The 144,179-nt window shown below is 38.8% G+C and overlaps 1 long non-coding RNA gene across 1 annotated transcript; it reads left to right on the plus strand.

Annotated features, from left to right (window-relative positions):
• Nucleotides 1–19,945: 19,945 nt before the first annotated feature.
• Nucleotides 19,946–100,010, plus strand: LOC126960619 (uncharacterized). The gene is made up of 3 exons (XR_007728081.1): nt 19,946–20,225; nt 97,272–97,468; nt 99,758–100,010. It is a non-coding gene; the product is annotated as an uncharacterized LOC126960619 (long non-coding RNA).
• The last annotated feature ends 44,169 nt before the right edge of the window (nt 100,011–144,179 follow it).

Consider the following 144,179-nt stretch of genomic DNA (forward strand, 5'->3'; position numbering starts at 1 on the left):
TCCTAACCCCTCTCTCCAAGCTGTGAGGTGGTGCCCTGCATCTTAGTTTTATTGAAAAGAAAACAGGAGCTTAATGAGATTGGTAGCGTGTGCAAGATTACACAGCAGGAAAATTTTACAGCCAACATTCAAATTCATTCCTGGTTTCCTCTATTCCAGAGGTTCTCGACCAGGAGGGACACTCCCTTGCCTTCCTCAATTCAGCCCTGGGAGATATTTTGCAATGTCTGGAGATAGTTTTGGTTGTCACAACTGGGAATAGGTGGGTACTACTGGCAGGGGTGCTGCTAAACATTCTGCAATGCACAGGACATTTCCCCCACAAAGAAAACAGCCAAAACATCAATAGTTTCAAGAGGGAGAATTTTGTTCTAACACCTACACTTTTGAGTACTATGTTAAACTCTCTTGTAACCATAGGTTTTCAGTTTTAGCTTGAGTATTTTCAGGGATGAGGCACTCACTTCCTTTTGTCCATCTTCTTTTTGGACAGCTCTGACAATTAAGAAAGTCTTTTTTTTTTTTTTCCAACTGGAGTCTGTTTCTTTGGCGTTTCCACCTATTGGCATTATGAAAAGCAATATATTCGTCAGAGTGAGGGTCCTCCCTCAGTGTCACTATTTATGATCAGACCCACTTTCAATATAGCACTGTACACCCTACCCATATTGCAGTGATGGTTTACTTCTCTACTTCCTATCAGAACTTCAGTTTTTGAGGATAGGGACTGTGCCTATAGCCCCAGGGTTTAAAAAACTGTCACAAAATAAATGTCTAATAAATATCCTGGGAACAAACACAAAATAAATGTCTAACAAATACACTGGGAAATAACAATCATGACAGCTTTGGGTGGTCCCTTTCCTGAGAAAGCATCTCTTGTTCCCTCAACCATGGTATTGTACCACCTCCTGGTTACTCATGTAAGGGAACGTTTAGAGAGCCTTGAGTACCTGGTCAGGAACCTGAATTCCCTCACAGAAAGTTTCTCAATAGCCAGCTTGCATAGTACAATACACAGTGACTTGGCTTACACAACATTGATATCTAAACCATATTGGAGGACCACCTGGACCAAACTCCCTTACAATCATGTTTGCTTGTGACAAGAACTAGCAGTGGATTTTTAATGGGGTGACTGACTATGCCATTTAGTTTTTATTCTCATAAATTATGAAAATAAAAGTCAGCTTCCTGGCTGAAAAGTTGTTTTGCTAACCAATACCTCCTGTGGATGCATGGTGAGATATAGAATGAATGACGTGATTTGTTTATAACTTCAGGTCCAGACCAACCAATGTTAATGGGGAGTACTTTGATCCACTGGTAGACACTGACATTGTATGGGTGGAGGAGATTTCTTTGGACTTGACTTTTACTTCTCTCACTGTTGGGGTAGTGTCTTGATTGGCCCAGGCCGCCATAACAAAATACCATAGACAGGGTGATTGAAACAAAATAAACTTATTTTCTCACAGTTCTGGGGGCTGGGAGTGCCAAATCAACATGCCAGCAGATTTGGTTTCTGGTGAGGGCTCTCCCCCTGGGTTGTTGATGGCCACCATCTTACTATGTGCTCATATGACATCTTTGTGTACACACTGAGAGAGAGTGAGGGAGTTCTCTGCTTTCTCTTCCTATGAGGATACTAGTCCTATTGGATCAGGGACCCACACTTATGACCTTATTTAACCTTAGTTCTCTAGAGGCCCCATCTCAAAATACAGCCACATTGAGGATTAGGGCTTCAATATATGAATGGAGTGGGAGGGGAGTTATAAACATTCAGTCTAGAACAGGTAAAGATGCCTGTTTTAAGAGAATTATTGAGAAAAGTTGACTAGGGAGAAAACTAGGGTGGTGGATAGGATAAACCAAGGATCCTCAGGGATAGAGCTGGGAGGACACTGGAGAAAATGAGAGGCAAAGAGATGTTAGGTGCTGTAGATATCAGGAAATTGAGGCTATGATCTCAGCTCTATTGGTAACCTAACTGGGTATGTGATCCCAGTGTAGTCACTGAAAACCTGTGATTTAGTCTCTTTGGTCACCTAGAGCTGTACAGAGGTGTGATCTCATGGATGAGTGGGAGCTGGCTAGGTGAAGAATGGATAGAGGTAAGGAAGAAAGGAATACCAGGCACAGGAAAATAATGTGCATGAAGATGAGGAAGCAGGACAGAATGTATTTACTTTTGGATACAGCAAATATATTTTTGAGGGCATTAAGAAATGTTATTTTTACTGAGCATGTACTGTTTGCTTGGCAAACAACATGTACTAGGTGCTATATTTATTTTCTCTTGCTGTGTAACAAATAACCACAAACTTAGTGGCTTTAAACAACACCTGTTTATCTCACAGTTTTGTAGGCCAGGGTCTGGATGTGGCTCAACAGGGTTCTGTGTTCAGGATTTTACAAGGTTTGAATGGAGACATTGACTGGGCTGTGTACTCATCTGGAGGGTGGGATTGGAAAGAATCTACTTCCAAGCTCATTGTGCTTGATGGTAGAATTCAGTTCCATGCAACTGTGGGACCTGCTTTCTTGCTTGCTATTGGCTGGGTCTGTCTGGGCTCCTAGAGATCACCTTCAGACCTACTTGTGTGGCTCACTTTATGACATGGCATTTTGGTTCAAGGCCAGCAGGAGAGTCAGAGTCTTTCCCTCTCTCCCAACCTCTTCCTTCAGAAAGGACCTAACACTTCTTTTAGGTACTCATCTGGTGGGTCAGGCTCACACATAATAATCTTCATTTTTATTAATTCAAAGTTAGTTTATTAGTAACCTAGTCGTAGGAGTCAGATTCCATCGTATTCATGAGATCTGCGTACATTCGATGTAGGTAATTATATAGGGCATGTATACTAGGCAGCAAGAATATTGGGGACCATCTTAGAATTCTGATCACCATCGATGCTTTATATAAATCATACAATTTAATCCTCACAAAGCTTTCTGAGTTAGATAGTATTATGCATATTTTTAAGGTGAGGTTGTTAAGGTTTAAGGTCACACATCTAGTAAGCTAAAGAGCTAGCTGGATCTCAAATGTGTTTTACTCCGAGCTTTTCCTCTTTTTATTATGCTGCACTGTCCTGACAGAATTTGTAAATGTCAGGGTAATGCCCGTTTAGTTCAGGGCTTAAATAGCATTGATCTAAGAAAGGGGGATGACAGCATCAATAATTGCTTGGCTTTATTTAGTACTTGACATTATCTGAAGGGCTGTCACTCATCTCATTTGACCTTCACAATAACAAACATTTAGCTTCAAAGAGAGTACATGATTTGTCCAAAATGTGCAGTTTTATAACACCAAGCCAAGAAAAGTCTATGAAGGTTATGCAGTGACTTCAATGGAATGGAGGAGAAGTGGGTGAGTGTGTGAGTGAGTATGCTGAGTCTTAAATCCAGAAAGAGTTGTCACTGTGGAGAGTGTATGGTTCCAACAGAGATTCTGTGACTGATAGTTGGCAGCTATGTTGAAAAGAAAGAAGTACACAAAGCTTAGCATGCCTGTGAGTAAATAATCAGTAGGACCTCAAGATGACACAGTCTCAGATGAAACCCTCAGAGAAAGCTGTCTGAAGTATCTTGTGGACATGCCAATGTCATGATATATGTAAGGCTTGAGAAGACCAGGTATGTGATGGAGAAAGATGGTGGATTTGAGTGCCAGTTTAGTTACTCACTAGAATTATTTGTCTGAATCTCAAACTTCTTTTCTGTAAAATAGAAACAGTAATAGGAACTTCTTAATAAGGCTGTTATGAGAATTAAATGACCTGAAAAGCAATAAATAAGGCATGGCATGGCTCATAGAAAGTGTTCAACTTATTATTTTTACTCATATTGTTCCTATTAAAAGTTTTAAAGGAGGTCAATAATGGTAGCTTTTGATTTTCTAGAAAACATGAAAAAATGTTTTACTTATTATTCACAAATGTTCCAAATGTAATTTTATGAAGAAGATAAGTAAGGCATAGCATATGGATAATTTTCTTATATTAACAAGTAACTACATATATCTAGAAGATGTTGAAGAAAGTGAAGGTATGATACACTTTTCTAAAAGGTTATTATTCCCTCATCACAAAAGTGACTTTTTCTCCTCTTATAGCTTTAGAAATTTGAGAAGCAATTGGCATTAGCTTATAAATTTGTATATTCTCATGCCCTATGACCCACCAGTCTTAATCTTAGGATGTATCCTCCAGAGACACCCACATACATGTGTGCAAGGGGACAAACACAGTATGTTCATACCTGAACTATTTATAATAGCAAAATCCTGGAAGCATACTGAATGTCCAAGAAAGAAGATGGTCCAAATATTGTGGGTGTGTACATAATGGACGATAATGCATCTGTTACAGTGGATTAACTATGTTACATTGACATTTTATCCCAGGAGATCCACTACAGCATAATACCCATTTTAGAAAAGTCAAACGTAAGGAAAATTAGATAACTGAACAAGAAAAAACCTGAAAACGTTTAGTGAAAAACTTAAAAGAAAAAGCAAAGCAAGATGGTAATAAATGCTGTGAATATAATCTCAAGAGGACGTAAAGGACTGAGACCGGGAGAACACATGGAAAGACCTCAGTTAGGGGTAATGCTCTAGTTCTTAGATTGGGCAGTAGGTTCAGGGTATTTATTATATCATTTAAAAATACAATAGAACGAAAGAGGATTATGCAGAGACTGATGGTGATAGTGTATCTTGAAGCATGGATTACAATGAACATAATTCTGTGTTTTTGGGGTTCCAAAACAACACAAAGACAAGCAAAATAAACGAAGAAGGAGGCAGAAGTAGAAGCAATAGCTCTGGAAACTGGTAAAGGGAAGCTCCACAGAGACATCACCTGGGCATTGAGGGAAGAAATGTGTTGGAGCAGCAAGATAGAAAATGTGCGCATAATAGAGAAGTATTTCGTTCCTGAGCTTACTGAAGCATGCAAAGTCACATGACAAAAATATGTGTATATAAATACATTTAAGAATGGAATAATGGAGTAATCAGGAGCAAGTTACATACTAATTGTTGACTGTTTTATCTTTTAAAATAAACTTTTTTGGGTACATTTCATGATTAAAATGGCCAAATTTTAAGTGTAATGTTTGATGACTTTTGACAGGTATGTACTATTTCCACAGTCAAGATACAGAACATTTCCATCATCTCCCTCAATTCCCCAAGGCCCCATTGCAAGTCCTTCCCCTCCTGCCCCTGGCCTCAGAAATGATAGATCTGCTTTCTATCACTATAGAGTAGTTTTGGCTTTTCTAGACCTTCATATAAATGGAATCATATAAATGTACTCTTTTCCATTTGGCTTCTTTTGCCCAGGAAATTGTTCTTGAGATGTGTCCATGTTTTGGTGTGTACCACTAGAATATTTATTTATTTATTTATTTTAGAATATTTATTTTTATTGCTGAGTAGTATTCAATTTTCAGGCTAAACTATAATTTGTTATTCATTTCCCTTTTGATGAACTCTTGTGTTGTTTATAATTTGGGAGGCTATTGTGAATAAAATTGCCTTGTTGTATATTTTTTATTTCCTCCAAACTTGAATCTCTTGGAAATTTCTTGGAAAGTCATTTTTATGACATCTTCAGGGACATTTCCAACTTTTTTGAACCAATAAAGTCCTTCATTCAGACAATTTAGTAAGAAAGCCCAATTTTTAAAAGCTGTTCTGGTCAGGGAGTCTAAAGTTTAATCTTTTCAGTCTTCCTTTTATCAACATCTTGGAATGTGTTCCAGCTACATGGAAGTTGAAATTCCATGGAATAGTTTTGAAGCTTAATGGTGTAGTGGAAAGACTACTGAACTAGAAGTTTGGATATCTGAGTTCGAGGAAGACTTTAGCATTAATACAGAGGAAGGGCATTGGAGTGGCAATGAGTTTGGAAGCTCTGTTTGTAGAAACAATGCGTTACTTTAGCTTATACACCATGTCTATGTGTTAGTGTATTTGTGATGCCACAACACAATACCACAGACTGGGAGGCTTAAAAAACAGAAATTTATTTTCTCACAATTTTGGAAGCTAGAAGTCTGAGATAACAGTGTCAGCAGGCTTGGTTTCTCCTGAGGCCTCTCTCCTTGGCTCGCAGATGGCAACCTTCTCTCTGTATTCTCACACAGTGTTTTATTGGTCCATGTGCATCCCTCCTGTCTGTGTGTGTGTCCAAATTTCCCCTTTCTATAAGGACACCAGTCAGACTGGACTAGGGCCCACCCTAAGGGTCTTGTTTTAACTTAATCACCTACTTCAAGTCCCAATTCCCCAATACAATTACATTCTGAGGTACTGGGGGCTAAGGCTTCAACATATGAGCTTGGTGGGTGGGAGACGCAATCCAGCCCATAACACCGTATACTTGTGGTGGCTTGGGCAAAGGAGGGATTCAGGGTGGAGCTAAAATCAGCCTCAGCCACTCCTTGATGCTTTGCTATCTAAATTAAATCATTTCATTCATCAAATAGTAATTGGGAGCCCATTATGTTCAAGACACTCAAGGAGATTACAGTCTAGAAGAGGAGACAGACTTGTAAAAAAAAAAAAAAAAAAAAAGAAACAAACAATTGAGCAAACCTGAAACTATATCCTGTGACCCAGGTGCTCCACTTCTAGGCACATACCTTAGAAAATCCTTGCGCATGTGCACAGAAACATGTTCAAGGTGTTCAGTGCAGCATTATCGATAAAGAAAATTCAGGAACAGTATAAAAGGGTCATCAGTGGAACAGTGGGAGGTAGATTGTGGTACATTTATACAGCAATGAAAATGAATTTGATCTATTATGATTACATATGGCTAGATCTAGAAAACATGAGGTTCAGTGATAAATTCAAGTTGAAGAATAGTATTTTATACATTTGTACACACACACAGGTATACGTAATCCTCAAGTTGTTTAGGGAGGCAGACACAATAAAATATAAAATGTAGAAGGAAAGCTTACACATTAACTCTGTTTGTGGTTGACTCCAGGGAAGAAAGGAGGGGAACAGTCTTAGGAAGGGAAACAAATGGAACTTTTACTGTATCTATTCTATTTCAAAGACAAATCAATAAAAGGAACAGGACCAAATATAACAAAACAACATTTGTTAATTCTGGATGGTTGATCCATGCACGTTCACTCGGGTAATGAGCATGTTTTTATTTTTCTGTATGGAATAGGTAGAGATTGCATTCAGTGGTGTCTAATGGAAAACTCAACTAAACAGTGTCTTAAAAAATTGTGGTTTTATTTTTTTATCCGACCATAAGTTGAGTGGTTTCACCTATATGTCATCATGGACCCAGGTCATCTGTCTGTAAACTCAGACATGTTTTTGTTGGCTTTTGTTCTCAAGCTTTTGGTCTCATGGTTACAAAATGGTTACTGTATTCCTACCATCAGACTCTAACAAGGCAGGTGGAAGAGGAAAGTAAAAGGGCAAATCCAGGTGAAACCTCCTCTCTTTAAAGATTTTTCCCCAAATTGCCACCTAGCAACTTCTACATATGTCTCACTGGCCAGAATTGGACCAACTGCTTCTCCTAGCTGCAAGGGAAGCTGAGAAATGTAGAATTGTAAGTGCTTATGTCATTACTTTAAATAATACTGGTGAGAGAGTGACTATTGGGCAGGCAGCTCTCAGTCATGCTGTACATTTAACAATTTTTACATTAAAACGAATTGCAGAACACTATGATGAGTCCAGTAACTATTGCGTGGATAACTTTTCTGGGGATGAAAGAAACCTTCCTAGGGGAGGTGAACCCTAAACTGTGTTTTTAGAAATTACTGAGAGTTTGGGCCGGGCGCAGTGGCTCACGTCTGTAATCCCAGCACTTTGGGAGGCTGAGGCGGGTGGATCATGAGGTCAGGAGTTCAAGACCAGCCTGGCCAACATGATGAAACCTGTCTCTACTAAAAATACAAAAGTTAGCTGGGTGTGGTGGCAGGTGTCTGTAATCCCAGCTACTCAGAAGGCTGAGACAGGAGAATTTGAACCCAGGAGTCGGAGGTTGCTGTGAGCTGAGACTGTGCCATTGCACTCCAGCCTGGGCAACAGAGCGAGACTCCATCTAAAAAATAAAAAGAAAAAAAGAAAAAAAGAAATTTCTGAGAGTTTGAATGTTGCCTCCTGTAGCTGAGAGTGAGATATTGACCAAGCCACTTTGAGTCCATGTTTACTTATCTGTAAAACAAGGAATGAGACTCAAACCCAGTGCTCACATGGCCAAGCAGGTACTGTAAGCAGGTGAAACAGGTCTGTGGAATGTAGGGGTGGAATGGAGCCTGTGTTATTCTGGAAAATCCATACCACTCCCCTCCAGAAGTCCCAATGCCAAAGAGCACTGTGTGGGTGCCATGTTGCTTGGCCTTATGGTTTTTCAAGAAAAGTCAGAAATAGGATTTTTGTGTGATAATTTTAACTTTGAAAAAAAATTCAATCATAAAACACTGGATTTGTTAAAAAAAGAAACACACACACATCTACAGAATGACTTTAGTCTGAAGATTACTCATTTGTAAAATTGAAACTGGATGATCTACAGATCTCTTCTGGATTGGAGTTAGAGGTCTGTCTCTGTTTTTCTCTGTCTCTGTTGTAACTGAAGAGACCTTAGAGAACATTGTATTCTGTCTCTTGTACAGACGCACAGATTTAGAAAATTTAATTGATTTTTCCAAGGAGGCCTAATTAGTTAAGAGTCAGGGTAGAAGCTGAACTCATTTCTAATCCTAAGTAGTCCTGACATTGGTCTTCATGAGAATTGCTGTTTTTCCAACTGGTGGCTTTTGAGTTCTGGTGAGCAAAGGCAGTTGTTAAAGTACAGAATCATAAGTCCTACTCTCCTGGAGTCTTATTTAGTAGATTTGGGACAAGACCTAGGAATGTGCATTTTGACAAGCACTTCCCCTCCCTCCAAGCCTCACAGGTGATTCTGACAGAAAGTCTTTGGCTTATGCTTTAAGAAACATTGGTATGCACTGTATTCATAGATGTCATAACATAGTCCATGCCTTTGGAAAAGCTAACCACAAAAAACCCGTCTTGAAGATAGTCACTAGCAACTGAAAGCTGGTGGAATGTGTGATGACTTACCTGATTCCTTCCTCACCCTAAGCCCAGGAACAAGATTTAAGGCAGGTATCAGAATTTTTCATGTTTCCTCCTCCCACCCCTTAAATGTGGCCATGGTGCCTTAATGAAGAGCTGGAAGCTGGGGACAATATGCTTTGGTACATTTGGAAAGGCTTTGTAGTCAGGAAGTCATAAAACCCTCAGAAAAGTCGTGATCACTTAAGTTCCTACTCGTGTTTGCAGCAGAATAAGCAGTTGAAAAGAGAGTGCTGCCAAATCAGTGAAGACCGTAGGTACAGCTGAGACATCCTATAAAGACTGAGGCGATGTCATCAGTTGGAGAATTTCAGAGTTGCTGAGGCTCTTTCAGTGAGATCTAAGTCTTTTTCTCAAATTTTTCCTGGAAGCTGCTGATATTCAAGAAGGACTCTCTATGGTGTTGTGATCACAAATAGGTTTCATACTGAGGGTCATTGGTGGTGTGTTGGTGTTGCTGCCTGGAGCACTGTGCTGAGGCTCATGTGGGCTCATTGAGAAAGTATGCCACGATCAGATAGTAATGTCTGTCATGGTCAGAAAAGGATGAGGGTGGCAACTGTTAGGAGTATCTGACCTGCCAGGTTGAGGGAGTCATGAATCCAGAGGTGTGCCATCAAATGGAGTCCAGATAACATTTAGCCTCCTTCCTTTCCTTTTTCCTTTGTTTTTCCATTGTATTACTATGTCTAATATTTTGATTATTGGTTATCTTTGCAATTTTTGAATTCTATACTTACTGATGAGCAGAAGAGGATATTGAGGCCAGGGAGACAAACAAGGCCATTTGGTTGATGAGGGGTTGGAGGAGAAATGGAAGACCACAGTGTCTGAGTTCAAAACCACTGCCCTGTCTACTCTAATGAGCTGCTACCTCAGCAACCCTTGACTGGCTATCAGTGGTATTCACCAATTCATTCTTCAAATATTGATTCAATGACCATTCTGTGCCAGGCACTGTGCTTCTCTGATTCTCTGATGTGGGAGTAGGATATTTATCCTTCACCGGCATGGTATGGAGACTGCTTTGCCATCTTGGGAGTTACTTCTTTCCAAGCCTCTGTCTCTTTTTCTATAAAATGGGGTGGAGGGTGTAGTGAAAGTAAAATTCAAACCTATCAAACTCATAGTGAAACACTTAATGAATATTAGTTATTAGTGCTGAGAAGTGACGGTTAAATTTTCAGGGAACTTTCTACATTATATGAACTTTCCTATTCAAAAGTGTTCTTGACTAGCTATAAATTGAGAAAACTGACTGTAAACCACTTTGTATGGGGGAGTGAAGGTTTCCTTGAACAGACAATTTCCACTCTACATCATAGTTTTTGTGAAAACTGCTCTTTGTGGAACACACTCACCCCTAACTCAGAGAAACAGCTTCTCATCGTTTTCCAGAGAGGTCTTCCCTGATATCCCTCACCTCCACCACCTCCTCCCAATGTATACCAGGTCTCCCTGGAAAGCACTGTCATTATACCTTAGGACCTATTGTTTTCCTTCAAATGTTTATTACAATTTATATTTAGATATTTATTTTTGTGCTAATTCATTTAATGCGTGCTTTCTACTAGTCTATGAATTTGGTGAGAGTGAAATCTGTGCTGCTTTGTTTGTCATTGTATTACTCCCACAACCTGCACTTGTACCTGGTTGGCCCCTTCGCGGTGTTCAGGAAGAGGCTGTTGGGTAATAAATGCAGAGGGAGAAGACTGACTCTGGTTGATCAGTGCCCAGTATATCTTTGATCTCCTACTTGTGTAAATTTCATAACCTCTTTAAGATCTGACTTCCTCCTCTTTAAAACTGGATAAAGATGCTTTCTTCAGGTAGTAAAATAATGAGTGGTTGCCAGGATTTTGACGGAGTGGAGAGTGGGGAACAGAGGATTTTTTGGGGCAGTGAGCCTCTTCCGTATAGTGGATACATGTGACTATACAGCATGTATTTGTCAAAATCCACAGAATGTGTACCAGGAGTGAATCCTCGTATAATCTATGGATTTTACTTAATAGTAATGTAACAACATGGACTCATCAATTGTAACAAATGTACCATACTAATGTAAGATATTAATAATAGGGGAAATGGAGGTGGGAGTAGGGGTAATATGGGAACTCTCTGTACCTTTACTCAATTTTTCTATAAACCTGAAACTGCTAGAGAAAAAAGTCTATTAATAGAAAAAAGTGCTTCCTTAGAGGACAGCTGTGAGGATCGAATGCTTAGGTTAGTACCTAGAACATGAAATTATACTATAAGTAAGAGCTCCTTTTCTATAAGGAGAATCTTTGTTGTATCTAGGTAATATACAGTTACTGAGTTTTTATAGTCAGCCCTAGAATGTCCAAATTCTCTAAACTCACATGTCTAAGAGGAGCAGTGGAAAAAAGATTTTAGATTTATTTTGAAACTAGCTGCAGGAAATCTGACATCCACTGAAGCTCTCAGCAGAAGCATTTATTTTTCATTTGTTGCCAAGCAACTCCCATGCCAAGGGACCCTCTCAGAGCATGAGCAGCAGCCTGGCTCTGCATCTATGTGTGGTGCAGCTCTTGGCACAGCGGCTATGAAGCCAGCTACCAACAGGAGACGGGCCAGAGCAGTCTTGGGGCCGATTTGTGGGTGTTTCTGAACCCTGGTTTCCTCTGAGAAGTTCTGTAATTGCCCTGAATGTTTTACTAGGAAGTGGGCTGAGGGCTTGAGTTTGCTTAGATTCTCACCATCTATGTTACCCTAGGACAGATTTTTCTTATCCCCTTTTTCACCACTGACTTGCAGACCTTCCTCTGGGACTGGCTTTTGTTTGTTTGTTTGTTTTTTTAAGCTATAGGAAGACAGATTGACCATAAGGAAAGAAAAAGAAGCTACAAAAGAAATAATAAAGGGACTAAATAAAACCTAGACAGTCTGAGTTTCTCTGTGGTCATGAACTTTGATTTCTAACCTTCCTCAACTTGATTTTGGGTTAAAATCATAGACTCCTAGAGCTGGAGGATCACCTTGCTCAATTCCCTCTGTTTTCAGAGCACAGTCTCAAAGCCCACCGAGTTGGCACAAGCCCTATGGGGCAACTCAGCTGGAAGAGAAGCAGGTTTCCTGCCTTTTATCTTTTGAACTACCTGTTTCACAGTTAATCTTTCTCTGAAAAGAGCCTTTTCCTCTAATTATACACTACTTCTTTCCATAGACCTCAGGGGGAAACAAGAAAAGATTATTTGCCAACAGTCTATTAACCCCAGATGTATTTCTTTGGACTTATCCTTTAAATCCTCCCTCTTTTTCCTCGGATTCATGGTGGTAACAGTTGCTTTTTTGTTATAGCAAAGGGGCCTCCCTTTCGTATATTTTAAGTACAGTTTCTGCTGGGGACATTGGAGAATTGTGAATAAATTTAAAGTGGGAAGCGAGGAGTAGGCTGGTGATATTAATATGACCTTTAGATGAGAAATCGTTCCAGAGACCTTGAACGGCAAGGTCAAGGTAACATGCACTGATCTCTAAGTGCAAACCAAGGACTCAGGCTGAAGACTCTTTAACTTAGTGAAGTCTAAGTTCAGAGGTAGAAGGCAGGTGCTGGTAGGTTTTTCAGATATCTGGGCAATAGAAACTGCAATAGAGGTTGCACCATGAAGACAGTGTCCATTGGACAGATTAATAGATGAGGTTGGGCTGCCTCGTTGACTCCTCGTTTGGTCTCCTGGTGTCTCTGACGCATTCTAATACTAATCTTGCTCTCTCGGAACCACACATCCCACCTTCTCTTTTCTCAGTGACCTGATACAACACTAGCTTTCTTGTCACTCCCAGACATTCTACTGGATGGAGGACTCTGTTCTTCTCTTGCGATAGCTAATACTGGCCCTGTATGCCCCTGATGTCTGTGTCCTTTTGGCTTCCACGGAGGCACAGGATGCAACAGTGTGAGGTGAGTAGAGCTTCCTAGGGCCATGCCTAGAAAGAGGAGCAGAGATGCTGCCACTCATAGTGTTCTGGGGTTACTGAGACAAAAACAGGGGTCTCCAGTCCTCTGACCTCTGCATACAGCAGGTACTCAGGTACCCCATGTGACCTCAGAGGAGGTGGGATATCTGAATGGGGGTGAGGAAAGAACAGGTCTGGGATTTAGGAGGCTCCTACGTGACCTGAAGCAGCCCAATTCCGTAAGGTAGACAATGATTTTCTCATCTGTAATGAGAGGGATGATGAAATACCCTGTTAGATTTCTTGCAGTTCAGTAATTCAGGGTTACTCTATTCAGATCTTCTTACCAGGCCCTGCTTTTGTGCTGATATAATGATTCCCTTCATCTGATTTGTTCCTAAGGACAGGCCAAACCCCAACAGATTCAGCCTCTCCATCTAATTCATCTCTACAAAAAAGTCAGGTGGAAGGATGCTTGCTGGCTGTGTCCTTATGAAGATGTGACACTCTTCAGAACCCTTTCCCACACAGCTAGCAGGAGGCCCATTAGGAAGTTCAGAGTTGTCCTCATCCTGCCCCTTTTCAAAACCTTCCAATGACACTTCAGTGTTTATAATCTAACATCCAAGCTTCTCCACATGACATACAAAGTCATCCTTCATAAAATGCCTGACTGCTTCTCCAACATTATCTCCTTCCATCTCAGCCTTGAAACTAATGCCTTATAACTGAACTTTACTTTCTCACATGTGCCTTGAGGTTTCTCACCATGTGACTTTGCTTACACTGTGTCTCTGCCTGTAATGCTCTCCCTTCTCTGATCTTCCCTTTCTTTCTCCAGGAAAATACCCATTCACCCTTCAGGATACAAGCCAGACATGAACTCCTGATATGGTTTTGCTCTGTGTTCCCACCCAAGTCTCATGTTGGATTGCAATTCCTAATGTTGGGAGAGGGACCTGGTAGGAGGTGATTGGATCTTGGGGCTGGATTTCTCCCTTGCTGTTCTCATGATAGTGAGTGAGTTCTCACAAGATCTGGTTGTGTAAAAGTGTGTAGCACTTTTCCCTTCACTCTCTCTCCTGTTGGCCATGTGAAGATGTGCTTGCTTTGCCTTCACCTTCCACCATGATTGTAAGTTTCCTGTAAGTTTCCCAGTCATGCTTCCTGTTCAGCCTGTGGAACTGTGAGCCAATTAAACCTCTTTTATTGATCAATTGCCCAGTCTCAGATTGTCCTTTATAGCAATGTGAGAACAGACTAATACAACTCTGTCATAAGTTAATAAATAAGAGAATGGACAGAGCCAAGCATTCAATGTGGCATGGGATTACTGTGATGCTTCACTTAAATATTTTAGAATCCATGAATTTGGAGTGAGAAGGAGATGTGAAGGGAGGGTCCCAACTTGAGGTAATTCTGATACCTGGATTCAGAATCTTGACTTAAGAGGTTCTGATCTCTGGGCTGCTGTTTGTTTGCTAGAGATCACTGAGATCATGAGCCAGATTTTGTTTGATTTTTTATTTAACAGGGATAATAAGAACTATATTAAAGGAAAATTATAATGATCAGTTTGATTCTGGGTATAAAAATGCTATGCAAATATATGTTGATCTCAGCCTTTTGTGTGGTCAGCACAATGATACTTTATCATATGGTGCATGGTAATTATGTGATTAGTTAATATTATAGAAATGAGTAAATGAATGAATGAAGCATGCCAAAACACTTTAGAAAAATGCATGACAGAGCACCACCCCGCTCATGCTACCACTACACTGACTAAAAATATTAGCTTACATTTCTTGATTACTTCTTGTGAGCCAGACAGTGTGTTGGGCACATAAATATATTATTTAATATTTAAAAGAACCCATGATGTAGGTAGCAATTATTCCTACTTTATAGATAAAACAACTAAGAGATTATGTAGCTAGTCTATGGTAGATCATGTTATCCTTTCCATTTCTTTAGCCTTCCTGTAATGCACACTTTTTCCTATGTAACTTTGCAGCTCCTCACACTAATGGGGTGGGGAATATTTTGAAGGTCTTTGACTTCGGGTTTGACTCTGAGACTGACTTTGGCTGATTGAGTATGGCAGAAGTGATGATGTGCCTATGCCAAGCCCAGGTTGTGGAAGCCTGGAATGTTTTTGCTCACCTACTTGTACTGTTGCCATTGCCATGAAAACATGCCCAGGGGCTGGGACATATAGTTTGCTGATCCCAGGAGTAGGATGGGAGAAAGCCACCTCAGGCAAGCTTTCCTGGTTAACCTGAAGATGTGTGAGCAGGGGCAACAGGGATCAGAAGAGCCACCTGGTTGAGCCTGGCCTAGAGTAGCCAACTCTTGGTTGACCCACGGTCAATCAGGCTAAATCAGTGCTTATTGTTGCATGCCACTGAGATTTTCTGGTCATTTCTCATGTGGCAAAATCTAACTGATGCATTGTCTTTAAGTCACCGAGCTAAGAGTTGACTACACCAGGATTTCAACCACTGGACCATGCTTGAAGGCTTGTGAGAGAGACGTGACCTGAGCAGTCCCTACAGGAGAGTAATTAACAGTCACTGCTTTTTTTATTTTTATTTTTTATTTATTAATTTTTTTGAGACAGGGTCTTACTCTCTTGCCCTACCTGATGTGCAGTGATAAGATAATGGCTCACTGCAACCTCAACCTCCTGGGCTCAAGTGTTCCTACCACTCCAGCCTCCTGGGTGGCTGGGAGTACAGGCACACAGCACCACACCCAGATAATTTTGTGTATTTTTTTTTTTGTAGAGACTGAGTCTTGCCATGTTGTCCAGGCTGGTCTCGAATTCCTGGGCTCAAGCAATCTGCCCACCTAGGCCCTCCAAAGTGCTGGGATTATAGGCATGAGTCACCATGCCCAGCCACTACTTTTTATGGAACACTAGTGATGCTATATTATTGAATCATTATAGCAAGCCAACATAGTAGGCATTAATATCCCCATTTTATAGATGAAACTTGGAGAGGTTAAGCAATTTTCCCAGTATTCACAGGAACATGAAGGGGTGGAGACAAACTTAATGCTCATGTTTCTCTATCTTCTAAGCCAATGAACTCTCTGCTCCTGCTGCATTTAGGTAGGCTCCCTGGCTTGCCAGAGTTCATCCTCCAAGACTGACTTCATTTGAGTTCATTTGTTAACAGGCCAAAAACCTATGGGGTATGTAAGATGTGCATGTATGTGTATGTATTTTGTGTGTGTGTGTGATATGTGTGATGTTGTGTGTATGTTGTGTATGTGTATATGTTGTGTGTGTACATTGTGTGTATGTTGTGTGTGTGATGCGATGTGTGTGTATGTTTGTGTATGGGTGTGCATATGTTGTGTGTGGTGTGTATATGTTGTGTGTGGTGTGTGTGTGATGTGTTTCTGTGTGTATGTTTTGTGTGTGATATGTGTGTATGATATGTATGTGATGTGCGTGTGATATGTGTGTATGTGAGGTGTATGTGTATGTTGTGATGTGTGTAATGTGTGTTCACGTGTGTTGTGTGTGATGTGTGTGTGATATGTGTGATGTGTATGTTGTGTGTGGTGTGTGTATGTTGTGTGTGTATGTGTATGTTGTGTGTATGTGTATTTTCTGTGTGTGTATGTGTATGTTGTGTGTATGTATGTGTTTGGAGGAGCTATTGGGAGCTTCCTCATTGTGCATTGTCTTTTCCTTGTCGGACTGTTTTGACCACAAGGTGAGGATCCAGTTACTAAGTGTTCTGAAATTTCTACCAAGGGAGAAGGAAGTGTTATTTTTTTCTTTCCTTTAAAAAAAAAAAAAGACATTCATGGTTTTATCAATGGATATCATTGTTCAAGTTTTCAAAAGTCCTATCATTTTTCCTGTGTGACATTTTCTCCCTTTTCTTAACAAATTTGTAAGTGGAAAAGCATGCTGCATCTTTTACAAGGATTTTTTAGGAAGCATCACCAACACTGCCCTCCCAGCAGGCTGCTCATGTTGAAGCCATTGTCGAAATATGGCAACCTGCCACTGCTCAGAATGGGACTTGTCATTTATTCCAAAGGCCATTGTGGAAATTTGTCTTGTAGCTGTGTCTCAAACCAGCAAGATTTATTTTCCTTTCTTTACCACACAGTCACAGCTCTTACTTCTTTTTCGTTGTTTAGATTGTGAAGAACGGCTTTTAGAGATTAGGACAGTGTAGATGCATGACGACGAAAAGTGCAAGACGGTGGAAGACTTCCATGGGAATGTGTCTCCCGGGGGATCTGTCATCTAAAGGCATTTATGGCCCAAGTGGAAACAAGCATGTCTGAAAATCTTTGTCCACAATAGGGTTCAGGAGAACAAGACACTCCAGGGTATCATGGGGTATTGTGGAGAGTGCACAGACTTTGGAGGTAAAATCAGAATAAAATTGCAGCTCTGCCACTTAGTGTACATGCGAACTTTTTTCAAGTTAACAGATTTCGTGGCACCTCAGGTTCCTTATTTATAATAAGAAGTGTTCATTGGGAATCTTTTAGCTTTGATTGATAACAGGCAATATAAACTAGGTTAAGGAAAATGGTATCTGTCAGCTCACAATCTAGCTTCAGTCTTGGCTGGCTGTGGGTTTCTCTGGCTTCAGCAGTCAATAGTACTTCTTCATAGTTCTGTCTTTCTCCCTTGCTCAGTTTTTCTTGTCTACCTTTGCTTGTTCTTGTTGTCAGATAGGATTTTTTTTCATGTTGTGGCAAGATGCCTCTAGGATTTCCAAATTCCTCAGAGCTCATGGACTCATAAAAATTGCAAGTGGCTTTCCCAATATGTCTACGACCTATCTATATGCGGGAGTGAGTGTGATAGACATCTTTTTATTTCCTTTCAAATCCATGCTCCAGAGGACACTTCACTTTGCTTTCTGCCTTGGGAGGCTATTTGTTCTGCATGGACCACACTAGTGTCTTCCTTGCCCTCTGTGGTTTCTAACTGGGTTTGGCCAATGTGGGACCCTGATAAGATATTGAAGGGAGGATAGAGAGTGGGATTAGGGTATTTGTTCTCTCTGCTGTCTCTCCGAGATGTTTCCATGGGTTGGCTGCTTTCCTCAATGGAAGGTACAGCGACTGCCTAGCAACCGTCTCCATAGGGCACTCTGTCTCCAGATTCTGGTCCATGCTCCTTCCCTGTGCCACCTCAGGACCAGCAGTGGTGATAACAGTCCTCACAGTTACTAGCCCTGGGATACTGCTCTTTCTCATGTAGTTTCTCCACATGCTACATCTCGAAAATAGTCCTTTTAATCAACTGTCATCAAATTCATTTGAACGTGCTGTTTTCTGCTAGGATCCTGATGGATGTAGCAAGCTATCAGAAGTGTGGAAGCCACTCACATGAGTTAGGCATCGGGGCTTAGGTGCTTCTTCCCTTCACAGCTTCCCCAGCTCGCTGGTTCCCCCGCCTCCTGCTTTACCTCACTTATTTTCACTTCTGTGCAGAGTTGTCTGTTGCTGTTACAAGCTCCTGCTCTTACCTGGAGGCAATAGCTGCAGTGATTTCAATCTTTTACTTTTGTAAAATGTTTTGAGATGAAAGAACGACTTTCCCATATAACCTTACAAAAACTTGTTGACAGAGTTGTTACAACCCTTGTATTAGATATACGGAAAGTGCCATTCAGTAAGTTAAATGGATGACACAGGTCAAAGCTAACAGGGACTGAGTTGGACTTCAATCCTGGGGCTGTCTAATGTGCAGTGAATGAAGGGATATATAATTAACTCATGGATTTAAGTGTCAAGGGGGAGGGATACTTGAGATGGATAAAAGAATAAAAACACATTATGACTGTCTTCTCTTATGTGCAGTCAAAATCATGACCCTGATATCATCTCTAGTACCACACATGGGGTAGAGTATTGAGTGCTGAGAGTAGGGGAATCTGGGATAGAGCTAAATGGCTCTTTCTAAGAAAAGTGCGCATTTCAGAAACCATGAGATGGAAGGAGACTGAAGGCTGTCTCTGGGGAAGGTTGGGGCTGGGGTGGGGTAGAGAAGAGAGACAGAGGTATGTAGATAAGGAGATAGAGACAGAGAGACAAACAGAGAGAGACAAAGGGACAGAAATTGAGATAGAGAGACAGGGCTTGAGAAGGACAAAGAGAGATACAGAACAGGCAGAATGAGACACAGAGACTCAGACAGACAGGGAGGGAAATGGGTAAGTCAGTATGGTGGTGGAGCATCCTGGAGAGATTTTGTGAAAAGAAACATGCCTCACAGGAATTTTTCTAAAGTGAAACACTGTTAGTTAAACTCTGCTCTCTCTACAAAAGTCTTTTTAAAAATCTTTTTAAATTTTCTTTTCTAAAAAATTTTAAGTTCGGGGGCATATGTGCGGGTTTGTTACAAAGGCAAACTCGTGACATGGGGTTTGTTGTACAGATTATTTCATCACCCAGGTATTAAGCCTGGTACACGTTAGTTACTTTTCCTGATCCTCTCCCTCCTCACATTCTCCATCCTCTGTTAGGCCCCATCCTCTGTTGTTCCCCCTCTATGTGTCCATCTATTCTCATCATTTAGTTCCCACTTATAAGTGAGAACATGTGGTGTTTGGTTTTCAGTTCCTGCTTTAGTTTGCTGAGGATAATAGCCTCCAACTCCATCCATGTTCCAGCAAAAGATATTACCTAATTCTTTTGTATGGCTGCATAGTATTTCATGGTGTACATGTACCACATTTTCTTTATCCAGTGTACCATTGATGAGCATTTAGGTTGATTCCATGACTTTGCTATTGTGAATAGTACTGTAATGAACATATGCATGTATGTGTTTTTATGGTAGACTGATTTATATTCCTTTGCGTATATATACCCAGTAATGGGATTGTCAGGTCAAATGGTAGTTCTATATTTTTAGCTCTTTGAGGAATTGTCACACATTTTCCACAATGGTTGTACTAATTTATTTCGAACCAACAGTGTATAAGTCTTTAATTAAATATACATTTCTCACTAATGCCTCATGGAATGCCTTTTCTTTTAGGGACTAAACAGAGTATTGTCCACGTTCAACGGTTGAAATGGATGAGAGAGAAGTTGCCATCAGGAGATCTCTCGGCTCCATTGCAGGTGCAAACAGAAATTACAGCCTTTGTCCTTCAAGTCTCAGGTTTGCTTTATTTTTTTATTTTTTATTTTTTTTGAGATGGAGTCTTGCTCTGCCACCCAGGCTGGAGTGCAGTGGCGTGATCTCAGCTCACTGCAAGTTCCGCCTCATGGGTTCATGCTGTTCTCCTGCCTCAGCCTCCCGAGTAGCTGGGACTACAGGCGCCCACCACCATGCCCGGCTAATTTTTTGTATTTTTAGTAGAGACGGAGTTTCACCATGTTAGCCAGATGATCTTGATCTCCTGACCTTGTGATCTGACCACCTCGGCCTCCCAGAGTGCTAGGATTACAGGCATGAGCCACCGTGCCCGGCCTCAGGTTTGCTTTAAACTGCAGAACACTCCTGTATGAAAGGAACACCGGAACTGGCCATTCATGAATAAACAGCCCAGATCAGAGCAGCCACATGCTGGTGAGGGTGAAGGTTCCGGTGAGGTGCCACCAGGCTGTGCTCACAGCTCTTCTTGTGGCTATGACACTGATGAGGTAGGTCTGTACTGAAGAGGAGGCTGTGTCAGGGGAGGTTTGCCCCCAAGCTCCTCTGTAAAACTGTTTCCTGAAGAACACTTTCAGCACCTAAGGCCACCTTCTGGTGGTGTGAAAGCTGTTTAGAGAACCCAAGGGTTTAAGAAAAGATTTACAACCCCTTTTCAATGGAGGTATATTAAATGATAAACAAGGAAACAAATACAAATGATAGCAGAGCTGCTGAACTGGAAATGGGGGAATTCAGAGCTTACTTGCCTTGTAACCAGGGTAGGGTAGGAGTCTCTCCAAAGTCTCTCTGTGAAGGCTTCTAGGCCTACCCAGAGCACACCTCTTAAAAACTGATGCCTTTTTTCTTAGTTTTTGCCTCTCCAGGAGATTCCTAGAATAAATTATCATATTAACAGTGCTGAGGTGTTCTGCTGAAAGAAAACATTTTACAATTTGTTTAACTAGTATTTCTCCAGTTTTATTTACTTGACCACAGAACACATTATTTGCTTATCTTTCCAACGTATTTATTAACATATCAAGGCCAGTATTTTGAGATAGCTCTGTATGAGAAATACTGCTTTATAGGCCAAAGATCTGCGCTGTACCATATGGTAGCCACTAGCCACTGATGGCTACTGAGCACCTGAAATACCATTAATCTAAACGGAGATGTGCTGTTAAGTGTAAAATGGACACTAGATTTTGAGGATTTTGTATGAAAAAGGTAAAATTTCTCATTAATAATTTCATATTGATTACATGTTGAAATAATATTTTTCGTATATTATATTAAGCAAAATCTATTACTAAACTTGTTTATACCTAGTTCTATTTACTTTTTAAAATGTAGCTATATATAAAAAGAATAAAATACCTAGGAATACAGCTAACCAGAGAGGCAAAAGATCTCTACAATGAGAATTACAAAACACTGCTCAAAGAAATTAGCAAAGACACAAAGAAATGGAAAAACATTCTAAGCTCATGGATTAGGAGAATTAATATCATTAAAATGGCTATACTGCCCAAAGCAATTTATAGATTCAATGCTATTCCTATCAAACTACCAATTACGTTCTTCACAGAGCTAAAAAAAACTATTTTAAAATGTGTTTGGAACCAAAAAAGAGCCTGAATAGCCAAGACAATCCTAAGCAAAAAGAACAAAACTGGAGGCATCATGTTACCCAACTTCAAACTATCTTGCAAGGCTACAGTGACTAAAACTGCATGGTACTGGTACAAAAACAGGCACATAGACCAATGGAACAGAATAGAGAACCCAGGAATAAGGTCACACATCTATGACCATCTGATCTCTGACAAAGCTGACAAAAACAAGGAATGAAGAAAAGACTCCTTATTCGATAAATGGCCAGCCATATTCGGAAGATTGAAGCAGAACCAATTCCTTACACCATACACAAAAATCAACTCAAGATGGATTAAAGACTTAAATGTAAAACACAAAACTATAAAACCTGTGGAAGACAACCTAGGCAATACCATCCTGGACATAGAAACTGGCAACAATTTCATGACAAAGACACCAAAAGCAATTGCAACAAAAGGAAAAATTGACAAGTGAGCTCTAATTAAACTTGAGCTTCTGCACAGCAAAAGAAACTATCAACTGAGTAAACAGACAATCTACAGAAAAGGAGAAAATATTTGCAAACTATGCATCTGAAAAAGGTCTAATATCCAGCATCTTTAAGGAACTTAAACAAATTTACAAGAAAAAAACAACCCCTTTGAAAAATGGGCAAAGGACACGAATAGACACTCCTCAAATACAAACATGTGGCAAACAAGCACATGAAAAAAAGCTCAATATCACTGATCATTAGAGAAATGCAAATCAAAATCACAATTAGATATCATCTCGTGCCAGTAAGAATAGCTATTATTAAAAAATCAAAAATAACAGATGCTGGTGAGGTTGTGGAGAAAAGGGAACACATATACACTGTTGGTGGGAGTGTAAATTATTTCAAGCATAGTGGAAAGCAGTATGGTGACCTCAAAGAGCTCAAAGCAGAGCTACCATTTGACCCAGCAATCCTATTACTTGGTATATACCTAGAGGAATATAAGTTATCCTACCATAAAGACACATGCATGTGAATGTTTACTGTAGCACTATTCACAATGCAAAGACATGGAATCAGTCTAAAAGCCCATTCAATGACAAACTGGATGAAGAAAATGTGGTACATATACACCATGGAATTACTATGCAGCCATAAAAAAGAATGAGTTCGTGTCTTTTGTGGGAATATGGATGGAGCTGGAGGCTATTATCCTTAGCAAACTAATGCAGGAACAGAAAATTGAATACCACATGTTCTCACTTATAAGTGGGAGCTAAATGATAAGAACTTATGAACACAAAGAAGGAAACAACAGATACTGGGGTCTACTTGATGGGGGAGGGTGGGAGGAGGGAGAGGAGCAGAAAAGATAACTATTTGGTACTGGTCTTAATAACATGGGTGATGAAATAATCTGTACTACAGACCTCCATGACATGTCTTTACCTATGTAACAAACCTTCACATGTACCCCAAACCTAAAATAAAAGACAAAATAAAATGTAGCTGTAAGAACATTTAAATGACATATGGGATTTGTATAAGTGACTCACATTGCATTTCTATCAAAGAGTGGCAACATAGAACATAGCTGGAACATCTTCACCCACCTACAACAGAACCTCATTTCCAGCCCCCGGTGCCTCCATCTCCTTTCCCAGCACTCTCCCCCTTGCTAACTCTGCTGCAGCCACAGCATTCCTCAAATATGCCTGGAATGGCCTTCCTAGGTGTTATGGAACGAATGCTGGTGTCCCCCACATTCATATTTGAATTCCTAACTCCCTAAGGTGATGGTATTAGAGCTGGTACAATTAGGGAGATAATAAGGTCACGGGGAACCCTTGGGAAGAGAGTTCTCTTGCTCTCCTGCCTTGTGAGTATACAAGAAGTTAAGTATCTGCAACCTGAAAGAGGGCCCTTACCAGCACCTGATCATGCTGGGACCATGATCTCTGACTTCCAGCCTCCAAAACTGTGAGAAATAAATGTTTGTTGTTTAACCACCCAGGCTATGGTAATTTATTATAGCAGCCTGAGCAGACTGAGGTACTAGGGCTTCTGCCTTTACCGTTCCCTCTGGAATATTCTTCCCTGCCTTACCCACACAGCCAGTTTTCTTTCTTCATTCATGCATCTGTTCATATGTTACCTTATTAGAAAGGCCTCTGTGTTAGTCTGTTCCTCATGCTGTAACAAAGTTCTTTAGACTGGGTAATTTATATATAGCATTTATTTTTACTATTCTGGAGGCTGGGAAGTCTAAGCTCAAGGTGTGGGCAGATTCAGTGTCTGGTAAGGGCTTATTCCTCATAGGCCGTGTCTTCTTGCATGTCCTCACATAGTGGAAGGGCTCAAGCCTTTTCTTATTAGGGCACTAATAAGCCTTTTTTATTAGGGCACTCATCCTATTCATGAGGATACCACCCTCATCATTCAGTCACCTCCACAAGCCACACCTCCTAATATCCCCACATTGAAGATGAGATTTTAAGACATGAATTTTGGAGGAACACAAACGTTCACACCATAGCAGTCTCCTAACACTACTCACTTATTCATTTTATTTTCTTTCTTAGCACTAAGTTTTACCTAACACATCACACGTTTATTTACTTATTTATTGTCTGTTTCCCTCACTAGAGTGTGAACTCCTTGAAAAAGGATAAACTTTTACTACTTTATCCCAGGTGCCTGAAAGAGTGGGACAACAGAGGTGCTTGATAAATACTTTTTCAAACAAAGGAGGAATGAATGGATGAATGAATGACTCAGTTAAAAAACTTTTTCCTGCTGGTCCCAGATGCTGCTTTAGAAGCCTTTTCATTGTGTACCCTGGGCAGCCATACCCTATTACTAGAGTTGGCATTCTAGACAAGGCCCTTCACCATGCTGCAGAGATAGCCTTCTCCCCACAGCCTCTGCAGGGTATTTGCTGCCTGAGGGAATCTGGGGCATATCCACTGTGATTTTCTCCAAAGATAACTGCCACCAAGTTCCCACCTCCCTCGGTGCACAGGTTGCCCCACCAGCTTAGAAATGGGAGTCTATTTCTTCTCCTTGAATCTGGGCTGGCCTGTGGTTTACTTTAACTAATGGAATGTGGCAGAAATGATACTGTGTGAGCTCCAGGACTAGCCCTTAAGAGGCCTGGAAGCTTCTGCTTTTGTTTGCTCAGAGTCAGCCACCATGATGTAAGGAAGTCCAAGCTATCCTCTTGAGGAGAGAGGACATACGGAGAGACACTGAGAGGTAAAATGCCACACAGTACTAAGGGCCACATGGAAAAGAACTGAAGCCCCTCAGCCAACAGCCAGCACCAAGGCCCAAACTCTTCAGAGAGGTCTCTAAACCTCCAAAATATACCAGCCTTCAGCAGGATGCACTTGCATAAGTGACCCCTGTGTGATACCAAGTGGGGCAGAACCACCAGCACAATCACAGATCATGAGAAATAATAAATTTTACTCTCTTACTCCAGTAAGTTTCTAAGTAGATTGTCATATAGCAAAAGATAATTGACAAACCCACGTTGTCTTTTTTTTTTGGTTAAGACGGAGTCTCGCTCTGTCGCCCAGGCTAGAGTGCAGTGACGTGATCTTGGCTCACTGCAACCTCCGCTTTCCACGTTCAAGCAGTTCTCTGCCTCAGCCTCCCGAGTAGCTGGCATTACAGGTGCCTGCCACTGCGCCCGGCTAATTTTTGTATTTTTAGTAGAGACGGGGTTTCACCATCTTGGCCAGGCTGGTCTTGAACTCCTGACCTCGTGGTCGACTCACCTCAGCCTCCCCAATCTTGTCTTATTTTCTCATCCTCTGCTGATTATCACCTTGTCCACCTGGCTCAAGGAGTTGGCCTGCATTGTTGTGATGCTACCGTGATAATATGTCTTCCTCTCCAGGGCAGCAACTTGGTCTGCTGTGCAGCCCACTTCAACCCCTGGAGGCCATGGTTGAAGATTTGTATCTATCGGGCCTTACCTCTGGCCCTCTGCACAGTTCTGGGAAAGGTGGGTGGGGACTGTAGGATGGGGCTTTGGAGTCAGGTCAACCTGCGTTCCAATCACTGCTCTGTTTCCCAGCTGCTGAGGGGCCACAGAGTTATTTACATCTCTGAGCCTCAGTTTCCTTTTCTGCAAACAAGGACAGTGATACTTATCTCACTGGGCTCTTGTGAAGATTAGAGGTGATGCGTGTGTGTGTGTCTGTGTGTGTGTGTGTGTGTGTGAAGTGTCTGGCACATCATGAAAACAACCAGTCAAAACAAAACTCACCCTCCAGATTTCCTTGGATAATATTCTGTCTCACTTTCTGAAGAGCTTGGCATTTCTAGTCAAACACAAGGAGCAGAACTGAGACCTGATTTCAGGCTTGTGTGGACTTTGAACATTGGCCCCCCAGAAAGTTCTCTCTAAGGCTTTGTTGTAGCAACCACAAACAACCAGCAGCCCACTCACAGGAAGCCCTGCCCTGTGGGCCCTGCGGCAGGGCTCTGCACAATAGGGATCTGTCTACTGATTACCCTGACCATGACATGGCTTTGAAAAGCACATCTCATCGCTGCCTGGTGACTCCTTTCAGAGCCTCCCCCAGGGCAGGTTGTTTTGCAACCAGACAATGAAATTCAAATTTACTAGGTACTTTATTTTGGAGGTTGAGAGGGAAACAAAAGTTCTTCAATTAATCATTCATCCTAAACCATGTTATGCCTCTAAACATTGCTTTCACCTTAATAAAACTCATACTCCAGGGCAGTAGCTATGGGGATAATGACAAGCTAAAAGTGAGTGCTAGCTGGAGTGAAGGTTAAGAAACAGGGTCTGTCAAGTTGCCCTCCTGTGGGGACACTGATCCAGCCCAGGAGGCAAGGTTGGGCTGGTGTAGATAGGCCTGACTTTGCAAAACATGGATAAAGACATGGATATTAGGAGGTGTCCAGAGTTAGTGGGTGCAGGGATGAGGCCAAGTTGCTCTGCTTTCAGCTTTCCTAGGGGCAGGGAAGATATGCAGCAGGTAGGGGCTGGAATGGCACCCTGGAGAATGTCTGTTCTAATTGGTTAGGATCCCATGCTGATTGGCTAGTTGGGCAGTGCTACAAACACAATCTTTACCGAAGAACATATCTGAATGGAGATCAGGATGTAGTCAAATTCCTTCTACTTGGCTTTAGGACTAGAAATTTGATGTATCATTCGCTTGCACCCATTGAGGTAGTTTCCTTGAAAGCTTCCTTGGAGGGAAGTGGTAAAAGCTGTCAGAGGAGTGAAAGCTTTGGGAACAATCAGAAGAGTATTTTCATTTGGTTGAGTTGTAAATTCCAAGTTCGAAAAGAAAAAAAAAAAGAGGGGTAAGGAAGGGGTCCAGTTTCAGTTTTCTGCACATGGCTAGCCAGTTTTCCCAACACCATTTGTTAAATAGGGAATCCTTTCCCTGTTGCTTGTTTTTGTCAGGTTTGTCAAAGATCAGATGGTTGCAGATGTGTGGTGTTATTTCTGAGTCCTCTGTTCTCTTCCATTGGTCTATATATCTGTTTTGGTACCAGTACCATGCTGTTTTGGTTACTGTACCACTGTAACATACTTTGAAGTCAGGTAGCATGATGCCTCCCCCTTTGTTCTTTTTGCTTAGGATTGTCTTGGCTATGTGGGCTCTTTTTTGGTTTCATATGAAATTTAAAGTAGTTTTTTCTAATTCTGTGAAGAAGGTCAATGGTATCTTGATGCGGATAGCATTGAATCTATAAATTACTTTGGGCAGCATGGCCATTTTCATGATATTGATTCTTCCTATCCATGAGCATGGAATGTTTTTCCATTTGTTTGTGTCCTCTTTTATTTCACTGAGCAGTGGTTTGTAGTTCTCCTTGAAGAGGTCCTTCACATCCTTTGTAAGTTGTATTCCTGGGTATTTTATTCTCTTTGCAGCAATTGTGAATGGGAGTTCACTCATGATTTGGCTCTGTTTGTCTATCATTGGTGTATAGGAATGCTTGTGGTTTTTGCACGTGAATTTTGTATCCTGAGACTTTGCTGAAGTTGCTTATCAGTTTAAGGAGATTTTGGGCTGAGACGATGGGGTTTGCTAAGTATACAATCATATCATCTGAAAACACAGACAATTTGACTTCCTTTCTTCCTATTTGAATACACTTTATTTCTTCCTATTGCCTGATTGCCCTGGACAGAACTTTCAATACTATGTTGAATAGTAGTGGTGAGAGAGGGCATCCTTGTCTTGTGCCGGTTTTCAAAGGAAATGCTTCCAGCTTTCGCTCATTCAGTCTAATATTGGCTGTGGGTTTGTCATAAATAGCTCTTATTATTTTGAGATACGTTCCGTCAATACCTAGGATATGAACAGACGCTTCTCAAAAGAAGACATTTATGCAGCCAACAAACCTATAAAAAAAGCTAATCATTACTGGTCATTAGAGAAATGCAGATCAAAACCACAATGAGATACCATCTCATGCCAGTTAGAATGGTGATCATTAAAAAGTCAGGAAACAACAGATGCTGGAGAGGATGTGGAGAAATAGGAACAGTTTTACACTGTTGGTGGGATTGTAAACTAGTTCAACCATTGTGGAAGACAGGGTGGCGATTCCTCAAGGACCTAGAACTGGAATTACCATTTGACCCAGCAATCCCATTACTGGGTATATACCCAAAGGGTTATAAATCATTCTACTATAAAGACACATGCACATGTATGTTTATTGCAGCACTATTCACAATAGCAAAGACTTGGAACCACCCCAAATGCTCATCAATGATAGACTGGATAAAGAAAATGTGGCACATATACACCATGGAATACTATGCAGCCATAAAAAAGGATAAGTTCATGTCCTTTGCAGGGACATGGATGAAGCTGGAGACCATCATTCTCAGCAAACTAACACAAGGACAGAAAACCAGACACCGCATGTTCTCACTGATAAGTGGGAGTTGAACAATGAGAACTCATGGACCCAGGGAGGGGAACATCACACACTGGGGCCTGTTGCAGGGTGCGGGGCTGGGGGGTGGATAGCATTAGGAGAAATACCTAATGTAGATGATGGGCTGATGGGTGTAGCAAACCACCATGGCACGTGTATACCTATGTAACAAATCTGCACATTCTGCACATGTACCCTAGAACTTAAAGTATAATAAAAAAGGGTGGCAGAGATTGATTTTTTCCAATATTTATTTTATCCATATTTTTTCTCAATAATAACATCTCTATTTTGGCTTGTGACCACTTCAGAATAAAAACCTCCTTGCTGCCGGATAGTATCAGCTGAGGTGTCAGTAAGAAATGCATGGCGTGCTTAAACTGGATAATCGACCAGAGTTTAATAAAAAGGCTGTTTACAAAGGGTTTTTAGAAACTCAGTGGAGCATATGCAGAGAGCTGTTACCATCCCTAGTCCTGAGAAGCCAGGGGAAGAAGTGGTCACCAAACCTCCAGAGTCACTGAGTAGGAAGGGGTGATTGACAGGAACTGCCTTGGGAGAGGTGGTGGCTGCCCTGGGGAAGGGGTGGAGATGGAAATGGTCTGTTCCTGGCAAGAAGAGTGTTTTATTATTGACCTTGTTTAGAATTGTCTGTGGATGGTGATAATAAAAAGTTGGTAGACTTTTATTTGGCTTTATTATTGCTTTTAAATTATCTACAAGCAATGTAGCCTTTAGTGTGTGCAACCTGAAGTAGACCATTCTTGCTCATGCACTAGAGAGAGAGAGAGTGCCAACCCATATAGACTTAGAAGAGAGCCAGCTGGAAGGCCAGTCTTACCCTCCTTCACCTCCTCCTTTCCTGAGTGTGTCTCCCACTGGCTGTACTCAACAGAAGCCAGACAGCCAGAGGGCCCACTGATGTCATCAATTCAGGTAAATCCTTGACAGCACAAGACAGTGTAGAAAAGGGTGGAGTTGGATGTGGTAAAGGGACAAACAGAAAATATCCAGCACCAAGGGAAAGCCTGGAGATTCAGTTCTGATCAATGGGGTGGAGCTTTGGTCAGTGGATTTGCAACTGAATGAAGTGTCCTTAATATAAATGGTGTGTCCACTCCTTTCTTCTCTTTCCCACTGGTTAAAATTCAGATGTGATGGAGAGAACTGGAGCAGAAATATTACAGCACATGGTGAAAACACACATTAAGGATAGTGGGGCAATGAGAGAGAAGGAGGTTTGAAGGGTCAGGAAGGCTCTACACTCGTCTATATTCACATGAGAAGAAAACATATTTCCATTTTGTTTAATCCACTGTTATTTCTTTTGCCATTTGCTGCCAAACCTAATCCTACCTATTGTAATCAGTTTCTTCTATGTGAGAATGTATGGAATGTTTCTGTTTATCCATCAAATAGTTACTTAACAACTTCTGTATGCTAGGTCTGGATAAAACAGCATGAAGAGACTGCTTGCCCCCAGTTTTGGTCTCTGATGTTAATATTTACAAGACAAAACTGTCTTACCTGTATTTTCCCAAAAGGAAAGAGAAAAGATTTGAAGCCACTAACCTTTGGATTAGGAAGCCAGAGTCTTACCTGATGGGATCCTGGACCATAGCATAGAAAGAACACCTAATGAGTCTCTTATCTTCATTCTTTTCTTTCAGGGATTTCAAGACGCATTTAATATCTTAAAGAGCTGATAGCTGCCATGTATAGGGGAAATACATGAGAGGAATATGCCTGCATAATGGGGATGCAGCTAGCCTTGGGTAGTGATTCATTCAGTATTCTTTTGGCTACAAGTAACAGAATATCCATATAAAATTGGTGCTATGAAAAAAAAAAGTGGTGCTATGAACTGAATGTTTATGTGTCCCCAAATCCATATGCTGAAATCCTAATCCATAATGGGCTGGTATTTGGAGATGGGGCCTTTGGGAGGTAATTAAGTCATGACAGTAGAGAATGATGGGATTGGTTCCTTTATAAGAAAAGACAAAGAAGAGCTTGCTTCCTCTCTGATCTCCACCAGGTGAGGACACAATAGGATGACCATCAGCAAACCAGGAATAATGCCCTCAACAGACATCCAATCTGCTGATACCTTGATCTTGGACTTCTAATTCTCCAGAACTGTGAGAGTAAATACCTGTTTTCTAAAACCACCCAGTTCGTGATATTCTGTTATAACAGCCCAAACTAAGACAAGTGGTTAATGCAGAGGGCTTTATTATCTCATGCAAGGAGAAATCTGGGGGAGTGCACTGGAGGGAGGCTAATTCAGAAGCTCAATGATGTCAGGGCTTTGGGTCAGCTTCCTTCTGATTCTCTTAACTTCCTCCTCTTGGTAAAAAGATGGCTGACTAAACTTCAAACACCACATTTTCAAATAACAACATCAAAGTCAGGGAGGAAGGAAAGAAAGAAGAAAGGAAGAGAACATTTTTCTTTGTTGTATCTTTTTCTTAAGAAGAAAAATCTCTCCTAACATCCAGCTTCCCCTGCCCCTCTTCAGATTTCCCTTCATTTATCATAGCCTAGATCTTGCACACATGGCTATCACCTTAAACCATCACTGGGTGAGAGAGGTGATTGCAGTGACTGGAGAAGGTCAATCATGATTTATCCCTGGGGCTGGTCCCATTTCCCTGTGTATACCAGTGCCTCATAGTAGCATGAAACCAAGACACTGTTAATAAGGGGGAAGGGCTGGTTTGGGCAGTAACAGGAACAAGGAAATATAAAGGCCATTCTTAAAAGAAGGAAAAGGAAATTAAACACAATTTAACTGCAAACAAATTAAGCGTTTTAAGCTAAAGTTGACTGAACAAATGCTTAGCGTCTGGGCCATGGTTAGGGACAGAAAGCTGACTACCATGATGGAAAGGAACAATTTAGGGAATTTTCCAAGGAGAGGGAATTATAAATAGAAAAAGGCAGAGATTAATCATTGATTTTCTGCTTCTGTGTCTTTGTCATGGCTAGCTGGAATGCTACTTTGATCTAATTATGTAGTTTATGGATATATGTGTCAAGGCCCCTGTAGGAAAATAATGGCTCACTCAGATTGGGTAATTACAGAGAATTTAATAAGAGACTGTTTGTAAAGGTGTAGGCAGAGTTTAAGGAAATCAACAAGGCATACTGCGGTATCATAGTGCACCAAGAATGTGGAGCCATTATCATCCCCAGGACAGAAGAAGCAAGGAGAGGGAACAATTACTGTAACCTGGAAAGAGATGCATTAAAAGAATACTGTGATAGGAGCTGTGGCTTTTGGTAAAGGGACATAGCTAACCCATAGTAGCCTGGCAGAGCAGGAGCCTGGACACCCCACCCTCATTCCTTGTCATCTCTGATATCCACTCCCCAACTTCGGTTGAACAAAACTGAAAACTAGAGGGCAAGGGAACATGTTGACACAAATTATAGAAGATTTTCTGGGGCACAGAGTAGAATGGTGGAATGTGGATCTTGAGGTGCAAATGGGAAATGAAGAATATACTCTCATAAATGTAGTAAGCAAATTAATGTGTCTCTTTTAGTGCGGATAACAGAAACATGCATAATAAAAATCGATGGTAATAATAAAAGTACATTTTAATGATAAATTCCATAAGCTAAAGCCTGAGGCTTGGAGAGCTTAAATTACCCAACTTAACACAGCCTGGGATTCACACCCACATCTGTCCATTTCCATCACGGGCTGGATGGTGACTGTGGCATGGCTGTCCTGGCATTATGAATCAGCGTCAGTTGCCTTTAGACAGTAAGGAGGCAGGAAGAGCAAATGATCATAAGAAACCCCTTTCCTGTTTTTAGATCCTTACTTTGGGGAACATGACTAGGACTCTGAAGACCTTGGGGGAACCTCACCCTTCCTCTTAAGGTCTGTTGTGACAGAAGGGATCTGTGCTTGTGTAAATCTCATACTATGAGGCCATCCTTTTATAGTCAGCACTGATAGCCATCCTGGTGACCTTTTCAAAGGGAAACATTCATCTTTGAGTCTAGAATCTACCTGGAGGGACCTGTCTGCTTTGCATTATCGTGCTTACTCTCTCAGACCTGCTGCTTCCCCACATTCTCTACAGCAGTGACTTCAGGATGGAGGGAATCGCTGGGCAGCCGCAGAAGCAAGGGAGCAGGGCTCTAGGGGAGGAGGTGGTGGTTCATGGTGGTGGCTTCGTGGACTTGAAGACCTATTTTTGTTCTGTCCCTGACTCTGCTCCCTACAGAAAATACATATTTCTATGTGATGTGAATTTTGGTATTCTGAGAGGACCCCCTAAGCTTCATCACAAATCTGGTGCCTAAAATCCTGCAGTCCACAGTACATTTCTTTAAAGCAGCTTGATGTATTACAATTGTATCTTAGCTACTTTTTAAGGTACTATATTGTATGCATAGTTTAATTGAATAACTACAAGAAATTATGATACTGAGGCTCCTAGGGGGTTCACAGTCACACAATTGGTGGCTGATGGAACCGGAATTTGAAACAGACTCCTCTGATTCCAAATCTAGGATTCTTAACTAGTATATTTTACTCAGCATGGCTTGAAGTAGGGTGTTCATGGATTTGCTCATCAACTGATGTATGTATGAGATCTCCAGAAAGTTATTATTCCTAAGTCTGAATTTTTTCGTCTAAAGAATAGGAGCTGGAGGAATGGCAAAATAATATAGAATAGACAGGCTGGTGTCATTAATGTCAAACTCGATCTTCTTTAGAACTTTTTCAAAGCCAGTGGTGGCAGGTGGGGGTGGTTCTAGTCTTCCCCAGGTAAATAGCATCATGAGCAGATTATTTCATGTCAAGGGGAGAGGTGCAGAATATTGGCATTGGAGAAGAAGTACTGGATATAACAAGAATGGAGTTTTTACTCTTCCACTTGCTAACTGAGTAAACCTGTGCAAGACTCTTAATCACTGTGACATACCTAGAGACTGTATCTTTATCTGTACAACATACACTTACTTTATGTAACTACACAACATCATTGAGAGTCTTAATTGATCAACTGAGAAAATACTATGTTGTAAATTATTATATGCAAGGTCATGTAATTTGTTATATAATCATTTTTCTTGTTTTTTTGCCATGAAGAAACCAAATCTTTACCAACAAAATTAATTTGTGTCTAGGGAAGTTTGTTTCTCTCTTCTTTGCCTAGTGGTTACATTACTTTCCAGCTACAAAGGGGTGTTTGACATTGGCATATTACAATTTGACCATCTTATTTGCTTTAAATATTTTTAAAGATACGATCTATTGAAGAGGTAGCTATCATAGAGTATTTAAACAATATAGTTTATAAAAATAATTTTTATTAATTTATGTGGAACATAGGCTTATAAAAGTTACTGATAAATATGTGGTGAATTGCTTTAATCTGTTATATATACATTATATGAGGCTGATTAAATTCTCCTTCTCTGATCTCAGAGGCCAGCTTGATGATTTTTCCCCTTTCCAGTGTAACACAGCGTGTGGCTCACTGGGGTGGTTTGATGATTGATATGTGGTATAGGGGAAGGCGGGCATAGGGAAGAGGCTATAGGATCCATGGCTCCAACCCACAGTAAAGGGTCTTGGGGGAGTTTCTTTATCCTCCTCTGGCCATCATTAAGGTTCCATTTCATAGATAAGGAAAATGATGCATAAACACATCATCTGAGTTCTATAATGTTACTTAGAATCGAAAGCACCAAGATCCCACCTGTGTATTTCCCACTAGATAAATCAGACTGCTGCACATCCTAGAAAAAGTCAGGTGTGTATGTGCCACGTGAACATAGCCTAAAAATGTGACTTATTAAGAGAAATTATAGGCTTTAGAGGTGATTTTCCAAACTATCGTGTTCATTTCTTGCCCTAAATGTACCTTTTGGTGTCACTATCGGATAGAATACAGGCCTGAAATTGGGCAATCATTTCTCTTCTTATATTTTAGAATTGTATTTTGAGAAACTACTATCAGAAAATAAAGAGCCACTTTCCTCAAGTTGGAATCTGTGCATTTTTAGATAAAAAACAAGAATGATCTTACATTTTTTGTGGTTAGAATCATTTATAAGGATGGGACAGACTAGAATAAGCTGAATTTTTTCATCTAAAAAATGGGAGCTGAAGGAATAGCAAAACAATATAGAATAGACAGGCTGGAGCCATTAACGTCAAACTCGATCTTCTTTAGAACTTTTTCAAAGCCAGTGGTGGCAGGTGGGGGTGGTTCTAGTCTTCCCCGGGTGAATAGCATCAGAGCAGATTATCTCATAACGAGGGGAGAGGTGCAGAATATTGGCATTGGAGAAGAAGTACTGGATATAACAAGATTGTAATGATACGATCCATTGAAGAGGTAGCTATCATACAGCATTTAAATAATACAGTTTATAAAAACAATTTTTATTAATTTATGTGGAACAGGCTTATAAAAGTTACTGATAAATACGTGGTGAATTGCTTTAATCTGTTATATATATTATTTCATGACGAGGGGAGAGGCCTAGCAGATTTGCAACCAACCCAGCATATTTGGGAGTTATTTACAAAATATCCTTGAAGATATTTTGCTTCTGTAATGGATCCATATCTTAAGGCAAGAGTAGGCAATCTATCTGATTAAGCTTTATTCTCATTCATGGTTTTAATGATTAAGAAGAAACAGAGGGAAAACCTAATTATAGGCCTTTGGAGTTTGCTGACCCAGGCTGAAAAATACCCAAATCTCCTCCAATTTTTTAATTTAAATTGCATATTCTCCTTACATTACAAAATTTGATGTAAAACTTTTTAAAATAAGAGAGGAGCCCATACAAAGTTCAAACGAAGTTCATGTAAGTGATAACCCTCTACTGCTGTGCTATGAAATCCCCGCAGGTGAGATCTGAGATTTGTCCCAAGTTCAAAAAAGGAGCTACAGAGATCAATCCTGTCCATATTCCCACCTCCTAGAAAAATAGAAAGTAGTCACTGGTAGATGCAGGCTTTCTTTTTTTCTTTCTTGATCTTGTCCATATTCCCACATCCTAGAAAAATAGAAAGTAGTGACTGGTGGATGCGGCCGGCCTTCCTTCCTTCCTTCCTTCTTTCCTTCCTTCCTTCCTTCCTTCCTTCCTTCCTTCCTTCCTTCTTTCCTTCCTTCCTTCCTTCCTTCCTTCCTTCCTTCCTTCCTTCCTTCCTTCCTTCCTTCCTTCCTTCCTTCTTTCTTTTCCCTTCCTTCCTTTCCTTCCTTCCTTCCTTCCTTCTTCCTTCCTTCCTTCCTTCCTTCCTTCCTTCCTTTCTTTCTTTCTTTCTTTCTTTCTTTCTTTCTTTCTTTCTTTCTTTCTTTCTTTCTTTCTTTCTTTCTTTCTTTCTTTTCTTTCTTTCTTTCTTGATTTTGTTTTAGAATTGATTGAATTCAGGTTGGTCTTAGCCAAATCTAAGCTGTGCTTTCTTCTTTCAAAAGCTCTAACACAATTCCAGAACACAAAGAGAGTTTGGGAATGGTGGGGTTCTACAAGAAATTGGATGGTGGATGGGTTTGCTCACTCATTCTTTCTCTCATTCATTCATTATTCTTATTTCATATTCTTAAGCAAACTATGAAGTAGATATACGATATTTATCATATTCTCACCACTAAGGAAATGAAGCCTCAAATGTTTTTCTTAGTCTAAATGAGAACTTATATTTAGCAAAGGAGTTTGAGATTTGGATGGACTATTAAAAAGTTTATGCTTTTAACCACTACACCATGGGGCTTGAGAACCTCCTATTAGCCTGACACTGATCTAGGTACTGGCATACAAACGTACTTGCTGCTCAAGCCTTACTGTCTAGGTTTGTAGACAGACAATTATGGTAAGTGCGTGGTAAGTGCTGTGACAGACATTAGGTAGAGAGAAAGTCTTTCTAATTCACCTAAGGTTGGGGGCAGTGTTCAGTGAGAATGCCTTTCTTCTCATGGAGGAAGAGGGGTCTGTAAGCTCTATTCAGGGTGGTGCAAGGGCACCATGCAGTGCAACAGTTCACTAAAATGTGTTCCTCCAGTCTAACTGAAACTGTGTACCCTTTCACTAACATCTCCCCTTTCCCCATCTTCCCTTCTCCCTCTAGCCTCTGGTAATCACTTTTCTACTTTCCGTTTCTATGAGATTGCCTTTTTAAAGATTCTCCAATAGCTTTTTAATGTTCTTACCACACACACACAAAATAATAAATTGATAAGGTGATATATATATTAATTAGCTTGATGGAATCTTCCTGTAATGTATACATAGATCAAAACATCACATATTACCCCATAAATATACACAATTATAATTTGTCCATTAAAAAAAAGAAAAAGAAGAAGAAAAAAAAAACAACAAAAAGAAGAGTCCATAGGATTGGGGATAGAGACATATTGTGGCTTAAGACAAGGGAGTCCTTCCCAGCAGAGCTGCTGGAAGGGAGAGTAGGAAGCCATGGGAAGCAATGGCCCTCTAGTGAGAGGAGTTATCAAGCAAAACCTGGAAGATCAATTTGCAGAGATATTTAAGAGGGGCTTCAAGCACTGAATAAGTCATTGATTGGATGACTCTTAAGATTCTTTAAAATGCGGAGAATCTGAGATCATAAGGGAGTGGAAGTGCTTAGGTGCACTTCCTGGGGGTGGCCAAATCAGAATGCAGGATGGTCAGTCTGGGCAATTTAGCTGTCTGGTTTATCAATAATGACCAGGATGGTGACATGTTCATACTGCAATATAATTAGTTACTTTTAATTTATTTTATTTCAAAAAATAACAGTATTCATGAACGAGTATTCATTATTGAAAATTCAAGTATTACCAAAGCATATGGAGTCTTGTGTCCACCCTTCCCCTTACTCCTCTCTCGGCCTCACGCCTCACTTCATACCACTATTCACCTATTTCCCTCCCCAGACATAATGACTTTATCTTTTATTACCTATCCATCCATACCTATTTTTTATTAATTTCCGTGCCTACATATGTACATGTACACACCCTTGTTCAGCCCTTCAGAAAACATAAATGGGATCATACTATGACTATTATTCATTAACTTTTTTCATTCAGCACTAAATCATGGAGAGATTTCCATGACAATGCCATACTCAGTTCCTCAATATTCAATTCCTCAGTATTCAGTTCCTCCTTTTAAAAGTCCCTTTCTTTTAAAGGCTGCATTGTGTTACCTAGTGTGACTATGAAATGACTTGATGGAGATTTCTATTGTTTCCATCTTTTGCTATTACAAACAATACTACAATGAACATCTTTGTGTCCAAGTGCAATTATTTTGGTAGGAGAGATTTCACAGATGAATCAAAGTTGAATTACTCATCTAAGTGGATGTACCTTGTAAATTCTAATGGATGTCAAATCCCCTTCCAGAATATTGAATTAGTTTATACTTTTACTAACAATGAAAGTAAGTGACCATTTCTTTACAACATTTACTAACATATTAACAATCCTTAAATTTTTTGTCTATCTACTAGGTAAAATTGGTTTCTAATTATTTTATTTGAAATTTCTATGATTACCAATAAAGCTGATCATATTTTAATATATAAGCTGGCTTTTGGTATGTCTGTGAATTACCTCAATATAACTTTAGCCAATATTTGCATGGGAAACACTTTATTATGGAAATTAACCTTTTTATGTATATGCATATGTCCTGGGCACTCAATATGTGCTCAAAGGTTTTCTGCTGAGCTCAGTATGAACTGGTCACGTTGGCATGTGGTCTTTCATCAGAAAATAGATATGATGCAGTTCTTTATTTTTCTCCTTCTCCCCAAATATCAGTTGTTATTAAATTTAAAGAAAAAATTATGGTCGATTATAGTAATCAGCTAACTTCATTGTCATTGACGATCCGCCACAAGCTTAGATTGTGCATTGTGAAGGTTGATGATGCTGACAGAGTCAACCACCACTCCCACTTCGTGCAACAAAAACCTGCCTATTGAGCAAGTCTTTGAAAGGGCGTGGGAGGTTGTTATTATTTTGCTGGGCTTCAAGAAAAATTAGTTTGCCCAGAGGTGTTTTCTTTGATGACAGGACTGTATGACTCTGGCTACAGGAATTCAACAGTGAGTGGGGTATACATGTTAAAGTGTGTTGGTGTTGAAAGACATCTCTGTGCTGGGTTGGTTGAGGGTGACTTGTACTCTCTCTCATGCAAATCAGAATTTCTTGTATGTGTTTCGTCCTAGACATGAATTTTGGATTCTACCTAGCAGTTTTTAAGAGGCAAGCTTTGGCTTGAGTCGGGGGAAAATTTACCTGGGCTTATTTGAATAACTAAGATATGAGTCTCCCTGAACCCCTGTTACTTGAGGATCTGATGAGACACATAAGGAAGAATGAGGGAAATTATTCTAGGGGACCAGTTTACCTTCCTTCTCAGAATGGATGCAAAATTCATCGTCTGTTGTAGTATTTTTCACTGACATTAGTTTTCCAAAGTAGGTCCCCATAAATACAGATGGTCCCTGACTTACCATGGTTTGACTTAGGATTTTTGGACTTTAGGATGGTGTGAAAGTGATATGCATTCAGCAGAAGGTGTATTTGAATATTCAGTGAATTACTTGAAGTATTCAACACTTTATAGGCTTGGTGTTAGATGATTTTGCCCCACTGTAGGCTAATGTAAGTGTTCTGAGCATGTTTAGGCTAAGCTACTGTGTTCAATAGATTGGATGTATTAAATGCATTTCTGACTTAGGACATTTTCATCTTATGATGGATTTATTAGGACATAATCCCATTGTAATTTGGGGAGCATCTGTGTATGATTGAGTCCTACTGAAATGGAGAGGGAGATGCAGTTAGCAGTGTAAGTTAGAGCAAAAGAGACATTCTGTCATTTTAAAATGCTGCAAGTCACCGAATGGCTCTGCTTTGGCTTCTCAGAAAAAAATGAGCCACGTATTCCCACAGCACTGTGAGGCTTGCTCTCCCGAGGGCTCCTGTGCATCTATGGCAGGGTCTGGGCATGCCTGGTACATCCAGATGTTCTCATTATAGGTTGACACAGCCCAAAGGATGGGGATGGCATGCCGACATGGTGATACCCACTGTGATGGGACAAAGAGGGAAATAAGACACCACAGGGAAGCCTTATCTCCATAGCTATCTGTCTATCTATCTATCTATCTATCTATCTATCTATCTATCTATCTGTCATCTATCTGTATGTCATCTATTTGTCTATCATCTATTATACTCCTGAGTACATGTGAGATACCTGTTAGGAAAATCCAAAAATACTTGTTGAGACTTTTAAGGGAACTGTTACCACATGAACTGTTGGAGTGAAGTTAGAGAAAGAGAGACCTTAGTTTTTTAGTCCCATATTTAGTCAGTGGCTGATACTAAAATTAAGATGGGCTGGGCATGGTGGCTCATGCCTATAATCCCAATACTTTGGAAGGCCAAGTAGGGAGGATTGCTTGAGCCCAGGAGTTCGAGACCTGCCTGGGCAAGATGGTGAAACCCTGTCTCTGCAAAAAGTACCAAAAACACCAAAAAACCCCAAAACAAAACAAAACAAAAAACTAGCCAGGTGTAGTGGCACAGGCCTGTAGTCTCAGCTACTTCAGAGGTTGAGGTAGGAGGATCACTTGAGCCTGAGAGGTCAAGGCTGAAGTGAGCCATGATTGAGTCAATGTACTCTAGTCTGGGTGACAGAGAGAGACCCTGTATCAAAAATTAAAATAAAAAAGGTAGAGCTGTGAAAATAATTAATTGGGAGGTCATTGGGCTGAGCTGACTTCAATGCCTTGAGTTCCTATGTAAGCAAACTGAAACTCAACTCACTGTAAAAGGTAAAACAAAGCAAGGTTAACCAATCAGAAACAACTAAGTAATCTTCAGGGACTTTCTGCTTTAACCAATCAAATATTTTCTTTGTTTTGCTTCTTCCAGCACCTTATAAAAGTTTTACCCTCTCATTTTCTTGGTGGAGTCCAAACTGCTTGTGGTTTGGCACTGACCGATTCATGCATCCCTGTTTGCTCAAATAAACCTTTAAAATGTTAATATACCTAAGTTTATTTTTTAACAGAGCCTAATGCAATGAAGTGGTAAGCCCTAGAAAAAGATGACTAAATTGGAAAGAGAGACAGAGGGAGAACAAGAATTGTCAAAAATATGCATTGTGACTTAGAAGTCCAGAAGAAGAAAAAAATAAATTCATTAACATAAAGTTATTTTTAAGATAAGTTTAAAAGATTCAAGAACACTAGTGAAGACCTTAATCAAGAATTGTTGGTAATGCAGAGAGAGAGAGAGAGAGAGAGAGAGAGAGAATAGACTGAGAAATTTGAGTTAGACCACCTGGTTGTGTGTGTCTTTGCATAATATCTTAACCTTCCCGTGTTTCAGTTTCAGTATCCTTGTGGAGATCCCTGTGTACTTTACAGGATTGTTGTGAGAACTCAGTATGCCATACTGAAACATCTAGCTGAGTATCTCATATGAATTATGTGCTCTGCATTTGTTTTTTAATATTTATTAAAATCCAGAAGGAAGGATGGCCATGGAATGAAAACAATAATTTCTTAATTATCATCAAAACATTTGTTTTGAACATTTACTATTTTTTAGTGGTGACACTTTTTAGTGAGGTGAGGGTTGTTACTGTCTTTCTTTTGTTAAACTTTTATTTTAGGTTCAGGGTTACATGTGCAGGTTTATTATATAGGTAAACTCTTATCACAGGGATTTGTTGTACAGATTATTTTGTCCTCCAGGTATTAAGCCTAGTACTCATTAGTTAATTTTCCTGATCTCCCTCCTTCCACCCTGCACCTTCCAGTAGGCCTTGGTATCTGTTGTTCTCCTTTATGTGTCCATGTGTTCCCATTATTTAGCTCCTACTTATAAGTGAGAACATGTGGTATTTGGTTTCCTGTTTCCGCATTAGGTTGCTAGGGATAATGGCCTGTACCTCTATACATGTTCCTGCAAATGACATGATCTCATTCTTTTTTATGGTTGCATAGTATGCCATGGTGTATATGTACCACATTTCCTTTATCCAGTCCAGCATTGATGGGCATTTAGGTTGATTTCATGTCTTTGCTATTGTGAATAGTGCTGCAATGAACCTATGCATGCATGAGTCTTTATGGTAGAACAATTTATATTCCTTTGGGTATATACCCAATAATAGGACTGCTAGGTTGAATGGTAGTTCTGGTTTGAGTTCTCTGAGAAATCACCAAACTCTTTTTCCACAGCAGCTGAACTAATTTTTACACTCTCACCAACAGTGTATAAGTGTTTCTTTTTCTCTGCAACCACACCAGCATCTGTTATTTTTGACTTTTTAATAGTAGCCATTCTGACTAGTGTGAGATGGTATCTCATTGTGGTTTTGATTTGTATTTCTCTAATGATTAGTGATATTGAGCTTTTTTTCATATGTTTGTTGGCTGCATGTATGTCTTTTTTTTTTGAAAAGTACTAATACCATATCTGTTCATGTTCTTTCCCCACTGTTTAGCGGAGTTGTTTTTTGTTTTACCTTTCTTTCTTTTTTTTTTTTTTCGTAAATTTGTTTGAGTTCCTAGTAGATGCTGGATACTAAAACTTTGTCAGATGCATAGTTTGCAAAAATTTTTCCTGTTCTGTTGGTTGTCTATTTACTCTAATGATAATTTCTTTTGCTGTGCAGAAGCTCATTAGCTTAATTAGATCAAATTTGTCAATTTTTGCTTTTGTTGCAATTGTTTTTGGTGTCTTTGTCATGAAATCTTTGTGGATTCCTATGTCCAGAATGGTATTGCCTAGGTTGTCTTTCAGGGATTTTGTAGTTTGGGGTTTTATATTTAATTCTTTAATCCATCTTGGGTTAGTTTTTGCATTTGGTGTCAGGAAGGGGTCCAGTTTCAATATTCTGCAAATAGCTAGTCACCCCAGTACCATTTATTGAATAGAGAGTCCTTTCCCCATTGCTTATTTTTGTCAGCTTTGTCCAAGATCAGATAGCGTAGGTATGCAGCCTTACTTCTGAGCTCTCTATTCTGTTCCATTGGTCTATGTGTCTGTTTTTGAACCAATACCATGCTGTTTTGGTTATTGTAATCTTGTAGTATAGTTTGAAATTGGGTAGCATGATGCCTCCAGCTTTGCTCTTTTTGCTTAGGATTACCTTGGCTATTTGGGTTCTTTTTTAGTTCCATATGACTTTTTTTTTTTTTTTTTTTTTTTTTGAGATGGAGTCTCACTCTGTCGCCCAGGCTGGAGTGCAGTGGCCGGATCTCAGCTCACTGCAAGCTCCGCCTCCCAGGTTTACGTCATTCTCCTGCCTCAGCCTCCCGAGTAGCTGGGACTACAGGCGCCCGCCACCTCGCCCGGCTAGTTTTTTTTTGTATTTTTTAGTAGAGACGGGGTTTCACCGGATTAGCCAGGATGGTCTCGATCTCCTGACCTTGTGATCCGCCCGTCTCAGCCTCCCAAAGTGCTGGGATTACAGGCTTGAGCCACCGCGCCTGGCCCCATATGACTTTTTAAATAGATTTTTCTAGTTCTTTAAAGAGTGTCATTGGTAGTTTAATAGGAATAGAATTGAATATATACATTTCTTTGGGCAGTATAACCATTTTAACAATATTGATTCTTCCTATCCATGAGCATGGAAGTTTTTAAAAATTTGTTTGTGTCATTTCTGATTTATTTGAGCAGTGTTTTGTAGTTCTCCTTATGGAGATTTTTCACCTCCCTGGTTAGCTGTATTCCTAGGTATTTTATTCTTTTTGTGGCAGTAATGAATGGATTGTGTTCTTCATTTGGCTCTTGGCTTTGATGTTGTTGGTCTACAGAAATGCTACAGATTTTTGGCCCGGAGCAAGATGGCTGAATAGGAGCAGCTCCAGCCTCCAGCTCCCAGTGCAAGTGACACAGAGGATGGGTGATTTCTGTATTTTCAACTGAGGTACCAGGTTCATCTCACTGGGGAGTGCCGGACAATCGGTGCTGGTCAGCTGGTGCAGCCCGACCACCGAGAGCTGAAACAGGGCGAGCCATCGCCTCCCCTGGGAAGTGCAAGGGGGAAGGGAATCCTTTTTCCTAGCCAAGGGAAACTGAGACACACAACACCTGGAAAATCGGGTAACTCCCACCCTAATACTGCACTTTACCAAGGGTCTTAGCAAACGGCACATCAGGAGATTATATCCCACACCTGGACGGGAGGGTCCCACACACCACGGAGCCTCCCTCGTTGCTAGCACAGCAGTCAGAGATCTAACTGCAAGGCAGCAGCAATAGATGCAGAAAAGGCCTTTGACAAAATTCAACAGCCCTTCATGCTAAAAACGCTCAATAAATTCGATATTGATGGAACGTATCTCAAAATAATAAGAGCTGTTTATGACAAACCCACAGCCATTATCATACTGAATGGGCAAAAACTGGAAGCATTCCCTTTGAAAACTGGCACAAGACAGGGATGCCCTCTCTCACCACTCCTATTCAACGTAATGTTTGAAGTTCTGGCTAGGGCAATCAGGCAAGAGAAAGAAATCAAGGGTATTCAGTTAGGAAAAGAAGAAGTCAAATTGTCCCTGTTTGCAGATGACATGATTGTATATTTAGAAAACCCCATCTTCTCAGCCCCAAATCTCCTTAAGCTGATAAGTAACTTCAGCAAAGTCTCAGGATACAAAATTAATGTGCAAAAATCACAAGCATTCTTATACACCAGTAACAGACAAACAGAGAGCCAAATCATGAATGAACTTCCATTCACAATTGCTAGAAAGAGAAAAAAATACCTAGGAATCCAACTTACAAGGGATGTAAAGGACCTCTTCAAGGAGAACTACAAACCACTGCTCAGTGAAATCAAAGAGGACACAAACAAATGGAAGAACATACCATGCTCATGGATAGAAAGAATCAATATCGTGAAAATGGCCATACTGCTCAAGATAATTTATAGATTCAATGCCATCCCCATTAAGCTACCAATGACTTTCTTCACAGAATTGGAAAAAACTGCTTTAAAGTTCATATGAAACCAAAAAAGAGCCCGCATTACCAAGATAATCCTAAGTCAAAAGAACAAAGCTGGAGGCATCACGCTACCTGACTTCAAACTATACTACAAGGCTACAGTAACCAAAACAGCATGGTACTGGTACCAAAACAGAGATATAGACCAATGGAACAGAACAGAGTCCTCAGAAATAATACCACACATCTACAGCCATCTGATCTTTGACAAACCTGAGAGAAACAAGAAATGGGGAAAGGATTCCCTATTTAATAAATGGTGCTGGGAAAATTGGCTAGCCATAAGTAGAAAGCTGAAACTGGATCCTTTCCTTACTCCTTATACGAAAATTAATTCAAGATGGATTAGAGACTTAAATGTTAGACCTAATACCATAAAAACCCTAGAAGAAAACCTAGGTAATACCATTCAGGACATAGGCATGGGCAAGGACTTCATGTCTAAAACACCAAAAGCAACGGCAGCAAAAGCCAAAATTGACAAATGGGATCTAATTAAACTAAAGAGCTTCTGCACAGCAAAAGAAACTACCATCAGAGTGAACAGGCAACCTACAGAATGGGAGAAAATTTTTGCAATCTACTTATCTGACAAAGGGCTAATATCCAGAACCTACAAAGAACTCAAACAAATTTACAAGAAAAAAAACAAACAACCCCATTAAAAAGTGGGCAAAGGATATGAACAGACATTTCTGAAAAGAAGACATTCATACAGCCAACAGACACATGAAAAAATGCTCATCATCACTTGCCGTCAGAGAAATGCACATCAAAACCACAGTGAGATACCATCTCACACCAGTTAGAACGGCAATCATTAAAAAGTCAGGAAACAACAGGTGCTGGAGAGGATGTGGAAAAATAGGAACACTTTTACACTGTTGGTGGGATTGTAAACTAGTTCAACCACCGTGGAAAACAGTATGGCGATTCCTGAAGGATCTAGAACTAGAGATACCATATGACCCAGCCATCGCATTACTGGGTATATATTCAAAGGATTATAAATTATGCTGCTATAAAGACACATGCACACATATGTTTATTGCGACGCTATTCACAATAGCAAAGACTTGGAATCAACCCAAATGTCCATCAGTGACAGACTGGATTAAGAGAATGTGGCACATATCCACCATGGAATACTATACAGCCATAAAAAAGGATGAGTTCGTGTCATTTGTAGGGACATGGGTGCAGCTGGAAACCATCATTCTCAGCAAACTTTCACAAGAACAGAAAACCAAACACCGTATATTCTCACTCATAGGTGGGAATTGAACAATGAGATCACTTGGACATGGGAAGGGGAACATCACACACCAGGGCCCATTATGGGGAGGGGAGAGGGGGGAGGGATGGCATTGGGAGTTATAACTGATGTTAATGACCAGTTGATGGGTGCTGATGAGTTTATGGGTGCAGCACACCAACAATGCACATGTATACACATGTAACAAATCTGCACGTTGTGCACATGTACCCTTGAACTTAAAGTATAAAAAAAAAAAAAAGAAATCCTATAGATTTTTGTTCATTGATTTGTATCCTGAGACTTTGCTGAAGTTGTTTATCAGCTTAAGGAGTTTTGGGGTCAATACTATGGGGTTTTCTGGATATAGTGTCATGTCTACAAACAGGGTTAGTCTGACTTTCTGTCTTCCTATTCACATGCTCTTTATTTCTTTCTCTTGTCTAATTGCTCTGAAAAGGATTTCCGATACTATGTTGAATAGAAGTGGTGGGAAAGAACATCCTTGTCTTGTTCCAGTTTGAAGGAGAATGCTTCCTGCTTTTGTTCACTCAGTATGGTGTTGGATGTGGGTTTGTCATAGATGGCTCTTATTATTTTGAGGTATGTCCTTCAACACCTAGTTTATTGAGAGTTTTTAATATGAAAGGATGTTGAATTTTATTGAAAGCCTTTTCTGTATGTATGGAGATAATTATGTGGTTTTTGTTTTTAGTTATGTTTATGTGATGAGTCACATTTTTAAATTTGTGTATGTTGAACCAAACTTGCATCTCAGGGATAAAGCCTAGTTTGTCATGGTGGATGAGCTTTTTGATGCACTGCTGGATTCAGTTTGCTAGTATTTTGTTGAGGACTTTTGCGTCAATGTTCATCAACGATATTGGCCTGGAGTTTTCTTTTTTTGTTGTGTCTCTGCCAGATTTGGGTATCAGGATGATGTTGACCACATAGAATGAGTTAGGGAAGGATCTCTCCTTTTCAGTTCTTTGGAATATATTTTCTTTAGCAATGGTACCAGCTCTTTGTAAATCTGGTAGAATTTGGCTGTTACTTTGTCTAGTCTTGGGTTTGTTTTGGTCAGTCGCCTATGTTTTACTGACTCAATTATGAAGCTCACTATTGGTCTTTTCAGAGATTTAATTTCTTCCCAGCTCAGTCTTGGGAGGGTGTGTGTGTCTAGGAATTTATCAGTTTCTTCTAGATTTTCTAGTTTATGTGTATAGAGGTATTCATGATATTCTCTAATGATTACTTGTATTTCTGTGGGGTCAGTGGTAATATCCCCTTTGTTGTTTCTAATTGTGTTTATTTGAATCTTCTCTCTTTTCTTCTTTATTAGCCTAGCTAGCAGTCTACCTATTCGACCATTAAAAAAAAATCAATCGTTAGATTTATTAATCTTTTGAATAGTTTTAAATGTCTCAGTGTCCTTCAGTTCAGCTCTGATTTTGGTTATTTCTTGTTGTGTGCCAGTTTTGGGATATGTTTGCTTTTGATTCTCTAATTCTTTGAGAGAATTAGGTTAGGTTGTCAAACTGAGATCTTTCTAACTTTTTGATATGGTCATTTAATGCTGTAAATTTTCTGCTTAACACTGCCTTAGCTGCGTCTATGAGATTCTGGTATGTTGTGTCTTTGTTCTCATTAGTTTTAAAGAATTTCTCATTATTTACCCAAAAGTATTTAGGAGCACATTATTCTCCTCTGCCAGGATTCCAGAAACCAGCGGCAAGAGCGAATTACTCCTTGCCAGTTCAACTCACCCATTCCCTTGGGGTCACTGGGGGCCAGTAACGAGTTTCCCGTTGTACAGTAGTCCTGTGCAGGGTTCCCAGCTTCCTCCCGCTTCAGCCTAGCTTATGTGTGTTCCTTCCATCCACTCTCAGTGCCTTCCCTCTGAAGATCTGTTAGGAGTGCACCAGTTGTCTCAGTCTCTCGGTGGCAGCTGTTCTACCTGGCTGTGTCTAGTCAGCCACTTTCCCTTCTCAATCTCTTCATTTTGCATATTCGATATTAATATCAGATGTCATGTTACATTCTACACAATTATCATCTCATTTAATTTTCAACAAACACCAAAACAGCTGGGTCTGTTTTTATTTTCATTCTACATATGTGTAAGCTGAGCTCAGAGAGGTAAATGATTTTCCCAAGTCATTTAGCAAATTTGGGTGGCCGTGCTAGGTCTGAAACTCATGGATTTTGAATCACACATGAGCTGTGTTCTGTTCACATAGCATGACTCACGTCAGTCAATCAGAATACAGAAGGTTCCAGAGTATGGTTTTGGACTGTGGCATTGTTTTATTGTTTGCAGGGCTGATTTTTGCTTTTGGGACTCGTTGCAGAAAGAGTAAAATAAGTCAATCCATCCATGATCACTGTGAGGTTTGCCTGACAACATCGCTTACTTCTTGATAATTAAAGTTGCAGCCATTTGATGAGGCAGAGGCTTTCCCTTCACACTGCCTTTCTTTTCTCTAAGGTTTGTTCTAAGAAAATGCCCATGTGGTCTCAATCAGCATTCTCCTTTGCACCTTTGGTTTAATAGGCTTCTGGCATTTGGGTGTGCCTAAAACATTGCAGTTTTTTTAACATTAAAAAACATGTATGTAAAATATAAAATGAAATAAAGACAGATAATTAATATCCATTTTTGGAACACAGTGACTAATTATAATGACACAGGCCTGTGGGGGGTTGAATGTAGCTAATCGTTAGCAGGTGTGTTTGCTGCCAGACGACGTCTTTCTTAGAAAGTGGAGTCCAGAAAGCTTCAGAACATCAGGAAGAAACCCAAGTGATGGGAGGTGTCACACAAGAAAGAAATCCTAGACCTTCACTGTGCAAGATAGAAGCCACTAGCCACATGTTACTGTTTGAATTCAAATGGTGAAAATTAAATAAGATAAAAAAATTCACTTTCTCAGTCTCTGTAGTCATATTTCCAGCACTCCATAGTCACATATGCACCAGAGGATAGCACAGAAATTGAACTGTCCCTGGGACGTTCTACTGGACAGCATGGACCAGATTGAAATAGGTACGGGATGTTGGGATGATAAGAAAGAATTGAGTTAGAATTCTAGCTCTACCATTTTTTTGCTGTGTGACCATGGCAAATGATTAATCTCACTCTCCTTCAGCATATTTTTCCATAAAATGAACAATATACTGCATAGTGCTTAGGGTTTCAATGATCCATATACTCGTTGCACTTAGCATGGTGTTTCCTCTTCTGAGAGGCCTCCCTTACCACCCTATCAAATGTGGCCACCACATCTGTTACTCTTGTTGGTACCACTCTATCATTTTTATCACAGCATTTATCATTTTGTAAAAGGACAGAGTCGTATCTATCTGTTAGTTGCTTGTCTCTGGCCACCACCCCCAATATACACATTGTGTAGTTTTTTTCCAAACACTAACCAATTCTCTAATTCTCTGACAGCAACAGAGTGGGCAACAATTCAATTCAATTCACTTCTGACATTAACTACCCAGGGTTTAAGGACTCAGTCTTGCAAGAATGCTCCCGCTTCCAATGCAAACACAAACAAGGTGTCCAGTCTACCCACACTTCTGTCTGAGCTGGCTACAAATATGGAGGTTCCCATATGGTTTATTATAAAGGACACAACTCAGAAACACCCAAGTGAAAGAGATGGATAAGGCAAGGTTTGGGGATAGATGTGTGTGTGTGTGCGCACGCGCGCGCATGCACATGCACACACAGTGGAGGGGGAGGGAGTGGGAAGTGGGGTGGCGGGTGGAGCACAGAACTTTCGGTGTGCCACCCTCCCTCATGATGACGAGTTCTCCAACCCAGAAGTTTCCTTAGACTCCTTGTTTCAGATTTTTAATGAAAGCTTCATTATGTAGGCAACATGATTGATTAAATTATTGGCCATTGGTGATTGAACTCAATTTCTAGCCCCTTTCCTCTCTCTGAAGGCTGGGGACTGAAAATTCTAACCCTCTAATCATGTGGTTGGTTTTTCTGGTGTGACCAGCCCTCATCCTGAAGCTATCTAGCTCCTTCCTTGTTCCCCTCTCACTCTCACCATGAGTCATCTGCTTAGCATAAGCTCAGGTATGGTCAAAAAGAACTCATTATGAATAACAAAAGATACTTTTTTTTTTTTTTTTTGGACACAGGGTTTACTCTGTCACCCAGGAGTGCAGTTGTGCAATCTCTGCTCACTGCAACCTCCGCCTCTTGTGTTAAGTGATTCTTCTGCTTCAGCCTCCCGAGTAGCTGGGATTACTGGTGTAAGCTGCCACGCCCAGCTAATTTTTTCTATTTTTTAGTAGAGACGGGGTTTCACCATGTTGGCCAGGTTGGTCTCGAACTCCTGACCTCAGGTCATCCACCTGCCTTGGTCTCCCAAAGTGCTGGAATTACAGGCATGAGCTACTGCTCCCAGCGTGAATAATAAAAGATACTTTTATCATTCAAGAAACTGTGTTTTAGGATCTCTATGCTAGGAACCAGATTAGGGACAAAGACCAAATATGTATATTATATTATAACACACACACATACACACACACACACAGAAGAGTATAAACCTCATTAGAGAAGAGAACTTGTCTGCATCATGGATAGTCCCTAACACAGAGTAGGTGGTCAATCAATATTTGGTAAATTAAAAAATAGTGAACCCACAATTATTTGATTGAGAGGCAATGTAATAAAAAAATTAATGAGGCCAGGTACAGTGGCTCATGCCTGTAATCCCAGCACTTTGGGAGGCCGAGGAGGATGGTTCATTTGAGGTCAGGAGTTCGAGACCAGCCTGACCAACATGGTGAAACCCCGTCTCTACTATAAATATAAAAATTAGCCGGGCATGGTGGTGGGCATCTGTAATCCCAGCTACTCTGGAGGCTGAGGCAGGAGAATTGCTTGAACTTAGGAGGCAGAGGTTGCAGTGAGCCAAGATCATGCCATTGCACTCCAGCCTGGGCAACAAGAGTGAGACCCCATCTCAAAAAAAAAAAGAAAAAAAAAAGTAATGAACATGATGCTAATGAAAATAATAATAGTTATAATAATGGTCACTTTTATTGAGGATTTTCTGTGTGCCAAGTACTTGTTAAATACTGAACTACATTACCACATTTAGTCTTCATGGCAATTTTATAAGGCGGTCAATACTATTATCTTAATCAACAAGGAGGAAATTGAGCCTCAGAGAAGTCTAAAAACTTGCATAAATCTCATACCTTGTAAGTAGTAGAGCCAAGATTCTAACCAATTTTAATTAATTTTTCTTATTGGTATATACTATTAAAAGGGAATGTATTTTTTCTACAGAGTCAGGACATTTTTTTTTTCCTTAGGTGGATGTGGAGCCTACAGTAGAGTTTAGAAAACATTCCTCACCTTGGATTCAGGTCCCTCTAACCCCCTCATAGTTAAGACTGATGTACTGACTTGCAATTAGGCTCCTGGGATTAAAAACTAGGTTTCTGTTTATATGTCTTGTTTTTGTCAATGGATTAAGACATAATCACCCTGTAAATTATGGGATTCCCCAAACTGTCATTAGCTTTGTACTCTGAAAATCTTCCAAGTCTCTTCATTTGTGGTGAAATGAAGCTAGAGAGTCCTGTTAAATCAAATGACTATCCCTGCACCATCTGTGCAGTGTCCTAGGAGATACTAAGGGACCAATCCGCAACATGGGAGATGTCAGGTCCTGTGGTACCGATAGGCTGCATCTCCTGTAAACTCCTTGGAGCCATCCCCAACAAAGAACCCCAGGCAAAATTGCAGACCATATGCCGTGGCATCAGAGTTGACTCAGGAGGCTCTGGAGCAGCACAGAACCAGGAGTTGTGAACTCAGCAGGTTGGCAAAGGCCACTGCTAATTACCTAAGTTGTGGCTTCAGAGTCCAGCTGGGGCCAGAGCAGGTCTGATGATTTCTGGGAGACAGGTTTTGGCAGAGACAGCTTGTTCTTTCTCAATCCCCTTGGGCTGTGTCGTCTCTGCCTGGAGAAGCACTGGGGTCTGGTGGAAAGGACATTCCCTGCACATTTCTGTGGATGGGTGGAGTTAGGGAGCTAGAGAGGAGAAAAACATCTATGGTAATGGTGAAAACCTTTTCATTATGGAAGCAAGGCTATTTGAACACATATTGGCTGACTTCTGTTCAAAAGCAAAGTTAAAAGTTACTTTTCTTCAAAGGAAATTTTTACAGTTCAATTTTTTTCTTAGAAATAATAAAATAAACCTTATTTAGGGATTGTTATGTGCCAGGTATTATTGAACATGCTTTAAATATATTAACTCAATGAAATCTTAATAGATCTATGAAATAATTACTATTATACCCACTTACAGATGAAGGAATTGTCACAAAGAGGTTAAGTGACAATTAACATTACTTTAAATCATTAGCCATGTTTCAACAGAACATTTTATTTCCTGGTTTGTTCATATGTAACTAAGAGAGATAAAAGTCTCTTGTTCTTTCTGTCTTTATTAAACATTGTCTTCTAAGTCAATCTGATTGACTTCTTCATAGAGGTGATATTAGCATCTCGGTCCAGGCCATTTTTCATCGCATGGACTGTCCACTCATTGTAGGGCATTTAACCTCCTTGGCTCTCACCCCCTACAGGGCAGTAGCAAATTCCTCCTGGTTATTATGACAACCAGCCCCCTCCTACTTACTCAGGAGCCCCCCAGTGGGGTTATTTCACCTCTGATAGAGAATCACCAAGGTATCGTCTGTGCATTTGCTTTTGAGACATGTTCTTTAGTTGTTTTTAAACATGGTATATTTTTAGCCAAAAATCTTACATCAAGAGATGACATGCTCCATCTCCCTTTTGTGGCAGGTGTAGATAATACTCCACATTATGTCTTATCTCCATAACCCTTTCCCCTTGAGTTTAGATCCTAGAGTCTGTTTTCAGCCTCAGCTTCAGGAATTGGGTTCCACCAAGAACTGAAAAAGTGTTTACAACCAGGGCCAATTTACTAGAATGATGCATGAGATGCCTAGGGCCCAGCAACATGTTTTATCATTATTTTTAAATCAGAAGAAGACATATGACTGCATATATCTGTATGTAGTCTTAATGTGTATATATATATGTGTGTGTGTGTGTGTGTGTGTGTGTATAGAGAAAGGAGTCACAAATGAAAGAATGTGACTCTATTTACAAACACACCCTGGCTTTATGAGCTACTGGGAAATAATCACTAGATAGGACACAGTATCATGAATATTACTGAAATATTCAGCTTTGTTGGAACCTGCCAAGATATTCCAAATTCAATGTGTTGTTTCAGAATTCAATGCACCATGAGATTTTTCTATAGCTTTTAAAAGTACCCTGCTATTAAAAAAGTCATGCATATTTAAAAAAGCATTTTTATGACCCCATTTTCAGGTTTTTAAGCCAAGTCCATCCTTACAACCAACACATCTCAACTAATCATTAAAACAAACTGCAAAATCCAGATGGTGTCTGAGATCATCTCTCAAATCAGGCTCCCACCACCCATTTTACCCACTCTCTTCCCACCATTTATATTCTAAATTATGACATTTCTTCCTTTGTTTCAAATTTTGACTCAATACCCAACTTTAATGTCCATTTCTAGTCTTCTATAGATTTTTCATTCTTCCTGATTGTATTCGATAATTAGACATTGGAGTCCAGGTGTGGTTTCTGGCTTTATTCATCTCTGCCCTTGCAATGACCATGTCACAAATGAGTTCTTCCTGCTTTAAGATCCTTGTTCTGTGTACAGCACCCCGACCTTGGGGATCTCCTCTATTTCTCTTTCTACAAAAGGCCCCTGCGTGCCTCAAGCCTTTATTTAAAGAGAACCACTGCAGACTTTTGGGTGCTTTTGTGCGTAGCCTGATGAATTGCCTTTGTTAAAGAAGAGAGAGCCTGGAGGCTCATGTCAGCATCCCGCCAGGAATTTTTTTAGACAAACATTTTGACCAGAGTTTTATAAATTGTAGATAAAAGGATATTATAATGGTACGTTTGCACATTAGTTTCCCGAAAATAGAATGTTTTGAATTTTGTCATCCTTCTAGAAAATGTGCATTTAAATTGACATTTATGGTGAAAGTCTTGAGATGCAGCCAAACTACGAGTCTAGATTTGGAGTAGCGATCATGAGGCTACAAAGATGGGTGATCATAGTGGGGGAATAAATCAGACATTGATACTGTGGTTGGTTGACTTGTGCTAAATGAATAAAGAAAGTAATGAGTTGTACATTGTTTTTCCTAAGGCTGATGTAAACCCCCTTTTCTCTCTTCTTATATTGGATTCTTTTGGCTCCCAGCCCAACATAAACTGTTGTCAAGGACTCTCTGAGCTGGTGATTCCTAGCTTTGCATGCCACTCCTCATCTTCAGGGCATACTTATGCTTAAACTCCAAGGGTTGTAGTATCATAGAAGTGACTTGCAGAATAACTGGGGAATTTTCCTAAGAGGGCAAGCAGGGATTCTTACCTACGTTTTATAAATTCTTTTAGGGGACACCACGGAGGATTGTCTTTGGAGAGTCTACAAAACTCCTAAGATTCTTTGTAAAACTCATATATATGTGTACTTTTGTCCTGTAGAGAAAGCCCACAACTTTCATGAGATTCTCAAAGCGGATTGTTCCAGTTTTTGGAACAATCGGAACAGCATATGGAAGCATGCAGTGGTAGCTTAGAATTTTGAAGCTGAAGGCTGAAGTCATGTGGCCTCTCTGCCAGGCATCACGGTCTGTAAAAAGGGCAGGGGCTTTCTTACTTATTTTTGTCACCCTCCACTTTCTAGCACAGTGGCTAGACCTAGGACATCGTCACTTTATGATATATCAGCAAATTAATAGACATCTTTGCAGAAGAAAAAAGCCATTATGTATATTAAATGCGCTTTGATTGCTGAAATGTGAAAAAAGGTTGGTCTCAGAATTGAGAAAATACATTAGTATAAGCTTAATTATTCTTTGTTGAATGAGTGAATAAATACTTGGTAACCACCATGAATAATCATAACCATATCTACCATTCCAACGTAGTTATTATGTGCCAGGAATCTCACTAAATCTGTTACATGTATTATCTTAATTTTTGGGGTTTTGGTATTGTGTGGCAAGTACTATTATCTCAGCTTGACAAGTGAGCCAAATTGAAGCTTAAGAGAATAAAAATTTTTAAAAGATTATAGTACTCATAAGGACAGAATTTGAACTGAGGTTTGTTTGAATACAAATCTCAGTCTCTAAAGTTTGGAAGGTAAAGCCACATGAAACAGGTTTATCAACCTATCTCCAGTTTTCCCCCTATCCTCAATGAAAAAAAAAATAAAATAAAATTCTTGATGTTGGCCTTGGTGATGCCTTGATTTCTTTTATATCACTCCCCTCTACCTACTGTTTCCATTGTGTCCACCCTGGGGTTAATGTAAACTTTAAGCCATAAAAATGGCTACAGGTCTGATTAGTATTAATCTCATAGAAGTGTGGCTGATGGTGTTTTTCCATAAGGGCAGAGGGGTGGTGGTTGCCTTATAAAAAAGGTCAGAGAAAACCTCTATGAGGAATATAGGTTAGCATTTGTCACATATTACTGCATATGTGTGAGAGTGTGTGTGTGTAAATGCATGTTTTCTTCACAATATGCCAGTAAACATTGGCAGCAAAATAGGTTGCCTTTTGAAATATATTGAATCTAGCAAAAAAAAAAAAAAAAAAAAAGAGAAAAATCTGGCATAGACTTGACTCCTCAATATCTCTCACACACTATATCCAATTCATTAATCAATACTTTTTCCTGGATGACTAAAGCAGAATGATGAGGTTTGTAATTTGAAGAAGAAACTGAAATAGGAACTTTTTTTTTTTTTTTTTTTTTTTTGGAGACGGAGTCTCGCTCTGTCGCCCGGGCTGGAGTGCAGTGGCCGGACCTCAGCTCACTGCAAGCTCCGCCTCCCGGGTTCCCGCCATTCTCCTGCCTCAGCCTCCCGAGTAGCTGGGACCACAGGCACCCGCCACCTCGCCCAGCTAGTTTTTTGTATTTTTAGTAGAGACGGGGTTTCACCGTTTTAGCCAGGATGGTCTCGATCTCCTGACCTCGTGATCCGCCCGTCTCGGCCTCCCAAAGTGCTGGGATTACAGGCTTGAGCCACCGCGCCCGGCCTGAAATAGGAACTTTTAATATCACAAGCACAAAAATATTATAGAAGTAGCAGAAGTGTTTTAGGATATAATTTGAAAGAAGGAAGAAATAAAAGGTTAATCACCATCCAAATATGTAGCCATCCACTATCTTCTTTAAGAGAGCAGGAGAGTTGAGTTGGGTAGATTTAGAAGTTCATAACCATTTGGTATTATTTCAATTTTAGTAGTTTTAAACTCCATTCTTGATCAATAGAAGCACTTTTCAGTGTGATTCTGAAATCTTGTCTTGTTTTGCCCTTAATAGGAATCTCCTAATCTCAGTTATGACAATGTGGAGTAGAATTCCTTAGTGAATCTACAGATTCTCTTAGGGCAATTCAGGTTCAATTTTGTTGGGTTGTTATATTCACTCCATTCAGATCGACATGTAACTTGAATCTAATGTTAAGCATATTTTTGGACTTTAAGTTACTTCTTCCTGTGGAGTTGGCAAGAAGTCTGGTGAACATTAATTTTTAAATCCTGCAAAGAGAGATTTACTTTAATTGAAGCCCCTTTGGAGCTCGATCAAGTTAGAGCCATAATTTCTTAAGAACAATAGTGGTAACTTGTCAATATATATATATTTTTTAAATTGACTTTTCTTGGTTCACTTCAAAAGTTACCAAAAACAACTGCTGATATGTTCAACATACAGTAGTTTAGAAAACAACTTTGTGCTATCCAAGGTAAAATAAAAAGATTCTGTTTAATATTCTGGTTTTAATGTGTATGTTGTGTTTATTTATTTTAAATGTGGCAGACATTTTTATAATGAAGACTTAGCATTTAAAAAAAAATTCAGTTGGCTCTTGGTGATTTATCTAAGGTAATTATCTAAAATTTAACTTAAGTAATTTCTTTCCTGAGTATAGTCCTCAACTTCTTTGTTTTTAGTTTTTTTGGGGTTTTGTTGTGATGTCTTTGTTTTTATTTTTGCTCATTTATATTAAGAGAGTATAGTATGGAAGCAAAAATACTATATTTGAAAGCAGAAAACTTGGGACCTCAGACGAGTCATCTGATATCTAGATCTGTATTTCCCCATCTGTAAAATGGGATAAGAATTATGATATTTTCAATTTTATAGAGTCTTTATCAAGGTGAAGTAATGTATGTGGAAACTGCTTTATAGACCAACTAAAAATAAAAAAGTATATGTGGGCATGCATTTTTCCATCTGTCAAATGGAAATAATAATACCTCTTTTTAAAGTTGGTATGAGGATTAAATAATTCATAGGGTTAAAGTGCTTGTATTTGCACCTGGTACATAATAAACATTTGAGGAATGTCAGATAATATTATTAGTAGTCTAATAATTAATTTATTAAACTTAAAGTCCAGAGAGGTCCAGTCTTGTATATTTTACAGTATAAAATAATCCATCTGAAAATGAGTGGGGCATCATGAAACCAGAACCAAACCTAGCCAAGAACCACAATGAGAAACAAAAACACAGAGTCAGAGAAAGACTTAAAAAAGATAAACTTCTAGTGTGTTTTGAGTATCATTTGAGGAGAAAAAAGAGATGTGTTTGAGCTTAAAATGTCTATCACATGCTTTTTTGGAAAACTATAGTTTCATTGGTTCCAACAGGTAAGTCAACTTGGACATCTTGGTGAGAACCTCAAAACTGTCAAGTTTAATTTTCAAAATCTTGGAATGACTCTTATGCAAATATAAAATAACCACGTATCAAATGTGTTTATGCTACTCATTAATTAATAAGGTAACCTGTAAGATGGCAAAGCTGGTTCAAAAGAGAATTGGAGGAATGGTGATTTAAATTTTCATATAAAATAATTTTGAACTGAAATTTGCTAATACATATGCACTGGTTAATATCATAGAGGACAATATAACTGTAACCTTTGGGTTTATCTTTTATATCAGACAGAAATCTATGATTTAACATGCCACTTCCTAAAATTTGGGCTTTATGTGAAAAGTAAGTATCAAGGAAAAATTAAGGTGTGTTCTCCTTGATAATTAAACAATTCTTACGTAAGCCTCAATAATGCCTCATATTGAAAAAAACATAAAAGCACCCTCTTTCCTTATTTGCAAGTTTTGGATACTTTTTTTAATAATAGAAAGACAACAGAATGTTTTAAAGAGAATGATACAATATTCATATTTTAAGAGAATCTCTAGGCTGCTTTGGAGTAGTAGGGTTTAGGAGATCAATAGAGGAGGTAGGAAGACCTTCTAGGAGGAAATGACTTCAGTCCATGTGAGAGATTATATTGATGTAGACTACAGTGGTAGTGGCTGAGATGAAGAGAAGTGGCCATATTTGAAATACATTTTTTAAACTAGAGCCAACAGCATTTGTTAATGGGTTGGATATAGTGTGTGAGAGATATTGAGGAGTCAAGTTGAATGCTATGTTTTTGGCTGAGACATGAGTATGTAGTGGTGAGGAACACAAATAAATTCCCTGCCCACATGGAGCTTATAGGTTACCGGGAGATTTTTTTTTTTTTAAAGCAAACACGATGTTAATCCAAATTCAAAATTGTGTAAAGTATTATAAAGTAAAGTATTATAAAAAATACAAAGTGCTGAGATAGTGAAGAAAGGGTGGGATCCTACTTAATAGGTGGTGGAGGATGTCCTCACAAGCAGCCAGGGAAGTGAAAGTTGAGGAGCTAGTCATGCGAGTCAAGGGAGAAACATTCCAGAAAAAGAAAATAGCTATACAAGTGTTCCAAGGGAGAAAGAACTCAAGTTTTAGAAACTGAAAGAAGGCTTGCATGGCTGGAACACATTGAGTGATGTGAAGAGGTGGCTAACTGAGGTCAGAAAAGTAAGCATGGTAGAGCACTGCATAACATTTTAAAGCATTTTGGTTTTATTCTTGGTACAATGAAAACAGTAGTGCAGGTGAGAAATGATGGTTGCTTGGACTAGGGAGGTGGCAGTGGAAATGGAGTGAATAGATATGGGAAATAGTTTAAGGTAGAATTCATCACTTGGATTATATTATTCAGTGGGGAGATTCCAAAGGGAATTAAGTGGGGGACTAAAATCTCTGTTGATTCCTAACTCTCTCACTAATTATGGATATCACCTGTGAATAAAATACTTCACTTCTCTGATTTCCAGGTTTTCATTGTATGAGTTCTAGGTTGCAAGTCATTAGGCTGTAAATGAGAGAAGTCCAATTAAAGGGAATTAACTGACTCATGGATTCCAATAAAATGTTGAACAACAAAACTCAAGAAGGACAGGGAGCCATCTAAGCCTCAGAAACAATGAAACGTAGGTGATCAATGATACTAGGTCTGATTCACTGACTTTTTTCTCTTTTTAAATTTTAAAATATTTAATTGAAAAGTAAAGACGGACTACATTCAAGGTGTACAACGTGATGATTTGATACACACATACATTGTGTAACGATTACCACAAATTAGTTAACACATCCATTACCACCCATGTCTCAGCTGTGATTTGAGAGCAGTCCTGCTCACAGAGACTCAAGGGAGATGTGCAGGAGGATCACTTGAGGCCAGGAGTTCAAGACCAACCTGAGCAATATAATTCGACTTCATCTCTAATTTTAAAAAATTAAATTAAACAAAGGAAAAAGCTCTGGTTGGCCCAGCTTGGGCTAGATACTTATGGTGGAATAAATTAACGGTGGCCAGAGAAGCATGAGTTCATGTAGGAATACGGCAGCTCCTATGAAATAACTGAGGAATGGGGAGAGTGGATCCCAGAAGTGTGTGTGAAAAGGTGCTAGTGTTATTATTCTAACATATAATCTGAGGGTGTTGGACTAGAATCAGTAGTTCATTCAGAGAACAATTACTGAGCATCTGCTATGTACTGTGTACTGAGTGCTTAAGATGTAAGCTGTCTACTGATGACTCCTCCAAAAATGAAGTTCTGCAATTCTATGAGATTTTAACAATAGAATGACAAGACAGCCAATTGTTGTCACACCTTTACATTTGAAATAATTATCTTCAGGTTTACTACTCTTTCTCCATAGTGGAAATAAGTAGTTTAAGCTCTTTGGACAAAACAAAGCTTTAGGTTCCAATGTATTATGTCTCTTTTTTTTTTTTCCTAACTGATTTCTCCAGTGTTTGGAGTTTACGTATCCCTAACACTAACACTATATGCAAGGCTTTCAGGATGACAAATTAGATTTGATGTTATTACTGATAAGGTTTCTCCATGTTATGCTCTGTCACTTGTTTCCAGAGCCTTACAGCTAACGTTTGAGAATCCATTCTTGTTTATACTCTAGCAAATTGCCTTAGGCACTGGAATTTAAAAGATTTTGTAAAAAAAACAAATACAAAAACAAAAACAAAACAAAACAAAAAAGCCTGACTCTTCATTTTCTCTTTCCTTTAAATTTTATTCAACCTTAAACCTTTTTTTTTTTTTTTCCTATTTCATTCATTTCCTTGGGTATCAAATAGATTTAAATAACATATATTGGCTTCCTCTAACTGCCTACTTGACATCTCCACTTGATTACCTGATAAAATTTTTAAACCTAATATATCCCAAGCTGAGCTAATCTTTTTCTAAGGATCTGTTCCCACTGTGGTTATCCTTATCCAGGTAAAAGGCAATTTATCCTTCCAAGTGCTTAAGCCAATCAAGGCCTCTCTCTCCCACCCAATAACTAATTCTATCAGAAAACCCTGTTGGCTCTACTTTCAAAATATTTGTAGCATCTGACCATTTTTCACCATATCCACTGCTGGATTCAGGTTCAAGTCACTATTATCTCTCACCATTTTGTTTTTTTATTGGTCTCCTAACTGGTCTCCTGCTTCTGACATTGACTACTATGGTAAATTCTCAACAGAGTAGCAAGCAGGATGCTATTAAAACTTCGGTCAGGTCATGCCTTTCTCCTGGTAAACTTCCTTCAGTTATTTCCATTTTACTCAGGGTCCTTCAGTCATCTACAAGGCCTACAAGACACTACAGTATCTTCCCTTTTTACATTTCTGACTTCATCTCCTTCCACTCTCTCACTCTGTTCAAGTTATACATCCCTCCTTGCTGTTCCTCCAACATCCCAAGAGTACACACCCATAAGTGCCTCAGTTTTCACTTTTCCCTATTCCTGGAAAGCTCTGCCTCCTAAATATCCACAAAGCTTCATTCCTTACCCTCTTTACATCTTGATTCAAGTGTCACTATGATAGGCTGAATAATGGCCTCCAAAAGAAGCTCTGGAACCTGTAAAGATGTTATGTTACATGGCAAAGAGTGATTAAGGTTGGAGATGGATTAATATTGCTAATCCATTGACTTTAATAGGGGAAGAAGCCTGGATTTATTCCGGTGTGTTCAATGTAATTATGAGCCCTTAAAAGAAGAAGAGGGAAGTAGAAGAAGCTGCGCCAGGAGATGCAAATACAGGATAACATTCAGAGAGATGCAACACTGCTGGTTCTGAAGATGAGAGAAGGGGAATAGGAAGTAAGGAAAAGTGAGTGACTTCTAGGAGCTGGAAAAGGCAAAAAATGAATACTCCTTCAGCGCCTTGATATGGCTTAGCTGTGTCCCCACCCAAATCTCTTCTCCAATTGTAATCCCCATAATCCCTACGTGTTTAGGGGGGGACCTGGTGGGAGGTGATTGGATCATGGGAGCAGTTTCCGCTATGCTGTTCTCGTGATAGTGAGTTCTCACAAGAGCTGATGGTTTTAAAATGTGGCACTTCCTTGTTCTTGTTCACATGCTCTCCTGCCGCCCTGTGAAGAAGGTGCCTGCTTCCCCTTCTGCCATGATTGTACGTTTCCTGGCGTCTCCCAGCCATGTGAAACTGTGAGTCAATTAAACCTCTTTCCTTTATAAATTACCCAGTCTTGGGTATTTCCTTATAGCAGTGTGAGAATGGACTAATACAAGCCTCTAGAAAAGAATAAAACTTTTATGACACCTTGATTTTAGCCCAGTGAGACCTCTATTAGACTTATGACCTGCCAAACTCTAAGACAATGGATCTGTATTGTTTAGGTCACTAGGTTGTGGTAACTTATTATGACAGTAATAGGAATGAACACAGCCACCTAAGCCCTTCCCTATCAGCCCTCTTTAAAATTGGAACCATTTCCCCATCTCATACTCCATGTTTCTCTTTTCTAACCTATTGTTTTCCACAATGCTTACTACCATCTCTCATAGTATATATTTTACTTATTTGTTTATTCTCCAGCTCCATCCCAACTAGAATGCAAACTCCTGGAGGGAGGAGTTTTCTATTTATTCAACAATGCATATTCAGTGTCTGTACCTCGTAGGTGCTCAGTAAGTATTTGTTAAATGAATGAATGAATTTACTGAACCTTGAGTCTGGTGAACATGGCTAGGTGCTGATGATATAAAGAATAAGCCATAAACCTTGCTGCCAACCAAACCATAGTCTAGAGGAGACTGAGGACACATAAACAAATACTTGCCTGGCAATTATACATGAAGCTAAGAAGGCAGTCACATAGCACCACAGGAAGTGGTTGCACAAGGGGTTTAGAGAAGGTTTCAAGTAAAGGTAAAGTCAGAGACCAATAGTAAGAGAGGCAGATAAAGACATTTTCATTGGATAATTTGCATATCATATTTAAAGCTTGATGTCCTTACTTTCTTAAACTTTCTGCCTTCTCTAAGAAATTACAAACTTTAGGAGGTCAGTGACCATCTGATACAATCTTGCAATGATTCAAGGTTAACTTAATATGCTAATCTCTTAAGTTTACATAGCATTTCAGAGTTTATGAGGTGTTTTCACACACATTTTATTTTAAGTCTTCAGGTATCACAAAGATTCTGAAAAGGATGTAGATTAGGTGTTTTTATCTTAATTATGCTGAAACCATGAAGTCTAAATGATAATAATGATATATCATTGGCATACTTTTTCAGTATTTATATAGTGCTTTCCTATGTATCAACTTCCTTCATCTCCCTGACAATCTTAAGTAGATAGGTAGGACAGCTACTATTGACCAAGTTTGCTGATGAAGAAGTTGAACCTGAGGGTGTTTAAATGACTGCTATGGATCATGCAATGTTAGGAAATGGGACCAGGATTTAAACTCTTTCCATGCCACTTCCAGTTCAGTGAATTCATTTTTAATTCATTGACCATGAGAAGCTATGGGACATCCTTGAGGAGCTATTACAAAACAGTGGGGAGGTAGAGGCGGGCGGATCACCTGAGGTCAGGAGTTCGAGACCAGCCTGGCCAAAATGGTGAAACCTTGTCCCTACAAAAAAAAAAAAAAAAAAAAAAAATTAGCCAGGCATGATGGTGCATGCCTGTAATCCCAGCTACTTGGGAGGCTGAGGCACAAGAATTGCTTGAATGTGGGAGGCAGAGGTTGCAGTAAGCTGAGATCATACCACTGCACTCCAGCCTGGGTGACAGAGCAAGACTCCATCTCAAAAAATACAAAAACAAACAAACAAACAAACAAAAAACCAACAATAAACAAAACGTAGTGGAGAGAAAAGAGTTCAGGCTTGGGGTGGAGTCCAACACTTTTCAATCATTTCCCTTACTTCCCTAAGTCTTTGGGTGAGTCACTTAAACTCTGCAAGCCTTAGTTTCCTCTCATGTAAAATGGGAATAATGTTGTTATAAGATTATATAAAATGATTATATGCAAAATGCCTAGAGCAGTGCTTCACTGATGATGATGATTAGTTTTAGTATGCAATTAAAGTTATAGGTATGGCATTCAGAGGAGCAATCTGGCCTGGATTTGGGAGATAATAAGGCCTAATATATCTACTGGGGGAAGTTTAGGGAACAAACTAGTTAAGACCAGAAGCATTGAAGCCTGCGGCCCTTATGCTGTCTCGTGGGGGCCTCTGTTCAGTGGTCATTTTTTGGCCAAAAGGAAAGCAAACCTTCCACCTGACATTATTTTTTAGAGAGTAAGAGAAACCAACCTCCTCTAGCATTAGCAAGAAAGGGGAAAATATCATGTGTGTGTAGGAATGTCTCAAATAATTTAAAAGCAGAAAGTAGTTAGGCCTCAGGAGTGAAAAGACTAGTTTTTCTCTATTCTCATCTTTTTTTTTTTTTTCTTAATCTGCTGAGTGACCCACTTTCTCTGAAGGCCAAATTTCTCTCCTTCATTCCACATGGTTGTTCCTAGGCTTATGTGTTATTGTTCTAGGCTACCCACAAGGACTTGCTCAACACTCTTGGTTGAGATTCTAAATTCTAAAGTCCTGGGAGTTTAATATTTAGAATTTCATTGTCCTGGCCTTAGTCAAATGTCCTTCCCTGATTGAATCGACTAAGCCAAAGTTAGAGGGAAGGGTTGTGTGGCATAGATGTGACTGTTGGAAGCCACTCCTGTGAGTCGAGTGGGGTGTTAGACACTGGGAAGGTATCCCAAAAGTTGTTCACAAAACTCCTCCACTCTGTCTCTTGGTTTTCATGGTTCCAACCCGACCTCATATAATGAAGTAGACTCTCATTATCAGACTCGCAGTGCTTAAGAGCACTGATCTTTTTCTATTCATTTTGGATCTTAAGTGCATGGCATGTAGCAATATTGATAATTCATGAAATGCTCCCAGGTCCAGTGTTAAGCTTTCACATGAATTATCATATTTAATCCTCACATAGCTGACCAATGGGTGAGTATTACATTTCTATTTTCTATATGAGATACTAATGCACAGAAATATTATATGCCTTGATTAAAGTCCACAGCTAGTAAGTGACAGAGCTAATGTTCAAACCCACTTCTACCTGGGCTCTCAACGTCACAACGTTGCCTCTTACTGTGCTGTTAGCAGAGGCTCAATATATTCTTGTTAACTGTTTGCTGTTGCCCTAAAATTTTAGTCAACTCCAAAAAGCTGCCAAAATTCTCCCTTTGGGTGAAATTTGCATAAATACATTTGAAAGGAGTGAGATATTTGGAAATATATTCTGTGCTGTCAAGAGGTTATTTGTGGAAATGGAGAGAGTGGTGCCATCCAGATGAGAAGAGGTTGGAGGATAAAATCTGTATATCTATATCAGAACAATTTGTTTTTCTAATTCTTTAACATCAAGCCATTAAATGCATAGACACACACTTGTATATTAGAGCAACTCTCCAAGGGGCTTGGTTTCTTTTGTTCTGTCTGAGCTGATTAGAAGGAAGAGATCTGGGTTCTGAAGACTTAGTGGGTGCATCTCTTATTCCTGGTGCTGAAAAGCCCAGGCAGACTTTCCCTTAAATACTATGTGAAAAGTATCCGCAGAATTGTATTTACTTTTTCTGATTACAGCTGTCAAGAGAAGGCTCTGTAATGTGAGACAGCATGTACCATGTTAGCTTAGGTGGGGAGGAGGCAAATAGCATTATGTTTTGTCATGATAGGAATGGTGTGGAACAAAATCAGCTCATCCAATAATGTAATAAGCCAATAGGAATGTGATCAGAGAACTGAGTGTCTTATTGAAACATTGTTTTTACCTAGAGCTTGTGGATTTCTTCGTGTGTGTGTGTGTGTGTGTGTGCACGTGTGTGAGAGGATGGAATGAATATTTAACAGTCATATCCAGTGAGCCACCCCACCTGGGTCTATGCTCTCTTGGGCATTTATTACTTTTTTTCTTCCTTTTCCTCTGGAGTCAAACTTAGTACTTTCTTTGATCATTCTGATCTTGCCCATCAATAGAAAAGGTGTTTTTTTCCCCCAAATCACAGCTTTGTATGAAAGGGATACCGAAGACCTGTTACTCAAGGTTTGTATTTGCATGGTTTCCTGGGGGCAGGCATTAATTTTGTCACATTCTTAACCATCTTTGTTTATAATAGATTTCCATTTATTAATCAGTAGCTGGGTATGAGAGACATGGCCTATAGAGGGAGACAGAGGCTGTTTCAATGATTCAGGCCAATGGAAATATTTCAAAAACTGTTTTGGCCACTTGGCTGGCCGAGGCAGTTATTTTTCATGGTTGATATATCCGACAGCAAGATCAACAGAGGCCAGCCATTCCTGAATCACACAACCATGCAAGCACACCACAAATCATGATTTGAAGAAAAATTAAAATTAAGATGTCTTTAAGAACTTTTCAAACTTCCATTCTGCGAGTAGATACAAACCAAAGGAGAGCAAGTTGCAGAACAATACTTAAACCCCAACTGTTTTCCTGTTAAAAGGAGAAATCCTACATGAAAGAAAAAAAAAGAAGAGTTGTAAAGCTGGTTCATTTTGAGGCTGGAGTTAGTCCTATTCTACCGTGTTCCATGGCTGCTCACCTCCCTGGTCAATTACTTTCTTTGTATTTCACCTTCCTGTCTGAAAATGATACCTTGGCAGGAGTCAGTATCTCTTAGTTGTGGTGAGAACCTAAAAAGGCTTATAGTATAAAACCTTTCTGATAAACAGTAGTCAGGTTTCTAAGTTATGGTCTTCCTTTCTTTTTAACTACTATAAAAAAATTACAGCAATGCGAGGAGTTGTGTGATAGAACTTGCAAAGATGTATACTCTTGACCTGGGGTGAGAGTGGTAAGTTCATTGATCAGAATAAGCACAGTGGTTTGACTCCTTCTCCTGTGTGTCTGTGAGAATACACGGGGGACTCTTTAGATGCTCCATAGGATGGAGTTCTTTAGGAAAGGGACACCCCTTCATCCAACAGAATGAAAATATGATAAATAGGGTGATGTTTTGGTTTTCCATTAGCCTTTCTGTACTGTAGCAGTGAGGAGAGCTCCGGGAAGAAGGACTTGTGTTACTCTGGGAGGAAACTCCAAATATGTCTCTGTATATTTAGGGATCACTTAGACATAAGAATAGGCTATTATGTGGCCATTGCTGAAAGATTTTTGACCTGCCCATTCTAGTATCTCAAAATCCCAGAAGGAGCTCTGTTTGTCCTGGATAGACTGGAGAGAGCATAAGCCTGGAGAAGATACCTAGACAAGAAGAAAGCTGCTCATGCCAGCAGAGCCTCACATTACTGGAACTCCTTACTTGTGTTGTGCAGGTTAAAGTTTAACAACTGGCCAGTAGAAAACAAAAGGGTCTGAGTTTTAGTGTTTGTCGATTTTCATAGTGTAAATACCCCTGGTACTTCCTCCATGAGTGGTTTCAAGCTACAAATTAGGCGTTGCTGATGCAGAGTTGGAAAGCAATGTGCACTCAGCTCTTGCAAGCTTGCAGACCACTGCCTCTAACCCTCCTGTACATTCCTCCATACTCAGGGACTCTGGATCAGCCAGCACAAGGCAAGTGGAACCCAGATAACCATTCCTGTTTGTGGACAAAGAAGCTTGACCTGAATCTTGTCTCCTTTAGTAATTTTAAGAATGGAGTTGCAAGATCTTAGAAACTTTCCCTTCTTTTCTGTAGGACAAACAGTGATATCTTAGTGATCAACAAAAAATATTTCTTTATAATGAAGACCTGTTTTCCTTTTGGATCCAATCTGGAAGATATTATTTGTACCAAAATATAAGGGGCTATAAATTTCTCTCCTACTGTAGCAGAAATACAGAGACATGGATTACTGGATATTGAAGACACAGAGAGACAGGGTTGAGTTTTAGTGGTAAATGAATAAAACAGTCAATTCTAAAATTATGAATTACAGATGATAGAATTTTTGTAAAGCATATTGGTAGAAATTGAAACCTTATAAGAAATACACTTGAGAACTACTCCATAATTAGTAAAGTCTGAACTTCGAACCATTGTAAACTGAGAGACTGATAGTTTTCTAAAAGCAATGTCGAAAACTCTTATGTAAAAGTGTAATCGTCACAGTGCAGACTAGAAAGATGAAAACAAAAGGGAATACTGGTTGAACGGAATCAGAGATAATTCTTCTAGACCCTAAAACAATGGTGCTTCAGCTTTAGTGTGCATTAAATTAAATATCATGGAGGTTCGCAGGAGTGGCAGCTGCTGTCAGTGCACTGCACATATTCCGGGCATCTCATCTTCCTGTACACCTCAAAGACTCTATACAACAAGCATCTCTAACTCTCTGCTTGGGGACTTTCCCTCTAGACCTAGAAACAAACACGCTCGACCTCTGTGCATAGCAGCCTGGAAGTTGCAGGGAGCTAGTATGCCCTCAAACAATCAGGAATGAGAGTTGGCACACAGATACCCCAGGGTCCATATTCTTCAAATTGTACAACTTTGAAATAATGTTCTACACTAGTGGTTCTCAAAGTGTGCTCTGGGGACCTCCGGAGGGTCCCTAAAATTCTATTAGAAGGTCTTTGAGATCAAAACTATTTTTGAACTACTATCAAGATATCACTTGCCTCTTTCACTTTCCTTCTATCACAAGGGTACAATGAAGTATCCCAGAGGCTACCTGACAGGTGATAATGTCACCCCTATGAATTCTTGTGTTTAAAACATATTAGTTTTAATTTCTAATATAGTAGGTATCAATAGCTATAATTCACACAAAAACTCTTTGGAGTCATCAACAATTTTTAAGAGCGTAAAGGGATTCCAAAACCAAAACATTTGAGAATCACTGCTCTCTACCATCTCCCAGACCCGCAGAGATTCGGCCCCAGGTGTGTGAAGCAGTGACCTGCTCATTAACGTATTCAGTGTTGGTACCTTCATATCCTTGCCTCATTTTCTCTTATCCATTCTGGTCTCAGCGTCTGCTATTGAGGGATCCAAGTTAAGTCTCCAGACCTCACTCTCCAAATCAAGATTGGATGGTGCTTGGGAATCTGAAGTTTAATAAGCAACCTGGATGATTCTGATGCTGATGAATCATGGGCCTGATCTACAGTTCTCTCTCTCTCTCTCTCTCTCTCTCTCTCTCTCTCTCTCTCTCACATAAACACTGTTTAACTCCTTGGGTCTGTAAATTCAGGTTTTAATTCTGTTTTATCACCCAGCTTCTCAGGGTTTTCTTAATCTCAATATCAATCTCTTTCTGTTTGTCTTTCTCATTCTAATTGTAGTTACATTCTGCAGTGTAGTCAAGTACCTATATACCGTATACTTGATATAGTTCTAGCTCTGTAATCAGAGTTGAATCCATTTGAAATATGTGGGTTTAATTGCCGAGATTATGAAATTCTGAGTTAAAAGACACTCCCATGTCCATCAGTGACAGACTGGATTAAGAAAATGTGGCACATATCCACCATGGAATACTATGCAGCCATAAAAAAGGATGAGTTTGTGTCCTTTGTAGGGACATGGATGCAGCTGGAAACCATCATTCTCAGCAATCTATCGCAAGAACAGAAAACCAAACACCGCACGTTCTCACTCATGGATGGGAACTGAACAATGAGATCACTTGGACTCGGGAAGGGGAACATCACACACCGGGGCCTATCATGGGGAGCAGGGAGTGGGGAGGGATTGCACTGGGAGTTATACCTGATGTAAATGACGAGTTGATGGGTGCTGACAAGTTGATAGGTGCAGCACACCAACATGGCACAAGTATACATATGTAACAAACCTACACATTATGCACATGTACCCTAGAACTTAAAGTATAATTAAAAAACAAAAGACACTCCCAGTATTGGAAAAGAGCTATCTAAACCAGGTGACCAGTGTCCAGAATGGAGGACTAGATAAGCAGTATATGTCAGGGAAGATTATCCGATAGACATTTATACTAATGCACGTCTGAATCAAAATGTCCATAGCCCTAATGAAGATCTAATATGCACTCAAGGGAGCTGCATGGGTGGCAGTAAAATGCAGTGGGACACAGGTTGGAGTCTCTAACTAACTGTATGATTAAGTCACCAGATTATTGTGGAAATTATAAAGAGAACACATGTAAAGCACTTAGCCTTGTGAAAGTTTACTCACAAAGTAAACATTTCATAACTGCTAGCTATTATTATTATTACTCATTACCAGGTTTTCAAAAGTATAAGCCAATTTTTAACATTCAAGAACTTATAGTATGATTGGAGGGTGGCAGAAAATAATCAAGGTTTGCGACCAGCACAAGAGAGTATGCGATTAAGTGCTAAAGGAAAAGGCACAACTTTAAGGACTCAAAATGTCAGAGAAGGGAATCAGAGAAACTTGTAGTGGTAAGAAAAAAATTCTACAGTGACTATGATTTGATGCATGTGTCTTTGAAAACTAATTGGGCATCCTGTTTCTGAACAACTAAATCAGCTCACACTTTTCATGGCAGATTGAGAATGCAATGTATAGGATGGCTAGAGCTTGGGGCCACTTCTCAAAGTAAATGTCCCATGAAAAAATATAGACACTGTGTGTCTGCTCAAACAAGACATTCTGGATGATCTATAAGGGCCTTTTACCTATTATGACATGTGATGCTTTGTCATAGGTATTTCCTCACAGTCTGTTTTCTTTCAAAAGCATTTCATCACATTTACTTAAACATTTCCCTGGGAAGAATTGCAGTCATTTATTTTCTATTTATGCCTTTTGGGAAAGTCAAGGTACCACGTTTATCCATCCAATATGTCATTCCTCTGGAACTTTCAAGAAAGTATCTCCATAACAAAACATTTTTCTCCATTCTTCACTTACAAAATAACCAAAAAAAATTCTATTATGTACGTGTGTATGTGTGTGTATATGTATTTTTGAACCACAGTCATATGGGAAAAGGTATTTTATTGTTGGGTGGGTCTTGTTCTCTCTCATTAAGAAAAATGTATTGAAAGTCTAATTGTTTTACTCTCTTGTAGTAAATGGCTAATTTGAATACAAATTATGATGCTACCATTTAGCCATATCCTGTAATCATTATTAGTGATTATTATTACTTTTCTATTACTTTATCAATACTAACATAACATTGATTTTAAGACACATTATTATTTTATGTATCACTAAGGATGAAGAAATGCTCCTGCAAATGGAAATGTGAGTAATACTTTCCTGACATTTTGAATTTTGAGTCATACTTGTTAAAAGAGCTCTTTTTGACATATTTAGATTTATGAATTGTATTATGTTCACTTTTTATACACATAAGAAGGAACTTCTTCATATTCCGCACTGAAATATTTTTAATCATTAAGACTCAGAATTTTTTTTTGACACTGCTATCCTCTTTCGAACTGCTGATATGCTCTTCAATTTTGATGTTGCTACATTCCTATTTGTAATTTTTTTTCGGTTGAATCTCATGTTGACATCAGAAGTTAAGCAGTTTCTCTTCAGAGTCATAGTGAACTGTAGACAAACTGATATTTGACAATGTAATGGCGGTCCTGAATGATGCATAACTTGCTCACACCAGCACTTCATTGCTTTGAAATTTCTCTAAGTTATTTTGTTGGATTTGGCAACCTTTTCCTCCCTTCAGTTGCATTTCTTGGTATGCAATATACCTTGGCATGTATTTCAGTAATCAAATATAACACAGTGTTATCTACTTCTGGGGATGCTTTGCCAGAAAATATGGAATTGTGGTTGTGCTCGGCAGGATGGGCTAGATTATATCAAAATATCTGTGGCTTAAAACCACAGGGCTTATTTCTTGCTCATACTACACAGTTTTCTGGGTTGGCTGGGAGCTTTTGTCCATATTATCCTCTCTAGGACCCATGCTGATAAAAAGTAGCCACTGTTTGGAACATTGCTGGTCCTTGCGGCAGAGGGAAAAAAGAAATGGAAATGTCTCACTGCTCTTAAATGTACCTACGCTACTGGTGCTCATATTTCTCTTGCATGTTACATGGGCCACACCCATCTTCAGTGATTTGGGGAAATGTAGTCACACCAAATGCATGAGAGAAGAGGTGGAAATATTTGGTAGACAGCAATAGTGGCTACCACCATTTACACTTCTGGTCACATCATATCCTGTTCACACTCTTACTATATGCTGAACGTACTTACCGCCTCCTCAAAGGAATCAGTTCACAAATTCAATCCGTTTCTATCATCTAGTTTAGAAACAGGATATCTGATTATGTAAGATGATTTCTGCATTAGGAGGTGGTAAGCAGTGGCTTCTATATCGGGTTTGAATGTGGCTTCTCTTGATCCGGAGACCTATGGACTAAGAAGGCTACCTGCTGTGTTCCTCTCACCAATTCCCTATGCCACACAATTAATGTGAAAGATAGAAAAGGGACTTTATCATTACCAACACTTGCATTCACAGAGCGTAAGAATGGGAGACACACAGTAGTCAGTCTTCTGAAGCAATTTTGAAATTCCATTGGGTAGGCATTACCAAGGTCTCCTGACTCAGTGGGGAACGTTCCTTGATAAGTCTGCGGGGAGGGTATATCTCCCTACACAGTTGCTCACTGTGAAATTTAGGTCCACCCTCTGGGAGTTTCTCTCCTTTATTCTCTCTGGCCACAATGCTTGAAGAGGGCAGTGACGAATATGACTCACTTAGGAGCTGACTGAGATTGTAGCTCATTATCTACATGTAGATAACTGGGGAATCCCATGTTGGTTTTAAGTCTCAAATAGTATACATTCATGTTTAATCCAGGCTGGTGGTTCTTTAGGCAGTGTAATTTCCCCCAAATTATAGCTTTTTATCTGTTTAATTTTAGTCAGTTTCATGTGTCAAGGAAGGTTATAGTTATCTTACAGACATACTTCTTAGATTTCTTCATTTCTCCTCTCTTCACTTAATTGTGAAGATGTCTATTTTTCCCTGGCACATTTTGTTTACTTGAAAAAGTTTATCCTGTGCCATTCTTAATCTGAAATGGGATTATTATTCCAGCGATGGGATGGTAAATGTTTAAAAACTAGCTCTCCAAAAACAAACAAACAAACCCTGATTTCTAGCATTTTATGATTTCTAGGGCATAAATACTCCCACCATTGCCAGTTTCAAGCTGTGAATGTAATTGATATAATTACCCACCATGGGAGATAATATAGACGTGAATAACTTCAATAGCATAGATAATAGTAAGAGCTTATAAAATAATTAGAAAACAATGAGTTTTGAGTATTTATTACCTTTGTTCAAAAATAAGTTATTTTTTAAAAATTAAGGAGCAAACATTAGAGGTAGTTATCCTGTCGACATCTGCATTGAAATGTTCATTGCCCTATATTTCAGCCCTATAGATACTTGTATTTAACAACTGTCTTACAGATTTCTAAAAATTTAACCATTGACTCTTGTTGAGCTGGTATGAACTGGTTCCAGACATAACTGCCTTAATCCCATCAGATGTTGTGACAGTGAGTGTGGGGGCTATACTTTTACTTTTGTGCATTCTAGGAGATTGAGCTTTTACTACTACTGTTTCACCCATTTCTCAGTTTTAGGGTTAAAAAACCATTGCCTCAACAAGTCCTGAAATGCTCGACTGAGGGCAGAAGAACCTTCCAGTTTATGAATAATGAGTTTTGAAATGGTTTGTTATACAGCAGTATGTAATCAATAAACTATATAGTAAGTTTTTGTCTGAGCATAAGTAGTCAAAGCCAAATGTAGGCTTGCTTAGGACAAAATGAAGAACTCATAGGTTCACGCATCAAAGTAGTGTTCAAAATCAGAATGTGGGATCAATAGGACTCTGGGAACACCTGCTTTGAGAAAAACAGAAACTAGGATCTTTAGCACTATTGGACACTGTGTCTCTCATCTCTGCTGTTTTCTGCATGTAATTTTTCTTTCTCATTATCTTCCTCCACCTCAGAGGTTTTAAGATTTTCATCTTGGAGTTACCACCACAAAGAAGGAATAATCCTTCACTTCCAGTTGAAATCTCAAGAAAAGATTTGAGATTATTGGTCTAACTTGGGATTGGTGTCCACCCATTGACCAGTGAACTGTGATTGAGGGAGTGGAAGTGGTGAGGCAGGTAATTATGATTTGCCCCCAAGACGGCTAGGCATCCACCCTTTAACTATAGAAGCTCACACTATACCATCTAGATGATGGAGTAAAGGTATGTAGTTATCCTAACAAGGCAAAGCTGTATATTATGGAGTACACTGCAAATGTTTTCGTATTACCCTAGTGATAGACAAGAAATTGTGCATAGCTATCTGGGAGTTTGTGTTTAGCAATTGTCTATTAATTTCATTATCCATCCATCCTAATGAATTGACCTCTGGACTCTTTGAGGTAAACAAAAAGATGAAGAAAGAATTCAAAATGGAAAGACTAAAGAGGCTTCAAAATACAAGTGTCTTTTAAACTGAATGTTGGAAAGTTTTAAAATAATCTATTCATTGAGACAGGTTGGCTCTGTCAGGCTGCAAATCAATTTTAATATAATAGTTTGTTCATATTTCTGCTTTCATGTGAAGTTAGACAAGTGCAGGTTTCAACTCTTGAGTAAAATCTAAACAAACTCTACCAATATTGCAGTTAAACCGTCTGAATGTGTGGGCTAGAAGTCAGGAGAAAGTGGAAGAAGAGACAAATGCAAATACAGAATTCCTACCATATAAGTGAGGGCAAACAGATTGGTAAAAATATGTTTCCCTGACTCTAGACTAGTGGTTAGGTGTGAACTATATGATACCAAGCATCTTTATCGTGAACTGAAGTGTGGTCCGTTGCAAAGAGTATGTCTTATAGCTGTAAGATTCAACATTTGTACCCAGTCTCTTTCCTTTGTTGGACAGTGCCTTGGTGAGGAAAAGCTTGCTTGATAGTAGTGCAGAGGGCAGGACTGGCATGGGGATAGAGTGCCTCTTATCCTGTGAAGGTGCAGATTGGAAGTTGTCTCCTGAAGAGGTGCCAGGGTATAGGTCAGCATAATATGTTCAAAATTAGGCTGCCTGTCCAGCAGTTAAGAAAGAGGGTTGACAAAGTAGGGCCGAAGCAGAGAAGGCCAATGCATCAGGTAAGTAGGCACAAAGCAGTCAAATAGACACAACCTGCAGGAATGCCACAGATGAGTGTGTTGACACCATAGTAGTGGCAACGTACTGCAGCTTAGGGCCATATTGCTTGGGAAATCCTGGTTTATTACAGGAACTGTACAGGATGGGCAGAATCAATCATAGTTGAGGCTAAATATATGCTTATTTGGCAACAAAGAAATTGGTTACATTTTCAGTTTATTTACATAAGTGGTGTTAGGACTAGGATGATGCTGAGATGAGCAGCAAAGGGTAAGGGCATGAAGGTAGTAGGTAACCTAATGTGTTGGAATGAATGAAAGAATGGGGAAAGATCTGCGTATAAAATGTTCATAAGCATGCCGGGTGCGGGGGCTCATGCCTGTAATCCCAGCACTTTGGGAGGCTGAAGCAGGCGGATCACCTGAGATCAGGGGTTCGAGACCAGTCTGGCCAATATGTCGAAACCCTGTCTCTACTAAAAATATAAAAATTAGCCGTGTGTGGTGGTGTGCACCTGTAATCTCGGTTACTAGGGAGGCTGAGGCAGGAGAATCACTTGAAACCAGAAGGCGGAGGTTGCAGCGAGCTGAGATCGTGGCATTGCACTCCAGGCTGGGTGACAGAGCAAGACTTCTTCTAAAAAAAAAAAAAAAAAAAGATATTGATGAGCAAATGAGGAAAAGCTGCCCATAATTATCATACTTATATACTGGTCTAAAGGTTGCTGCTGTCTGCCATCATTCCTTCCTGCTCTCAACTCCCCATCCTCAGGCTTTCCATGGCTATTTGATTATGGAGGTGGGGGAGGAAAGAGAGTTATGATTACAAGGATAGGATTTAACTTTGGAGTAGAAACTATTCTGTATTGTTTACCTATTTCCCAGGAGTGTTCTGAAGATTTTTACTGATGAGATAGTTGAGAGCGTTATACAAAAAATCCAAATGTGCCTTGTTTAAAATATTGCCTTCTTAGCCTTTCATTGCCTTTGGTAAAGCACAGATGTTTTACCATGCTTGTTTTTGTACTAAAATATAGATAAGATTCTACTTTAAATGACTATAAGTGACTCTAATTATAATTATTTCTTTATTCTGTATACATGTGCATTTTATACCGATTAAGGTGAATATCATGGAGCCTCTTAAGAAACATTCCTAACTTATGTGCTGTGCCTTAATTATTTTTTAGGGCACATATTTGTTGAAAGTGCTGGTGAATTCACTGGCTCTGAATTTCTTCCAAACATATTAAATCACCTTGTAGTATGATTAATCACAGTTGATTTTTTTTTATGAACTCATATCATATTTTGATTTAACTTACCATTTTTTTTCTTCTTGATTCCCTCTGCCCAATTCTTTTAATGAGAAACCAGATTCCTAGAGAAAATATTCCTTGGCACAGATGCCAATTCTCTGACACTGGTGGACTGCAATGCCGCTGTGCTGAATCTCCCAGCGGAATGGGGTATCTGCGGTCAGGTTGTTTTCAAAAGGTTGACACTGGGGCTCTGGCTATGATACTACGGTTCCATTCAGTCTTTTATTATTCCTGCTCTGTAACCTGACTTTGGTCCAGGAAGAGGAAATCCTTAGGCTTAATTGAAGACAATCAGCCTAAGGTCAGGAGGGTAATGCTAAACAGACTGGAGGTAAAGGTAGCATGGAAATAAGGAAGAAGGTAAGACCAGAGTGGATTCAAAGATTAGACTCAAAGATGTTAGCCAAATGCACCTGGAAGGCAAAATATGAACCCTAAAATATACAGAGCCCTTGGGAGATATAAAAATAAATCAAGCTTATTTGGTTTATTGCCTTTCCACTTCCCTGGTGGCTAGTCCAGCTGTTACCCCAGTTTGGGCAGGCGGCTCATATGCCTGAGTTTTAGGTGTTTATCATGGGGTGCCCTGCTAGAACAGCTGCTGGTAAAAGGACCCTCAATTCCTTCATTATGCATCAGCTCCCAAACTTCACAGTTCCTGATATTAAACTGCTTTGATTGGAGATTATAGTGTTTCATTTAAATTTTAAATGGCATGTTGCAATGTGCTTTTAGGTAATTTGTAATGTGCCTCTGGGCATAACACTATTTTAATGTTGCTGTCTAAATTACACAGGAGAGTGGTAATGCTTTAGATGCAAAGGAGTAACCAGCTTCATGTAGGATCTTCTTTCAGACAGCTGTGCCGCCCCTTGCACTCCTGTACATAACTGATAAAATACTGTATCAAAGTTACTGAATGTTCAAAGTGGATTCTCCTTTGCAAAGGCCATTGAGAGTTGGCTGTAAGTTTTCCCTGAAAGGTGGTTGTTAATACCATATTACACATGAGGAAACCAAAGGCATTTATATAAGACTCGTAACTTCGGAAGTACCAACAGAGTGGTCAAAAGCCAGGCTGTAGGACAGACTGCCTGTGTTAGAAAACTGGCTCCATCATTATCTATGTTACTCTAAGTAAGTTACTCATCTTTTTTGTTTCTCAGTGTTCATATATGAAATTAGGAATAATAGTTTCTACTTCGTATAGTGATGGAGAATGATGAGTTAATATTTTTAAAGCATTTAGAACAATGCCGGATACATAAGGATGATCAGAGTATTACAATAGATCCATGGTCTCTTATCTGAAACCCTAAGGGAGAGATAGGTTTTTGAATTCAGAATTTTTCAGATTTTAGAACAGTAATATGAAGCAAATACTATTTTACATAACAGCTACAGCAGGGTCGAGGGCACCCTATAATCAAACACTTTGGCAGTCTGCAACCCAATAGATGAATGATTGTTGTAAGTGGAAAAAAAAAAAAAAAAAAAGAAAATATAAATAGGCTTACATAAGTTCAGGCCAGATTTTGTCACTAAGTAATTACAAAAACCTTTCAATTTTCAGAGCCTTTTCGTATTTTGAAATTGTGAATAAGGTATTGTGGATCTGAATTAATATTGAGTGGTAGATAAATTATTGGAATCCAGAAATTTCCAAGCTCCAGGTTAGAATTTTGAGCCAAAACTCTTCCTTTTATAGTTTTGCAAACTGAAAACAGAGAACTTAGGTGGTTTCCTCACAGTCACACAGGTGCTCATGCCAAATAAGGGACCAGATCCTTGGCTTTCTGTTGTGGAGTAAAATGTTCTGCACTAAACACAAATGTTTTTTTTAAAAAAGGACACCCCTAAATGGTAATTCCATGGAATAATGCTTGATGAAATTTTTAAAAAAATTTTGGGAGGCCGAGGCGGGCGGATCACGAGGTCAGGAGATCGAGACCATCCTGGCTAACACGGTGAAACCCCGTCTCTACTAAAAATACAAAAAGAAATTAGCCGGGCGTGGTGGTGGGCGCCTGTAGTCCCAGCTACTCCAGAGGCTGAGGCAGGAGAATGGCGTGAACCCGGGAGGCGGAGCTTGCAGTGAGCCGAGATCGCGCCACTGCACTCCAGTCTGGGCGACAGAGCTAGACTCCGTCTCAAAAAAAAAAAAAAAAATATATATATATATATATATTATTATTATACTTTAAGTTCTAGGGTACATGTGCATAATGTGCCAGTTTGTTACATGTGTATACTTGTGCCATGTTGGTGTGCTGCACTCATCAACTCGTCAGCACCCATCAACTCGTCATTTACATCAGGTATAACCCCCAATGCAATCCCTCCCCCCTCCCCTCTCCTCCTGATAGGCCCCGGTGTGTGATGTTCCCCTTCCCGAGTCCAAGTGATCTCATTGTTCAGTTCCCACCTATGAGTGAGAACATGCGGTGTTGGGTTTTCTGTTCTTGCGATAGTTTGCTGAGAATGATGGTTTCCAGCTGCATCCATGTCCCTACAAAGGACACAAACTCATCCTTTTTTATGGCTGCATAGTATTCCATGGTGGATATGTGCCACATTTTCTTAATCCAGTCTGTCACTGATGGACATTTGGGTTGATTCCAAGTCTTTGCTATTGTGAATAGTGCTGCAATAAACATATGTGTGCATGTGTCTTTATAGCAGCACGATTTATAATCCTTTGGGTATATACCCAGTAATGGGATGGCTGGGTCATATGGTACTTCTAGTTCTAGATCCTTGAGGAATCACCATACTGTTTTCCATAATGGTTGAACTAGTTTACAATCCCAACAGTGTAAAAGTGTTCCTATTTCTCCACATCCTCTCCAGCACCTGTTGTTTCCTGACTTTTTAATGATTGCCATTCTAACTGGTGTGAGATGGTATCTCATTGTGGTTTTGATTTGCATTTCTCTGATGGCCAGTGATGATGAGCATTTTTTCATGTGTCTGTTGGCTGTATGAATGTCTTCTAAACAACCCCATCAGAAAGTGGGCAAAGGATATGAGCAGACATTTCTCAAATGATGGAATTTTTTTAAAAAAGAAAGGAATTCTGTATTCTTTTTTTGAAACCCGTTTCCCCTCCCCCACCACCCCGAGCCTTTACTATCCTAATGAGCTTTGTGAATCTATGAGAGGGAGATACGTTGTGCACCTTTCTTAAATGTATTTTACTGTAATTCCTTATTTTGAGAACTTCTCACAGAGCACAACGGGACATTCTGTTTCACTTTATTCGAAACAACAAGAGTTTTAATGATCACTGCACTGTGTGGATACAGGCAGGGTGGTGATTCCCATCATTATAAGCAACACAAGATACCGTTCTCTCTCTTAGACTGCATTTCCTTCCAAGGAGAGCTGCAGGCTCATCAAGCTTTATGAACTCCATGCTTCTAGATGAGGTTAGCTTGATTGAGAAGGCACTGCAATCCACAGTTAAGGCATCCAGGCATCTCAATGTAGCAATTTTCAAAAATGTAAAAGTCCCGATGATTTATGGACGACATTTCTACAAACCATGTTTTGTTTTGTTTTGTTTTCAAAGAATGTGGTTCATGGGTAAACCAAAAAGAAGTGAACTCATTCAAAACTGACTTCATCCAGTCTCCCATCCAATGACTCTAGTAAAGAAGCACAGTTTCCTTATGTTGTAGGATTTCAGTTCCATCACTCTCACCACAAGATGGTGAGGGGGTTGATGCTTACAACATCTGTGGGTAAATCCATGGGTTTGAAATGAAATGAACCTCCTGGTATGTATGCCCTCAAGTCTTCCAAAGAAAACATGGTTTCTTTTCATCTTAAGATATTCCAGAAATGTTGCTCAAGCCCTTAGAGATGAGTTGTTCTTCCTGAAATAATACCAGTTCTTCTGGACATGCAATGGGGGTGTACACTATGTGCTTAAAGCATTTTGTTCTACTAAGGTTCTGTTGGGAAAACTTTGGGTTAGGAAATGGCTGTTATGCTAAAACTTTAATAATGCCCTGTATTTCTCTGAAATCTCTAGTCCCCTAAATATTTACTGTTTATGTTTCTTTTATAAGCAACTGGCTTTTCTTCTAAGTTTGTGATGTCTGTTATTAAATAAAATATTGACTACTTTGGAAAGAAGGATTGGATGGATAGACTTTACCTGTGTTACCAGAAGCATGGTAAGTTGTATTCAAATGGACTCCTGAAAGAAGTAGTGCTTACTTGGCTGTACATTAGAATCATTTAGCAATCCTTCAAAGTATCTGATGCCCTGGGTAAACCTGAGTAATTATATCAGCATCTCTAGGGACAGGATCCTGGCATCAATACTTTTTAAAGTGTCTGGGTGATTATGTATGACCAAGATTGAAAAACACTACCTTGGTCCAGATGGTTTGTTTGTCCCATCTAATTCTAATACCTTTCATTAACTCTATCTCAGGGGTTCTAATCTAGTAGCCCTTGAGCTGAATCCTCTTTTGTTTGACCAGCACAGAACAAGGTTAAATATGATTGAATTAGAAAGACCCTAGGCAAGGTCTGCACTGCACAGTGGCAGTCTCAACAATCTCTTGTGTTATACCCGGCCACTTCTCACACTGAGGATACCTGTCTGACTCCTACAGGTATTTGATTTTGTGAGTCTTTAAAGATGAAAATATTTATTGTTTATGGAAACATAGATTCTCATTTTCTCCCCATGGCAGAGCTCCCTTCAGAGCAAAGAGGTGCTCCTGGGGTGTTGGGTAAATCGACACCCAAGATTTGGAGACAAGTCTTGGGTATCAGTTTACTTGTCACCTCCACTGACATGTGGTCAGTGGCAGCAGAATCAGACGGAAACTGAGACTTTCCCTGAGAGGAATCAATAAGACCTAACATCGCATCCCAGGGAGACACTAAGAGGAAAATAGTAGGATGCGTAATAAGGTTGGCAGTTGAGAGGGTTGAAAGCCAGATTGAGTTCAGATTCAGCAAGTTTCCAAGAGAAGCACTTTGAATCAGGGTGATGAGGATGGAGTCTTCTGTCTCCCTCTACCTGGAGGTGCCCTGTGATAGTGGCAGGGTGTTACAGACTTACCTGGCCTCTCGTCAGGGCTACCCTTCCATCCCATTTCAGGTATTGCATGTCAGTACACACCACAGCAGAGTCAGTAACCACAAGCATTTCAAAGGTATATTACTCATGCAGGGACAGGTAAGGTGAGGGGAGTTCTTGGGCAAGCGGATGCGCCAGCATGAGGCTCTTTGCTGTCTGGGATAAGTGAGAGGGTCTGGTCATGGAGACAAGCATAGCACAGGAGCCCTCTGGTGGGATTTTTGAATAATGCCTGTGGCAGACTAACTTCCAGTGGCCTGTCCCCATGTGGGGGTAGATGAAAGGGGCAGGCAGGTTGCTTTGCGTGTGTCTTAGGGGGATTGCATAAGTGAGTCAGGTAAGATATACAGAGAACAAATAATTAAGAGACCTTTCAATCTATGAATGCAACCCCTTTAATTGAACAGCCATGGCATTATGCATAAACACTGTGATCCCTGGGCAGAGAGACACAATAAACACACAAATAAATACACATTATATAAAGTGGTAAGGATGGGATTCAAGTAGCAGTTATTTACATACAGCAGTCAAGGAAGGGCTCTCTGATAAGGTGACCTTTGAAAGGAGCCCAAATGAGGTGAGAATGAGCTTAAATCTATCTGGGAGATGAGGCAGAGTGTGCCAGGCAGGAAATATTAAGTACAAAGGCTAAGGGGAGCAACCTGGCTGAAGGGAGGGCAAGGATGCCCGGGAGATTGGAGTGGAGGAAGCCAGGGCAGGCCAGGGAAGACTGAGGTCAGAGAGGGCATTCCTATGGGTCTATAATGCTATAGTAGGGAATTCAGATAGTTTTTCCTTTTGTTTTTATTTAGCATGAGAAGGAAGCCATGGGAAGGTTTTGAGCAGTGGAGAAGAACAATCTGATTTACTGCATACAAAGGAGTAACAATTTGTGGTATATATACACTTATTGCAAAAGGAGTTGTGGAAGGGAGGAATGAATTTGGATCAGAACCATGAGACAAGGCTGTAAGAAGAAGGGAGATAAATTCGTTCTGCTTCTCTTCCTGCATAGACCCTATAAAGAAATACTGAAGTTGGAAAATTGTCATGTGTTAATTTACCAAAGATGGGGTTTGTTGCCTGAAAAGTAAAGAAGAAAAATTAAGCATTCCACATAAAAACATTTACTGGGGAAGAGGAAAGATGGACAAACTTGAAGCACTTCCAGAATGGACACAGTCATGTTGATAGAATGATTGTCCTTGGCAGTTGCAATCAACTGTGTAAATCTAGTTTGGATCAGTCTGAAGTGCATCTGTTGTAAAATCTTGAATTTACTTTCAATAGGGTGTATGTGTGTCTTATTGTAACCCTTGAATGAAAGATAGCTATGGTACTTCCTGCTCTATTTCCTGAGGCCTGTGGAAGCCCTTACAATCATCCCACAGTATCCACAGGGGATTGATTCCGGGATGCCCCCAATACCAAAATTTATGGGTACATAAGTCCCTTGTATAAAATGGCATCATATTTGCATAAAACCTATGTGAATCCTCCCATATACTTTAAATCATCTGGAGATTACTTATAATATCTAATACAATACTATGTAAATAGTCATTATACTGTATTTTTAAAAATTAATATTACTTTGTATTATTCTATTATTTTTTTCCCCAAACATTTTCAATCCACAGTTGGTTGAAACTGTCATTGCAGAAGCTTGGATATGGAGGGCCAACTGTACTTCTTTTTGGCTGAAGCCCTTCGCTGGGAGCATTGGTCACACATCTAGTTTCGGTCCCCTTCCTTTTCATTTCCTTAGTCTATGTCTATAACTCCATTTCTTAGGTTGCCCCATTTGTGTTCATGATGAGATTTATGCAAGACTGGGCACTTTTGTTTTGGAGCTGACGATACATTAATTGCAGAGTTTTCTTTCTCTTCATCTGCAGTCACTTAAAAGTTCAATCTTTCCAAATTTCTACCTTATCTAAGTTCTGCAACATATTTGTACTCACCTAATTATTTGCATCTGAATCGCTACTGCACAAACCCATGCACAGTGAATGCCTTGGGTGTACAACTCTCAGGGCTGCAGAGGTCTCAATGAAATGCTCTGTGCCCATGAATACCTTCTACAGTTTTTGCTACTTCTATGGGATAATTTTGTTTTAAAAGACACTTTTCAACTTTTATTTTAGATTCATGGGTATATGGGCAGGTTTGTTACCTGTTATATTGTGTGATGCTGAGGTTTGGGATATGAATGATCCGGTCACTGAGGTACTGAGCATAGTACCCAATAGTTAGTTTTTCAACCCTTGCCTCTCTCCATCCTTCCTCTAGTCCCTAGTATCTATTGTTTTTGTGTCCATGAGTATCGAATGTTTAGCTCCCATGTTTTCACTTATAAGTGAGAATATTTGGTATTTGGTTTTCTGTTTGCCTAAGATAACAGTCTCCAGCTGCATCCATGTTCCTGCAGAGGACATGATTTCATTCCTTTTTACAGCTGCATAGTATTCCATGGTATATGGGTACTGCATTTTCTTTATGCAGTCTGTCATTGATGAGCATTTAGGTTGATTCCATGTCTTTGCTATTGTGAATAGTGCGGAAATAAACATATGCATGCATGTGTCTTTTTGATAGAATGATTTATTTTCTTTTGAATATATATCCAGTAATGCGATTGCTGGGTCAAATGGTAGTTCTAAGGTTTTTGAGAAATCTCCAAACTGCTTTCCACAGTGGCTGAACTAATTTACATTCCCATCATCAGTGATGAAGCATTCCCTTTTCTCTTCAATCTCACCAGCATCCGTTGTTTTTTGTCTTTATAGTAATAGCCATTCTGACTGGTGTGAGATGGTATCTCATTGTGGTTTTGATTTGCATTTCTCTAGTGATTAATGATGTTGACCATGTTTTCATATGTTTGTTGGCTGCTTGTATGTCTTCCTTTGATAAATGTCTGTTCATGTCTTTTGCCCATTTTTTTTAAATGGGGTTGTTTTTTGCTTGTTAATTTGTTTAAGTTCCTTATCAATTCTGGATATTAGACCTTTGTCAAATGCATAGTTTGTGAACATTTTCTCCCATTCTGTAGGTCGTCTGTTTACTCTGTTGATAGTTTCTTTTCCTGTGCAGAAGCTCCATAGTTTAATTAGGTCCAATTTGTCAATTTTTGTTTTTGTCTCAATTGATTTTGAGGACTTAGTCATACATTCTTTTCCAAGATTGATGTCCAGAATGTTGTTTCCTAGGGTTTCTTCCAGGATTCTTGTAGTCTGAGGTCTTACATTTAAATATTTAATCCATCTTGAGTTTATTTTTGTTTATGGTGAAAAGAAGGGGTCCAGTTTCGTTCTTCTGCATGTGGCTGTCCAGTTATCCCAGCAGCATTTATTGAATAGGAAGTCCTTTCCCTATTGCTTATTTTGTTGAAGATCAGATGGCTGTAGGTGTGTGGCTTTATTTCTAGTTTCTTTATTCTATTCTGTTACATTGATCTATGTGTCTGATTTTGTACCATGTTGTTTTGCTTACCATAGCCTTGTAGTGTAGTTTGAAGTTGGGTAATGTGATACTGCTAGCTTTGCTTTTTGCTTAGACTTGCTTTGGCTATTTGGGCTCTTTTTTGGTTCTGTATGAATGTCAGGATAGTTTTTCTAGTTCTGCGAAAAATGACATTAGTAGATCTATAGTAATACCATTGAATCTGTAAATCACTTTGGGTAGCATGGCCATGTTAACAATATTGATCCTTCCAATCCAGAAACATCATGTAATGTTTTTCTGTTTGTGTCATCTATGATTTCTTTCTGCAATGTTTTGTAGTTCTACTTGTAGAGATCTTTCACCTCCTTGCTTTCATATACTTCTAGGTATTTGTGTGTGTGTGTGTGTGTCTGTTGCTATTGTAAATGGGATTGTATTCTTGATTTAGCTCTCAACTTGAATGTTATTGGTGTATAGAAATGCTGCTAATTTTTAGACACTGATTTTGTAACCTGAAATTTCACTGAAGTCATTTATCAGTTCCAGGAGCCTTTTGGTTGGGTCTTAATGGTTTTCTAGGTATAGAATTATACAATCAGTGAAGAGAGGTTGTTTTACGTCTTCTTTTCCTATTTGGATATTTTTTATTTCTCTTTCTTGCCTGATTTCTCTGGCTGGCAGTTCCAAAAATCACTTTTTGTAATGTGGAATTAATTTATTTTTGTAGAAGATGTCTCAAATACTTCTTGGTTCAAAATGCTTTCATCTTTATTTTTAAAAAATCTCTCCCAATTAAATGTCCCTTCTGCCTAGCTTCGAAGTTGGCAGTAAAGCTCCCTCTTTGTGGCTTTACAACTTTATCTTTCCATACTTCCACTGTATGAATCATGTTCATCTGTGAGGTATGATGAGCTCCTCACTGCTGTGGATTTTAGCTAAAACTAAAATTCACAGCAATGCCGCTCTTGCTGCAAACATTGGGATCAGCCTTGACTATCCCGTAACATTGTATTTCTGATTTTATTCTTTTCCTTTATCCTACCAATTTAATCTGCAGTCATTTCAAGAGAAGTCTGTTTAAAGGATATTCACATTCTGGTAAGGTTCTTTTTGAACTTTTATATGAAATGTAATATGTCATATATCTAACACATTGTCTTGCATGGAATATACATTCCAGAAACATCTTTTGATTCTTATAAATTCCTCCCATGCTACTCCTCTTTTTCTCCTACAGCCTTAACTCAGAGGTACTTTTCATATCAGGTCTGATGCATTAAACCCTTGATTGGTTTTCTGCCTTGCCTTCTCTGGGTCTTACCTCTTCATGAGGACATAAGCTCTTAGAAAGCAGATACTTTCTCTTATTTCAATTTTTTTTTCATTGTCACATACAATGCCCACCATATAGTAGGTTCTTACTGAGTTTTTTTAAATTTAATTTTTTAATTTTTTATTTAAGAAATGGTGCTCGCTCTGTAGAAATACTCCAAATCAGAATTTTCCAAAGTAAGGAAAATTCTGCGAGGGTCTCTCTTCAATATTCTCTGCTTAAAACAAACAAGTTTCATGAGCAAATAATTATGGGAACTATTACAAACTGCACCTCTATCTTGGATATTTGTAGTGGGCTTTAGATATCAAAAGCTATAGAAAAAAAAAACCCGCTTAACTTTAACTCTTATTTCCCAAACATATTTGACTATAGATTTTATTTTTAAAAACAGCACATATTGCTCTCTTTTGGAATTATTAATAATATTTTGTGTGCCACAGTTTAGGAAATGTTATTCTAAATTTTCTATTTCCAAAACAGCTAGGGAATGAATATTGTCACTTATTGAGTCAATTAACTTATTAAAATAAGTAATTCAGGTTTCTGGCCCTCCAGGTTCTAGCTAATAAAGTATGCATAAAAAGGATTTGCAGCAATAGTGGTCAAAATGTTATTTTAATTAATGGCCAGTCAGTGCCAAAATACTTCCAAATTTATGACCGTGGTAAGCTCTGTTGAAGAATGTGGATGATAGTATAGGACATCCTATTCTTTTTCCTTACTGAATTGCAGAAAACCAGGCCCATGAGTGTCACAGATATAGACACAATAGTCCTGTGCTTTTACTACCTGGATTCTGGAAGTATCATCACCTCTGGACTTCGTAAAGATCTAAGGAGTCATGCAGAACCAAAGACAGGGGTTGGGAGTTGCTTTGCACTTGAGTTAGAGAAACTTTGCTCACCAGTATCAAGGTGGTTAGAGTCTCAGAAATCACATTGATTGCTTCTGTTACACTGAAGAGATGGAAAAATAGATGGATAGAGGAATCAAAAGGTTTGATTGAGTATACTTTCATTTGTAACAAAATAGGAGCATAAGAGAATAAAGGTTTCCTTCTTTCAACACTTTCCAACAATTTGTATTTTTAGCCATTTGGGCTGAGTAGCTGTTCACTTGGGGAAAGGGCCTGCACTGAATCACTGCAATTGCAGTCTTATTTTTATGGGGGTGGTTTACTGCATATATACTTTTAGTCTTCTATGGCCATTGGAAAGTTTAGCTTTTGCCCCCCAGAAGATACTAAAATGCATTACAGAGAATATTAATTAGATTTGGCCTCTTTACATAATCCCATATTTCTTGGAGATTTCGTTTATTTATTACTTTTTAAAAATTTTTGTCAGATTGAGTTATTTTGGAGAGTCACTCTTTAGGTTCTGAGACCCTTTCCTCAGCTTGGTTGATTCTGCAGTTGACACTTGTGACTGTATTCTGAAATTCTTGAAGTAAGTTTTTCAGCTCTATTTGATCAGTTTGGGTCTTTGCCTTTCATCTCCTTGTCATTTTATTGTATTTCTTAGAATCCTTAGATTGGGTTTCAACTGTCTCCTGAATCTCGGTTATCTTCCTTCCTTTCACATTCTGAATTCTATTTCTTTTATTTCAATCATTTCAGCCTGATTAAGAACCTTTGCTGGGGACCTAGTGTGGTTGTTTGCAGGTAAGAAGGTACTTTGGTTTTGGAGTTACCATAACCTCTGAAGATTGAACCAGGAATAAATTGAATCCCTGAACAGACCAATGAGGAGCTCTAAAATTGAATCATTAATAAAAAGCCTACCAACAAGAAAAAGTCCATGACCTGATGAATTCACAGCTACATTCTGCCAGATGTAGAGGAGAGCTGATACCATTCCTACTGAAACTATTCCAAAAAAAAAAAAAAAAAAAAAAAAAAAGTGAGGAGGAGGGACTCCCTCCTAACTCATTCTATGAGACCATCATCATCCTGATACCAAAAACCTGGCACAAACACAACAAAAAATAGATCTTCAAGCCAATATCATCAATGAACATAGGCACAAAAATTCTCAACAAAATACTAGCAAACTGAATCCAGCAGCATTATCAAAATGCTAATCCACCATGATAAAGTAGGCTTTATCTCCAGGGTGCAAGATTGGTTCAACATATGCAAATCAACAAATGTGATTCATCACATAAACAGAACTGAAAACAAAAACCACATGATCATCTTAATAGATGCAGAAAAGGCTTTCGATAAAATTCAACATTCCTTCATATTAAAAACCCTCAACAAACTAGGCAATGAAGGATCATACTTTAAAATAATAAAAGCCATCTATGACAAACCCACAGCCAACATTGTACTGAATGGGAAAAAGCTGGAAGTATTCCTCTTGAAAACCAGAGCAAGACAAGGATGCTCTCTCTTACCACTTCTATTCAACAACTACTGGAGGTTCTAGACAGAGCAATCAAGCAAAAGAAAGAAAGAAAAGCCATCAAAATAGGAAGAGAGAAGTCAAACTATCTGTTTGCAGATGACATGATCCTATACATAGAAAACCCCCATAATATTGGCCCAAAAGCTCCTTGTTCTGATAAATAACATCAGCAAAGTCTCATGATACAAAATCAACATACAAAAATCAGTAGAATTCCTATACACCAACAACATCCAAGCTTAGAGCCAAGTCAAGAACACAATCTCATTCACAACTGCCACATAAAGAATAAAATCCCTAGGAATACAGCTAACCAGAGACGTGAAAGATCACTACAACAACAATTACAAAACACTGCTCAAAGAAATCAGAGATGACACAAACAAATGGAAAAACATTTCATGCTCATGGATGGGAAGAATCAATATTGTTAAAATGGCCATACTGCCCAAAGCAATTTACTGATTCAATACTATTGCTACCAAATTACCAATGACATTCTTCACAGAATTAGAAAAAATATTTAAAAATTTATATAGAACCAAATACAAGCTCACATAGCCAAGGCAACCCTAAGCAAAAATGACAAAGCTGGAGGCATCACATTACTCAGCTTCACACAATGCTACAGGGCTTCAGTAATCCAAACAGCAAAGTACTGGTACAAAAACAGATACACAGGCCAATGGAACAGAATAGAAAACTCGAATTGCTCATCTACAATAATATAATCTTCAACTAAGTTGACAAAAACAAGCAATGGGTAAAGAACTCCACATTCAATAAATAGTGCTGGGATAACTGGCTAGCCATATGCAGATGATTGAAACTGAACCCCTTCCTTACACTATATACAAAAATAAACTCGGGCAAGGTGGTGGGCGCCTGTAGTCCCAGCTACTTGGGAGGCTGAGGCAGGAGAATGGCATGAACCCGGGAGGCGGAGCTTGCAGTGAGCTGAGATCCGGCCAGTGCACTCCAGCCTGGGCGGCAGAGCAAGACTCTGTCTCAAAAAAAAAAATAAAATAAAATAAAATAAATAAATAAAATAAAAAATAAACTCAAGATGAATGAAAGACTTACATGTAAAACCTAAAACTATACAAATCCTGGAAGATAACCTAGGAAATACCGTTCTGGACATAGGACTTGTCAAAGATTTTATGACAAAGATGTGAAAAGCAATTGCAACAAAAACAAAAATTGACAAATGGGACCTAATTAAACTGGCAAGTTTCTCCAGAGCAAAAGAAACTAGATATTTTCTCCTATTCTGTAGGTTGTCTGTTTACTCAACAGAGTAAATACAGAGTAAACAGACAACCTACAGAATGGGAGAAAATATTTGCAAACTATGCATCTGACAAAGGTTTAATATCCAGAATCTATAAGAAACTTAAACAAGCCAACAAGCAAGAAACACACAACCCCATTCAAAAGAGGGTAAAGGACATGAACAGGCACTTTTCAAATAAAGACGTACATGAAGACAATAAGCATATGCAAAAATGCTCAATGTGACTAATTATTAGAGAAATGCAAATCAAAACCACAAAAACATATCATCTCACACCAGTCAGGATGGCTATTATTAAAAAGTCAAAAAATACCAGATGCTGGAGAGGTTGCAGAGAAAAGGGAATGCTTATACACTGCTGGTGGGAATGTAAAAATTACTTCAGTCACTGTGGAAAAAGAGTTTGGTGATTTATCAGAAAACTCAAAGCAGAATTACCATTTGACCTAGCAGTCCTATTATTGTGTATGTACCTAAAGGCATATAAATTGTTCTACCATAAAGACTCATGCGTGCATAGATTCATCGCAGCACTATTCACAATAGCAAAGACATGGAATCAGCCTAAATGCCCATCAATGGTAGAGTGGATAAAGAAAATGTGGTACACATGCACCATGGAATGCTACATAGTCATAAAAACGAATGAGATCATATTATTTGCAGCAACATGGATGGAGCTGGAGGCATTATCCTAAGCAAATTAACACAGGAACAGAAAACCAAATACCACATATTCTCCCTTATAAGTGGGAGCTAAATGATGAGAACTCAGACACCAAGAGGGGAACAACAGACACTGGGGCCTACTTGAGAGCGGAGGGAGGGAGTAGGGTGAGGATCAAAAAACTACTTATTGGGTACTATGCTTATTACATAGGTGGCAAAATAATATGAACACTAAACCCCTGTAACATTCAATTTACCTATACAATGAACCTGCATATATACCCCAAATCTAAAATAAAAGAATAAAAAGAATGCTAATTAAACTAACTTTAGGCTCACCCTGTACCTCATGGAAAAAAAAATTCCCTATTTACTCTTCCACTTAACAACCTAGTCATGTTGTCTGGTGTAGCTTACCATAGAATACTGTATAAGTATATTGTGCATGTGCAAAAGATGGCGTAAAAATCCCCCCATATAATTCACTCTTAACAATATAAAAGTGTCCTGGTGAACAAGATAAATGATGTTCTGATTATTGTTTTCCCAGAAAGAAATAGAAATGAAATGTCCTGAAAACATCCAGAGAAGTTAAGATCAAATATTTTTCATTTTTAATTACATATTCTACTCAGTCTACACTCAGAGGGAATAATGATTCTCAAAACTGGTAGGATTTCAGAATATTTTCTGAGGTATATTTACTAGTAATCAGGCTTGCTTGCCCTCAATGATTCTAATATCTTGCCTTTATTCTTTCTGTCTCTTTAATTAGAAGGATAGGAATTTCTTCAGATTATTGTACCCTTCAGCCAAGTAGGAGATAGAAAGTCTCCTACCATGAAGACAGTTTACTTTCAGACAGAATGTGGAGGGTTCATCTTGACTAAACGAAAAGAACCTGCATTGTATCGTTTTCAATTACTTCTGCTCAATAAACTGCTCAATAAGCTCCTTCATTCAATAAACATACATTGAGTTTCTATCATGAATTAACTATGTGGTAAAGAGCAGGGATTTGCTATCTGCGCTTGTGGTACTTAGAGTAACAGTGGATTTTGCAGAATACACAAACGATTATTTGCAGCTGTGGGTGATACACTTTCAGAGAGGCAGAGAGAAATTGGGTGTGTCAAAAGAAGAACAAGCATAATGATTATGACTCTGCCAATCATATCAAGTGGATAACAGTGGGAAGAACCAAGTATATTGCATTTGAAGGTTAAGTAGGCATCTGCCCTTCATGGTCACTATGTGAAGAAAACATAAGCCCACTATGAGTGGTCCTAGGGGACAAAACTAATCACGGTGGGGAGAAGTAACAAGGAGGCAGTTTAACGAGTGGGGAAGCTAAGTTGTGCAGGCACAGAGTGGACTGTCCTACTGATTGTGGAACTTCCAGTCCTCAGAAGTGCTCAAACAGTTGCTGCTTATATTTTTGACAATGCTGTAGAAAAGATGCTGAATAAATAAGGAAATTGAGCTAAATAACATCAAGGTTCTTCAAGCTCTTATGATTTAACATCTGTAGATGCTAAGGGCTTGAAGAGCACATCTTAACACCTCTTATGATCTGTGTCAGTTCAGATCCTCTGAGAAATAGACACCAACATAGAGTTAGAAACACCTGTGAAGGATAAAGGGGAGAAGCAGCCGGAGTTGTTGGAGAGAGCCTCTGACTGTGAGGCAGGTCTGACTCCTGTGAGGGGAGAGAGGAAAGGAAGGGAGATTGAGTAGAAAGATTCTCATGCTACAAGGTGCCTTTGAGAAAGTCTCAGCCAGGCTGATGGCAAGCTCCAGAGAAAAGATCACCAGCTAGAGGAGGCCCACACTGGGTGGGAATGGCTTGACTATGGCACCCCTGCTGTACTTGGTCACTGATTGGGGGCAACTCAGTGACAGCATGTCCTCAGCATGAACACCACAGTGGATCAGAGAGCACAGTAGTTAGACACTCTCCACTCACTCCAGTCCTCACACCAGGTTCTCTATTGAGGAGAACCTGAAGAGCACACTCCTATGACTGCCATGTGATCTCTAGTGCCCAGCAGAGCATCTTACATATGGCAGATATCTAGTAAAGGCTTGGTATGAATGAAGGTATTAATGTATTTGTATTTCAATGTCTTAGCCAAAAAGCTGCTTAGTAGTGAATTTTAATTATTGTATAATGAGTCTCATTATCTGGAGCTGAATTCAGTTAGGCACATTGTGGACCCCAAGGAAGCCTAGCGCTCTGTATTCTACCTTGAACTGAAATGGACAGGGTGAGGAGGAATAGGAGGAGTTGCTCACAGCGAAACTGTCTGACCTACCTTGAATTTCACATACATTAAAAGCAAGGACCAAGAAGGAACAAGCTGTAGGAAGACATCCCAGTCCTATGAGGGGATGTAGTCCTGGATAGTTTGTTTTCACTCCCAGCTATGTTTCACTCTGCCATTTCATTTCTGGATATATCTAAATTTAAAAAAAATTTGATTTTTTTTTCCCCCTGGTCTTTGACTTCTTTGGTCTTGCCTTTGGGGTTCCTCCCTTTCCTTCTTTCTTCTGCCCTCCCTGGCCCCCATCCACCCTTTATTTAAAGCTTCAATAAACTAGCTTCCTGATCAAGTCTGAAACTGTCTCCAGTACAGACCTACTTGGCTGGGGTCCAACCATTTTTAATGAGAAAATAAACATATGTCCACTGTTTCTGTGATTGAATTGATGTTTTTATGAAATCCATTGCAAATCAGTTTTTAGCCAAATCAAGCTCTGGTAGACTTGTTACTTATGTTGACTTTATTCTCCTTTCTTCTCTATCATAAAATGTTGGTTTGATTTCAGTTCTCATGTCTGAGGAGAAGCCAACCCTTGCCCAGCTTTATAGGCGAATCTGAGTGATCTTAGGATAATCTCATCTTCTGTTTCCAATGACGGGTTCAGGAATGCAGGGCTAAGCCAATTATCACATGACATTCCTTGGGTTGCCTGAATACATTCCTTGGGATACATTTAGGATGGACCCATAACCCCATTCAAGCCAGTAAGACTTATAAGAAAGGTAGCTGGAGCTTTCAAGAAGTTTATTTGCTCTTAAAGGAGGAGTTACAGGAAGAAATGACCTTCCTTTACATGGATGTTGTCAGAATGTGAGGTCTGGAACAGCTGAGGACATTTTATCAGCTTGACAATAAAGACTACACACGGAAGTTGGCAGAGCCTTTGTGTTAAGTTTGCAAAACAAGTCATCTAACTTTGGGACTTCCAGTTCTGTGAGCTAATGCTTTTTCAGGATGTTTATGCCAGTTCGAATTGGATTTTCTATTACTTAAAGGTCAAAGACCTTTTCACTTATGTACAGCTTAATATTATTAATATCACAAATAGAAGGCTGTGGTCCCTTGAAGTCCTAGAAAAAATATGTATATATCCCACTGTCTCTCTCACGCACACACACACACGAACACACACACATACACACACGTACACACAAGTGTATGTATATCTATCTATCTATCTATCTATCTATCTATCTATCTATCTATCTCTATCTATCTATCATCTACCTGTCTGTCTATCTAGATACATTCTAAGATTGTAAAGAGCATCAAGGAGAAGCATTACAAACTTGGGGCCTAAGGAAATGTAGAAATACCTGGAACTTAGAAGAAGAGGCATGTGTTATCTTTAGCACCAACATGTGATTGGGTAAATGATAATGAATGAATTTCCAGACTTCTATCACCATGTGTTTAATAAGTCATACAAATGGCAGAAAAAGTATTTACATTGAAAAACCATCTTTGTTCTGGTGAGGAGCTATCTTTTCCACTAGGAAGATCATCTAGTTACAGCTTTGCTTACTTCATTCTGCTTCCAAAGAAGCCTATCAATCATTTCCACCCCTGCACTGGTAGTGGCTGACAAGGAAAAAATTGAAAACAGGACAATATCTTGCAGAAAATAATTAGCAAAGATTAAGAATACCATGGTGCTGTACAGAAGCTGCTGTTGATAAGGCACAGAACAGTCATCTAGTGACAGGAAACTGGGCAGAGAGGTGATGGTGAACTCTAATATTGGGCTGATGCAAAAGCAATTGTGCAATTACTTTGATAGTTCAGCTTTGAAAATGGCATGCCTTCTTCTGTCTCTGTTGTATTGACTCATATAGAGCTGATCTTTTAAAAACACCAGTGGGGGATTGTGTGGATACAGTCATGTATACATAAAAATTTAAAGGAGAAACTTAATATTCATTTTTTGTTGTGGAAGGGATCCCTAAGAAGCAATTTCCCTATGATAACTCCTGGTTTTATATTGCCGAGGGAAATGGTCACTCTTTGGAAAAGGACTGTGTAAAGGAATGCTCGTTTTCTTATTCTGATTGTGCTTTATACCTTTCACAAGTTTAGAGTATCATGTCACAAAGCAATGTATGTAACCAACTTTAGGGAGTGAAATCAACTAGAAGAAATTGGGGAAGAAGACAGCGCTATGAGCAGTAATAGGGCTCAGGACAAGCCTAAGTTCCATTGCTGCTCCAATATCCTCCAATACTAGATTTTTCATCTCTATTTGGCAAAAGAATTGGGAGCTGCAGGTTGTTGCTATGGATATCAATCACTATATATATTATATATATATATGATCTAATGTACCTGAAAATGTTTTATAACATTATATATAAAACTAGGAAATTTTAATTATTGCTTGAACATGCAATTACTGAGTACATTTTGAAGAATGACTACATCTAGAGGGTTGCTAGGTGCCAGAGATACAAAACACTATAAGACAAATTTCTACCTTCTATTTTCTAATGATCTGGTTAGGAGTATTACAAAATAGCATTTGTAAAACAATGAGTAAGCAAGGGAAGGAAAATAATAGAGCTTGGGGAAACAGATTAAAACAATATAATAAATATGATTTGATTGTAGTAGTTTTAAAAATTCCACAGTTAGTTTCTATGTTCCATTTGTTATACTATAAAATGTGTTTATAATAAAGGAATTTTGTTGTAGATGATCCACAAATACAGTTGTCATCAATCTCTTCTCTATCTGTATGTATGTTCTGCTTCTTACCTTAAGACGTGGGACCTAGTTTCTCCCTTTGAATCTGGGCTTGTTTTTCTTTTTACCTGACAAGGTCTTGCTCCAAGTTCAAACTCCTGGGGTCAAATGATCCTCCTGCCTCAGCCTCCAGAGTAGCTAGGACTATAGGTGTGTGTCACCATGCTTGGCTATTTTGTTTAAATTTATTTTTTGTAGGGACAGGGTCTTCCTATGTTGCCCAGGCTTGTCTGGAACTCCTGGACTCAAGCAATCCTCCCACCTTGGCCTCCTAGGGTTGGGATTAGAGGTATGAGCCACTGTTCCAGGCCTGTGCTGGTTTTAGTGACTTTGTTGGGCAATCAGGTGAGAAGGAATTAATACTTGGATTTCTAAGTCCAAGGTCATAAGCATCCTTGCAGCTTCTGCCCAACTGAGGCCATTCGACTGACAGAACCATGAGAGACAGTCACGTATTTTAAGTTACTAAGTTATGAGACATTTATTATGTGTTAATTGTTAGCCACAACAGAAGCTATACTGAAAACAGGATACTGCTGTAACAGAAACCTAAGTCATACAGGCATTAGCTTTGGAACCAGGTGGCTGGAAGAAGCTTGGAGAGCCTTGAGGAGCCTATAAGTGAAGGTTTCAAGACAGCAAAGAACTTGTTATTAGAAAATTGAGAAGAAAGGACTGCATTATGGTGTAGCAGAAAGTGTGGCAACACTGTCCTCTAAAGTAACATGGAAAATAGAAACATACCTAATGAACTGGTGAATTTTGTTAAGGTGATTTTCAGACAGACTATTGAAGGTATTACTGGTTGCTTTCAGGCATATATGATAAGGTAAAGCTAGAGAGAAATGGACTAAAAAAAGGAACTGTTTGGTTTTCAAGTAGAATTTAGGGAAAGTATAAACGAACCATGGCTTTATGGGTTTTAAAATACAACTGTTTCTATTCCCAGCCTTTTCACAGAGTAAAAGGTTCTTAAAATAAGAAATGACTCGAAAGCAAAGATTAACTTGTGGGCATAGTTGCAAGATCTTTTACTTAGACTTCAGAAAGTTTTAAGGGCATGCCTCGGAGACCCTCTTCAATTAGACACATCATAAAGGGCATTTACCCTCAACAACCTAATTCTAAACCCAGTTCAGAGAGGGTAAAGTTTCAAAGAGATTTGTGGGTGTAACTTTTGTCTGTTGAAATAAATTAGAGGATTCATAGGAGATCCACACACTTTGTAAGAGAACCATATTGTTGAAGTTCTATTGGATTGAACTTAAAAGGACAATGACAATTCAAAATGAAAAGAGCTCTCAGGACTCCAAACTTTTCTTGGATAAGAAGAAAGCTGTAAAATCTATTCAACTGAAAACACAAGGTATTTGTTTAAAAAAAGGAAGGATGACAGAGTAAAATGTCAACAATCACAAAGTCCCAGGCAGCAGGACTGCATCATCATCAAAGAAATGGTGATATATGCCTAGCTGGATTTCAGAATTGCTATGAAGTAGTGACTTCTATGTGCTTTCAACACCCCTCCCACCACTGAATTTGAATGAATATGTTTATTGTATTTATCTTATCAGCATTAGATAGATACATAGGAAATAATTTGTCTCTTTAGTTCACAGATTTTGAGAGGAACTGTATTCAAGTTGCTGAAACCAAGGAGCTACACTCATGAGTCTCACCTAAACTCGAATCTGATTTAGATGACATCATCCTCGACTTTGAGTTGATGAAGTCTTGGAGGTCTTGGGAGTAAAGTAAGTGTGATTTACATATTTGGACATGAATTGTAATGGCCAGAGCATGGCTGTGGTAGATAACGTCTAGAGATGGCCACCATTATTTTTTTTTTCTCCTCTATCCGCACATAGTACTTCTCCTGTACTCTTGAAACTGGGATGAAATTAGCAACTTTGTTAACCAATATAATGCCACAGAAGTGACTTTTGAGACTTGCAAGGTTATATCCTAAGAAGTCTTGTATCTTCTTTCTGGATCACTTGGAATGCTTGCCATGGGAACCAAGCCACTGGTTTATGAGAAGTACAAGTCAAATGGAGAAACCATGTGTTGGCAAGCTAGTCTGCATCCTCAGGTGAGCTGCCAGCCAATAGCCAGCCTTAATTTCCAGTTAAGTGAATGGCTGGATGTCTAACTCAGGTAAGACTTCTGATTATTGCAGCCTCAGGTTACCCCTGACTGCAACTGCACAAGTGGTCCAGATGAGATCAATCTCACAACTATGGGAGACAATAATACTATTTTGTGTTAATGACTAAGTATTAGAATAGTTTGTTACACAAAACAGATATTAAGATTAAGATATTTATGTCTCCAGATAATAGGCCCAGGAGCTTCCTTATGTCCATTCCCCTTTAAAGTCCTTTTTTTAAAAAAACTCACAGCTGGAATAATTATGCCAGAGCAAGGCAAGTTGGGTAGCAGCATTTGGCTTCTGATGATTCTTTCCTCAGTGGATGTAGGATGCCGTCATCTTAGGAACTTGAAAAAGAAAGCCTACTGTTTCTTGAAATTTAATTAGTCATGCTAATTATAATACAAGTTTTCCTGGAATAATAAAAGGGCTGCATGTCTGAAGTAAGCAAAAAAAAAAAAATCCATATTTGCACAGTAGTTTTAGTGATATGCCCCAGTTAGTTGTAACCATTAAATAACTGCTAGGAAAAATACACGGCCTTGGAAGGTGTTTCCTTGGCGGTAGTGGAGGGGCAGGAACAGATCTGTATAAACAAATTTTTGTTATAAGCTAGAGGCAATTTTAGAGTCTGATGGATAAGAATGACATTAGATAAAGCATATTGTATTATACTGGGAATAGCTCATTAACAAGCAACTAACTTTGTGTGTGTTTACACTCATATTTGTCATGTTCACAGCTGTATCCTCAGCAACTAAAATAGTAACTGGCACTTTAGAGAGACACAATAATTATATGATGAATTAATAAATTGCATTTGTTTTATTTAATGAAGTCTTTTGATTTAATATTAGACTGTGCTTAGATCAATGGGTCTAAAATAACTCAAATTTTCTTTGAAAATAAATACATTTCTTCTGGTGTGAATGTAGTCCTCTTAATGGTCTATATGTGAATTATTGAGTTCATTTTAGAAATTGACTCTTGTTTTTCTTCAATATGCTTCTGTACCTGTTCTTTACCTCTTTCAGTCCCGAGACTAATGATGAATTTTTGTTTGTTCAGGTAACAGAAACACATTTTCTTAATATTAATAACAGATTTACAGTATGTATTATGTGTCAGCCACTGTACTTAGCTCAACTAAGCTCCGTGATAACTTCTGATGTAGGGACTATTATTATCCCACTTGTAGAGATGAGGAAAAAAACTATAGGGGAATGAGTCTTTGCTTGAGATTACAGTGATTTTAAGAGGTGGCGCCAAAATAAGAGTCCAGAATAAGTGGCAAAACCCAAGGGGCACTTATTTCCTATTGCCTGATTTTTAAAGTTGCTAGGCTTATCTATGAATCTTTGTATTGGATAACTATTTTAGGGGTTAGGGGAGTGATAATTATTTATGGTTCTGACTGCTCATTTTGTGTTTGGAACAAATTAATAAAAAGATACAAGAGTCACAGAGATATAGATTTATAAATGTTAGCTCTATAATTGGTAAAACTAAGTCATAGAATGCTCCTTGGATTCATGAAGAAGATGGAGCCTTTCACTGTTACCTCCTTAATTCTAGACATAGAGTTAAGCCAGTAGAAGGAGTTGAGTTCTGCAGAGAAGACAAGGAGAAGCAGCACCTTAAATTTAGTACAAAAACTCCAATATTGTAATCACAGAAATAAAATACTCTAGCAGATGAGCCGTAACCCATGAGTTCTTACATTCTGGTGTAAAGTCCAGAACCAAATTCACTAGTTCCAGGAATAGGTAGATTTCACAATAGAAGGGAAAAAGCTGCTGAGCTAGACATGTTCCTATTTGTCTGCCAGGCTCACCAATCAGGTAAGTTGGCCCTCCTCCCTTGGGCAGGAGAGAGCAAGGTATTATGTATGTGAACAGAAGATTTTTGTCTGTTACGTTTTCAGAGGATGAAAACTCACATTTTAGGGAACCAAGACTGAATTCCATGATTTGCATGGATGTTTGGAAGGTGTCTGCAACTTAATCTGTATTCGTTTCTGAGATGTTCGGCAACTCCTTCTTGGAAGATGTGGTAATGGTCTCTTTGAAGAGAAAATAATCATCTGAGTTTTGGCCAAAATTGTTGATCAGATTACCTATGAAAATGGGTCTCACCCAACTATAAGAATGTTATGACGTAGAAACTCTAAATGTATGAGTAATTAACTATAGAACACTCCATTCCCATGTGAAAATCTTTAATCTTTTAAGATACTGAAATTCGGTGCATGTGTCATGATTTTCTGTATATGGTCAATGAGTTTTGCCTTAGACATAAGTGGTCTGTCTGAATTCTTCTCTATTATTTGTGGATTTTCTTCCTGATGTACCAAGCCTAGTCTGTTTGTTTTTTCCTAAGAGAGGGGCAGATGATTCAACAATGTATTTCTCAGTGTTGATATTGTGGTTATGAGCTATTTCATAATCTTGAGTAAAATCTTGTCAATTTCTTGCTATGCCTTGAGGGAACATATTTTTACTTTTAAGTCTCTTTGGCAAAGTGGAGCTTCCTTTGTGTTTCCTCGCCAAATGTATTACCCATTGTTTTCTGGTTAATTCTTATTCAGAGTGTTTACTCCTTCTTACCTCAATGTCATTTCTTTTCAGTCTTGGCTTTGGGTAAACCTAGGATAAGAATTGGAAATCCAAAGCCAATTTCAATAAAAACTATAATATCTATCAAAATCTATCTAAAATCATGTGTGTATTTCTCTTCTTTGTTGAACAGGGGTTTATAATCATATAGGTAAATATACGTGGTTTTGATTTCAGCACTGATTACCAAAGATTTGTCTCCCATTCTTCTGGGCCAGACCCACACACAGTTGTAGTTAGAAGTAAAACTATTTGCTATACCTGGAATGCCTTTCCTTTCAATCTCTGAATGTCTAAAATTACTTCTTCTTTGAAGACCATCTCAGGTGACCCTACTGTGGGGAAAATGCTTGAATTATCTTTGTAATCCCAGCTCAGCCACTTAAAGATTGTGTAAGTTTAGTGTCAGCATATTACTTAAGTTCTTTTAGATTTAGTTTCCTCATATGTAAGCTGGAGATAATAATACCTACCTCATAGAACATAAATGAGAATCAAGTTATATAATATATGAACACTTGATACTGTGTATGAACACTTAATACATGTAAATCATTATTATTAGCAAAATGATTATTAGGTTCTCATGCTAATCCACAATTTTGATTGGCAGATATCCATTAGTTTATAGTTAATGTTATCCATAATCTTTTCTTCATTTTCAAATAGGAAGAAGAAGAGATGACTTCTCAACCTAGTTAATCCTGGATGTGTATTTCTCTTTTTATTGACTGTAAAATGTTCATTTATGTACATACAATTTCCCTTATTTGTGAACATCTAGAAGGCAGAATGGTACTTCATTTCTTTCTGTATGTTTAGCACCAAGGACAGTACCTGGTACATAGAAGATACATATTAAAGACAAATAAAACAACTCTTAATGGATTTCATTTTAACAAAATTCTTAGGTAATTATAAAGTCTCTAGTAAACCAAATAATTGTATATTAACTTATTTACTTTTATTACTGTGTTTATTTTCTCCAACTGCTTCATCATACAAAGTAAACACCTGAATGTAAGCTGCATGAGGGCAAGAGCTGTGTCTTGTTTACTGCTCTCAAGAACATTTGAGTGAAGTGCCTGGCACATGGCAGACAGTCAGTAAGTTACAGTTAATACTCAATGTATGAACTGTGCTATACTTAGAATTGACTAAGAAGAATAAGTCTTACATAGACTCAGTCTCTGAGAACTTGACAATCTAAGTTTGCATATCTCTGTTGATATGTTTTCAGGTTACTCAGTAGGAAATCAAGTTATTTACACATTCTCAAGTATCTCAAGGTTTAATCTTCCATGCATAAAATATCTGGGTGATTGATTGTATTTCTTACTTTGCTTCTAAGTATGTTAGCGTCGTGTAGGCACAGCCTAAGTCAGACCAAAATGAACTCACTGATTGACTCAACAAATGTTTATGGATCTCAGATATTATATGGAGATGGTGTCAAACAACAGGATGTGCTGTGGAATTTGATGTGGAGGCTGAAGGAGGAGAGGAATCTAGGTGGACTCATGGATTTTTTGGCTTGAGTAACTTGGTGAGTAACTGGTAGTGCCACTTAAGAAGGATGGAAGAATGAAGGAAGAACAGTTTTGTAGGGGAAATTATGTATTTTAGCTTAATCTTAATCATTTTGAGATGCTATTAAATACAGAAATATTTAGGATCCACTCTCATCATCTTCATCCATCCCTTGCACTTTTGCACTCCTAATTTGCTGGACCTTCATTCCAAGCAGTGCTCAGCACTTAATGCTATAGCTCTCTATACAGGATGCTATCTAAAATATAAGAATTCTGGCTGGGTGCAGTGGCTCATACCTGTAATCCCAGCACTTTGGGAGGCTGAGGTGCACAGATCACCTGAGGTCAGAAGTTTGAGACCAGCCTGGCCAATATGGTGAAACCCTGTCTCTACTAAAAATACAAAAATTAGCAGGGTGTAGTGGTGCATGCCTTCAATTCCAGCTACTTTGGAGGCTGAGACAGGAGAATGGTGTGAACCTGAGAGGCAGAGGTTGCAGTGAGCTGAGATGACACCACTGCACTCCAGCCTGGGTGACAGAGTGAGACTGTCTCAGAAAAAAAAAAAAAATTCTGGAACATGGGCAGCATTCTGGTGCACACTAAGATGTGGCTGTCTGATTAACAGATGAATGCATTACATTTCTTAGAAGCCTTGCTTTCTATCAGATAATACTATGTTAACATAAAGAAAATAAGCCACCATAGTGAATGTCCAGGTAACAGTATACTGATAGCATTATTATTGGATAGTAGGCCCTCACACACTATTTTCTGGTATCAATTTGTTTGTTCATTTGTTTGTTTTTTGGTATAAAATCCATAGAACACACTCTAAATGAATTCTTAAGTTTGCTTTGTGGAGGTAGAATAAAAGTAGAAACAGCTACATCATTCATTTTTTTAAAAATTTCAGTCTATCACTTCTTTATGTGGAAGTTTGTGTTTTATCTGATATGTTGATGCTCACTTTTTTACATCACTGATATAGTTCGTATTGAAAACATAATTATGGAAGATTTAAGTTTCTTATTTAATTCTATAAGAGTTAAGTAGAATGTATGTGTATGGTTGTGGGTGTGCATGCACATACATATATTTGGTCTATTTTTACAATTATCATAAGTCAAAGTAATCCATGTGATTGTGGTATGACACCGAAAATGACAACTCATTGTACTCTGTTCCATTTTTAAAAAATTTTCCTCCACTCTTTTCTTCTGTTGCCCCTTTCTCCTCAAGTTTTGCATGTTTCCCAAAGAATGCAGGGATAACTTATTTTTTCCATAACAAAAATTTCAAAGTGATACACAAGCTCTGGGTAGGTAACAAGATATTGAATTTGAAATTTCAACTGTGGCAACTGGATCCGATAGATATGAAATATCAAAGTAAAATGCCAGGCAAAGATGCAGATTTTTAAGTTTAAGTTATGGAGCTTCCTGAATTTTTATCTAAGCATAGAGATGGAGATAAGGCTTGGGGAGATAGCTAAAACATGCATTTGTGATTTTGTGTCACAAATTTCAGCTTATGCAATTAATTGGTTACAGAACCTGTGGTAGAATTTTGAAAGACACAAGCATATGTATGTTTACTGCAGGACTATTCACAATAGCAAAGACTTGGAACCAACCCACATGCCCATCAATGTTAGACTGGATAAAGAAAATGTGGCACATATACACCATGGAACACTACGCAGCCATAAAAAAAGAATGAGTTCATGCCTTTTGCAGGGACATGGATGAAGCTGGAAACCATCATTCTCAGCAAACGAACACAGGAACAGAACACCAAGCACCGCATGCTCTCACTCATAAGTGGGAGTTGAACAGTGAGAACATATGGGTACAGGGAGGGAAACATCACACACCGGGGCTTTTTGGTGGGTGAGGGGCAAGGGGAGGGATAGCATTAGGAGAAATACCTAATGTAGATGACGGGTGGATAGGTGCAGCAAACCACCATGGCACATGTATACCTATGTAACAAACCTGCACATTCTGCACATGTATCCCAGAACTTAAAGTATAATTAAAAAAAAAAAATCTTCTCATGGGTCTCAGCTAGTAAGCAGCATGTTTATCAGCATCTTGCTCCTTGACTGCAATCTCAGACTGCAGGAGGTATCTAGACAAAACTTGAATAGATAAACAATGTTCAGTTTTTCATCATTTATTCAAGAAACACTTGTGGATAATCTAATGCATGTTCACAACATGTGAGGTGAGAACCACTGCTTTTAGTTCTAACAGAATAATTGAAACTCTGAATCAAATTTTAGCTGTACATTTAGAAGCAAATCCAATGATAAAATCATCTTATCTTTCAACCTTTTGATTTACTTGAGTTAATTCATGCTAGCATTACACTACAGGACACAGAAAATCTTTATAAAGTGCTACACATGTAGATTATTTTCTAAAACAGTATTTTTCATCCCAAACAATACTTTTCTCCCCAAACAAACTTATTTGACCCTGTCATTTTTTATGGGTTATTCTAATGTATTATTTTATTAAAAGTGCCAATCTCTGCCCTCTATTATTTTCAGTTGCTACATTTACTAGTAATCAAATTAATAAAAAATCTCTCCTTAGAAAACATGATACGATCTTCCCTTTTAGCCTTGGGAAAAATCTGTGGAAATCTAGTTTAAAAGATACATGTAAAAGAACCTGGGAATATTCTACTTCTTTTAGCCAACCACCTGATCTCACCAGGCCTCTTATTTCTTGATGGACTAGTCATGTATTGTAGCTGGTGGTGGCAGTGATGCTGGGATGAATATGTCTTGCAGGACATTATGGTGAATTATTGAATGGAAGTCTAGGGATTGTTCAACCTCTGAAAATAGACCACATCCCATTGCATGAGGAAATTTGGGTAAAGTTCTGCCTTTTCTCATAAAATCAGACTGATCTAATTTCTTTCACAATTAAGCTTATCTAAAATATGTTCACGCTGAAAGTTAATGCATTTTTGTCTGTCAGCATTTGGCATTGCCTTGGTGGTGACAGTATACAGCCCAATTGTTAAGAGAGTTTTTTTTTTTTTTTTTGAAACAGCTTTGCTGGTTCTTTCGTTGTAGTGCATACGCAGCATTATATGTTCAATGTTATTTGCTTCATTTTCTACAACTGGAGAGAATGTATTTTGAAGTAGCATAAGAGAGTATATTTGAAGATTCTTCTTGTACCTTGATATAGTCATTAAGAAAGCTTTTAAAGGAATAATACTTGGGGGTTGCAGAAATGGCATTTGAATTAAAATTTAAAAATATATAAGTGAAAGAAAATATCAAGTTTATTTCAGGAATTATAAATCATAGTCTGTGTGATAAATGTGTGGAACTGATTCTTGTTGCCTAACACAGCTGAGAAAACAATTTAATGTCAACCTACTGACAAATTAAACTGCCATAGCACCATTGTTGTTTTAAGAAACCACATTGGAAGCCAAATGTTTCAAAGTTAACATGTGTACTGTGTATTTTGTCAGTATAGTTTGCTTATTACTGAGCGAAAGAAGGCAAATAGTTTTATTTGGTCTAATGATCGACAGAGGTGAGATTATAGGATTATGGAGTACTATAGTGGAATGGTAAATTGGCAGTCCTTTGGTTACCTAACAGGAAAACTGAAGCTCAGAGAGGTCAAGACACTTGCTCAAGGAGGTGAGTCCCAACCCCCTCACTTTTTTTTATCTCCCCTAATTTCAAGTCAAAATTCTAGAGAGGGTATACAGTTAAGAATCTATGCTTACATGGAGTAGGGTGGGACCTTTCTACTCCGGCATCTGTTGAAGAAAATCGAGCTTAAATGTATATGAAACAGAATTTTTTTTATGAAGCATAGAAATTATTTCTTGGAGAAACAGCAGTTCAGATCTCTTGAATACCTTTTAAAAATGCTCCCTTTTAAATGTTTGTCCTGTTAATGAAATAATTAATAAGAACTTGCTATTAGGATTTTATTTTTTCTGAGCACAGAGAAGCTAAAATATGGGGCTATTTAGCTCAGTGACACTGTGACACAGATTTCTAAAAGTTATTTTGGGTATATATATGTCTATTTAGCTGAAGATGTGGTACACCAAAACATGATTTGCAAGCTAAATTTATTCTAAATGGGCTTATTGTTATAAGTGAGTTAGGAAAACTGGCAATATTATGATCACATACCCAGGCACAGAGTGGAAACAGAATGGAGGGATTTGCAGTGAAGAATGATGCAAATCCTACCAAGACAGGAACTTTCATAAGTTAAGGCTCACTAACTAGAAAGAAGAGTTGAGGCCATGCTCCCATCAGAAAATGTCATGCCATAGAGATTTTTCATAGCGCCTCCAAGTCTCTCATCTGACCAAATCCCACTGGAGTCTTTGTTCATGTATACATCCCAAGGTAGATGGTTGGCAATTGGGATGATTCCTTTGTCACAACCTCTCATCTGTGAAATTTGGGCAGGGTTTCACCAGAACTTAAAACTTTAAGGCAGTCACAAGAACATTTTGAGTTACTACTCAACAATGCTCCTAAATACATCCTAAGATAATATAAAGTATGAGTCTAGATAATAGAGGCACCTCATTTTGTATTAAACCAAAGTCATAGGCATATGTTATTAATTTGAAGTCTTTTGGTTTCACATCTTACACGTTGTGAAAACAGTTAATCTTTCACTTTTTTAAGCAAATATCTGGGCATCTACTACATACCAGAAATGTCAGACACCAGTGATAATAATAATACCTGACTTTATTATCTATTATGTGCCAATTCCTCTTGTAAATGATTTGCATGCTGTAGCTTACATAAACCTCACAATAACTCTCTGTGTTAGGTGTCATCATATCTCCATTTTGCATATGAGGATTTCAAGGCAAAGAGTGGTTGGCTAACTCTCCCAAGGACACAAAGCTAGAGACAGTGGATCTGGATGTGAAAGGCAATGCAGTGTTGTTTCAGAGTATGTGCTCTTGCGCCATATGCTATTCTGCTTCTCCAACAAATGGTAAAATGACTCAGGCCTCTGTGTTCAAATAACTTACTTTAAAAAAAATTACTTTAAGTTCTGGAATACATGTGCAGAACATGCAGGTTTATTACATAGGTATACATGTGCCATGGTGGTTTGCTGCACCCATCAACCCATCATCTAGGTTTAAAGCGCTGCATGCATTACATATTTGTCCAAATGCTCTCCCTCCCCTTACCCCATTTCCCCCAACAGGCCCTGGTGTGTGATGTTCCCTCCCTGTGTCCATGTGAAGAACTTACATTTTAATAAGATAAAAAGATGATCACATAAATAGTGTAGTAAGTGCTGTGTTAGAAGTGGAGGACTCCAAGGGAACACAGAGGGGACACCCAGCCCAGTCTTGGTCCATTAGGGACAAGTCCTTGGAATGATATGTTAGCAGAACCCTAAATTTTAGGTTGCCTTCCAAAGTTCTCTATCACTAACTTGAGTCACAGACTCATAGAATCTTAGAAAATATTTATGTCAGGACCTTCAGTATACAGATGAAGCAAATGAGGGCTCAGGCAAGTTATTTGGCTAGTAACTGATAGAGATTTAGCAAGAATGCAAGGATCCAGACACCGTTACGCTTTTTTATTTATTATTATTATATCACTTATTTAGGCAGTGTCTTAAAAATAAATTAATAATACTCATACATTGATTGATGATAAAATGGTCTTCTTTCTTCCTCTGCCTTTCTATAGAACTTTTCACTTTTTTTGATGTCATGTGCACTTCAATCAAGATATAAATTCTCTATGTAGATTAAGTGATCTTACAAAGGAAAGAGAAAAAAAACTTACTGCTTATGAACCCTGCTGAGTATACATTAATGTATTTTGAGGTGAGTCACAAGTGCACCACCATTAACATAGATTTTTGGTACATTAGAATTCTAGCTTTATTACTTAGTAGCCAGTAAACTTGGGCAACTTACCTTTTCTAGGCCTCAGTTTCTAATGTGTAAAACAGGAAAAATAAATAATAATCCTTCCTGTGCATCAGCATTTTGAATCCAAGTTGCACTAAATTTTTAATCTTTCAGTTGGTAATTACCCAAAAATCTCTCACCCTCTCGGTTTGTATTATCTTTCTGTACTGGATGTGACTGTCTCCAAAATTTAAATAATAGTTAATGATAGTGGTTGTAGTGGAAAATTTGACTAATTCTTGACATCATAGAACACTTAGTATTACGTTGGTTGTTCATTTGAAACAGACATTCTTTAGCATGTTAAAGAAGGATCTTTTTATTCTTAGTTTCTAAGACTTCTTTTTCTAAGTATATATGTATAGGATTGATTGTTCAGCTTTATCAAATGTCAGTAATCAAGGTGCTCAAATGGTTTATTTCCTTTGGTCTATATATGTGATAAATTTGAATATATTTTAAAATATTAAGCTTTCCTTGCACTCCTGATTGATCATGATGCATTTTTCTTTTAATATTTTTCTTAATTTAATTTTAATTGATAAGTAAAATTATATATATTTATAGTATGTAAAATGATATTTTGATATTACAAAGGTCTCTTACAGATTTTCTGTTAACTGTATAGTATAACTGATAGCATAACTGATGTTTCTACCAAGATTTTGATTGAAAACAGATGGATATTTATTTACATTCTTCACTGTGGGTTTTCATTTGAGGTCCATGTACCTCTTAAAGTCTATGGATTGGGGTAGAGAGTTCTTACCTGGCTAATATTGTGCATTTTTAGGGAGAGAAGGCTCATGGTTTTCTTAGTGTCTTCAAAGGGTGTCCATGATCCCCACGTTTTAACAACTACTTTGTATTCTACGAAATGAACTCAAAGCTGCTATCTCTTGAAACTGATATCTGTTATTCCCCCTTGCTGATCAGAACTCCTCACTATTTTGCACTTTGCTGACTACACATTAGTGGTAGGATAAGTTTTATATTCCCTTCTCGATTTTCTCTCTAGAAAATAACTTTCAGATTATGTATAACCCGAAAAGATCTCTAGTTAACTGAACCAACCAACCAGTGAAGCAACCAGTCACCAGATGGAAAGACAGTTGATAATCAAACTCTACTGAAGTAAGCCTGTGGAAATCATGAGGTCTGTGGCAATGTCTCTTCTGATTTGTTTGACTAGATTCAGGAGCTGTACCTAGTTGTGGAGGAGCTGATTTTTTTGGACAAACAAGCTTTAGAATTGAGAACAGAAAAGTGGTTGAGGCTTTGTGTCCATCCATTTTAGACTGAAAAAAAAAGCAAAGATCAGGTGAAGCCTACTATCCAGTTGCAGGAAAGGGTTGAGTTGCACACTGTGGCTTCTCTGGCATTAAGTGGTGTCAGAGACAGAGAGGCTCACACAGAAGGTAGATCATCTGTGTTGTCCCATGGCCTGACTATGCAAATGGAAACTAACATTTGGAACCAAGAGTATTTGAAAACGAGCAGTGCAAAAAACAAAAGAAAGAAAGAAGGAAGGGAGAGAGGGAGGCAGGGAGGGAAAAAAGAAAGACAATCAATCAATCAATCCCCTTAGATAAGTTAGTGTCAAGTATATGTGTGTTTCCCCTTAATTGATTCCATTTGGTCCCGTAAGCTAGAAGCACTCTGTCTTATCTGAAGTCAGATAAGACTTGGATGAATGTACTCCCAGGAACTCTTGCCTGTCTGCTTTCTTAAACTGGTAACTCTGGTAACTCTCTTATCCAGGGCATCAATCATCCTATAGTCTTCTACTTCCTTCTTCATCTTACACATAGTTTTAAGGTCCTCTACTTAAAGTCTGTTGCCTCACAATGACCAGGGTCCTCCCCACTAAAAATAAGAAGGTAGGCTAATTTCTACTCTTGAATTTGAAATGTTTCTTAATGGCATTCCCATTTTTGGATGGCATGTTGTTGTCTGTGTCTAAGCAACCTGACCTGTTCTGGTCATTGAAGTAGTCAAAAGGGCTTGACTTGGGCCTTGAATAATTGATTTCTACCTCCAAGATAAAAAAAAGTTATAATTGGGAGGTTAGCTAGTCTGGAACAATATATAGTGATTTTTAAGATTCTCAAGTGAAAATGTCTTATTAATTCAAATTTGATGCTTGCTTTAAGTCTTCTTGCATAGGGATTTAAAATAATTTCCCAGCTACATAGTTTGTGTTTTTCAGATTTTAACATTTTCTCTCTAGAAACAATTGGAGTTAAATTTGGGAAAGTGGTTGCTATACTTATTGGCAAAGTCATCTGTCTCCCAATATTGTTTGGTAGCCTGAATAACTACATTCTAAAAAGCATGCTTTTTGTTTGGTTGGTTGTTTTTACTGGCCCATACTTTCATTGCATAGGGGTGGTATATGGGTTATCTCCTGTAATATTTTAATGATCCCAGACTCAAAAATCTAATCCAGGCAATGGAATTCCAAGTAAGTAGTGATAGTCAGTTATATTTATCAAGTCGCAACTTGATAAATATAATCCATTCACACTTGAAATCTACTAACTATTGTCCTTAACATCTAATCTTCCTTTGCAATTTATTTATTTATTTATTTGGTTGGGGGAGGCAGGTAAACTTAATATCTGAAGATCCCAGCAGGTTATGTGGATGGCCCCTGAGTAAGATTTTAGGGAACTTTAGGGATTAAGGAAACTGAAGAGAATTTTGTTCCCAGAGAGCAGCTAATACTCACTTACAGACAACTGTGCTATACAGGAATATGGTGCCAGTGTTGCTAGAATGTCTGATTTTTAATAGAAGGCTGAAATACACATTTTATATGCAATATTCTGATTTTAAAAATATTTTTTTTTCACTTAAAAATTGTATTTTATTTTTAACTGAGAGATAATAATTGCATATGTTATAGGGTGCAATGTGATGTTGTGGGACATGTACATGTTGCAGAATGATTAAATTAGGCTAACTAACATATCCATTACCTCACATACTTTTCTTTGTGGTGATAACATTTAAAATCTTTTAATAATTTTGAAATATACAATATGTTATTATTAACAATAGTCAGCATGCTGTGCAATAGATTACTAAAACTTATTCCTCCTGCCTGACTGAAACTCTGCACCCTTTGATCGACATCTCCTCTTTTCCCATCCCTCCTCCTGCAGTCTCTGTAACCACCATTCTACTCTCTAATTCTATGAGTTTGACTTTTTTAGATTCTACATATAAGTGAGACCATATGGTATTTGTCTTTCTGTGCCTGGTTTATTTTATTTAGCATAATGTCCTCTGGGTTCATGCATGTTATTGCAAATTTCCTTCTTTTTAAGGCAGAATAGTATTCCATGAGGTATGCACACCACATTTCCTTTATCCACTCATCTGTTGATGGACACTTAGGTTGTTTCCATATTTTGGCTACTGTGAATAATGCTGCAGTGGACATAGGAATGCAGTTATTTCCTTGACATACTGATTTCAATTCCTTCGGATATATACCCAGAAGTGGGACTGCTGGATCATATGGTAGTTCTATTTTTAGTTTGTTTAAGGAGGTTTCATACTGTTTTTCAAAATGGCTGTACTAATTTACATTTCTGTCAGCAGCGTCCAAGAGTTCCCTCTTTTTCACATTCTCTCCAGCGCTTACCTTTTGTGCTTTCGATAATCGCCATTTTAACAAGTGCGAAGTGATAGCTCATTTGGTTTTAATTTGCATTTCACTAATAATTAGTGAAGGTGAACATTTTTCATTTATCTGTTAGCCATTTTTACATCTTCTTTTGAGAAATATCTGTTCAGTTTCTTTGTCCACTTTTAGTTTTTAAATTTTAGTTTCTTTTTTTTTTTTAACTTTTAGGTTTGGTGGTACATGTGAATGTTTGTTACACAGGTAAACATGTGTCACGGGGCTTGTTGTACAGATTATTTCATCATCCAGGTATTATGCCCAGTCCCCAGTAGTTATCTTTTCTGCTGTCCTGCCTCTTCCCACCCTCCACCCTCAAGAAGACCCCAGTGTGTGTTGTTTCCTTCTTTGTGTTCATAAGCTCTCATCATTTAGCTTCCACTTATAAGTGAGAACATGAAGTGTTTGATTTTCTGGTCCTGTGTTAGTTTTGATAAGGATAATGGCCTCCAGCTCCATCCAAGTTCCTGTAAAACATACAATCTCATTCTTTTTCATTTTGCCCATTTTTAAATCAGGCTATTTGTTTTCTTGTTATTGAGCAGTTTGAGTTCCTTATATATTTTGGACATTAGCTCCTTATCACATATATGATTTGCAAGCATTTTCTCTCAATTTGAGGGGGGAGGGGAGTTCTCTCTTCACTTCTTAATTTTTTCCTTTGCTGTACAGAAGCTGATCTATTTTTGCTTTTTTATTGCGTTATATTTAAAGTGTTACAACATGATTTTCTGCTATACACACATATATATAGTCAAATGCTTAGTACAGTCAAACAAAATTACATATTCATCATCTTCCATGATTACCTCATTCTCCTTGTGTTAAGATCACCTAAAATCTAATGTTAGCAAATTTTCAGTATGCAGTGCAATATTATTAACTACAGTCCTCATGCTGCACATTAAATCTCTAGATTTATCCTACCAATTTTTAAATGATAGCCATTCATTCACTTCTTAATTTTTGGAAATACTGTGTGGTCAAGAACAGTTTTACCCTGGGTTAGAATTTACAAAGCACTCTTAAGTCCACATTTGGTCCAAACAAACAGGCTATCACATAGGAAGATGTTTTTTTCCTTTGCAAATAAAGAAACTGAGGAATAGAGTGATTATGTGACCAGCTCAAAGCGACATATCTATTATGAGAAAAGAAAGTAGGACTAGAACCCAGGTGTTTACACACCTCAGCTTAATCAAAACTCTTCTATGTTTATTGAGCCTTTGTGCAGATGCGGAAACAGTCATTATTTATGTTATAACAGTTTCCACTTAATTTCTTTCTTGCTCATTTAGTTCTTCTGCTTTTACATTTTATATAATCTGGGTTGTCTCCCAAACAAAACTCAAAGAGTAACCTTAACACTTTTGACTTGGTCTGCTTCACTGACTTGACTTTGAGGAGTAACAAGAAAATTTCTTAATGGAATTAATTATTCTCCATCTAGTTTTTTCTTCATTTCATGTACTAAATAATTTCAGCACATTTTCAGCTGTAAGCCTCTTTGCTGAAGTCATTCTCAACAAAATTATGAACATACTACCAAAAAGAAATAAGTTTGTTTTTGTGAAATACATCTCAGAAAGAACAACTGTGATAAACCTATTTGTACAAAAACTTTGTACTATAAGTTACACATTATCTTTAATTCCTAGGATTTACTGCAGTAATTTCTGATAGTCTAGGACTTCTGAGACCTTCACTGAGAACCACTTAAGACAGGATAGAGGCTTTCCTTTAGTAGTTAATAAGAAAATTATATTTTACTAAAACCAAACTTTTTAAAAATTATTATACTTTAAGTTCTAGGGTGCATGTATACAACATGCAGGTTTGTTACATAGGTATACATGTACCACGTTGGTTTGCTGCAGCCATCAGCTTGTCATTTACATTAGGTATTTCTCCTAATGCTATCCCTCCCCCAGCGCCTAACTCCACAACAGACCCCATTGTGTGATGTTCCCCTTCCTGTGACCAAGTGTTCTCGTTGTTCAATTCCCACCTATGGGTGAGAACATGCAGTGTTTAAATCAAACCTTTTTTGAAGTAGTCGATGAGGCATTTCTTTTCTATAAATGAGATTTGCAAATAGTGATTTTATTTATTATTTTAGGAATCAAGAAATACCCAGAATGAATGGTAAGGTAACTTGAGGGTCTTTTGATAGGATCACACTATTGGTCCCCAGAATGAATGGTAAGGTAACTTGAGGGTCTTTTGATAGGATCACACTATTGGTCCCCAGAATGAATGGTAAGGTAACTTGAGGGTCTTTTGATAGAATCACATTATTGGTCCCCAGAATGAATGGTAAGGTAACTTGAGGGTCTTTTGATAGGATCATACTATTGGGTGTTTGGAAAGTTTCCGAATTTTTTTTTTTTTTTTTTTTTTTTGATAAGCTTTTGCACCAGAGTTTCAGAGAGAGAGAGAGAGAGATTGGAACATTCTCAAAGGGGCATTCATTGGTTTTACCTGCAGCTCATAAGCTTCTTGATACCAAGCAGGTGCATCCTCAGCAACAGCCATGTCTTTAGATGCTGCTGAGGATGCACCTGCTTGGTATCGAGAATCTTTTAGATGTTAAAACTAGCTCTTGGGCAAGTTTAACATCTCTGAGGCTCTGTTTCCTTAAAGGCTTCCTGAAAATTTTAAATGAAACAGTCATTTATGCCCTACACTATTAGACTTTAGACTTCCCAGTGGCCTCTTCCCTGGAATTATACATATACAATTATACATGTACACACACTTAAAAACACATGTAGTCTCTAGAGTTGTTCTGTCTTCACAAAATATATATTTTAAATTATTTGTATTACAAAGCTTTATTATTGCCAAAAAAAGGAGAACAGAGTAAACCTTTCAGGAGAGCAAGAACAATTTAAAACTACCCACCCCTTTTTAGCTTTCCTTAGAGATTTAATAATTACCTTAAAAGACAGAAAATTCTAACAGTACATCTGCCTATCAAGTCTTTTTAACATTTTTACTTTAGCTCAGTGATTTTCAAGTGTTCAGACACAAAAGTACTATTATAAAGGGTTGTATGCTCAACACCATGGTGATTCTGATGAGCAGCTAATTTGGATATGGTTGTGTTCCTCTTGTTGCTTCCTTTCACTAATTTAAGCATGAGGGATGGTAAGAGACTGCCGTTAGTCTACACAACTAGTTCATATGATAGGTCACTATCTGAAGCAAAATCAGTATCGTTTTTCATTTGTTTGTTTTTGCTGTTGCTTACCTCAACTTCTATTTTTTTCCTATTTGGATAAATAGCAAATCCTTCCAGATTATTTTCATAAGGCTCTAATATTTCCAACCTGATCTCTGTCGTCCTGCTCCCTCTGTTCAAACATTCTATTTAATAATATATTTGAACAAAAGCATCATTTTAAAGCAGCAATGTTTACAATGGTGATGGCTTGATTCATTTGTTTATTTAAAGTAGTTGTCTCCACAATGACTTCACTTATTTATTCATCTAAAGTATTTGCTTCAAGACTCAGAGCAACCCGAGAAGGTTGAAAGTTTTCTTGGAATCATGGAAGGTCAAGCTGAAAGGATGCTTTCAAGTTATTTAAATCCACATGTGAAACCTGGAGAGGGTGAGTAACATGTTTTACATTATACATCAAGTAGGCATAAGGACTAGGATCTGTGTCTCCTCACCCGTGGACTGGTGCTCTCTCCCGTCACCATTTTGCTACTTCTTACTTTATGATTTCTGTCATCGTTAAGGCTTCCAGTGTGATCCATTCCACAAGGTAATTTTAGCTTAATATCCCATGGGAAGTGTGATGCTTTCCCCCTTGCACCTTAGTTTTTGCTGGGAAAGCCTAGGGAATACGGAAATCAAGTAGGCTGCCTCATGATCCCATCATTGGACCCTGAGTTTAACTTTTCCACTTGACTCATTTGGTATTTTTCACAATAACTATTTTTTATGAGATGATTCCTTATTTTGTCTTATTTTCCATGCTTAAATGTGCCAATCCTTGTTCAGATGCATACGCTGGAAAACAACCTGGGAAACAGCTTAGGAAAACAACATAATTTCTGCGCTGCTTGTTAGTTTCATTGTTTTTTATAAAACATATGGATCTTGCTTATAAATATATTTGTATGCATCTAGTTCAGAGGGACAATAGAATATTTATAGTGATTTTTATGCCATTTCTTTATTTTCAACATCTAAAACTACATTTTATGATTATTTTTATCTACTTTTCTTTTTCCTCTAGCTCTTTAAGACATTAATAGTTGATTTTGCACCAGCCCTTGACTTACTTGACTTCTTCAAGCAAGGCAGGGGCTTGTTTTCCCAATTTGGTTGACCCATGTGTAATTTCCTTTAATAGATGAGGGAATTTCAATTTCTTTCATGACATTTAAGTTGTATAGGACACCTTTTTGAATGAAACCTGATGAATTAAATAGAGTTAAATAACATTCAAGAGGAGTTTTTTTCTCTGATATCTAATAGTTGTACATACTTTTGCCAATTGGGATTTTGAAGGTGAAACCAGGGGGCATGGATATAGAAAAGATTGGCTAGCTCTTCACCAAATCAATTTCTTTTCTCTCTTGGGAATGAAGCTGGATACATTTTTCAATGCCCATTGCAGTTAATGTGTCCCTATGACTGAGTTTTAACCAATGGAGTGTGGGTAGAGTAATGTGCACCATTTCCAGGCCTAGGCGTCAAAAGCACCTCACACTCTATTCATTCCACAAATATTATTAAGTGTCCACCATGTTCCAGGCCCTTGTAAGTGATTAAAGTGATGCTGTTGTCAAAAGGATGTCAACAGATAGGATTTAAGAATATAAAGTTTCTTTAACGGCAAAGAATATAAAAACTTATTTGCAAAACTCCCCTAACCCCCAATTCTAGGTGCTTGACAAATTTATAGTACATCTTTACTTTTAACAGCTTTATAGAGGTATAATTTATGTGCAAAGAAGTACACATGTTGAATATGTTCAATCCGATGAGTTTGGACAGTTCCAAATCCTTGTGATAACCATTACCACAATGAAGTTAATAGATATATCCAACACCTTCCCTTTTATTGTGGTAAGGACACTTAACTTGAGAGATATCTTCTTAATAAATTTTGAAGTGTACAATATTTTGTTAACTATAGGCACTGTGTTGTACAGCAGATCTCTAGAACTTATTCAACTAGTATGACAAACTTTATATCCACTGAACAACAACTCTCTGTTTCCATCTTCGCCCCCCACCCCTGGCAACCACTATTGTATTCTTTGTTTTCTTGAGTTTGATTATTATGGATACCTCATGTGGAGGAATCATGCAGTATTTGTCCTTCAGTGACTGGCTTTTCCTAAATGAGCAAAGAACTTGAACAGATGTTTCTCCAAAGAAGACATGGTATATCTTAATGAGATTAATTCAGAAAAGCTGGGAAGACGGGCTCAGGAGGAGGTAAGAGTGGTGATCTCAAACGAGGACTTAAAAGGACCCTGAGTTTATTTTCCTTTGCTTTAATGAGGCTAATATCAAAGTGGGAGGGCTCAAACCACAGCAACAAAAAAGAGGAACCATTGGGTGGCCTTACTGCAGAGTGGGGATGCTGGGACACCCTGCAAACAACATGGTAGGGGAGCTGTGGCTCTACGAGGAGGTTGGTTAAGGTTTGGTGGTGATAAACAACACGGTTTTCTGCACTTAATAAATAAGAGCACAATGTACTGTTATATTTGGCAATTGTTTCAATGAGGTCTTGTTTTTGTTCAAGCAGTTTCACTGGCAGCTTCGTATCTTCCTGGAGTCATGGAAGTCAGGAAAACTTATTCTTCTCACTAGCTGTAGGCGTCTGTACCTCTTGCTCTGTGTAGCCATCATTGTCCCATTTGTTTCCTCCATCAGAGGAGTTTCACTGTATCTGTTGGTGTTTTCTGTCAAACCCCATTTCCCTTGTGTCCATTCTCAGCGATGGTAAATGAAACAAACATATAGGACCTATCATTATTTGCCTGCAGTGGATTCAAATAGGTAGTCCAATAAATAAGAAAGCAATCGAATAAAGTTATAAACAAAATAATATGGACAATTCTAAGAAGGAAATAGATTAGGTGATGGACAGTGCAACTGTTGGTCCATGGTATGCCTCTTCAATAAAATTAGAATATGACACTTTCTCTGAGCATATGCCACAGAGTTTGGGGAGCAGAGAGCTAAAGGTCAACTCCTACTGACCTCCCTTGGTTGGATGCCTTTGTGAAGGTACAACCTGCACAATGTTCTTTGTGTAAGTATGACCTACATAATGTCCTTTGTATAGGTAAAACTTGTACAATATCCCGTACACCCTGCAGTATGTTTGTGGCAACCATGGTGATAAGATAGAGCACAATTTTAGATAATGTGGTGGGAGAGGATGCTGAGGCTGAAGGATGAAAATGTACTAGCTTTTTAAAATTGGAGGAGAGTTTTAGAAAGAAACATCAACATAGGCAAAACCCCTAAAACAGAAGTGCTCTGCCTATTGTAAAAATCAATAAACAAAGAAAGACCAGTGAAATGACAGGTAGTGAGCAGAAACAGTGGGTGAAGATAGAGATGGAAGCAAATTTTCCGGCCAGGCAAGATTTAGATGCCAAGTATAGAATTTGTGTTTTATTCTGAGTGCAGTATTCATTGAAGGGTTTTTAGAAGTGAAATTATATAATCTGATGGACATCATGGCTTCTGTGTATAGAATGCAGGCTGGTGGAAGAGTCCAGATGAGAGGTTACTGTGGCTTGAACTGGTTGGAAGTAGAGCTGGAATGATGAAGCAGATGGGATATACATGTACATACAGACAGGATGGACAGAATGTCTTTGCTTGCTCATCAAGACCTCAGATGAGGAAACTAAGACTCAGAGATGCTGAACTTGTCAAAGGTCAAAGAGCCAGTAAATGTCAAGGCAGGTTTCAAACTCAGGTCTGTATGACTCCATTTCCCACACTCTTAACCATCATGCCATGCTACAGTTCTTGGTGCATAGAAGATCCTCACAGCTCCTCATCAAGTTAAGTTGCCAGTATGTTAGTACTTAATAAACAAGGCTTGCCAAATGATAAAATGAATGAAATAGTCAATAAACTCTACACAGAGGAATTGTATGTTAATTGTTGCCCCCTGAAGATACTGTCTGAATCAGGAATAATATGGCACAGAGGGGTAGGTTCTAGCCCTTGCACTGCCATTGTATACTGTGTTTAGAAATCTCATCCAACTTATCTGAGCCACCATTTCCTCACCTATTTAGTCTGGTAATTGGACTGATTGCTGAGATCCATTCTAGGTTTAAGATTCTATCCAGTTTGTAATGTTCTCTTGGAGTCATGCGATGGGGACCATTTGGAAGCTATAGTGATGCCTATGGTCATGCAGGCTCTGTACTTCACTACTCTAGGGGCACTATTCACTGATTGCAATGTCAACATTGTCTCCTGGAGTTGTGCATGTGGTAGGGCCATTCTTTCCTCACTGTCCTCCTGCATATGTTTCTTGGGGTGTGGTTTTGTTGGGTGAGCTGATATGGCTGTGAAACTCATGAAACATGTGGGGCCAGGCTAGAAGGGTTATTTGGAATGAGTGGGTTTTAAGAGCATGGTATCATATTAAAACTGTGTCCTAACTACCCAGGACTATATTCAAAAGGTGAAGAAGGAAGGGAACACAGAATGCTTCACTTCATAGAGCCCTGTGGCTGTTTTATTTTATCTATCTATCTATCTATCTATCTATCTATCTATCTATCTATTATCTATCACCTATCTATCTCTATCATCTACCTATTTGATGTGAGCATAGTGTGCTATCCAGGACTGGGTCTCTTATTGTAACAGTCTTTAAGATCCTGAGATAGCCCTGGACATTAAGGATAGCTGTTTTTATTTGAATGATTTACACTAAGTCACCTGGCAGCCAGCCAGCTAGCTGATCATCCAACTGACCCAATAAGCAATGAATAAAATACAATAAATATCTGACTTAAATACTGAATGACAATGTTTTTCCACCAGATGAACACTGAACACATTCATGCTGGAACATGAGCTACATAGCTCATCACAACTACTGAACAACAAAAACCAGCTTGATTTTCTTTTCTCCTCTCAACTAATACTTTATTCAAAACTATAAATTATTCTGATTTCAAAATTGCATCTGTTATAATTTCCCCTGCTCTCCTTCTATTCCCTCCTCCAAAATGTCATTCCTGTGTAGATTTAAAAAAATGCTACTGGAGTGTGTAGAATATTGAAAGGATCTGGGTTTAGAAAACATGGGTTTAAATATCTTTCTGCTTTTTTATAACATGTGTGATCTGGTTATGAAGCTCAACCTGCCTTGTTTTCTCTTTCTTCAATTTGTTTAATGAGAATAATAGAGTCTGAGCTAATGCATGTGAAAGTAATTGGTGGGTACTTGGCACATAGTAAACACGTAATAAATGTTTGTTGAACCCTAACTCAGTTAAATAAAAAATAAGAGCACTGACTGGGCAAGATTTGGGAACAAACTACGGACAGCTCAAAGGGTTTTCTTCCCTTTTGCTTTGTGTCTGCTCCAAGGTGACAACTTCAGTCATGACTATAGCTCCTTTTGTCTCTTTAAATCCAACAATTTTTACCCTAATCTTCTCTGACATAGTTAGGGAATGGTCATTGGAAAGAAATTTCTCCAAATAGTATCAACATGATCAACCTTATGCTAATTTGAATCATGCTTATTTGAAATGGTGAGATTACAACAGCCCTAGGGAAGCCTTGTTTAATGTATACAACTAGAAATAATGTGAAACCTTTCAAATTAAAAATTCACTGAGAAGAGGAGAATTCCAAAGTTAAAGGACTCAGTAGATAGTAAAGTGTATTTACTTCCTTGCTCCCACTTAGCTGGTGAACAGAAATACTCAGCGTGCTTTGAGCAATGTGAGCTTTGCATAATATAAGTCCTTAGGTAACACATCCCTTACAAGAATGCATTATGCAAGTAGTAAGCCAAGAGAAAGAAAATTATAAGAGAATAATAATGAAAATAAGAGATGTTATGGTTATCTAAATATATAAGGAGGGGAAGGATACATTACTAAGGAAAAGGTTAAAAAAAAAAGGTGAAAATATAACTCATAAGCTTCTAATCTTGATTGAAGTTCCTTTCTTTGTATACTAGAAGCCTGGGTTTTTCTGATACTTAGAAGCATGCCAGAGGTGTGAACATACTTTGTAAGTCAGAGAATCCCTGGTAAGGTAATTCTTGTCTAGGCTGGGGAGATAGCCGTGTTTCATTAAACAGGAATGAAACTGTTTGGATCTAGCAAATATTGTGTCTATTAATGAATGCCAACATAGTGACATTTATTTATATTTTGTTCTAAAATGTGCACTTCTCAAATGTACGTTTTAAGATCAAGATATAAATATTTACATACATTTTTGTCCTTGTAAATAGTACTACTTTTATGTAATACATAGCCCCCTTTAATGGGACAGGAATCTTATTCATATTGCCTGCAGGTCTTTCAAAACTGCTGCAAAGTAGACATCATTATCCCCTTCCTGAAAAGGTTGAAACTGAGGCTCAGAAAAGTTAGGCAACTTGTTCAGAACCACAGAGATGGAAAGTGGCAGAGCAGAGATTTGAATCCAGGTCTGGCTTCCTAGCCATGCACCTTGTTGTCCCAGCCAAGATACCACTTTGGAGATGCTTACTCCCAACTGAAGCTCAAATAGGAGGAAGTTGGTTTTCAGCACTAGCCTCACAAACACAAACCTAAACATGAGAGACACCACAGGCGCCTAGTGCTGTTTTGTAGTGGTCTTTAAATTATTTGGAGTAGTACCTGGAGAGCATCTCTCCTCAATGTGACCCGTTTACCATTTCCATCTTAAAGAAATAGGAAACCATCCTTTCCAGCACATCACACTCTAAGTGCTGGCCTAAACTCAGTTGGGACACCCAACTGCCAAAAGCCATCTTTCTGCTTTTTGTGCGGCTGATACAAGCTGAAACTGAAACAGTATTAAGAGCCTTGATTTTTCTCCACATGAGTTCTTATTTTCAAGATCTACCTTCTCTGGAATCTTTCACTCCCTCAGTTCTTGTGTCCACCAGAGGTCATTGTACCACTGCAACTCACATGGCCATCCCTGGCCCCGTCCTTGGATATGGTCTATACAGCATGGTTAATGAGAGAGACATATGCCCAGAAAGGGGAATTTGAAATTCCATTATTTATTTTGTAGGGAGGAGGATGGATGGTGAGGTTGAATAACACTTTAAGATGGTTTGAAGGACATCTCAATGTGTAGAGGCCTACTGAAATGCTGCAATGAGTCACTATGTTTTGAGTACCAGGAAGAGTTGAACTGTGTTTGGCACTTTGCCCCATATCCTCTTCAGATAAGCCCTGGAATCATGTTTGGAGGACCTGGGACAGTGCAGGGACATGTTGCCATTGTCTCATTTGGAGCCAAGGTAATGTTAACACACAGAGCATCTCCAGCAGGAAGAGCTCAATCAGAGCCAGGTGGACCTGGTGAAATTGCTACTTGTTCAAGGGAACAAAAAGAGGAAGCCCAAGTAAAACACAAGACAAAAAGTGTAGTGGACTGATGACAGACAGGTAGGAGCAGAACTTGAAGCACTGCTGTAGTGACAGTGTTAGAGAGACTCTTTATCCCAACCCTGAGTAGAAACTTGTGGAAACTCTGAGACTCCTTAAAGGGTCTCCTGAAAATGGGTATCATTTAGATGAGAGATTGGAAAATGTAAGAACATATCATTTTTATATCCAAGTTTTTCACAAGAAAATGTGTCATTTCAATAGAGAGGTCTCTTTTCAGAAAAGTTAAGGCCCCAGGATGAATAACAAAGCAAAGATCTGTATATGGTACTGGCTCTCACCTTTCTACCTCCCACCTTTCTTCCTGATGATACAAATGTGTCTTCCATGATAAATTCTTGGGAAGTGTGGGACATCAGGTGGATTATATGCCAAATGAATAGAACTGTAAAATGAAAATTCTGTAACTGTGACCCATAAGAAGAAGATATGTTTTATATATTTTCTGATGCTAGGACTGATAGAAGAGGAGTTTGAGGTTTGTTATAGGAAGGGCAAATGTGTGTTTGGATGTATATGTCTGTCCGTTTCTCACAACATTCTAAATCCAAATGTAAATTGCTTAGAGCTACTCTTAGGCTGTCTTAGTAGAAACACAGACCCTGCACACTTTTAGAGTGTAATTTAATGTTCTATGAATCACTTGGCCTAAATCCACCATTTTAAATCAGAATTGGCAAATTAAAGCCCTATGGCCAAACCCAGCATGCTACCTGTTTTTTAAATAAAGTTTTATTGAAACACAACCGTGCTCATTGTATTAATCTGTTCGCACGCTGCTAATAAAAACCTACCTGAGACTGGGTAATTTATAAAGGAAAGAGGTTTAATTGACTTACAGTTCAGCGTGACTAGAAGGCCTCAGGTGTTGTGGGAAGTCAGGGACCCCAAACGGAGGGAAGGGCTGAAGCCGTGGCAGAATATAAATTGTGAAGATTTCATGGACATTTATTAGTTCCCCAAATTAATACTTTTATAATTTCTTATGTCTGTATTTACTGCAATCTCTGAACATAAATTGTGAAGATTTCATGGACACTTATCACTTCCCCAGTCAATATCCTTGTTATTTCCTATGCCTGTCTTTACTTTAATCTCTTAATCCCGTCAACTTTTTCGCAAGCTGAGGAGGATGAATGTCGCCTCAGGACCCTGTGATTGTGTCAACTGCACAAATTATTTGTAGAGCATGTGTGTTTGAACAATATGAAATCTGGGCATCTTAAAAAACAGCAGGATAACAGCGATGTTCAGGGAACAAGAGAGGTAACTTTGAACTGGCCGCCGGTGAGCTGGATGGAACAGAGCTATATTTCTCCTCTTTCAAAAGCAAATAGGAGAAATATCACTGAATTCTTTTTCTCAGCAAGGAACATCCCTAAGAAAGAGAATGCACCCTGAGGGTAGGCCTGTGAACGGGCCCCCTTAGAAGCCTGCCGTCTTTTATGGTCGAAGCCGAAGGGATGAAATAAGCCCCAGCCTCCTATAGCGCTCCCAGGCTTATTAGGACTAGGAAATTCACGCCTAATAAATTTTGGTCAGACAGGTTGTCTGCTCTCAAACCCTGTTTCCTGATAAGATGTTATCAATAACAATGCGTGCCCAAAACTTCATTAGCAATTTTAATTTCACCACATCCGGTGGTCCTGTGATCTCGCCCTGCCTCCACTTGCTTTGTGATATTTTATTACCTTGTAAAGTATGTGATCTCTGTGACCCATACCCTATTCGTGCACTCCCTCCCCTTTTGAAAATTGCTAATAAAAACTTGCTGGTTTTACGGCTCAGAGAACATCACGGATCCTGCAGACATGTGATGTCTCCCCCGGACACCCAACTTTAAATTTCTTTCTCTTGTGCTCTTTCCCTTTATTTCTCAGACCAGCCAAGACACCTAGGAAATAGAAAAGAACCCATGATAAATATCGGGGGTGGGGCTCCCCCCGATACTCAAGAAACTAACAATCACGGCAAAAGTGGAAGCAAGACGTCCTTCACATGATGGCAGCAAGGAGTTGTGCCATGCAAAGGGGGAAAAGCCCCTTATAAAACCATCGGATCTTGTGAAAACTCACTCACTATTACAAGAAGAGCAGCATGGAGGTGAACGCCCCCGTGATTCAGTTGCCTCCCACTGGGTCCCTCCCACGACACATGGGGATTATGGGCTATAGAGGATATGAGGAAATATCTTATTCAAGATGAGATTTGCGTGAGGACACAAAGCCAAACCATATGACTCATTCATTTATGTATTGTCTGTGGCTGCTTTTGCACTGTAATGCAATGTTGAGCACTTGTAATAGACCACATAGCCCAGAAAGCTGAAAATATTCACTCTCTGGACCATCACAGAAAAGGTTTGACGAACTCTGATTTAGATGAATAGTGTGGGAGTCAGGCAGGTTATACTGAAGCTGGATGTCTTAATCACTTCCACGACTGCACTTCCGGGATGTCACTTTCACTTGGGTCTAACTCACAGGTCACTTCTCATTACTCTTTTTCGAAATAGACTTTATTTTTTGCAAATGTTTTAGGTTCACAGCTAAAACGGAGTAGAAAGTACAAGGATTTTCCATAAACCACTTGCCCCACACATACATAGCCTCCCCCATTGTCAACATTCCTCACCAGAGTGATATACTTGTTATCAACGAACTTACACTGATACATCATCACTCGGAGTCCCATAGTCTACATTAGGGTTCATTCTTGGTATTGTACATTATATGGATTTGAACAGAATGCATGTGCCTGTCATTATGGGGTCATGCAGAGTAGTTTCACTGCCCTAAAAATCCTCTGTTGTCTGTTTTCGTTCCTCCTTCCCCTCTACTCCTGGCAATCACTGATCTTTTTATTGTCTCCATAGTTTTGCCTTTTCCTGAATTGTGATAGAGTTGGAATCATACAGTATGTAGCACTTTCAGATTGACTTCCTTCACTTGGTAATTTAAGTTGGATTTAAGTTTCATCCAGGTGTTATCCTGGCTTGATAGTTCATTTCTTTTTAGTGCTGAATAATATTCCATTATCTGGCTGTACTACAATTTATTTACTTCTTCACCTATTGAATGACATATTGGTTCTTTCCAATTTTTGGCAATTATGAGTAAATTTGTGGTGACTGTCTGTGTGTAGGCTTCTGTGTGGACACAGACATAGGTTTTCATGTCTTGGGTAGATAACACGGAGTTCTTTGTTGTTGTCTTTGTATCTCCCTAGGAAAGTCCTTAGACCTCTTGTCTTATTTACATTCATTTTCTAGCTGACCTTATTTTGGTCTTGACAATTTCAAATACTTAAAAAATACTAACTTCTAAACTTAGTCTTCTGCCTAAACCTCTCTTCTGGATTCCAGACTTCAATACCCAATTGCCTACTTGACTCCTCCATTAGTATGTCTAATAATTACTTCAAAATTGATGTGTCAGAAACTCCAGATTTCCTCTCTCCAAACATACAACTGTCTCAGTTTTTCTGTTTTCAGTAAATAACAACTCCATGTCTCCAGTTGCTCAGGATAAAAAGTTCAGAAATTTCTCCCACATCTCACATGATTCTTTAGCAAACTGTTGGCTCTACCTTCACAGTATCTTTATAATCTGCTCCCTTCTCACCACCTCCATGGTTGCCACCCTGATCCAAGCTACCATTATTGCTCATTGAGATTTAGCCATGCCTTTCTAACTTTATTGCATCTACACTTACCAACCTCCAGTGTATTTTCAACACAGTAGTCAAAGTGATTCTGTAAAATTAAGAGGTTCTTGTTGACTATAATCATGCCACTGTGCAATAGGACACCAGAACTTATTCTTTCTTTCTAATTGTAACTTTTCATCTGCTGACCAACCTCTTACCATGCCCCTCTTCCCCCTCCCCTTCCCAATTACCAGTAACCACTATTCTATTCACATGTATCGAAATATCACATTTTACTTACTCCATAAATGTGTAGAAATACTACGTGTCAATTAAAAATAAAAATAATAAAAAGAGATTCCTGTTACTAATGACAATAATTACAAGGGGCAAATTAAGACAGCTTTTGCTTCATTGTTCCATGTATATAATTGAGGGAATACATCCAGGTTACCATTTATCTATTTACTGAGTATTTCACAAATGTGTGTCAGTTTCCAATAATGGTAGTAGTAGTAGTCATAGTAATGGAAATAATTCTTTGCTAGAAAATTTCCCAGATTCCAAAAGATTATAAATAAGAGTCTCAGTGCTAATTGTTTACAACAGTACCTCTGTAGCATTGTGGTGAGCCAGGAGAAATGTCTGCTTAGGGATACTTCAGGTTAAGTATCTCCAAAAGAGGTACTTAAGGGGTAACGGGAAAAGGGGATTGATAGCAAAAGTATATCAATATAGTGTCTATACGTCAGGATGGGAAGAATGGGATTAGATTATCAGATACAAGTCAGATTGTCAAAAGTATATGGAACGATTATAAATTGTAACACCAAGTCACTGTAGCACACCCATGTTCATAGCAGGGTTGTTTACAATAGCCAAAAGGTGGAAGCAACCCAAGAATTTATTGATGGGTAAAGGGACAAACAAAATGCAATGTATGTATACAATGGAATATCACTCACCTTAAACAGGAAGGGAATTTTGATACATGCTGCGACATAGATGGACCTTGAAGACGTTACTGTAAGCAAAAAAACTCACAAAAGTACGAATATTGTATGATTCCATGTCTACGGAATACCTAGAGTAATCCAACTCATAGAGAACAGTGGTTGCCAGGGACTGGGAGAGGGAGTAACATGGAGTTAGTGTTTAATGGGATTGGAATTTCAGTTTAGGAAGATGAAACAGTTCTAGAGATGGACGATGGTGATGGTTGTACCACAATGTGATTATACTCAATGCAAGAGAACTTTACATTTAAAAATGATAAAAATGCTCAATCTTATGTATATTTATCATAATAAAAAAGGGAAGTCTTGTATTTTTCTGAAGAAAATCTTTTAAAAGTTCCTCATTGCACTCAGAGTAAACGCCAGTGTCCATGCCTTGGACTACAAGGCCCTGTATCATTGGCCTCCCTCCTCTACCTCTCCAGCATCATCCCTACCACTTTCCGCATGCTCCACTCTGCTGTAGGGCACTCCAAATGCATTATTCACTCAGGCCTTGGCTCTCAGCATCCCCTCTTCTGACAACAAATTTTCCCTAGATCTTTCCATGACATGCCTCTTTTCTTTCAGGTCTTTGCTCAAATGCCACCAGATCGGTAAGGCCTTCCTTAATAACTTCCTCTTAAATTATAATCCTGGTATTTAGCATTCGTCTACTGCTCTTTCTGCCATAACTCTTATATTCCTGACACATTACTTGCTTAATTTAATTGTTGTCTGCAACCATCATCCCCTGCAATGGAATTTGAGCTTTATGACAGAAGTGATTTTGTCAATTTTTGGATGGCTGAATGCCCAGTGCCTAAAGCATTCAAACTTATGTTGTAAAGAATATCTAAGGCAAAAATGAATAAACGAATGAAATTATTAAATTAAATTAAATAAAAAGTCAGGTGCCTAAATTTAGCAAGGAGCCACCTGTTTTTCTCCCTTGAACTGAGACTTAGCTAATCTTAATACATTGTCAAGTGTCATCCAGATTTATCAACAACCTATGACTTGAATACAGGACTTATTTCTCTCAACCAGGGCTCTTTGCTTTTCATCATGCTGCACATCAAGGAAATAACCCTCATTATGCTTTCATCTTCCATCCCTCTGCTTTGTCATCATGATAAACAACAACTTGATAATATTTAATACCAGTTCATCATAGGCTTCATGCTTTTGGTCTGCTCTTGAATAGTCCACAACTATTTCAGCATGGTGGCTCCATTTGACGTATCATGCACCAAACACAGGAGGCCATTGTAGATAGAGAAATCAGGGACTTATTAAAACCTGGAGTCTGAAAATCTCATTTCATTCTACCCCCTACTTTAAAAAAAGACCACATGTAGCTAGTTGAAAGCTGCATTTTCAGGAAGGAGGTCTCTTCTCTAATCACTTCCAGGACTTGGTTGGATGTGACTGCTGTTCTGGGATTCTAGTGAATAAGTTCCCTGAGCCTGGAGGCCAACTGGAGTTGAAGCTCTAGAGGAGAAAAGCTGTTCAATTCAGAGCTGTCAGCACGTCTTTCTCTATGATTTACTCTCCATAACCTATCATGCTCTTTTTTTTTCTTTTGGTATAATAGAAGACTTTCTGGAAGAATGGGGCCCATTCAGAGCAGTCACCACAAACATAGATTTCCTTGTTAATACTCATTTGAGCCAAAGTATACTTCTCAGTAAATAGGATTGGGAAGAAATGGAATAGTTGAATCAGACAACATTTGTTATGTGGGAATTTTTAATACATTCATATTAACTCAGCCAAACAAAATCCCTCTTTTCTATTTTGGCACTAAACATGGGTGGCATTTTGACACGATGGCCAGAACACATGAGTTTATCATGGAAATGAGGTGAGAGCATATCTTGGGTGGGGAAGTAGAAAAAGAGTGGATTGATATTAGTCCTGGCCCCCTACATTGAAGGCCCTCCCCAGAGCCCCTGAAAGAACAGGAATAGTACATTAGGTGCAGAGATCCAGCCAGCTCTGTCTTTTGACCTTGGCTGCCACGTCAAAAATGGATTTTGTAAAGAATCAGGCTGACCCCATCATTCATCCATCATTGGCCCTGGAAGCGATGTCTACACAACAACAAAACAATTGAGTGATTCAGGCGCAGCTACACCAGGGAGTTCCCAATCTGTTGTTGCTTCCAATAGTTTCAAGGCATGTTACAAAATTTTACCCACTGTGGTTTTGTTTTTTTTTTTTTTACAAATTAAGGTAAATGTATTTTATAAAGAACTGAAAAAGAAAAGATTCTGTTTGAAATGAAAACTTCAAAAGGAGTAAGGATCACCCATCTATACAAGGCCCACGTAAACAATGGAGATCGAAAGAATTCATTAATCCACTGGTTATTTGGACTTCAACAGACCAAATAGCCCTTTTGGTGAGCTTTTTAAAAACTGAACTATGTCTACATTTTATATTTCCTTGAGAAACATTCTGTTGTATTAAATGAAAAGTGAGAGTGAATTATTATTATGAGAAAGGGATTTTTTAATCAAGCAAACAGAGCTTTTCTTTTTTCCTCCTTTCCTCCATCTCTTCCTTCATTCCTTTCACTGAGGAGAGGGAAGCTATTTACAAGTCATTTGAATACAATAGTGCTTTGTAATCTAGGGAGATAGGTGAATATTTAGGTTTATAAGAAAATTTTTGTTCATACCACTAAGACACTTGGCTAGGCTTTGAGTTTTTAGTAATAAAAAGGGGGTAGGATGAAACTTCATGTATTCAATTGTAATTCATTGTCCTCAATGTGCCTCCAATCATTTTTCGATATCTCCAAAGTCTTTCCCAATCAAGAATAAATGAACAGCATCACTATGGCAAATAATCTCTCCAGTTCTAACATCATGCATTTGGCAAGTCACATACGTCTGTGAGCCTCAAAGTTTTAAAACCTATATCCTGTATTTCCTACTTCTCTGGGAAGCTGTAAGTGTTCATTGAAAATATTTTGAGACGTAAGAGTTAAATAAAAGTGGCTTATCTCAGTGGTGAAATGGAATCCTAGAATTACAGTTTATACATTTGATTTCAGTTGCTTTCATATTAACTTTGCAATTGTAAGTAAGAATTCTTAATCTCTGTGCATATAAAACTCCAGACAATAGCATTAGGTTATTAATGAAATTATTAATATGATAAGAAAATAAACCAATACGTGGAAAACATTTAGCATAGCATCTGGTGCAAAAATAAGTCCTCAATAAAGGCTAATTGCAATTTGTATTTCTAGAGATAATGATAAAAGAGGATTAAAATACTTAAATAGGAGAAACATTTCTTATTTGCATTATATAATGCAAAAGTAAAGCTCTTTACCACAGATTTCCTAGTTATCATGTGTTCTAAATTAATAGAATCCAAATTAAAAAGGGAATTTGGTTTATTTGGTTTTAAAGCAAAATTCATAGTGAAAGATATGGTTATATAAACAATTAGGGATAGAGACAATACAAGTCATATCTGAAAAAAGTGAAAACAAGCTATTAATGTTGTTGGTCATTTAAGCTCAAAGCAGATCTCTCCTCTCTGAACTCGGTCTCCCGAGAAGATTCCATCCATTGCAAGCCTTTGTACATTACATAGGTCTCATTATCAGTCTTCAGCCTGGACCTTTCTTCAGAGCTCCAGCCCTCATGTGTTCTCATTTCCTCTTGAGTGAATAGCAGGCACCTCAAACTTAATTCCTCTGAATTGGAACCTTTGATTTCTCCTTGGAATCTTTTGCTCCTCAGTCTCTATCTCTGGTCAATGGCATCATAGACTCATAGACACAGACAGAAATCTAGATAACATTCTTGAACTTTCCCTCTCTTACAACTGTTATTTGTTCAATCATCAATTCCTTTGATTCTATCTACTTAATCTGTATTTAATCTGTATATTTATTTTTCCCATTTCTACCACACTTCAGTCTACCTTATTCTCTTGCCCAAACTCTTGCAATAGCCTCTTGATAAGTTTCCCCAATTCCACTCTTAGCTCTCTTTAATCTACTTTCCATATAGCTCCAGAATGTTATTTTACAGAAGAAAATTGGACCATGCAACTTCCAAGCTTCAAATCATTTGACCCAAATCATAGAATAAAATCCCTGTCCCTTAACTTCGCCTACAAGACTGCACGGGCTGGCTCTAGCTCAGTGGGTTCTAACCATGTGTACTTTTTATTAGTTTTCCAACAAGCTGAGGCCAAGTTCCTTCTCGTCTTTGAATATTTTACAAAGTTTTTTGTCTGCCTAGAATTTTCTTGCCTCTCACCTTCATATGCCTACATTCTTCTCATTTTAGGGGGAGTGGGGATAGGGCTCAAGTTGTAATGACTTTTCCAGACTATTCTATCTAAATAGATATCTACCTCAGTGTTCTCTGTTTCAGAACTGTGTTATGTACATAACACTTACACAAATTGAATTATGGGGTTTGTTCTTGATTTACTTCATATTGTCTGTCTTCTCATTATGCTTTAAGCTCTATGAGGGAATATCCTTTTCTGTTCATAAATGATGCTCAATTTCTATGACAAGCACAGGGCTTGTCCTAGGAATTCAATAAGTATACAAAAAATGACATTTTAAAACTTGGAAAGATGTGCCTGATAAAGGACTGTTATCCAAAGTATATAGAGAACTCTCAAAGCTCAACAATATGGAAATAGGCAAACTGATTAAAAATGAGCCAAAGACTTTAACGGACATCTCACCAAAAATGATACACAGATGGCAAATAAGCATATGAAAAAATGCTCCACATCATCTGTCATCAAGGAAAGTGCAATTTAAAACCATAAGATACCACTATACACCTATTTGAATGGCCAAAATCCAGAACACTGACAACACCAAATGCTGATGAGGATGTGGAGCAACAGGAACTCTCATTGATTGCTGGTGGAAATGCAAAATGGTACAGCCATTTTGGAAGACTGTGGCAGTTTCTTACAAAACTAAAAATACTCTTAGCAAATGATACAGCAATTGTACTCCTTGGGATTTACTCAGAGGAGTTGAAAACTTATGTCCACATAAAAACCTGCACATGAGCAAGATGGCCGAATAGGAGCAGCTCCAGTCTCCAACTCCCAGCGCGAGCAACACAGAAGACCGGTGATTTCTGCATTTTCAACTGAGGTACTGGGTTCATCTCACTGGGGAGTGCCGGACGATCGGTGCTGGTCAGCTGCTGCAGCCCGACCAGCGAGAGCTGAAGCAGGGCGAGGCATTGCCTCACCTGGGAAGTGCAAGGGGGAAGGGAGTCCCTTTTCCTAGCCAGGGGAACTGAGACACACAATACCTGGAAAATCGGGTAACTCCCACCCCAATACTGCGCTTTAAGCAAACAGGCACACCAGGAGATCATATCCCACACCTGGCCGGGAGGGTCCCACACCCACGGAGCCTCCCTCATTGCTAGCGCAGCAGTCTGTGATCTACCGGCAAGGCAGCAGCGAGGCTGGGGGAGGGGCGCCCGCCATTGCTGAGGCTTAAGTAGGTAAACAAAGCTGCTGGGAAGCTCGAACTGGGTGGAGCTCACAGCAGCTCAAGGAAACCTGCCTGTCTCTGTAGACTCCACCTCTGGGGACAGGGCACAGTAAACTAAACAAACGCAACAGACACCTCTGCAGACGCAAACGACTCTGTCTGACAGCTTTGAAGAGAGCAGTGGATCTCCCAACACGGAGGTTGAGATCTGAGAAGGGACAGACTTCCTGCTCAAGTGGGTCCCTGACCCCTGAGTAGCCTAACTGGGAGACATCTCCTACTAGGGGCAGTCTGACACCCCACACCTCACAGGGAGGAGTACACCCCTGAGAGGAAGCTTCCAAAGCAAGAATCAGACAGGTACACTCGCTGTTCAGAAATATTCTATCTTCTGCAGCCTCTGCTGCTGATACCCAGGCAAACAGGGTCTGGAGTGGACCTCAAGCAATCTCCAACAGACCTACAGCTGAGGGTCCTGACTGTTAGAAGGAAAACTATCAAACAGGAAGGACACCTACACCAAAACCCCATCAGTACATCCCCATCATCAAAGACCAGAGGCAGATAAAACCACAAAGATGGGGAAAAAGCAGGGCAGAAAAGCTGGAGATTCAAAAAATAAGAGCGCATCTCCCCGGCAAAGGAGCGCAGCTCATCGCCAGCAACGGATCAAAGCTGGACGGAGAATGACTTTGACGAGATGAGAGAAGAAGGCTTCAGTCCATCAAATTTCTCAGAGCTAAAGGAGGAATTACATACCCAGCGCAAAGAAACTAAAAATCTTGAAAAAAAAGTGGAAGAATTGATGGCTAGAGTAATTAATGCAGAGAAGGTCCTAAACGAAATGAAAGAGATGAAAACCATGACACGAGAAATACGTGACAAATGCACAAGCTTCAGTAACTGACTCGATCAACTGGAAGAAAGAGTATCAGTGATTGAGGATCAAATGAATGAAATGAAGCGAGAAGAGAAACCAAAAGAAAAAAGAAGAAAAAGAAATGAACAAAGCCTGCAAGAAGTATGGGATTATGTAAAAAGACCAAATCTACGTCTGATTGGGGTGCCTGAAAGTGAGGGGGAAAATGGAACCAAGTTGGAAAACACTCTTCAGGATATCATCCAGGAGAACTTCCCCAACCTAGTAGGGCAGGCCAACATTCAAATCCAGGAAATACAGAGAACGCCACAAAGATACTCCTCGAGAAGAGCAACTCCAAGACACATAATTGCCAGATTCACCAAAGTTGAAATGAAGGAAAAAATCTTAAGGGCAGCCAGAGAGAAAGGTCGGGTTACCCACAAAGGGAAGCCCATCAGACTAATAGCAGATCTCTCGGCAGAAACTCTACAAGCCAGAAGAGAGTGGGGGCCAATATTCAACATTCTTAAAGAAAAGAATTTTAAACCCAGAATTTCATATCCAGCCAAACTAAGTTTCATAAGTGAAGGAGAAATAAAATCCTTTACAGATAAGCAAATGCTTAGAGATTTTGTCACCACTAGGCCTGCCTTACAAGAGACCCTGAAGGAAGCACTAAACATGGAAAGGAACAACCGGTACCAGCCATTGCAAAAACATGCCAAAATGTAAAGACCATTGAGGCTAGGAAGAAACTGCATCAACTAACGAGCAAAATAACCAGTTAATATCATAATGGCAGGATCAAGTTCACACATAACAATATTAACCTTAAATGTAAATGGACTAAATGCTCCAATTAAAAGACACAGACTGGCAAACTGGATAAAGAGTCAAGACCCATCAGTCTGCTGTATTCAGGAGACCCATCTCACATGCAGAGACATACATAGGCTCAAAATAAAGGGATGGAGGAAGATTTACCAAGCAAATGGAGAACAAAAAAAGCAGGGGTTGCAATACTAGTCTCTGATAAAACAGACTTTAAACCATCAAAGATCAAAAGAGACAAAGAAGGCCATTACATAATGGTAAAGGGATCAATTCAACAGGAAGAGCTAACTATCCTAAATATATATGCACCCAATACAGGAGCACCCAGATTCATAAAGCAAGTCCTTAGAGACTTACAAAGAGACTTAGACTCCCATACAATAATAATGGGAGACTTCAACACTCCACTGTCAACATTAGACAGATCAACGAGACAGAAAGTTAACAAGGATATCCAGGAATTGAACTCATCTCTGCAGCAAGCAGACCTAATAGACATCTATAGAACTCTCCACCCCAAATCAACAGAATATACATTCTTCTCAGCACCACATCATACTTACTCCAAAATTGACCACGTAATTGGAAGTAAATCACTCCTCAGCAAATGTACAAGAACAGAAATTATAACAAACTGTCTCTCAGACCACAGTGCAATCAAACTAGAACTCAGGACTAAGAAACTCAATCAAAACCGCTCAACTACATGGAAACTGAACAACCTGCTCCTGAATGACTACTGGGTACATAACGAAATGAAGGCAGAAATAAAGATGTTCTTTGAAACCAATGAGAACAAAGATACAACATACCAGAATCTCTGGGACACATTTAAAGCAGTGTGTAGAGGGAAATTTATAGCACTAAATGCCCACAAGAGAAAGCAGGAATGATCTAAAATTGACACTCTAACATCGCAATTAAAAGAACTAGAGAAGCAAGAGCAAACACATTCGAAAGCTAGCAGAAGGCAAGAAATAACTAAGATCAGAGCAGAACTGAAGGAGATAGAGACACAAAAAACCCTCCAAAAAATCAATGAATCCAGGAGTTGGTTTTTTGAAAAGATCAACAAAATTGACAGACCACTAGCCAGACTAATAAAGAAGAAAAGAGAGAAGAATCAAATCGACGCAATTAAAAATGATAAAGGGGATATCACCACCGAACCCACAGAAATACAAACTACCATCAGAGAATACTATAAACACCTCTGTGCAAATAAACTGGAAAATCTAGAAGAAATGGATAATTTCCTGGACACTTACACTCTTCCAAGACTAAACCAGGAAGAAGTTGAATCCCTGAATAGACCAATAGCAGGCTCTGAAATTGAGGCAACAATTAATAGCCTACCAACCAAAAAAAGTCCAGGACCAGATGGATTCACAGCTGAATTCTACCAGAGGTACAAGGAGGAGTTGGTACCATTCCTTCTGAAACTATTCCAATCAATAGAAAAAGAGGGAATCCTCCCTAACTCATTTTATGAGGCCAACATCATCCTGATACCAAAGCCTGGCAGAGACACAACAAAAAAAGAGAATTTTAGACCAATATCCCTGATGAACATCGATGCAAAAATCCTCAATAAAATACTGACAAACCGGATTCAGCAACACATCAAAAAGCTTATCCACCATGATCAAGTGGGCTTCATCCCTGGGATGCAAGGCTGGTTCAACATTCACAAATCAATAAACATAATCCAGCATATAAACAGAACCAAAGACAAGAACCACATGATTATCTCAATAGATGCAGAAAAGGCTTTTGACAAAATTCAACAGCCCTTCATGCTAAAAACGCTCAATAAATTCGGTATTGATGGAATGTACCTCAAAATAATAAGAGCTATTTATGACAAACCCACAGCCAATATCATACTGAATGGGCAAAAACTGGAAGCATTCCCTTTGAAAACTGGCACAAGACAGGGATGCCCTCTCTCACCACTCCTATTCAACATAGTGTTGGAAGTTCTGGCTAGGGCAATCAGGCAAGAGAAAGAAATCAAGGGTATTCAGTTAGGAAAAGAAGAAGTCAAATTGTCCCTGTTTGCAGATGACATGATTGTATATTTAGAAAACCCCATTGTCTCAGCCCAAAATCTCCTTAAGCTGATAAGCAACTTCAGCAAAGTCTCGGGATACAAAATTAATGTGCAAAAATCACAAGCATTCTTATACACCAGTAACAGACAAACAGAGAGCCAAATCAGGAATGAACTTCCATTCACAATTGCTAGAAAGAGAAAAAAATACCTAGGAATCCAACTTACAAGGGATGTAAAGGACCTCTTCAAGGAGAACTACAAACCACTGCTCAGTGAAATAAAAGAGGACACAAACAAATGGAAGAACATACCATGCTCATGGATAGGAAGAATCAATATCGTGAAAATGGCCATACTGCCCAAGGTAATTTATAGATTCAATGCCATCCCCATCAAGCTACCAATGAGTTTCTTCACAGAATTGGAAAAAACTGCTTTAAAGTTCATATGGAACCAAAAAAGAGCCCGCATCACCAAGATAATCCTAGTCAAAAGAACAAAGCTGGAGGCATCACACTACCTGACTTCAAACTATACTACAAGGCTACAGTAACCAAAACAGCATGGTACTGGTACCAAAACAGAGATATAGACCAATGGAACAGAACAGAGTCCTCAGAAATAATACCACACATCTACAGCCATCTGATCTTTGATAAACCTGAGAGAAACAAGAAATGGGGAAAGGATTCCCTATTTAATAAATGGTGCTGGGAAAATTGGCTAGCCATAAGTAGAAAGCTGAAACTGGATCCTTTCCTTACTCCTTATACGAAAATTAATTCAAGATGGATTAGAGACTTAAATGTTAGACCTAATACCATAAAAATCCCAGAGGAAAACCTAGGTAGTACCATTCAGGACATAGGCATGGGCAAAGACTTCATGTCTAAAACACCAAAAGCAACGGCAGCAAAAGCCAAAATTGACAAATGGGATCTCATTAAACTAAAGAGCTTCTGCACAGCAAAAGAAACTACCATCAGAGTGAACAGGCAACCTACAGAATGGGAGAAAATTTTTGCAATCTACTCATCTGACAAAGGGCTAATATCCAGAACCTACAAAGAACTCAAACAAATTTACAAGAAAAAAACAAACAACCCCATCAAAAAGTGGGCAAAGGATATGAACAGACATTTCTCAAAAGAAGACATTCATACAGCCAACAGACACATGAAAAAATGCTCATCATCACTGGCCATCAGAGAAATGCAAATCAAAACCACAATGAGATACCATCTCACACCAGTTAGAATGGCGATCATTAAAAAGTCAGGAAACAACAGGTGCTGGAGAGGATGTGGAGAAATAGGAACACTTTTACACTGTTGGTGGGATTGTAAACTAGTTCAACCATTATGGAAAACAGTATGGCGATTCCTCAGGGATCTAGAACTAGATGTACCATATGACCCAGCCATCCCATTACTGGGTATATACCCAAAGGATTATAAATTATGCTGCTATAAAGACACATGCACATGTATGTTTATTGCAGCACTATTCACAATAGCAAAGACTTGGAATCAACCCAAATGTCCTTCAGTGACAGATTGGATTAAGAAAATGTGGCACATATACACCATGTAATACTATGCAGCCATAAAAAAGGATGAGTTTGAGTCCTTTGTAGGGACTTGGATGCAGCTGGAATCCATCATTCTTAGCAAACTATCACAAGAACAGAAAACCAAACACCACATGTTCTCACTCATAGGTGGGAACTGAACAATGAGATCACTCGGACTCAGGAAGGGGAACATCACACACCGGGGCCTATCATGGGGAGGGGGGAGGGGGGAGGGATTGCATTGGGAGTTATACCTGATGTAAATGACGAGTTGATGGGTGCAGCACAGCAACATGGCACAAGTATACATATGTAACAAACCTGCACGTTATGCACATGTACCCTACAACTTAAAGTATAATAATAATAAATAAATTTAAAAAAAAAAAAAAAAAAACCTGCACATGAGTGTTTAGAGCAACTTTATTCATAATTGTCAAAACTTGAAAGCAACAAAAATGTCCTTCGGAGGTGAATGGATAAATAAAATGTAGTCTATCCAGGCAATGAAATATCATTAAGTACTAAAAAAAAATGAACTATCAAGCCACGATAACACATGGAAGAAATGTAACTGCATTTTACTAAGTGAAAGAAGCTAATCTGAAAGGGCCATATACTGTATGATCCCAACTATATAACATTCAGGAAAAGGTGAAACTATGGAGACAGTAAAAAGATCAGTGGTTTCCAGGGTTTAGGGGGATGAGACAGTTGTATAGGTGAAGCACAGAGGATTTTTAGGGCAGTGAAACTGCTCTATGATAGTATAATGGTAGATATATGTCATTATATATTTTTCCAAGCCTGTGGAATATACAATACTGAGAGTGGCCCCACTGTAAGTTGTAGACTTAGTGATGATGATGGTCAGTGTAGGTTCATAAATTGTAACAAATGTACCTCTCTTGTGGGGGATGTTGATATGAAGGGGGCTATGCTGATGGAGGGGCGGGGGATAGAGGCAGTATCTCTGTACTTGCTGCTCAGTTTTTCTGTGAACTTTAAACTGCTCTTAAAAAGTAAGTGAAAAATGGCCAGCCACGCTGGCTCACGCCTGTAATCCCAGCACTTTGGGAGGCTGAGGTGGGCAGATCACGAGGTCAGGAGTTCGAGACCATCCTGGCTAACACAGTGAAACCCCGTCTCTACTAAAAACACACATAAAAAATTAACCGGGCATGGTGGTGGGTGCCTGTAGTCCCAGCTACTTGGGAGGCTGAGGCAGGAGAATGGTGTGAACCTGGGAGGCGGAGCTTGCAGTGAGCCGAGATCACGCCACTGCACTCCAGCCTGGGTGACAGAGCGATAAAAAAATTAAGTGAAAAACAAAAATTCAGTCATTCATTGTGGTCTTAAAAGGCATAGATTAATAGGAGACTTGCATTCTGAATTTTAGGTTTTTCTTTAATGACTTTTATGACCTAAATATAATAGTTTTATCTCTTTATATCTCTCATTGTATTTTTTAAGAGAATGAGTAAACAGCAAAAAATAGATGCCCTATGTTGACTCTTTAATTTTTTATTTTCAGAAAGATTATTTATGTTGAGGTAAGTTGGTGAAAAAGAGCATCTACTGTTTTCATGAGTCTCATAGAAGATAATTGCATGATCCAGTGGTCCAGAGTCCCAGGTGACTTCATGTCTATTTATTTTCCCTGTGTGTCTCTCTCACACAGACAACTTCTGTCTCCTTGAATATAATTTTTATCTTTAACAATTTTCAGTTGCCAGACTCTAGTTTTTACTTTTCATCCACGTGTTTGAACTCAACAACTGTTGCTGGTTCTTTGTGCTATCTCTATGTCACCCTTTTGAAGTTTTCTTCATAGGCACATCTTTCTAGTTACCTATTTATTGTTACACTTTAAAACTTCTCCAGTTCCCATTATCTGTCTGATCCCTCCCAAAGTCCCAACTCAATAGAAAGTTAGGAGGAAGCATTTGATTTTGTAAATCTTTTCTTCATCTTTGCCAACTGAGACTATTTGATCAATTATAATAATAGCATACATTTCTGACCTTCTGTTAATTTCAAAGAGTACTTCTCTAGAGATGCTGCTATCCATTCTCTAGATAGGACTCCTCATAACCCAGGTAGTGGCTCTCATATAAGACTAGGATGAAGCTGGAAACCATCATTCTGAGCAAACTATCGCAAGGACAGAAAACCAAACACCACATGTTCTCACTCATAGGTGGGAATTGAACAATGAGAACACTTGGACACAGGGTGGGGAACATCACACACCGGGGCCTGTCATGGGATGGGGAGAGGGGGAAGGGATAGCATTAGGAGATATACCTAATGTAAATGATGAGTTAATGGGTGCACCGCACCAACATGGCACATGTACACATATGTAACAAACCTGTTGTGCACATGTACCCTAGAGCTTAAAATATATATATGACTAGACATTCTTGCCTTAGTGTTGTAACAAGCGTACCTCTTGGGCTCCATAGGAATCAGAACAGCTGTGTGAGCAGTACTTGTTATTTAATCCGTTCATGAGGGGATAACTCACCCTTCTTCTTTACAAAACTTTGGCAAGAAAGACTTCATTAATATCTAGATATGGTGAATAATTCTGGAATTGACAAAACAAAGGCAGGATAACAGGATATAAACTTTTTCTTATCATATTATGTTATAAACTAATAAGCATTATTATGCATTTGATAGTGTATAGTATCCTTTAATTAGTTTCATATGCAGATGACATTCAGGTATACTGTTTCTGTTTAAAATACTTTTTAGAATGAATTATTTGGCTTTATTATGCACTTTGTTATTCTATTTTTAAAGAAATGTGATATATTTTAAAGTATTTTTGAACTAATACTTTTATTATAAATAAGTATAGTATGTATCATGTATAATTAAATTTTCATAGTATGTTTAGCATGTATAATTAAATCAACAAACATTTACTGGCCACCAACTTTGTGTTGGATATGGGACTACAAGGTCTAATGAAGAACTTAAGGTTTAGTGAGAGAAACAACAACTATAAAGGAACACCCCTTTTGGTCTGTGTGATGATTTGTAAGATGATCAAAGATTTCCATTCAGTGCACAGTACTCAGATAGAGTATTAGTTTCAAATTTAAAAATTGTCAGAAAAAAAATTAGGAAGCTTATGAAGAAGAGAAGAATATCGGCAGGGAACTCTAATTAGATTAATGATTAGAGCTGAAGATGCCAGGTTCAGCTCCAGGTGGCTTGTATTATACTGTAATTCATTTAATTTTTGCAACAACTACATGACATGAGTACTGTTATTACCCATGACTTACAGGTTAGAAAACTAAGTAACAGAGAGGTAAGTCATTTTCCCAGGGTCACAAGGCTTGGGGGGCTGAGTTTTAACCCAGGCAGCCTACCTCTGGAGCCTATGAGTTTAGTCATGATGCAAAACTGGCTTCCAGGTTAGTTACAGGATTGACCTTGCTTCCTCATGCTTGTTCTCTGCACACCATTCCCTCTCCTGCTCACGCTCTCCCATTCTATCTCTCCCCTCTCTTTCCATTGTAAAATGTAATAGAATATAAAGGGGATGAAGACATATCACATTACATAGATCATGAGAAGACGAGAAAGTGAACTCAGGTCTTTCCTTAACTAACTCTGATGGGCCAAGCCGCAAGTACACACCAGTTTAGTGGAAGCTGAGAAAAACCCTGAGCAGAGTTGAAGTGAATTTGTTATACTAAGCACAAGATCCTGGACCATGCATGCTTATGGTAAGAGAGTAGGAGTTGGGGACATCCATTGGCAGAAAACTCTCTCTCTCTTTCTAATGTGAGAATATTCAGAAAAGAGGCATACGAAAGGCAGTTTTTTAAAGCAATGACTTCTCCTAAGTTTTCACTTTTGGCAATAGTGTTTTTATGATACGAGCATTAGCTAGTCATAAATATAGTTTAAGCTTGGTTTTAATAAATTTTAAATGACAGCTAATATTTAGAGCAATTAGTGTGTGGCAGGCATTGTTATACATTATTTTACTATATTAATCCATTTGGTCTTTTTAACAACTAAGAAAATTATGTACAACTATTTCACAGATGAGAAAACAGAAGAGTCGTGAGAGGCCAAGTCACTTGCCCAAATTCACACAGTCACACAACTGGGACAAAGTGCTGCTTTGAAGCCAAATTGACGGACTGCAGAGCCCATTCTCTTAACCCTTTCTATAACAAGAGTACTTGTATCTGTTTGCCTGGCATATGGTAGGCACTCAATAAACATTAGTTTATTTATGGAATTACATAAATTCTTGTTGGGATTGTTTCCCATTACAGATCCCATCTTTTTAAAAGATTAGGATAACTATTACATTAAAATGAAAAGTTCAAGTCAGAATTGGGAAGTAGAGCAGAAATAAGAGCCACAGAAACTTTCACAATAAGAGCATCAGCTTTTTCACAGCCCACAAGTCATTTCAAGCCATTTTCCAAGTATGCCTCTCTCATGCCTCTGTGATGGTTCTAGGGACATTTAGTGCTTGAAGTATCTTTTGTTATTCGATGAGTGCAATTCACATTTATCTTTCAAACTTCCTACTTAATAGCCTCTGATATGAAGTTTGTATACTTCCTCTTCAGTTACCAAGGACTCAGTTCTCCTTCTCCAAGCTGACAAGAAAAGTACACTAGGTAAGGAAGACTTCATTTAAGACTTTTGCAATAGAGGATGAAGATTGAACTCAATTCCGCTCAAACCAAAGCAGGCTGATTTTTGAGCATTGGGTGAGATAGTGGAAAAGTCCTGAAAGACTTTAGCAGGGTGATTAGTCAATTTGATTAGGCCATCTGTGTTTGCTAACTTTTGCTTGTCTAAGTTCACCTCCTACTCTCTCGGTAGAAACTGGGAGATGGGGTCTCTATCTTTCCTGATAATTACATTTCAAAGCGACAGCTCCCAGGTCCTTGAGAAAGACATTCTTGGGTTGTAAAACTGGCAGGAGGTTGGGAGAAGATTTGCATCTCAGAGAGTCAAGAAAGAATTTACAATGAAAAGTTTCCTACCATAAATGCTCTAAGAAAAGGAGGCCAGGGGCCTCTAGTCAGGAAGCAATCTTTCTAAAGTTGAGTCAAGCTGGGGAGAACTTTAGTGGTGTTTTGGTCATAGCACAAACATCTTTAATACTGGCTTTCATTGTACTATAACCAAGTCTTTTGCCTCATAAAACACAAGCCTCTTAAATACTAAGTCTTGGCCTGACTGCACGAAGCTCAGTGCCACGCTCGTTGAAATACCCAGTAACTGTTCATTAAATGAATATGTAAAGACCCCAAACACACATAATAAAAAGCCTTGGGGTAACTGGCTTTTTACTTATATTTCCGTCCTGAAATACCTTTTGCTGTAGACTTTAACAGATATGAAACTGAAAGGAGAGCTTTCTCTTGTGTAATTTTCCTTTCAAGTTAATTGAATTGAAAGAGTCTTGCTGAGAGAAAATGTTAGGTGTTAATCTTATTGCTGATGACAATCATATTTAAAATGTCTTCTTCTCTAAGCACGTATTTTCTCTCTGCTTGTTGATAGATCTCTCTTGTTAGGTCCCTCTGCCATCTAGCTGCCCTATCGGTATCCTATATGTACCCTATATACACATGTGATATAGTCTTTATCCAGGAGAGTGTTGTAAGAAGACCACAGCAAATAAAGAGGCAGAAGGCTTGGGTCTGAGGTGCCTGAGTTTGTTCCAACTTACTTCTTGTTGTTGTTGCTGTTGTTTGAGACAGGTCCTCATTCTGTTGCCAAGCTTCAGTGCAGTGGCGTGATCATAGCTCACTGCAGCATTGACCTCCTGGGCTCAGGCGACCCTCCTGCCTCAGCTTCCTGAGTAGCTGGGACCACAGGCACATGCCACCATGCCCAGCTAATTTTTAATTTTCTTTTTTTTGTAAAGACAGGGTCAAACTATGTTGCCCAGGCTGGTCTTAATTCCTGGGCTCAAGTAATCCTCCCACCTGAGCCTCTTACTGTGCTGAGATTATACAGGCATGAGCCACTGTGCCCAGCCTCTAACTTACTTTTTGAAGGCAAATATTCTACACTGAGTGGCCGCATTGGCTTATGGACAAAGAATACACATTAGGCTATTTCACATTAAAACTGCAGTTTCCAGAATATATTGGAAAGTTCGAAGCCCTGTTCTGTTGAAAGACTGTCCATCTCCTGCAACAATAGTTCTCGTCTTTCCTCCACACTCAGCCTACTCCTGTCATATATATCACCTGCCTAGTGCACGGTCAGCCCAATTTCTTCCTCTTTCCAGGACTCACTTTCTTCATTTATTAAGTGGAGTAGGTCTATTAAGAGGAGGACGAACAATACTTTGTAGGAAATTTAGGAGAATAAATGGAATTTTATTAATGGTCCATATTACTTACACATTTCATATCCAGGTTTT

The sequence above is a fragment of the Macaca thibetana genome, chromosome 8, assembly GCF_024542745.1.
Source record: "Macaca thibetana thibetana isolate TM-01 chromosome 8, ASM2454274v1, whole genome shotgun sequence".
Lineage (NCBI taxonomy): Eukaryota > Metazoa > Chordata > Mammalia > Primates > Cercopithecidae > Macaca > Macaca thibetana.